The following is a 111,014-nucleotide window of genomic DNA, read 5'->3' as shown; positions in this document are numbered from 1 at the left end:
TTTGGATGGAGGGGGACCCCACGTGCATTAACAGTTCTTGTACTATGCGAGCAAAGGTTAATACAGGATGTAGAAAATGGCTTGATGGGTTGTGGAGAACTTTCAGGTGAGAGTATAGATACTGCAGACACGTGGTGCTTGCCTTTTGGCTTCTGTGACGTGCACTGTATCTGGGCAGATTTGCTGCAGATGGGCCTGTTGCCAGGGAGATTCCTGAGTGTGGTACTGAACTGTGAGGTAATCTGTGGCCCGGGGTATGGGCATTAAGGCAGTTTTTGACTGTTCTGTTCCCACATGAAGGCGATGAAGGTATAACTAACAATAGCTGTGTGACTTCCTACCTTCGTATCCAAGCAGTGGGGCAGACCGGACCGGCAGACGCTCAGGTTGGATGGATTCAAACGTAGACACAGGGATGAAATCAGCCTGGGTTTATTTGATCCAGAATACAGCAATAAACGGTGATACAATACTGTTCTGTAGTAGTGGTATCAATACTGTCCTGTAAATGACTTTCCTGAGGCTAACTGCTGGTCAAAAACTGATGCCTTCACAAGCCCAAAATGTCTGAATGTCCAGTCACACAGTAATGAGGCACTGAAAATGGCTGCAGGAAGTGAGAAGGACAGAGCTGGCAGAAAACCACCCTGAGAGGAAAAACTTTACTAACAAGAACAGAGGTGTGCAGCATGCAAATTTTGGCCAGCAGAAAGCAGCAGTACAACAATGCACAGAAAATAACATGGTAAAGAAGGATTAATAATAACGTATGCAATTAACTATGAGGAGAACAGCACAATATTGGTTTTCTGTCATCTGACATACAGACTTGTGCAGCAGCAGATATGGCCAGAAACTGGTTGTAGGCAGCAGCTTGTAAGTGTCATTAGTGCATTGCTGAACATGGTAATTAGGGGGTGTGGCCACAAAAATGGGCGTGGCCACAAAATGACGGCACAACTTTTGTCCCTCTTTTGAATTCCAAAATGTTGGGAGGTATGCCCATAGCCGAATCCTTTACTTTCCTCAAATCACTCGGGACGGCCCAATGTCACTTGCATGAACTGGAATTGAATAAACCCCCTGGGAAATTTCTTTACAGACCTTGAATTCACTAGGGAGGAGCACTTTTTAGGTCCCCTCTGGGGTGGCACAAAGTCTCATTAGGAAATAGTGATGGGCGAAAAATTCGTGAAACAGGAAAAAACTTGCGAAACGCATTGAAGTCAATGGGCATCAATTATTTTGACACGTGCCAATTTTGACGCGAGAGACAATTTCTATACACGCGACTATTTTGTTTAAATGCATACAATAAAAATAATTCTGACGCTTGACAATTTTAAGCGTGAGACAATGTTTGCAGATTTTTTGCCAGCAAATTTTTGCCGCAGTTTTCACATATTTATTCACTGGCGGCCAAATGCGGAAATTCACCGCAACTTCATGCCTGACGAATTTATTTGCCCATCACTGTTAGGAAATTGAAGAGACGGCACATGGCGCTCAAAGGTCCCAGTTAGTGATTAAATTCACTAGAAGGGGAGACTAAGAAAATTGGCACCACCAGTGTTTTGCCTTTTCAGCCTATTGGTGCTGTATAAATAAAGAATTGTAAAATGACATGTCACCTGATATGTGTGTGACACTTCCATAAAGATACAGAAAAAAGTCACACAAATCAACACAATTTGCAATGGCAAAATCTTCAAAGTGCTCTGGCAGGTGACTTTTATCAGCTACAGTATGTATCAGGTGTAAAATAAGGTCATTAGGGATGTAGCGAACGTCGGAAAAAAAGTTCGCGAACATATTCGCGAACTTGCGCAAAAATGCGAGCGGTTCGCGAACGGTTCGCGAACCCCATAGACTTCAATGGGAAGGCGAACTTTAACATCTAGAAAAGACATTTCTGGCCAGAAAAATGATTTTAAAGTTGTTTAAAGGGTGCAACGACCTGGACAGTGGCATGCCAGAGGGGGATCAAGGGCAAAAATGTATCTGAAAAATCTGCCTGTGTGTGCTTGGAAGAGATAGTGTAGGGGGAGAGCTGTTAGTGATTTCAGGGACAGATGATAGTAAGCTTGCTGGCTAGTAATCTGCTTGATACTGCTCTGTATTGGAGGGACAGAAGTCTGCAGGGATTTGAGGGACATTTTAGCTTAGGTAGCTTTGCTGGCTAGTAATCTACTGTTCTCTTTAAACAACTGCCATACGTTGACCTTGTAGGCATTGTTTGCCCAGTTTTTTTGGACGCAGCCACTGAAGCACAGTTGCCAGAAAAAATATGCCATATAAATGCTGAAAATAGTAATTTTTCGCCATACGTTGACCTTGTAGACATTGTTTGCCCAGTTTTTTTGGACGCAGCCACTGAAGCACAGTTGCCAGAAAAATTATGCCATATAAATGCTGAAAATATAAATTTTTTTGGTTGCAGCCACTGAAGCACAGAGGCCAGAAAAATTATGCCATATAAATGCAGAAAATATGCATTTTTTTGGTCGCAGCCACTGAAGCACAGTTGCCAGAAAAATTATGCCATATAAATGCTGAAAATATAAATTTTTTTGGTTGCAGCCACTGAAGCACAGAGGCCAGAAAAATTATGCCATATAAATGCAGAAAATATGCATTTTTTTGGTCGCAGCCACTGAAGCACAGTTGCCAGAAAAAATATGCCATATAAATGCTGAAAATAGTCATTTTTTGCCATATACGTTGAGTCAACGTATGGCAAAAAATTACTATTTTCAGCATTTATATGGCATATTTTTTCTGGCCTCTGTGCTTCAGTGGCTGCGGCCAAAAAAACTGGGCAAACAATGCCTACAAGGTCAACGTCGTTGACCTTGTAGGCATTGTTTGCCCAGTTTTTTTGGCCGCAGCCACTGAAGCACAGAGGCCAGAAAAAATATGCCATATAAATGCTGAAAATAGTAATTTTTTTGGTCGCAGCCACTGAAGCACAGTTGCCAGAAAAATTATGCCATATAAATGCTGAAAATATAAATTTTTTTGGTTGCAGCCACTGAAGCACAGAGGCCAGAAAAATTATGCCATATAAATGCTGAAAATATAAATTTTTTTGGTTGCAGCCACTGAAGCACAGAGGCCAGAAAAATTATGCCATATAAATGCAGAAAATATGCATTTTTTTGGTCGCAGCCACTGAAGCACAGTTGCCAGAAAAATTATGCCATATAAATGCAGAAAATATGCATTTTTTTGGACGCAGCCACTGAAGCACAGTTGCCAGAAAAAATATGCCATATAAATGCTGAAAATAGTCATTTTTGCCATACGTTGACCTTGTAGACATTGTTTGCCCAGTTTTTTTGGTTGCAGCCACTGAAGCACAGAGGCCAGAAAAAATTAAACCAGTAGGGTTTGCACCCTAGTTTGTAACGGTGGCGGAGGGAGGAGGAGGACGCTAAAGGACAGCTGTGTGTGGAGTCATGAGGCTTGAAGAGAAGGACAGCTGCATAGAAGTCAGAACAAGTCTTCCGGCGTGCAGTAACCCTCCGAGATCCACCCCTCATTCATTTTAATAAAGGTCAGGTAATCGACACTTTTGTGACCTAGGCGAGTTCTCTTCTCAGTTACAATCCCTCCTGCTGCACTGAAGGTCCTTTCTGAGAGCACACTTGAGGCTGGGCAAGACAAGAGGTTCATGGCAAATTGTGACAGCTCTGGCCACAGATCAAGCCTGCGCACCCAGTAGTCCAGGGGTTCATCGCTCCTCAGAGTGTCGATATCTGCAGTTAATGCCAGGTAGTCCGCTACCTGCCGGTCGAGGCGTTCTTTGAGGGTGGATCCAGAAGGGTTGTGGCGCTGCCTTGGACAGAAAAACATTTGCATGTCTGACGTTACAGACTGGCCAAAGGGCTTTGTCCTTGCAGGTGTGCTCGTGGCAGGATTACTGGCACCTCTGCCCCTGGAATGTTGATGAGTTCCTGAAGTGACATCACCCTTAAAAGCATTGTACAACATGTTTTGCAGGCTGGTTTGTAAATGCCGCATCTTTTCGGACTTGTGGTATGTTGGTAACATTTCTGACACTTTATGCTTGTACCGAGGGTCTAGTAGCGTTGCGACCCAGTACAGGTCCTTCTCCTTAAGCCTCTTGATACGGGGGTCCTTCAACAGGCATGACAGCATGAAAGACCCCATTCTCACAAGGTTGGATGCAGAGCTATCCATCTCCGCTTCCTCATTATCAAGGACTGCATCATCCACGGTCTCCTCCCCCCAGCCACGTACAAGACCAGGGGTCCCCAAAAGGTCACCACTAGCCCCCTGGGAAGCCTGCTCCTGTTGGTCCTCCTCCTCCTCCTCCACAAAGCCACCTTCCTCCTCTGACTCCACTTCTGGCACCTCTCCCTGCGTTGCAGCAGGTGCCTGGGTTCGTTCTGGTGATTCCGACCAGAAATCGTGCGCTTCCAGCTCCTCGTCACGCTGGTCTACAGCCTCATCTGTCACTCGTCGCACGGCACGCTCCAGGAAGAAAGCGAAGGGTATTAGGTCGCTGATGGTGCCTTCGGTGCGACTGACCATATTTGTCACCTCTTCAAAAGGTCGCATGAGCCTGCAGGCATCGCGCATAAGCACCCAGTAACGGGGGAAAAAATCCCCAGCTGTGCAGATCCAGTCCTACCACCCAGTTCAAAAAGGTACTCGTTGACGGCCCTTTGTTGTTGCAGCAGACGTTCCAACATAAGGAGCGTTGAATTCCAGCGAGTCTGGCTGTCAGAAATCAAACGCCTGACTGGCATGTTGTAGCGCTGCTGAATGTCAGCAAGGCGTGCCATGGCTGTGTAGGAACGTCTGAAATGGGCCGACACCTTTCTGGACTGGGTGAGAACGTCCTGGAATCCTGGGTACTTGGAGACAAAACGTTGGACTATTAAATTTAACACATGTGCCATGCAGGGCACATGTGTTAAATTGCCTAGTCTCAACGCTGCCAACAGATTGCTTCCATTGTCACACACCACTTTTCCGATCTGCAGTTGGTGTGGGGTCAGCCACCGATCGGCCTGTGACTGCAGAGATGACAGGAGTACAGATCCGGTATGGTTTTTGCTTTCCAGGCACGTCATCCCCAAGACAGCGTGACAACGGCGTACCTGGCACGTCGAATAGCCTAGGGGGAGCTGGGGGTGCACAGGTGTGGAGGAGGAGAAGGAGGACCCAGCAGCAGAGTAAGAAGAAGAAGAAGACGAGGTAGAGAGCGATGGAGGAGTAGAGGTGGTGGCAGAACCGCGTGCAATCCGTGGCGGTGACACCAACTCCACTGTTGTTGTTGAGCTACCCATTCCCTGCTTCCCAGCCATTACCAAGTTCACCCAGTGGGCAGTGTAGGTGACATACCTGCCCTGACCATGCTTGGAGGACCATGCGTCAGTAGTCATATGGACCTTTGGCCCAACACTAAGTGACAGAGATGCGGTAACTTGGCTCTGCACATGTTGGTACAGGTGTGGTATTCCCTTTTTAGAAAAAAAATTGCGGCTGGGTACCTTCCACTGCGGTGTCCCAATTGCTACAAATTTGCGGAAGGCCTCAGAGTCCACCAGCTGGTATGGTAAAAGCTGGCGGGCTAAGAGTGCAGACAAGCCAGCTGTCAGACGCCGGGCAAGGGGGTGACAGTCAGACATTGGCTTCTTACGCTCAAACATGGCCTTCACAGAAACTTGGCTGGTGGCAGATGACTGGGAATGGGAACAGGTGGTCAAGGTGGAAGGCGGAGTGGAGGGTGGTTCAGACGGGTCAAGGAGAGCAGAGGTAGAGCAGTAAGATGCTGGACCAGAAGGAGTGTGGCTTTTAGTTTGCCTGTTGCCTTTGAGGTGTTGCTCCCAAAGTGCTTTGTGCTTGCCGCTCATGTGCCTTCGCATAGAAGTTGTACCTATGTGGCTGTTGGGCTTACCAAGGCTCAGTTTCTGACTGCACTCATTGCAAATTACAATGCTTTTGTCAGAGGCACACACATTAAAAAAATCCCACACTGCTGACTTTTTGGAAGTGTGCGATCTGGCGGTAACAGTAGAAGTTGGCGGAGTTGGCGGTATTGGCGGCAATGGCGGGTGCGTTGGCCGGCTGAACACAGGTGCCGATACATGTTGTTGCCCTGCTGATCCCTGCGGGCTGTCCTCCCTGCTTCTTCTAAGTCTTATTCTCCTACTGCCTCTCTGACTCTCCGTCTCTCCATCTGAACTACCCTCCTCTTGCTCTCTTCTACTAGGCACCCACAAAACATCAATCTCCTCATCATCATTCTCCTCAGATGCATCAATTTCTTCTGACACATCACAGAAGGAAGCAGCAGCGGGGACCTCCTCCTCATCACTCATTATGTCCATCTCTATCGTGTTCTCTGCCAGAATTAAATCTGGTGTAAGGTCCTCATCTCCTTCATCTTCTTCTGGCAATAATGGTTGCGCATTACTCAGTTCAAGAAACTCATTGGAAAATAACTCCTCTGACCCCAGTGAAGAAGGGGCACCGGTGGTGGAGGAAGTGTTACGTGGGGTGGCCATAGCAGTGGAGGATGAGGAGGATGTTGTGGTAAAGTTAGAAACGGTAGAGGATGGGGTGTGCTGTGTAAGCCAGTCAACTACCTCTTCAGCATTTTGGGAGTTCAGGGTCATTGGCTTTTTAAAACTGGGAAATTTGCTAGGGCCACAGGATTGCATAGCAGCACGGCCCCTAGCACGGCCTCTGCGTGGCGGCCTGCCTTTGCCTGGCATTATTTTTAAAAAAACAACAACAACAACAAAAACTCAGTTGGTTTTTCTGGAAACGATAATACACACAGCTAGATGGCGGGTTGAAGAAAACACTGTGCAAATAATGCCTACAAAGTCAACGTATACACTACTACAGCGGTGGATACGGATTACGTAAAATATATGAATGCTGCTTGAAAAAAAGTAACTCAAGTGGTTTTTCTAGAGACGATAATATTATCAATATTTAGACAAAATGTGAACAAGGTCACACAGCTCGATGGCGGGTTGAAGAAAACAGTGTGCAAATAATGCCTACAAGGTCAACGTATACACTACTACAGCGGTGGATACGGATTACGTAAAATATATGAATGCTGCTTGAAAAAAAGTAACTCAAGTGGTTTTTCTAGAGACGATAATATTATCAATATTTAGACAAAATGTGAACAAGCTCACACAGCTCGATGGCGGGTTGAAGAAAACAGTGTGTAAATAATGCCTACAAGGTCAACGTATACACTACTACAGCGGTGGATACGGATTACGTAAAATATATGAATGCTGCTTGAAAAAAAGTAACTCAAGTGGTTTTTCTAGAGACGATAATATTATCAATATTTAGACAAAATGTGAACAAGCTCACACAGCTCGATGGCGGGTTGAAGAAAACACTGTGCAAATAATGCCTACAAGGTCAACGTATACACTACTACAGCGGTGGATACGGATTACGTAAAATATATGAATGCTGCTTGAAAAAAAGTAACTCAAGTGGTTTTTCTAGAGACGATAATATTATCAATATTTAGACAAAATGTGAACAAGCTCACACAGCTCGATGGCGGGTTGAAGAAAACAGTGTGCAAATAATGCCTACAAGGTCAACGTATACACTACTACAGCGGTGGATACGGATTACGTAAAATATATGAATGCTGCTTGAAAAAAAGTAACTCAAGTGGTTTTTCTAGAGACGATAATATTATCAATATTTAGACAAAATGTGAACAAGCTCACACAGCTCGATGGCGGGTTGAAGAAAACAGTGTGCAAATAATGCCTACAAGGTCAACGTATACACTACTACAGCGGTGGATACGGATTACGTAAAATATATGAATGCTGCTTGAAAAAAAGTAACTCAAGTGGTTTTTCTAGAGACGATAATATTATCAATATTTAGACAAAATGTGAACAAGCTCACACAGCTCGATGGCGGGTTGAAGAAAACAGTGTGCAAATAATGCCTACAAGGTCAACGTATACACTACTACAGCGGTGGATACGGATTACGTAAAATATATGAATGCTGCTTGAAAAAAAGTAACTCAAGTGGTTTTTCTAGAGACGATAATATTATCAATATTTAGACAAAATGTGAACAAGCTCACACAGCTCGATGGCGGGTTGAAGAAAACACTGTGCAAATAATGCCTACAAGGCCAACGTATACACTACTACAGCGGTGGATACGGATTACGTAAAATATATGAATGCTGCTTGAAAAAAGTGACTCCGGTGTTTTTTCTGGAGACGGTAATATTATGGATATTTAGACAGAATGGGAACAAGGTCACACAGCTCGATGGCGGGTTGAAGAAAACAGTGTGCAAATAATGCCTACAAGGCCAACGTATACACTACTACAGCGGTGGATACGGATTACGTAAAATATATGAATGCTGCTTGAAAAAAGTGACTCCGGTGTTTTTTCTGGAGACGGTAATATTATGGATATTTAGACAGAATGGGAACAAGGTCACACAGCTCGATGGCGGGTTGAAGAAAACAGTGTGCAAATAATGCCTACAAGGCCAACGTATACACTACTACAGCGGTGGATACGGATTACGTAAAATATATGAATGCTGCTTGAAAAAAGTGACTCCGGTGTTTTTTCTGGAGACGGTAATATTATGGATATTTAGACAGAATGGGAACAAGGTCACACAGCTCGATGGCGGGTTGAAGAAAACAGTGTGCAAATAATGCCTACAAGGCCAACGTATACACTACTACAGCGGTGGATACGGATTACGTAAAATATATTATGGCTGCTTGAAAAAAGTGACTCCGGTGTTTTTTCTGGAGACGGTAATATTATGGATATTTAGACAGAATGTGAACAAGGTCACACAGCTCGATGGCGGGTTGAAGAAAACAGTGTGCAAATAATGCCTACAGGGCAAATAATGCCTAAAAGGTCAACTTATACACTACTACAGCGGTAGTAAAATAAAAAAAAGTAAAATAAAAAAAAAATGAATATTAAAAAAAAAAATTAAAGTTGGTGCTGCTGAACTACTAGGAGCAGCAGATTAGCACACCAGTCCCACTCCCCAACACTGCTAGACTAATAGCACTGGGCTCTTATAGTAGTAGTAGTAGTAGTAGTAGTAAAACAACAAAAAAATAAATAAAAGCAGTCCTTACAAGGACTACTGTTATTGCAGCAGTCAGCAGATGAGATCAGAAGCAGGACAGCTGCCCACTGCAGCTACATACAGAGCACTGCAGTAGAAGGTAGATTACTAGCCAGCAAAGCTACCTAAGCTTAAATGTCCCTCAAACCCCTGCAGACTTCTGTCCCTCCAATAACAGAGCAGTATCAAAACGATTACTAGCCAGCAAACTTTCAACTGTCCCTGAAATCACTAACAGGCAGCAGCTCTCTCCCTACACTATCTCTTCAGCACACACAGGCAGAGTGAAAAAACGCTGCAGGGCTTCGGTTTTTATAGGGAAGGGGAGTGGTCCAGGGGAGAGCTTCCTGATTGGCTGCCATGTACCTGCTGGTCTGGGGTGAGAGGGCAAAAAAAAGCGCCAACAATGGCGAACCCAAAATGGCGAACGTCGCGCGACGTTCGCGAACTTCCGGCGAGCGCGAACACCCGATGTTCGCGCGAACAAGTTCGCCGGCGAACAGTTCGCGACATCTCTAAAGGTCATGGAGCTGTAGGTGTTTACCTTCCAAAGGAGCAGCCCTCCAGTATTTTCTTGGCTCTTCATCCCTTCTGTCATTAGAAAGTGTCACTGGCAGGGGTGTAATCCGATTGGCCAGGGGGTAGGATGACAGCCAATGCAAAATGTTGGGAACCTAAAGGGATACTGTCATGGGAAAAACTTTTTTTTTTAAAATGAATCAGTTAATAGTGCTGCTCCAGCAGAATTCTGCACTGAAACCCATTTCTCAAAAGAGCAAACAGATTTTTTTATATTCAATTTTGAAATCTGACATGGGGCTAGACATATTGTCAATTTCCCAGCTGCCCCTGGTCATGTGACTTGTGCTCTGATAAACTTCAATCACTCTTTACTGCTGTACTGCAAGTTGGAGTGATATCACCCCCTCACTCCCCACCCCCCCAGCAGCCAAACAAAAGAACAATGGGAAGGTAACCAGATAGCAGCTCCCTAACACAAGATAACAGCTGCCTGGTAGATCTAAGAACAACACTCAATAGTAAAAACCCATGTCCCACTGAGACTCCTTCAGTTACATTGAGTAGGAAAAACAGCAGCCTGCCAGAAAGCATTTCTCTCCTAAAGTGCAGGCACAAGTCACATGACTTGGGGCAGCTGGGAAATTGACAAAATGTCTAGCCCCATGTCAGATTTCAAAATTGAATATAAAAAAATCTGTTTGCTATTTAGATAAATGGATTTCAGTGCTGTAATTAAAAAATATATCGGGAACGGTCCAATTCCTAAGACGGACGAATGGCTAGTGTCAGAGGGTTGATATTTGTCACCCCGCCCTCTATGACACCATAACGCTATAGGGCCCAAGGCAGGATGGACTATAAGGGCTAATGGTCTACTGTGGACAATGGTCACTCATATAGCTTATACTAGGCCATACAAACAAAAGATCATCACTCTGTTACTTAAATTCCAGAGTGTCAGCATAACGCCAGCCTGTCTGGTGGGGCCCCTTTTATCAGAAGTGCTGCTCAAATTACTGGAAATACCACAATGGCCTTGGTTAGCCAATAGCTGATTGCGAGGTTGTGGACCGTTGGAGCTAGGCACAGTATGTTACAACATTCCTTTGATAACATGTAAGACTAAGTAAATCATTTAGACATTAATTGTACAAGGAGGAGTCAGACCATGTATGGTATTGGCATACTCCCATTTGTTATCACCCCCATCTAGGACATCAAAATGGGTATATAAACTTATGTTGTGGGAGTATCCTTGGAAAGCATTCGGGTACCACCCAGGTGACACACGACTGCTTCCCCAGGCAAAACCTATTGTCTTATATTTTGGACACAATAAAATACCTCATTGTATTTGAACTTGCTCTATTTCGTGGTTTTGCTTTACGTACGAGGTCATAGAGGTACAAATATAACAACAGTGCTGGATTCAGATTCTGCTGGAGCAGCACTATAAACTGATGTGTTTTGAAAAAAAAACATGTTTTCCCATGACGGTATCCCTTTAACATAATAAATATCTGAATGAAATTCATGAAACAGGAGGGTGATATAGACAAGCTGTTTGTTGACAGTGTCTTGAGATCTACTGATCACCAGCTAAAGGTCTACTGGTAGATCCTGATCTACCTTTTGGGCACCCCTGTTCTAAGGGTTCTAGAGCAAGTGAGCATGTGCCGTTCTAGTAAGTTATGAGTCTGTATTTCACTGTTACTTATTGTTCCTCATTGTTCCTCATATATAAACATTTATACTTGTGCGTTGGTGTATACAGTATAAGGGTGAAGGGAGATGAATACCCTCCCACCCCTCAAAACATAGTCCCATACCTCCCAACTGTCCTATTTTTCACCAGGACAGTCACGCTTTTGACAGCTCAACCCACAGTCCCAGATTGTTACTAAAATGTCCCGACTTTCTCTTTGATCTCCTGCACTAAACAGCCAGAAAAAGATACAAAGGTTTTAACTTAATTGGCTTTTGGCAGAGAGGCCAGAACAGCCACCAGGCACACTTAGATACTTTTGTAAATATTTTGAGATAAGCAAATAAGTAATTGTAACAATATAAGATAAAAAGGTCTCTTGTGAGAACTTAGACTTACATCTTAAAGGGCAATTCACCATCATTAGCAAAACTGTAATAACTGGAAAAAAACACAGAAATATCAAACTTTCATAGCCTGCCAAATTTTGCAAAATTAACACGGTAATTTCTATTTCCAAAATGCTGGGAGGTATATCGTTCATTGTGGTTTACTGGTTCACCAGATATATTGCCTGAAAATAGACATCAATTCTGCGCTCTCCATTAGAAAGGTTAGCATTCCTCCTAATGGAGTGGCTGTGTCAGTCTTTAGCTCCATCAGGAATATTTTCTGGCAAGTTATTGGCTCCCTTTATGGAGAGAATCTGCGTGGCATAGTGTTCACAAGAAAGAAATATATTCTCAAATGTCTTCTATTTATACATTTGTCCTTATTTCTGACATTTGTGGTTTCATGGACTATAGGCTGTAATAAGTATTGTATTTAGCATCCAGCTTTGAATGGGATACCTTATACCAGAGGCAGCATCATACAGTTTTCTTGTTTTGTAGTTTATTTACCTGTTGTGGTGTTCAGCAACTACACAGCAAAAACAAAGAATAGAACTTCAGCCCTTACTGGAGAAATAATAGAAAAGTAAGAAAATTGAGGTACTTCATGTAAAAGTCTCAACATGGGGAGGCCCATTTATCAAAGGTCGAATTTCGAATTCAAGTGAATTTTTTTCAATTTGAATATACTCACAATACTCACAATTTAAGTGAAAAAATTAAAATTTCTAATTAAATGGTTCCAACCCGAAAATTCGTATCATATTCGATTCGTATTTGATTCATACGAATCAAGTTTTCCTCCAAAAAAAACAAAAAAACCCTTGAATGTCAGGAAGGCCTTTTTTAATCCCCAAATGGCTGAACGGGCCTCATTGACTTGTAAAGGAACTCGGCAGGTTTTAGGTGGCGGATTTTCTAAATTAGGACTGTTTCCATGGTTGAGTTGTGATAAATCTCACATTCGACCGGGGGGATTAAAATTTGAATATGTGAATTTTGAAACTCAAAAATTCTAATTTACTATTTGACCCTTGATTAATCTGCCCCTGTGTGTGCAGCTTAGTGATGCTGAATGTAGCTTTACCTTCTGCTCATTGCTTCTGTATCTGTCCCTGAAAAGCAGCTCGAAATGCACACAGACTTACAGAAAACGAGAAACTTCCAATACATTATTATTATTATTTTATTAAGAGACACTGCTCAGACTGCCTTTCCACAGATTGCAATGCATATAAAAATGACAAATATATACAAATATATATATATATATATATATATATATATATATATATATATATATATATATATATATATATATATATATATATATTAAAATGGCAAATACTGTATATACAAATATACGTACATATTTACAAAGATAAGTTTATTTTTTTATCATGCACATTTTATACTAAAATAATTAAAAGGCCGTTTCACACTTAAGTTAACTTTTAGTATATTGCAGAATGGCCTTCATTGTTTTTGAATTATTAGCCTTCTTTATCACATACCTCCCAACTGTCCCGTTTTTCTTGGGATAGTCCCAATTTTGACAGCTCAACCTGTAGTCCCATATTGTTACTGAAATATCCTGACTTTCTCTTTGATCTCCAGCATTAAACAGCCAGAAAAAGATACAAAGTTTCTAACTTAATTGGCTCTTGGCAGAGAGCCCAGAATATGTGGCAGCTGCACTTTAATACATTTGTAACAATTTAAGATAAGCAGATTTCTTAGGGACTCTGTGACTTGCAGCTTAAAGGACAATTCACCTTCATAAGCAAAGCTGTAATAATATAAAAACCATAGAAATGTGTTCAAACTTTCATAACCTGCCAAATTTAAGAAGATGAACATGGTAATAAGGGGTGTGGTCACAAAAATGGGTGTGGTCAAAAAATTGCCACGCAGAGCGCTGCAAATATTTTTGTCCCTCTTTCTATTTCGAAAATGTTGGGAGGTATGTTATCAGACTCTTTCTAACTTTTAAATGGGGGGGGGGTCACTGACCCCAAGATTGTAAAAACAATGAGAGTATGGTAATTTGCATCCTAGAAACCAGAAAGCTGCTGAAATCCAAAACTTGAAAAACTCGAGAAATAATGGAAAATTGCAAATAGTTTTGGAATATATCTCTCTACACCATGTTAACAGTTTAGTTCAAGGTAAACAACTCCTTTAAAGTAAAATATAGCCCCAGGACATGGAGCAGATTTATAAAATATCAAACATGGCCATCATGAAGGGGCTAAACGAAAAAGAAAAAAAAAAACACACAGAAGTTCAAATTAAACATTTAAATCGCTAAGTCTTTATTAAGAAATAATTTACCGAAACTCTGTTTGCGCTCCTCTTCAGAAAAGGCGATCCATCATGCGCTCAATTTCTTCTCCCTGCTTTCCTTATAGTGGATAGTCCGGGAGGAGACATTATGGATTATCGCCCTAACGCCGTTTCTGAAGAGGAGCACAAGGGGAGTTTCGGTAAGTTATTTCTTAATAAAGACTTACCAATTTAAAAACTTAATTTGTCTTTGTGGGTTTTTTTTCGTTCTATACTAACAATTTTTTTTTTTTTAAATTTATGTTACTGATCCTTTAAGCCTTGGTGGTGAGGGGGAAAATTCCAACGTATACATCACTACTGGCCAGACCAGGGATGAGAGGAAGTAGTTTTTATACAAGATGTAAATGAAGATTTTTGAATTACTTTATAAAAACTTTTGGACTCCTGGATTCTACCAACTAATCAACTTTTTGGGGTTCCGGAATGGTGTCAGCTTGATATTTTAGGTCTTTGTCTGCATTTTTATATGCTAAGATCCCCTACACGATGTGACCCGAAATTGACTGCAGTCAAAATTAGAATTCTTAATTATTAACGGAATGAACATAAGTGTAGGACTGACCACACTATGGATCAACTATGTTACTTGTGCCGCTTAAATAATTTTGTAAATACTTACACTAAATATTTAAGCAAGTATTCAAAACATTAGCAGAAAATGAGGTCCCCTCTCAGTCCTGGACTGTTTGTGTATCTGAAATGACAGGGTCTATTCTGAATCCTAGTCCAGGCCTGTTCCCTCTGTCATAAAAGCTAATGCTACAGGTTTGCTGATTATTAAATTCTGATGCTAATTGCACTGGTTTCTGTGCTGCCATGTAGTAATTATGTGTATTAATTACTAATCAGCCTTATATTGTGACATTTCTATTCTATGTGTACTGTATATTGTGAGTGGGTCCCTAAGCTCAGTAAGTGACAGCAGCACAGAGCATGTGCAGTGAATCAGCAGAAAAGAAGATGGGGAGCTACAAAGAAGTATCTTCAGGTAATGTCCTCATAAAGTATTCATCAGAGGGCCTTCACATCTGCTACTGAGAGAGTGGAGTTCCACAGGTCAGACTGAAGCATCTTTTGCATCGAGTCTCCCGTCTACTGCAAGGACAATAGAAAGGGAAATTACTCTAAATATACAGTAAATACATTTTGCAATAACCATTGTAGGGAAGGGTTATTTGCCCTTTCCCTAAATGCATAACCCTGTAACTTTAAATCTGTGACAACCACCAGGGACGGATTTCTTCCCCGGCCGCCCCTAGGCCGCGCCGTCCGACCAGGCGGCCGCGCGGTCCTAGCGCCCGCCTTCCCAGCGCGCCGGCGAAAAAACGCCGGCACAGCTGGTGTAGTTGAATGGGGACGCGAGCGTCCCCATAATGCGGCTGGGCGGCATGCCGCCCCTATTTTTCGCCGCCCTAGGCCCGGGCCTATGCGGCCTTGCCGCAAATCCGGGCCTGACAACCACAGACATGGCTGCTGCTTGCACTGTAGCGAGACAGTTTTGAGCCACGGCCTGGCCAATCAGCAAGAAGGATTTGCTTCTGAACTTGGCTTTAGAGTGTTCCTGCTGATCTGATTAGGAAGCTAGGGATTTCACCTATAGAATATTTACCCATATAGGGAACCCCATAGTCAGAGTGCAGGGAGGTCAGCCTGAACCCAACCGACTCACGGGTCCCATGGATATTGGGCCGGCCCACACATCATTAATTGGAAGGGAAGTAATCCCTGTAGGATAGACAGTGCTTTAGCCCTGTAGTGAGTTGCCAGCGTGTACACTGGATCTGGACTGTGGATTACTAATATATCCCTGCAGACCATAGTGTACAAACTCACCATTCTTAAAATAATAGTGGACATTTACATACAAGGGGTGATACTTATTACATTGCCTGTTGTGTTTTTGTTATTTCTCTGTTCTTATTTAGTCAAAATAGGAGACAAGAAAATTAAATGGAGTAACTCAATGTCTATAAAATGTTATGGTTTAATAGCAAAGTTGCTACATTATATACGCGGTTATTTGTATATAACATGTAAAGGAAAAGGAAAGAGTATTCAGTTGCTAAATTTTATTACATGGTGCTTCAGGATAAAAAAAATGCACCGGTCTGGGCACTTACTATAGAAGCTTACTTGTATTTCCTAGAACCATAAACAGTTGTTGGACCTGTTTTAATCTATAGAGCAGGGGTCCCCAACCTTTTTTACTCGTGAGCCACATTTAAATGTAAAAAGAGTTGGGGAGCAACTCAAGCATGAGAAAGTCCATGGGGATGTCAAATAAGGGCTGTGATTGGCTGTTTGGTACCCCCTATGTGGATTGGCAGCCTACAGGAGACTCTGTTTGGCAGTACACCTGGTTTTTATACAACTAAAACTTGCCTCCAAGCCTGGAATTCAAAAATAAGCTCCTGCTTTGAGGCCACTGGGAGCAACATCCAAGGGGTTGGTGAGCAACATGTTACTCACGAGCTACTGGTTGGGGACCACTGCTATAGAGAAACCTCAGCAGTGCAATGGTTCAACAGTTACTTACACGACTTGTATTCTGATGTCTGGAGTTTTTCTGCAGAGAGAAGAAAGAGGAGATATCAGACATCAGACATTGTGTAAGAGGGCAACAAAAGATCAGAAGGTTCTTTGTTTTTTCAGCTTTGTGTTGATAATTGTGTGATACACCCCTCAGCACCCAAGCCTTGTGATCACAATTGGCCAGATAGGGAAACCCTTTAGTTGTGTGGGTACAGTTCATCTGTGATTAAATCTGCACAGTGATTAAAAAGGTTTAGTGAGGAGGGTTAAAATGAGCAAAACAGAAATCAAATGATATCTAATTAGGGTTGCCACCTTTTATAATTTTTTTTACCGGGTGCAGGGGGCGGTACCTCAAATGGGTGGGGCGTGACGTTGAAAGGGGTGGGGTGTGACGTCAAAGGGGCGGGGCCACACGACAGAGACCAGCGGACGCTAGAAGAGGCAAAAAAAAGGTAAGTTGCAGGGGATTGGGGGCAGGCCGAGGGCTCCTTTTGATCGTATTACAAATTTACCGACAGCTACATTGCCGGTAAATTTGTAATACCGGCCTTGGCAGGTATTTTACCGGCTAGGCCGGTAAAATACCGGCCGGGTGTCAACCCTATATCTAATTAAAGTCATGGGGCTCATTTAGAAACAGTGGGCAAATTTGCTCCAGGGCATTAACCAATAGCAACCAATCAGTGATGAGATTTTTTATCAGCTGCATGTTGGACACTGAAAGCAACCTCTGATTGGAAATGTAGTACAGAAGGGGGTTGGTTCATATGAGGCAGAGAAATGTTGTTGATTAAAGTAGCAACAAAGGAGTTGATGAGGAGAAATGATTTATAAGGAGGTTGTGTGAATGAGACTATTTTGGGAATGTTAGCAAGTCATTCTAGGAAATGTATAGTTCAAATGCACCAAGTCTTAGCTACAAATACCCTTCAATTTCCACTCTAACATTCGTAGCCATTACTTAAACTGCTCTTTTCATGAGCAGTGATATAGATACAGTTATCCAGAAAGCTCCGAAATACAGGAAGGCACCTCCTATAGACTCCATTTTATCCATATAATTTAATTTGTTTTCCTTTTTTTCTGTGTAATAATAAAACAGTAACTTGTACTTGATCCCAACTAAGATATAATTAATCCTTATTAGAAGCAAAACCAGCCCATTGGGTTTATTTCATGTTTACATGGTTTTCTAGTAGACAAACTACAAAGATCCAAATTACAGAAAGATCAGTTGTCCGGAAAACACCAGATCCCAAGCATTCTGGATAACAGGTCCCATACCTGTAGTTTTTTTTTTTTTTTTTCATTCTAATTTTTTTATTAACATTTTAAAGAAAGGAAGAAGGTTACAAGTAAAGGTTAACAAGTAACTTGCTTACCATATATACTCTGAAGTTCTTCTAATGGAGAAAAAAAAACACAAGACAAAGTTAATAACTACCAGCAACCTTAAAGGAGATATATTTTGTGAAAACCAGCAAAGTGCCAATGTATTATATTCTTTTAAATATAGAAGGAATTAAAGGGAATGTCAAACCAAAAAAATTTTTTTGCCTAATGAAAGAAAACCTAATTCTAAACAACTTTGCATAATACATTCATTGCACATTTTCAAGGGTTATTAAGTTATGTGTATATGTATTGCTATTGAAAGCAGTGTTTCTCCCTTTCTTTTCTCTGCACTGATGGTTCAGACTGGTGATACAATGTAAGACGAGGCAGCTGATTAACAGACCTGTCTTTGCTGCTGAGGAACAAATACCTTTGTAACATTATTTAAAAAGTAACAACCAGGAGTTAAGCAAGTGCTGCTTTCTAAAGCAACTGTTTTTACAAATAACTTTAAAAGCACTGAACATTTTTAATGAATATATATTGGAAACTTGCTTAGCATTAGGTTTTCTTTTATTATGCAATTTTTTGTTTTGGGGTTGACTTGCTTTTTTTTTTTTTTAAAATAGTGTTTTGGGTTGATATATTGAAAATTTCTGCAAAAACCCTACTAGTCCCGCCCATCTGTTCCACTTCTTGCTGCCTCCCTTCCCAGGCTGTGCAGGGGAGCCGGAGGCACTCAGCTCACTGTATGCTAGGACATAAACCAATCAGCTGCTAGGTTGACCTTATAGGGAACTGAAGTCTATCTTTGCTTGTGTGACTTTGGGGCTGCTATTGGCTGTCCCACTCCTACTGTGCTTCTGACAGGGACTGTTAGGACATGCCCATCCCTCATTTGAAACGTATACAGAAACTTATTTTGCCAAATTAATTTAAATTTTTGTCCCCACCATTGCTCCTTAGTCAGCTGGGGAAATGCACCTTTGACCTGTTGTGGACCTTAGTGAAATTTTCCTACTTTTTTATGTCAACTACTTACCATTTTTTTTCTTAAATTCTCCTAATAGGAAATAAAATACAGACCAAAGTTACAATTACAAGTAAAGACAACAGATAAATATGTAGGGAGATGCCCACATACTATTTGTTTTTATTATTTGCTATTTAATAAATACAATCCTGTTTCCAAAAGAAGTTGGGACACTAAACTGTAACAGATCTATAGGGAGCTCCAATAAAGGGGCCATTTTTGCAGATATAAATTTTTAGCCCAAAGTAAAACCAGCACCATATATATTATTCATTATTGTGAACAATTTTAGTTTTTTTTTTTTTTGCTAATCCAATGTGTGTCATTTAGATACAACAAATATGATGCAGAATGGATATATATTAAAACCCCCATTTTGTGTTTTTCAGCAGAACACAAAAAGATGATGAAAAAAAAAAAAAAAGATTTATAATCCAGGAAATGCATTATGCATAATGTATAAGTGGGACCACAAAACAAAAAAACATAAATCAGGGGATGTAAAATTCACGTTCTACTGTACACATATATATATATATATATATATATATATATATATATATATATATATATATATATATATATATATATATATATATATATATACACATACACACACACACACACACACACGTGTCTCAGTGCTATTTTTCTAAGACATATTATATTGTGAATAAATACTATGTTGATAACAGATTTAAAGGAAAACTATACCATCAAAATGAATATTTAGGCAACAGATGGCAATTTTCTATTTAGGATTACCCAATGGCACATACTACTAGAAAAGTATATTATTATGAAAATGGTTTATTTACATGAAGCAGGGTTTTACATATGAGCTTTTTTATGCAATATATTTTATAGAGACCTACATTGTTTGGGGGGAGAAAACATTTTTCAAAATGAATCAGTTAATAGTGCTGCTCCAGCAGAATTCTGTACTGAAATCCATTTCTCAAAAGAGCAAACAGATTTTTTTATATTCAATTTTTAAATCTGACATGGGGCTAGACATATTGTCAATTTCCCAGCTGCCCCCAGTCATGTGACCTGTGCTCTGATAAACTTCAATTACTCTTTACTGCTGTACTGCAAGTTGGAGTGATATCACCCTCTCCCTTTTCCCCCCCAGCAGCCAAACAAAAGAACAATGGGAAGGTAACCAGATAACAGCTCCCTACCACAAGATAACAGCTGCCTGGTAGATCTAAGAACAACACTCAATAGTAAAAACCCATGTCCCACTGAGACACATTCAGTTACATTGAGAAGGAAAAACAGCAGCCTGCCAGAAAGCATTTCTCTCCTAAAGTGCAGGCACAAGTCACATGACCAGGGGCAGCTGGGAAATTAAAAACACTGTATCCAGAAAAGGATGTGAGGATCTCCAATAATAAAGAAACAAATATATAAAAAGTAGAAAAATGTATTAGGACATGAGACCTAATGCGTTTCGTGCCTATTGGGGCACTTACTCATAGGCTCTATGCTGTCACTTACTGAGCTTAGGGAGCCACTCACAATATACAGTACACATAGAATAGAAATGTCACAATATAAGGCTGATTAGTAATTAATACAGATAATTACTACATGGCAGCACAGAAACCAGTGCAATTAGCATCAGAATTTAATAATCAGCAAACCTGTAGCATCAGCTTATATTACAGCCAGGGAAGCTCATTTTCTGCTGGATAATTAGTGACGAGCCCTAAGCTTAGCTTCTCAACAGCCAATCAGAGCCCACTCACTATCTCTTCTAATAAAAAGATGGCGAGCTCCTGTGCAGTGCTTAACACGGTAACACTTTAGAATGTTCCTTTATAAACTCAAATAATTTGCCAGTGAAGTGAGGCAGGTTAATGTGTCCTAAATCTGATCTAGTTGCAAATGCCCTTCTTTATTCTGAAGAAATAATTGAACCACTTACTTTTTTCATTTTGAAGTTTTTCAATGTGAAGTTCTGAAGCACCTAATGGAAAAGAAAAAACACAAAGCCATATGTAAACGTGATAGTTAGATGCCTTTTTATTGTTAGTGTGTCTGTGCAGTTTGTTTTAAGCCTTTAGCAAATTATCTGCCATGATTAATATGAATTTACTACTCTACTACTACTTTTTTGGAGGAAAGTTGTAGCTGCAAAACAATGACAAATACCAGTTTGCAATATGAACCATTTATAGAACAGTTCTGTGCTCAGTAGGTCTCATTAAATGGTCCCTTCCCGCCAGCATTAATGTAAATGGCCAGTGGGAAACCATAGAAATACCCCTCAACATTTGAAAACCAAAAAGAGGGACAACAATTTGTGGCGCGTTCCATCAAGCTGGAAATTGTTTGCCCATGCCTATTTTGTGGCCACACCCCCTAATTACCATGACCATGTTACAAAATTTGGCAGGTTATGAAAGTTTGAACACATTTCTGTGAGTTTTAGTGCAATGTTTTATATGTTATCACAGCTAATGAAGCTGAATTGCCCTTTAAGCTGTGAGTCTCAGTTCTCCCAAAACATCTTATCTTAAATTGTTACACTTGTTTCTTTCCTTATCTTAAATTGTTACACTGGTTTCTTTGCTTATCTTAAATTGTTACAACAGTTTCTTTGCTTATCTCAAATAGTTACTATTGTTTCTTTGCTCATCTTGAATTCTTACAAAGGTATCTAGGTGCAGCTGCTGACTGTTCTAGGCTCTCTGCAAAAAAAGCCTCTTATTTTTATGGATGCACCGAATCCACTATTTTGGATTCGGCTGAACCCCCGAATCCTCCATGGTGGGAAGGAGAAAACATCTTTTACTTCCTTGTTTTGTGACAAAAAGTCATGAAATTTCCCTCCCCGTCCCTAATTTGCATATGCAAATTCGGATTTGGTTTGGCCGGGCAGAAGGATTCGGCCGAATCCTGGTAAAAAAGGCAGAACCCCCGAAACAAATCCTGGATTCGGTGCATCCCTACTTATTTTAATTATGTTTCAGAAACTTCCCATCCCAAAAGAGAAAATGCTATTTTTCAGGGCCAAAACTAGGGGTAGGTACACAAAGGCAAGGTTAAATCATTTGGGGGATACTCTTCCAAGTAGGATTTTGTTTTGTTTAAAACAAGATAAGGAAGCTTCACACACTGAAATATTGCCAAATTCCTGTTTACAGAGGCAGAGAGTAGGTTCACCTACTGAATGTGTAACTAGGTCTGGCTGGTAAAGAAATTCAGACCTGGGTAATTACAGTTTCTACACATGAATACATTTTTTAAGTTTAAAATAATCGACTTACCAAAACACATCAAAAGAAGGAAAACACACCCAGATAAAATCAATATAATGCTGGAAGAGATTATATGAAAATGGCTGCGAGTATCCCTGGATGTTTTTGGAAGTCTTCTTCCTATAGAAGGGGAAAAAATATTTCAGACACAATTATGTAACTGGGGTATCCAAAAATCGATTAAAATGTTTCAATTAACAAATGACCAATTATAAAAGTCATTTTGAATAATTTAATTAAAGAATATGTACAATGATGATTAATTCACAAGAGTATTGCTGAAGCCAATCAGGAGCCAGGCCTGATAATAACTAGCAGAATATACAATGGGAATAGCACACGTCTCTGATAAAATATACAAACTATGCTAACACAGACAGACCTATAGAATAATGATCTCTGGAATCTACATACTTTAATCTTAGGCTTGACCCAACATGCAAACCCTAAAGAGTTAAAAAATACAGATAACATTACACGTGTAACTTTCACACATGTGAGATGAAATGAGAAAGAAGATGAGAGCGTTCCTTGTATTTTGAGAAAGCTGCCTATTTAAAGGGGTGGTTTAACTATAAGATAACTTTTAGTATGTTATAGAATGGCTAATTCTAAGCCACTTTTCAACTGGTTTTCATTATTTATATTTTATAGTCTTTTAATCATTTGCCCTTTTTCATTGTCTCTTTACAGCTTTCAAATGGGGGTCACTGACCCCACCTAAAACAAATGCTCTGTAAGGCTACACATTTCTAACTAGTTGTTTTTATTACTCATCTTTCTATTCAGGGCCTCTCCTATACACATTCCAGTCTCTTATTCATATCGATGCATGGTTGCTAGCAGTGTCGAATTGGGACACCAGGGGTCCACCAAAAGACCTTACACCAGGGGCCCACTCTCAGTACAATTTTTTTCCTTTCCTCGCTCAACCTCTATTCTCCTAGTCTCTTTTCTTTACATACTATAATCTATTATTCCACCTATTTAGCCACTTTGTTCTCATAGAAATAGGGAATGGCCATGAAATAGGCCAAATGTTTAGCAGCATGAGGGGCCACTGACACCTGGGCCCCCCGGGACTTTTCCTGGTATCCCGGTGGGCCAGTCCGACACTGGTTGCTAGGGTAATTTGGACCTTAAGAAATAGTAGGGAAAGTTGCAAATTGCCTGAGAATATCAGTCTCTACATCATACTAACTCAAAGGTGAACAATCCCTTTAAAGAAGTTGCATATTTACACTTCTATACACCATTCTCTATGATGAAGAGCATTCTGCCTATTGTTTTAATTACATTTTTTGTTTCCCTATTAATAAAGAAATAATGAATCACTTTCTTTCACACGAACTACAGCTTCTATCCTCTCTCTGTTGTAGGCTTATGAAAGGTCAAGGTGACAATTGCAAGTCATTTTTTATTTATTTATTAATTATTCACTATTAATCATTTATTTATTTTGATTAAAACATTTGGAAGCACCCCCAAGAGAATTTCTAAGATACTCTCAACTTTCTCACTTTTACTTCTCTCAGATAAACTGCAAACCTACTCTTCAGGGGTCTTGGTATGAAAGCTGTTGCAGAAATCCTCAATTTACTAGGGGGAATATTTCCCAGATATACTCATCGCTAATAGACGCACAACCACTAACTTTTACCTCATATATGACAGCATGGGAGAGAGACTTTAATCTTTCCTGGACTTTAGAAAATTGGTCTAGAGCACTCACTTCCACCCATAAAATTTCAACTAATATTGTAACTCGAGAAATATCTTATAAAGTGCTATCTAGATGGTATATTACTCCACACCGTAAAAGCTTAATGCACACTAATATCTCTCCACTATGTTTTAGAGGTTGTGGCACGCTTAGCGATTATAAACATGCCTGGTGGACCTGTCCGATAGTAACGAACTTCTGGCAAACAATAGTGAACATGGCTTCCTTAATGCTAAAGGTCTCTTTGAAATGTTGTCCACAATACTGTTTGTTAAACTATCCTTACCCGGGATTGTCCAGGGACGCAAATTATCTATTACTCCAATTGTGGGCTGCTGCTAGATGGGTAATAGCATTAAATTGGATATCTCCAACACTTTCTATACCACAATATGTATCCCGACTGAATTACATGGAGGAAATGTTATATTTGACCTCGCTTATTGAGGATAAGAGAGAAGTTCATATGGAACGTTGGCAGCCATGGTCTGAATTTAAACAATCTCCTTCGTTCCCCTTATTACTCGCCTAATTTGATTTACCCGTACATATCCCGTATGGCATAACTCACGTTTCACCTTTATTGATACTTGGATAATGAGGACATACGTATATATTTATATATAATTTTTTTTTTTTTTGTTAATGTTTATTGCTTTCTTTGCCTTGGTACAGTTTGTCTCTCTTTCTCTCTTTTACTACATTTCGCTTCAGATGACTTTCTATACACATTACCATGCAAATGTAACTTGTATGTCACTATACTCTGTAAAAGAACATTTTGCTGCAGTTTCTGTATAATTGTATCTGATATCTTGCTATGTATCCTTTTTTTTGGAAAATAAAAAAAGAGAGAAGTTAAAACATTTGGAAGCTCCAACCTGCTGAGATGCTTTCGAAACAATGGCCACTTCAGATTTCATTTAAATAGAAACTTTTCTATCACTCACCTTGCTCGAGAATTCTCAAAGTTGCTTAGTTGAAAAACACCCTGCCAATTTTCCCAAGTGCAACTGATTGCAGGAACCAAGAAGTGATTAAAATTTTGGGAGGGCGAGTAGCCTAGAATTGGGGCCTGTGGAAAGTGTAGCCTATGGGCCTCACATCTCATTAACCTGCCACTGATCATGGTAATTATATCCACTAATAAATAAGGTCTCACAATCAGCATAGGGAGGATTTCTTTACAGCACAGGCAGTCAACAGAATTCTATGGAGGAAAATTACACACACTAAAATCAGAGGATAGTGACTCACCTATGAACTGCCAGGAGTCATGTTTGCTCTGATTTAGAGAATTGGAGACCGTACAAGTGATATTTGAAGTATTTGACAGCTGGATAACACTGCTGATGTGATACAAATGATTCTCATCTTTGAGCACTTTTACTATTGATGAGTTTATTTTGTTTCCCTCATGATCTGTCCATGTCACGTATGGTGCAGGAAACCAGCCACGGGACTCACAATACAGAGTGTTGTCAGTTATTGAGGAAATGATCGGGAGACCTCCAACAGCTAAAAAACAGAGAAATCTAATTAGTGGTGCAGCTGTACTGTGCCTTTTAATTAAGGGTCATATACCTGACCCTCTTTCCTCCACCCATTGCAACTACATGACTGGGGTCAGATATTTAGGAGCTGCCCCCTGAGGATTCGGGGGGATTCAGTGTGCCACCTTTTACTTAAAAGATCCCCTTCCCTATCTTCTAAACTGGGATAGAGGCAGTTGGTCAAAGAAAGGAGTTCAGTTCTACCCACCTAGATGAAGCTGTTTCGGGTGCAGAAATATTGTTTTTATTAGAACTTAAAGAACAAGGAATGTTAAATGCACTTGGGGGTACCAATCTAATGCCATCCCCCATCCCTAAATTAAAAAAAGGGTACTTTGTTCCCTTTTGTATACAATGAGCCAGTGCTACTTCTAGAGCACTGTACTGCCATTTTAATTTGTTACCTTCATCCCCAAGGAATCCCTTGGCACCCCCAGTGCATTTGAACTTCTTTGGCGATTAATTCCCAGTCTGGTCTCAATGGATTTCCATGCCGACTGATGTGCGTAGTTGCTGAGAGTCTCACTGGAGTCATAATTATCAAGCTGTGACTTGTAGGCAGAGCTGCCATTAGAAATCATGGGGACCCGTATAACAAAAATTTCTGGGCCCCGTCCACCCCACAGTTAAAAGACTACACAGACATCAAAATGGTAAAACACAAAAAGCCATTGATGCTGAGGGCCCCCTTATAAAAAAACAAAACAAAAAACTGTGGTGATCAGAGCTCCCGTTACAAGTTAAAAAGAAATATTGGGGCCGCAGAGAATATTTTTTTAAAAAAAACAATGGTGGCAGGGGCCTATAGAGTACTACAATAATACATTGGTGGCCAGAGGTTTAATAAAATAAAAAAACTTCAACTCCTTTTGTGGCTTTGGGACTTTTCGCGGCTTTGGCATGATTTTGGAGCTGTGAAGGGGGGCCCGGCTATTTCGGAAAGTGCAGCACAGCCGGGCCCCCCTTTATGCCTGGTACAGCAATACCCCCTGTGCCCCCCTGATGGCGGCCCTGTTTATAGGACTTGGGAACCAAGCAGTCGCTGGCTTGTTTAGATGACAAGTGAATTGGCTGGACACAAGAAATTGTATTTTCTTATATCACACACAAAGGCTTGTAGCCCTTGCCTTTAAAGAGGTTGTTCACCTTTAAATTAACTTTCAGTATGATGTAGAGAGTGATATTCTGAGACAAATTGCAATTGGTTTTCACTTTTTATTATTTGTAATTTTTGAGTTATTTAGCAGTTCTCCAGTTTGCATTCCCCTAGCAACCATGCATTGATTTGAATAGGAGACTGGAATATGAATAGGAGAGGGACTGAATAGAAAGATGAGGAATAAAAAGTAGCAATAACAATAAATGTGTAGCCTTACTGAGCATTTGTTTTTAGATGGGTCAGTGATCCCTATTTGAAAGCTGGAAAGAGTCGAAAAAAATGAATGAAAACCAATTGAAAAGTTGCTTAGAATTGACTATTCTATAACATACTAAAAGTTAACTTAGTGGTGAACCACCCCTTTAACACAGGGGAACAACAGCACACATACTTAAAAAAAAAAAGCATTCATATTTTCTCATGTGCACAAAAAATCCAGGATTTTGTTTTTAACTGTTTTGGATTTTCTCCACCTTGAAAAATTTGCTTGCATTTGCACAAGGTCCCCATATAATTTCACAGTAAAGCAACTTAAGAATTATTTCAAAAGCTCAGTGTCTGATGTGCCGATTTGTTTGAATCCCAGCTGGTCTAAGTTTATCCAAAACCCATAGGAAAGTAGCAATATTTAATTGAGATCGAACCAAATTATTTGATTTCACCTTTGATAAGCAGGCAAGCAAACATTTTTGAGCAGAGGTTCACATGTTACTGCTCTGTGACCTTCACACTCAGCATATCTCATGGTTTTGGTAGGAGGAGAGGTTTTGACAGCTGCCGATTCTTTTATAATGGTAGTCTAAACTCCAGGCTTGCCATAGACCTTAAAGAAACAGTTCCGTTTCTGCTGTTCAGCTCTCTAACTCTGAGAAGGGGGCCCACATGGGACAAAACCTTTCCGTGAGTTTGCAATTGATCCTTAGCATTCAGCTCAGATTCAAAAGCAAACCGTTATGACCCACGTGCCCCCCCATCAAGTCACTGATTGGTTACTGCCTGGTAACCAATCAGTGGAAACCAAGGGACCGTAACTGTCAGAATGAAATGCAGAGATGGTCAGTGAAGCTGGCAACCTTGACCTTGGCCCGGTCCAGTTCTTCTTGTTTGTATATCCATGATCAGAGATAGGTAGATAATCTGGGCCAATGTAATGGTAATAAACGTGTCTATTGTTGCTCTGCTTGGACAATGTTGTCTAGATATGCAAATGATATTTAACATATGTCATTTGACCAATATATCAGAAAATATAGGAATTCAGATAAAACTCTACTTACTTACCAGTAACCTGTAGCTGTACTTTTGCTCTGCCGTGATGGTCACTGGATTCAACAAAACAATGATATTCCCCAGAATCCTGAGCTGTGACGTTATGGATCATCAAAGGGAAAACTCCTCTAGTGATGTTCTCTTTTAACAGTTCTGTTCTCTTCATAAACTCCGGCCTCTGGACTGAGTAGTCCTCTTTCCCATTATGATAAAGATGAACATACGGCTGGAATCTTGTTTTAAACCAACGAATTTCCATGCCTGTGGCGTCCATCTCAGGAGTCAGACAACAAGGTATCACGACGTCTACACCAAGTGTCACAGATACTGAGCTTATAGACAAGACCTTAAATCTGACTGTAAAACAAAAATACAAGAAATTAGATTACAAGTGAATTTAAAAAAAAAAAAAGTTGTTCAGATATTGTGGAAGCAAAAGTAAAATGTAGTAAAACGCTGCACCAAATCCTCCACAAATGATGCAGCCAAACCTGAACAAACAAAGACTGAAAGACTGAAATTACTATGGCATCTGCCACTTTATGAGTGTGAAATGAAGAAGTAGGATATGAAAGCTTGAGGCCTTCAGCTTTGGTGTTGGCAAGGACTTTTGAGAATACAGCGGATGGCAAAGAAAATAAACACAGAGAAAAATGAAACCTGACTTTTCAGCATCCATTATATATATATATATATATATATATATATATATATATATATATATATATATATATATATATATATATATAATCTTCTTTCTCTGCCCCCAATCAGTAAAACCCACCCCCAGATCAACAGCAGGCTGGTTACTTTATAATCATCTTTCCTTTTGCCCATAATTAATAGGCGGAGTTCTTATAACATGATGGCCACAATTATAAATACAGTCATCTTGCCATTACTCCTCAAACTCTACGACAGTTTTAAAAATTAACACCTCATTGCTTGTGGACCTGCCCACTTATACAAAGGTTTTGGAATTAAATCTCTCATTATTGTAAAACCAGTTTATTAATCCATATATCACCTACACCCACACGGGCGATATTTAGAGATGTGGCAAAATCTTGAAGGCAAATAGAAAACTGGCGGGTATTGTTTCAGCAACGAGCAGAAAAGTTATATTGAACTACTGGACCTCACATATACCCCCAACACTGAACCTACTGAAATTCGACTTTGCATACCATATGGACTGGCATCGAGCCACGATTTAATTTCACTTGATTATTACAAAGCAGAATGTAAAATGGGCAAATGGCTGTTCCAGATTCATTTAGATGAGAAGTGCAGTTTGTATGATATTACAGTTTTAGGGTCAAATTTACTAAAGGGTGAAGTGGCTAATGCTAGCGAAAATTCGTCAGCGTGACGCCATTTTGCCTCTTCGCCGATTTACTAATGGGAGTTGGCATAAATTCGCTAGTGAAGGAGATAGACTCTAGCTCTACTTCGCACCCTTACGCCAGGAGAAGTTGCACTATGGCGAAGGGACGTAACTACGCTAATTCACTAACTTGCGCATTTTACTGAACGTTACCTCTTGCGCCAGACTTGCCTTCGCCACCTCAGACCAGACTAAGTGCAATAGAGTAGATAGAAAAAATGTCAACTTTTTGTGAAGCAAGTCCTAAGTCCCAAAAAACGCTGGCGTCTTACTTTTTTAAGGGTGATAGGCTGAAAAAGGTCATAAATTTTTTTGGGGGTACCCTCCTTCCCTCCTACATTTCTTAACATATGGCACCTAAACTTTACAGTGGGCTCATGTATAGGGCAAAATAACAACTTTATTTTATGCAAATTAGGCATCGATAGCGTAACTTCGCTTAGTTTAACGAATTTGCAACTTCGCTACCTTTCGCCTCCCTGGGCGCAACTTCGGATTTTAGTGAATTTGAGCAGCCCTGGCGAAACTACGCCTGGCGAAGTGCGGCGAAGCCATCGCTAGCGCATTTTCAGCGCATAGTGAATTTGCCCCTTAGAGTCTTGATGATAAGTCAACATCCACTACTAACTTAGACATTCTGTGTATAAAATGCACTTACCTGACAGGCATTCTTCATATAGTGATGAGAGAATGAAGAAGAGAATCATAATGTTGCACATGACGGATGCCATAATTTACCAACAAACCACTTAATCTGCAATGGAGACAAAAACAAATATATCACTAAGTGTAAATATCACCCTGGATGGATATAATCAATTTTTTTCCTGACTATTGCCACGGACATATGGCTTTCACATGGTCCTGATTCTTTAGAGGATAGAGGTGCTAACCATTGCTTTCCAACCATTTTTTTCCTGAAAACCAAAACCATGGTGTTAAAGGCACAGTAACATGAAAAAAAATGTGTTTTAAAGTAATACAATATAATGCAGTGTTGCGCTGCACTTGTAAAACGGCTGTGTTTGCTTCAGAAACACTACTATAGTTTATATAAATAAGCTGCTATGTAGCCATGGGGGCAGCCATTCAAGCACAGGATACACAGTAGATAACAGATAAGTACTACTATAGTTTATATAAACAAGCTGCTGTGTAGCCATGGGGGCAGCCATTCAAGCACAGGATACACAGTAGAAAACAGATAAGTACTACTATAGTTTATATAAACAAGCTGTTGTGTAGCAATAGGGGCAGCCATTCAAGCACAGGATACACAGTAGATAACAGATAAGTACTACTATAGTTTATATAAACAAGCTGTTGTTTAGCCATGGGGGCAGCCATTCAAGCACAGGATACACAGGAGATAACAGATAAGTACTACTATAGTTTATATAATCAAGCTGCTGTGTAGCCATGGGGGCAGCCATTCAAGCACAGGATACAAAGTAGATAACAGATAAGTACTACTATAGTTTATATAAACAAGCTGCTGTGTAGCAATGGGGGCAGCCATTCAAAGGAGAAAAGGCTCAGGTTACACAGCAAATAGCAGATAAGCTCTGTAGAACATAATGGTGTTATCCGTTATCCACTATTTAACCTGTGCCATATAGTCTTTTTTCAATTTCCCCCATTGCTACCCAGCAGCTTGTTTATATTAAATATAAACTAATTTCTGAAGCAAACACATCAGTTTTACCAGTGCAGGGCAACAGTACATGATACTTTAAAACACTTTCATTTTTTGGTGTTACTGTTCCATTAAGCGCCTCACTTTCGAAGGCTGGATACGAACAGAAACCTTCACCTCCTCTATATTCTACCTATTCAACCCCCCAAATCAGTCTTTCACGGTTAGAAAAGCACTTATCAAAAAATAAAATTGAAGATTGTGTTTGCTGGTATTATTTTCCATTTGCAGAAGACACACAAGTTTTAATAAATCCGAGATTATAAAGAATGAAGTGGCCAAGATGGTGTCATCTAAAGGAAAGCTAAAGCTGCAAGCATAGTCATCAACAGATGTTAGAAAGATAAAAATGATAAATTAGTAACTTAAAATTTCCATTGATGATACAGAAAGTGAAGAGAGGGAGGTATAAGGATTTGGCTGCTAGGGTCCCACAGATTAAATTTTTTTTTTTCATTATTTTGATTGATTTGCTGACTGGAGTTAGAAGATAAATAAAAGATGGACTAAAACAAATAGTGAGGAAAATGTTTAAAATGAATGAACCAAAAATAACGACATTGGTAAAGATAAAGATTGGCAAAATTGTCAAAAACGACAAGATATGATGCTATAGAGGACAAGAATTAAATGATAACATTCTCACCAGATGGTACCATAAGCGCCACAAACTGGAACAGATATTTCCGCAAGCTAGCAATAAAAAATTTTCAGCTTTTTGGCACTGTTTCTCATAATTGAAATAAGGTACAGGTTTGGGACCTGTTATCCAGAATGCTCCGGACCTGGGATTTTCCGGATAACTGATCTTTCTGTAATTTGGAACTTCGTACCTTTTGTCTACTAGAAAATCATGTAAACATAAAATAAAGCCAATAGGCTGGTTTTGCTTCCATTAAGGATTAATTATATCTTAGTTGGGATCAAGTACAAGCGACTGTTTTATTATTACACAGAAAAAGGAAATCATTTTGAAAAATTTTGATTATTTGATTCTAATGGAGTCTATGGGAGACAGGCCTTCTGTAATTCGGAGCTTTCTGGATAACTGGTTTCCAGATAACGGTTACCGTACCTGTATATTACAAATGTGTGGACAGGTATTAGGTCGGGACATAATAAGTTCCCCAGCACAGGTCTTACTCTTCTGGGACACAGGTGACTCAACAAACACTTCTGACCTTGCCCTTGAAGGACAGTTGATAAACAATGCTAAAGATTTCAGGGGTACGTGAGTTTAATGGTTTCTTTTTAAAGCTACAGGCTTTTCCTTCCCTCAGATTTGAACTGGTCACCTAGTACAGAAGGCTCCTGTACACTATAGAGAATGATCTAAGCTGTTCGATTTCTTGTGTGTAGCAATTGGTGGGAACCATTGGAATGAGGTTTGGGAACTGCCAATTGCTTTTATTTTTAACTTTTGTTAACCTGTTTTTGTAACCTTCTTCCTTTATGTACCTGTTCCTTTTCATGTTTGTTTAAAATGTTAATAAAAAAATTAAAATGAAAAAACAAAAACAAACTACAGGTATGGGACTTGTTATCCAGAATGCTCGGGACCTGGAGTATCCTGAATAATGGATCTTTCTGTAATGTGGACCTTCAGTCCTTAAAGGAGAACCAAACCTGTAATAGAAAAAACCCTCCCCTGGGTAGAACATCCTCCCTCCTCCCCCCCAGCCTACCTACCCCCCCGGGCAAATGCCCTTAATTTTTTACTTACCCCTCCTGCAGATTCTGGCCATGGGAGTTCACGGGTGCCATCTTCTTTCTTCGTTTTTCTTCTGAATCTTTATTGCATTTTTGGTGCATGTGCAGTTGGAGGAAATTTCTGGTCCCGAACCACTGCGCATGTGCAGAAAGTCAAACCATGCGCAGTGGTTCAGGACCGGAAATCTCCAACTGCACATGTGCCAAAACTTCCAAAGAAGACGAAGAAAGAAGATGGTTGCCGTGAACTCCCGTGGTCTGAATCTGCACCAAGGGGCAATTAGGGGCATTTGTCCGGGGGGGGGGGGCGATGTAGGCTGGAGGGGAGGGAGGGTTTTTTCTATTACAGGTTTGGTTCTCCTTTAAGTCTACTAGAAAATCATGTAAACATTAAATAAACCCAATAGGCTGGTTTTGCCTTCAATAAGGATTAATAATATCTTAGTTGGGATCAAGTTCAAGCTTCTGTTTTATTATTACAGGGAGAAAAAAAATGGATTATTGGGATAAAATGGAGTTTATGGGAGACGGCCTTTCTGTAATTCCATTTTTTTTTTTTTGGATAACAGGTTTCCAGATAGAATAATCCCTTAAATAAATAAAATGGTCTCATTATGTATCATTTAGACAAATACAAGAGTCCTCTGCACTCAACCCATTATCAATATATTTAAGACAGAGACATTTTGTGCTACTGCTACTAAAAAATGCCTTACCCTTTAAACAAAACAGGGATTGTTTGTCCATATATTGCAATATATTTAAGCTGAACAACTACGTCAAAAGCTTAAATATATTGCAATATATGGACAAACAATCCCTGTTTTGTTTAAAGGGTAAGGCATTTTTCAGTAGCAGTAGCACAAAATGTCTCTGTCTTAAATATATTGATAATGGGTTGAGTGCAGAGGACTCTTGTATTTGTCTATATGTATTTTGTGGTCACAGCCTCATTGCACCCCCGCCTAATGGTTTTAAAAATTAGTGGTGAGCACAACTTTCCCTTGTTTGTTATAATTATGTATCATTTGTAGCTGCCCATGGTTGTAAAAAGAAACACCACACCGTCTGATGTTTACATTGAAGAACAAAGAATTTCAAGATATTAACTAAAGAATCCTACTTTCTAAATGAAAGATTGAGCTAGAATGAAAGGAGCAACATTCAGGGGGTTATTTATCAAAGATTGAATTTTAGCTTTTTTATCTACCTCAGCGAGTTCGGAGTTTAAGATCCGAAAACTCAAATTGATTCTGAGTTTTCAGTGAAAAAAAAAACAAACTTGAAATCGCTTGAATTGATCGAGCTTTCAGGCAAAAAAACCCTGAAAAAAACCTCGAACATCATAGAGGCTGTTAACGTCATCAAGTGGTCCTCAACAGGTTTAAGGGTCCTCAACAGGTTTTAGATGATAGTGTATTTTTGGATTCAAACTATTTCAAGGGTCAGGGTATAATAAATCTTGAAAAAATTGAGTTCCTTTTGTAACCCGAAAAAAAAAATATCTGAAAAAAAAAAACTTTAATTTTCATGGACATACAACACAACTCAAACCTTAATAAATATGCCCCTCAGTGTTAACAAGTGAGATAAAAAAAAAACTGGCAGAGAAAGAATAATTGGTAATAAACTTGGCTGTAGCAAGCAATTTCAGCAGCTGCAGGACTTACAAAGAACCGCTAAGGCCCCATCTAAAATATGCCTGAAGAGTTTTGGGCTCCACTGCTCAAAGAGGACATTGCTGAATTAGAGAGAGCCCAAAGAATGGCAACTAAGCTGGGGCAGGCACTTAAAGGAACAGTTCAGTGTACAATAAAAACTGTGTAAATAAATAGGCTGTGCAAAATAAACAAAGTATCTAATATAGTTATTTAGCCAAAAATGTAATGTAAAGGTTGGAGTGACTGGATGTCTAACATAACAGAACACTACTTCCTGCTTTTCAGCTCTTTAACTCAGCTACTTGAAGGGGGGCCACATGGGACATAACTGTTCAGTGAGTTTGCAATTGATTTTCAGCATTCAGCTCAGATGATGTGGCCCCCCACTCAAGTCACTGATTGGTTACTGCCTGGTCAGGGCCGCCATCAGAAATCACGGAGCCCTGTACAGCAAAATTTTCTGGGCCCCCTGGCCCCGCCCAACCCAGATCCCGCCCACCCCACACTAAAAAGTTACTTTAGGTTACTTTAGGTTAAATTTCAGTATGTTAAAGAATGGCCAATTCTAAGCAACTTGTTACAGCTGTACCCCCAGTGCCCCCCTGATAACGGCCCTGTGCCTAGTAACCAATCAGTGGGAACCAAGAGACTTTAAAGAGGACCTGTCACCTTGAGAGATAGGTAATATATATCTTTTCCCTCCTTGGTTTAACCCTTTAGTCAGCTGTTTTTATCTATATCTGAAACGGATTAGAAAATATCCTACATGTAAAAAAGTGCTTCATAGGCGCTGCCATCTTGAAACAGGACCCCTTTGTTTTCTGTGTGTGGGCTGAGCCAAACTGCCAAATCTCATGTATACTCATAGAGTATACTCTGCGATAGACGGGCTCTGTACAACTCATGTCACACCAGGACTTATTAGGATTGTTTGAAACACATTGTTCTATTCAGATTGTGTGGGCTACTACTAAAAATCTCATAAACGATGAAATTACCGAAACGCTAAAACCTACTAAGAATGTGCAGTTCTTGGGGCTCATTCATAAACACTGGGCAAATCTGCACCTGGACAATAACCAATGAAATGTTTGCTTTCAAAGTTCAACCTGCAGCTGCCTGTAAAAAGCCGGTCACCGATTGGTTGCTATGGACTACTGCCCAGGTGCACATTTCCCCAGTGTTAATAAATGAGCCCCCTTTAGCTTAAAGTCAACCCCAAAATAAAAATGTGCCTAATAAAAGAAATAAATAATAAAATAAATAAAGACACTGCTGGGATTTAGGGTTAAATATAAAAATCAGGAAAATGTATGTGAAGGGTAAAGTAACTCAATACTTTTGCTTGTCAATAGTACACTAATTGTTTATATGAAGAGCAGAAAGCAGCAGCATTATGGTTAAAGGACCAGTAACATCAACATTTTTTTTTACAAAATTCGTTAGTATACATGAAAAAATAAACACCAAGTCAAATAAAACTTTAAAATAGCAAAGCCTTTATTAAGAAATAACTTACCGAAACTCCACTTCCTGTTCTCTACAGAAAAGGCGACAGGGCGACCATCCATTGTGCGGCGCTGGATTTCTCCTCCTTGCGCCTCCGTTGTGAGAAGACTTGTGCCGGTGCGAGTAGCTAAGATACTGTAGGTGGTGCTGGGGGAATTCGGGTTGGTGAGAAGCGCTCTCTAGCACGGAAAGCAGCGCATGACAAGAGTGGCTACGTGCCAGTGACTGGGAACTCAGATCGGCCTGCTGCCTGCAACTGCAAACATCCACGATGAGGCCCAGCTCCACTGTGAACAGCTCCCCTCCTGCAGGGACTCTACAGACACGCTGATGAGCCAGCAATCCGCACACATGGAAACCACGCTCCCTGATGCATCAGCCGCTTCACATGCTGTCAATACAACATGAGACAGAGCCAGGGAGGAGAAATCCAGCGCCGCACAATGGATGGTCGCCGTGTCGCCTTTTCTGTAGAGGACAGGAAGTGGAGTTTCGGTAAGTTATTTCTTAATAAAGGCTTTGCTATTTTAAAGTTTTATTTGACTTGGTGTTTATTTTTTCATGTATACTAACGAATTTTTTAAATTTTTTTTATGTTACTGGTCCTTTAAACTTTAGCTGCTACTTCTGCTAATACCGGGAAACTGAGCTCCTTATCTGACATTTGACACTTCTTGCTCCTCCAGGCTGATAAACCTTACTGATGTTGTACTTCCCTGTTGGATCTGTGCTTAGTCCACAACAAAAGTTTTTGAGTCTTTTGGGCAGTGAAGTTCCAAGTTACAGCGAGTCCTTATCAAGGGCTCTCCCAGGCCCGTAGGAAATTCAAATATAGGTAAAGGGGAATCGCTGTATTTCCTGACAAAGCAAAGGAAAAAAGGGAACAAAAACAGATATGCGTAATATGGTGCAGTATTTTCTGCTATTTTTTGTATAAATGCACCTTTAACTGTGCGTGATTAAACGTATATAAAAGTGCAAACGATGTGTGACAAAATTAAAACACTTCGATTGTGCGACTGTGTGTCTATTTTATATATATATATACACCACTGTTATTTTATATATTAGTGTGAATAATAATATAAGTGACTAGAAAAAATTTTTTACCAGTGAAAAAATAAAAATAAAATAAAAATATAAAAAAATAAAAATAAAAATAAAAAATAAAAATAAAACAAACACCAAAAAAATGTAAAAATATCCTTATCTCACAAACACCTCTTATAATTAATAATTAACAAATTAGTTCTAAAGACACCAAATGGTAGCAAGCATAGAGAGTTTTGGTTTAATTGCTTAATTAGTTTCTTTTAAATGAAATCTTCACCCAGTGCTGATCTGGTGGTATATTATACTCACAGACGTGAGTGAATCTGCGCTTTTGAGAGAACAAGCCGTGTCCTTCCAATAATCATCCGGCAACCTTCTAGCTGGGCAGAAAATAGAGCGGCATGTGCAGTATCGTTTAAAAAAAGCTGTTTAATAAAAAATATAAAATACACTCACAAACGCCTCGTTTTAAAATCGCATATAAAATCTGTGAAGTCCGCTTTTCAAATGAAACCGTAGCGTCCTTTACTTTGCTCTGCGCATCTCAAAGAGCAAAGTAAAGGACGCTACGCTTCGCAGAGCAAAGTAAAGGACGCTACGGTTTCATTTGAAAAGCGGACTTCACAGATTTTATATGCGATTTTAAAACGAGGCGTTTGTGAGTGTATTTTATATTTTTTATTAAACAGCTTTTTTAAACGATACTGCACATGCCGCTCTATTTTCTGCCCAGCTAGAAGGTTGCCGGATGATTATTGGAAGGACACGGCTTGTTCTCTCAAAAGCGCAGATTCACTCACGTCTGTGAGTATAATATACCACCAGATCAGCACTGGGTGAAGATTTCATTTAAAAGAAACTAATTAAGCAATTAAACCAAAACTCTCTATGCTTGCTACCATTTGGTGTCTTTAGAACTAATTTGTTAATTATTAATTATAAGAGGTGTTTGTGAGATAAGGATATTTTTACATTTTTTGGTGTTTGTTTTATTTTTATTTTTTATTTTTATTTTTATTTTTTTATATTTTTATTTTATTTTTATTTTTTCACTGGTAAAAATTTTTCTAGTCACTTATATTATTATTCACACTAATATATAAAATAACAGTGGTGTATATATATATATAAAATAGACACACAGTCGCACAATCGAAGTGTTTTAATTTTGTCACACATCGTTTGCACTTTTATATACGTTTAATCACGCACAGTTAAAGGTGCATTTATACAAAAAATAGCAGAAAATACTGCACCATATTACGCATATCTGTTTTTGTTCCCTTTTTTCCTTTGCTTTGTCAGGAAATACAGCGATTCCCCTTTACCTATATTTGGATCTGTGCTTAGAGCAGAAAGCAGCAGGACTTAAACTAAGTTAAACTTTAGCTGCTACTTCTGCTCTGTAATGGCGGGAAACGGAGCTCCTTATCTGACACCCCCTCCCTTCTCCCTTCTGATAAACTTTACCCTTGTGCTTCCTCATTCTTTGGGTGCTTTTGAGATCCTACACAAATTCACTGTCTGTAGTCCTACAGCCCCGGAAAACTGCAGAAACTGGAGATATGTCTAGAGGAGTGTGCAGGGCTGATTCTACCCATGATGCCTTGCTCTCCCAAGTTGGGGGCTTCAGTCAGTATCTTGTGGGCATTTTCAAAAGTAGTTATAAATTGAGATTTAGTGAGATTTGAGTTGAATAAATTGAGCATACCTCCCAACTGTCCCACATTACGCGGGACAGTCCCGATTTTCTATGCTTGTCCCGCTGTCCCGGGATACTAGTGAGATGTCCCGCGGACCGTGCCGGCTGTTTTTGTGGACGGATCTTCCTGGCACCGGCAGCCGCATCTTGCTAATTCTTCTACCGGGTTTTCTCACTGTGCAGCACTGTGCACGGCTTCACTGGAGGGGGCGGAACCTTCTGTCAGTTGCTTCCGTGCATGTGGGAGAGGTTTGCCCAAACTCCACTCTCGCCTGCTCCTCCCCCGGCTGGTGACTGCTTAGTGTAGTGCGGGGGGGGGGGGGGGCTCCAGCAAACGGTAAACTTAAACGAGCGGAAACATGGGGCCAGGCATCTACTTCCATACTTCCACGTTGCTACCAACAGGAGGAGAGCTGGATCCCCATGCTGTTCATCACAGCAATTGATTGCCTGCTTGTCTTACAGTTTGTGCTGGATTGGAATGTGTGCGTCCATGTAAGTGCTAACTGCTTGGGAGTGGGGGAGGATTTATGGAGGTGGGGGATGCCATGCAGCCAGGCAAGGGATACTAGAGCCCTGTGTTACTGTGTAAGTGTGTGTGTTTAACCATTGATCTGACATCAAAGTTCCACACACAGGTTCTTCGCTGTTCTCTCTCCCCACTAACCCTGGGCCAATGCTTTCTCTGGGTGTTGGTGGGTTCAATAACCAGTGGAGGGATGCCAGTTGCACTACAACTTTATACATCCCCCTTAGTAGGGACTGCCATACAGCTCTCCCTGCCCATTTAAAGTGATACGGCTTATTTACCATTTGTAAAATGAACATGGTAATTAGGGGTGTGGCCACAAAAATGGGCATGGTCACAACAACTTTTTGTCCCTCTTTTTATTTACAAAATGTTGGGAGGTATGAAATTGTGGTATACTGCCACCCAGTAAAAAGGAAATAAATACACAAGGAACGCTAATCAGTTCATTCACAGAAACAGGAGATCTCCCAATCTCTATTCAATCCCCCATAGGTCTCTGTGGTTTTCAATTGATATATCCAAAAAACGTGTGCTCGCCATCCGAACAGTCTTTCCAACATATTGTGCACAACAATTGCACGTAATCAGATAGACAATTCCCTTTGACGTGCAATTGAAGTATTGATTGGCATTATATGATAATCCCGTGACCGAACTTGTAAATGTTTTAGACGGTTTAACGTAACAATAAGGCGATTTACTTGTGTTACTCACCATCTGTTTAAATTTACATTTCAGCAGATCACTACAATTTAGAGCCACCGCTCTATCATAAGCGCTTTTTACATCTTCTGTTTTATATCCCTTTTCAATAAAGTGGTCCCAAAGCATCATCGCCTGTTCCTGAAAAGCATCCCATGAAGAGCACACCCTCCGCAATTGCATGAATTGCCCCTCAGGCAAGAATTCGGATGCCCACTGTTGGCGTGTAACAATGTATTCCGAGTGATTGGTTTACGGAACAAATCCGTGACAATGTTATTCCCTTCAACCCTGAAAATCACATCTAAAAAAGGTAGTTTTACAGGATCTGTTTTGTGTGTAAAATGAATACCCTTAACTGTATGGTTACAATATTCCACAAATAAAGCTAGGGAAGCCTCATCCCCATCCCAAACACCTATGCAATCGTCGATGTACCTATAGAACCTGATTATTTTGTTTTTAAAGGACAAGGAAAGGCAAAAATATAAAATCCCATTTTTACTTTCTTTAATGAAAAAGAAACCTATCTCCAATATACTTTAATTAAAAAATGTGTACCGTTTTTATAAGAAACCTGACTGTATGCAGTGAAATTCTCCCTTCATTTACTGCTGTGGATAGGAATTGTCAGACAGTCCCTAACTGATGAGCAGGGAAACAATCATACTTATGTACAGCAGGGGGAGCCCCTGCCTTACTTCCCAGCCATGCAGAAATCAAGCAGCTTTGTTTATGATGATCCCTAAGCAGCCCAGACCACACTGAGCATGTGCAAGGTGAGGGCCAGGCAAAGATGTAAAACAAAGTTACAAGATGACAGCCCCCTGTGGCCAACTTTGAAAGCATAAATCATTTGTTTGATTAGGCTTGTGGTGCAGTAAGTTTATGTTTAGTATACAAAATACAGCATTTCTAGCCTTATTCTATTTTAGACTTTCCTTGTCCTTTAAAGCGGTTATGTTCATCAAAAACGTAAATCTTTTCCCACCAACCCATGACCAGATTTGCATAGTTCAGAGAGAAGGAGGCCCCCATCGCTGCTCCTCTCTGTTGTAAATAGAAACGTCCATCAAAAAAAATAGTTGGATTGTAATAAAAAGTTAATACTATCCATGATGAATTCATTTTGAATATGTGGGAAAATATTACTCACCTTTAGCCAAAATTTAGATCAGAACAGGTTGCCAGACAAATACAGGAACCGAGACAACACAATGAGAGAACCCATTGGGACCTGGAGTACAAGAAGCACACAAGGCGGTACGGAAGGAGACACAGCAGATCCTCGAACTAGGAAGTCCAAGGGTTACTACAGGAGGCCACGTTTGTAACCAGTTTATCAGGAGCTGTGCCTAGATTACATAATGGAGTATGAGTAATGGGTAATGGAGTTCCAGATAAGAATGCGACCTTGGGCAATATAATTAATCTATCTTCCCATGTGTTATCAGACAGTGAATCATCTTTACTGGCTCGGGTCTGGACTTTGTCCATAAAACTACTAGCAATTCCTTCTCAACTATTTTGGACTTTATTTAGAAATTTGACTTTAAAAAGACATTTTGCTGTAAGTCAAACAGAGAGGGGGTTGGTGGAATATGATTCTAATACATTAAATAACTCAAATGATTCTATTGAGGCAACAGAGTCAGATATTTCAGAATTAGATGGGGGTACAGTTTCAGGAATGGATGTGCACCTTTCTCCTAATTTTGACTTTAAAGATTTGTGTGGGCTGCTGACTTTGGAGGAGTTGTTGCATGAGAATGCAGAGCCTGGAGCAACTGAACTGTCTGTAACTCACACAAATTTACGGAAACATTCAGAATATTACCCGGTTCAATCTAAAAGTCATCAGATTGATCTTTTATTTAAATTAGTACAACAGGATCTTGAGAAACTAGACATCAAAAATAAAAATTGAATCAAATCGGGTAAAAATAACTATGAGGGGAACCTTCGTTTTGGAGAACAGAAGGCTTTAAAAACTTTGAGTGACAACAAAAATATTGTGGTGAAATGTGCAGATAAAGGGGGAGCTGTTGTGGTGTTAGATACTAACAGGGGAATGTAATAAAAGTCGCAAAGAGCAAAACAATTCGCACCAATAAGACTAAAAATCCACATCTCACAATGTAATATTGTTCCTTAAACTGTTATTGCATTGCGAATTTTAATTGCGCACTCATAAGAAGTGCGTGAAGGTGTCGTAATCTTTTGGAGCAAACATAACGACTTTTTCAGTAAGAAGTTTTATTACATTGACTGCGCATTGGCGCAAACTATAAAATTCGCAAACGGTCTTTCACTGTCGGAAGTGGTCGCTACACAGTTTCCGGGCTTGCAAAAGCGATATTAAATTCGCACAAAGCAAAATTTGTTCGCACAAAGGCATAACTTTTCGCATTGGGAATAGTTTTTCCGTTAGCGATTTTTATTACATTCCTCTGTACGGCTTATGAGTTAGAGATTCTGAGACAGTTAACAGACCAAGATACATATAGAATATTGGATTCAGATCCCACTACCTTTTTTCAATCGAGATTAAAGGGGTTGTTCACCTTCAAACAACTAGTTGTTATCAGATAGATCACCAGAAAGAACGACTTTTTCCAATGACTTTCTATTTTCTATGTGTCACGGTTTTCCTAATATTGAAGTATAAAGTGTCATTTCTCTCCTTCTGAAGCAGCTGTGGGAGGGGGGGTCGCCGATCCTGTAAACTGTTCTAAATGGATACATTTAGTTGATACATTTCTTATCTTTGTCCCTGCTGAGCAGAATCTCTGGGTTTCATTACAGGCAGCTGTTAGAATTGATACAATAGTTGCTAATACTCCAGAGATGCTGCTGAGAAATGGATCAACTCAATGTTGCAAAATTGTGACAGTTCAGAGTCTGCACCTGAATTACTGAGCTGTCAGACTCAAACACCAGAGACAGGAACATTCAACTTTAAACTTAGATTTTGGAAAAAACTTAAAAAATAAATAATGGAAAGTAATTGGAAAAAGTCATTATTTCTAGGGAACAATCTAAAAACAACTAAATTGAAAAAAGTGTTTGGAAGGTGAACAACCCCTTTAAAAGATTTTTTATTGTCGGCTTTGGGAGATGCTAATATTACTCAGAAGGAATATGATTTTTTATTTTGTAAGAATCCAATTATGCCGATTTTTCACGTACTCCCAAAGGTACATAAGTCGCTTGAGAACGTTAAAGGTCGTTCCTTTGTGGCTGGTATAGGATCCTTAACTGAGGAATTATCTAAATGTGGATCAACTTTTGTTACCTCTGGTAGTCAAATTGCCAACATACTTGAGGGACAAGACTATGGGGTAAATTCACTAAGATTCGTAGTTGCGTCAGCGTCCGCTTTGCCGCACTTTGCCAGGCGTATTTTCGCCAGTGCTACGCAAATTCACTAAAATCCGAAGTTGTGCTCAGAGGAAGCGTAAGGTTGCGAAGTTGTGCTAGTGTTAATTCGCCAAGTAAAGCGAATGTACGCTAGCGATGGTTAATTTGCATACGGCACCAAATTGAAGTTACAATGGAGGTATATGTAGCAGAACTACACAAGCCTGGGAAACCTTTAAAACAGCAAATAAAATTGTTATTTTGCCCTACACATGTGCCCACTGTATAGTTAAGTTGCCATGAGTTAGGAAATGTAGGGGGGAAGAAGGGGAGCCCCAAAAAAATTTTAGATTTTTTTCAGCCTATCACCCATAAAAAAAGAAAAAACGCCAGCGTTTTTTGGGACTTAGAAAATTGTTTAACTTTTTTTGAAGCAATCCCTATCTACTCTATTGCACTTCGCCTGGTCTGAGGTGGCGAAGGAAGTCTGGCGTAAAAGGTAGCGTTCAGAAAAATGCACGCGTCAGTGAATTTGCGTAGTTACGTCAGTTTTGCAAATTCGCCAGGCGTAAGGGTGCGAAGTAACACTAGCGAATTTATGCCAGCGTCCATTAGTGAATTGGCGAATTAACGAAAATGCGCTACGCTAGCGAATAAATGCTAGCGTTAGGCGCTTCGTCCTTTAGTGAATTTGCCCCCTTGTGCTTAAATAAAATGTCTGATTTAAAGTGGGGATTAAACTATAGGTGGTTCTCCATGGATGTAACATCCCTATATTCCTCTATAGAACATGATGTGGGGATGCACTCTATTCTATTTTGATTAAACGTGAATAATATTTTCCCACATATTCAAAATGAATTCATCATGGATAGTATTAACTTTTTATTACAATCCAACTATTTTTTGTTCCATGGACGTTTCTATTTACAACAGAGAGGAGCAGCGATGGGGGCCTCCTTCTCTCCGAACTATGCAAATCTGGTCATGGGTTGGTGAGAAAAGATTTACGTTTTTGGTGAACATAACCGCTTTAAAAACAAAATAATCAGGTTCTATAGGTACATCGACGATTGCATAGGTGTTTGGGATGGGGATGAGGCTTCCATAGCGTTATTTGTGGAATTTTGTAACCATACAGTTAAGGGTATTCATTTTCCACACAAAACAGATCCCGTAAAACTACCTTTTTTAGATGTGATTTTCAGGGTTGAAGGGAATAACATTGTCACGGATTTGTTCCGTAAACCAATCACAGTGGGGCAATTCATGCGATTGCGGAGGGTGTGCTCTTCATGGGATTCTTTTCAGGAACAGGCGATGATGCTTTGGGACCGCTTTATTGAAAAGGGGATATAAAACAGAAGATGTAAAAAGCGCTTATGATAGAGCGGTGGCTCTAAATTGTAGTGATCTGCTGAAATGTAAATCTAAACAGATGGTGAGTAACACAAGTAAATCGCTGAGGGTACGGTTCTGTACCACCTATAGCAGGGATGCACATTGTATTAATAACAGTATACGTAGACACTGGGGGATACTCCTCCAGGATCCAGTGCTTAGGAACGTGCTAGATGCAAAACCCTCATTTGTTTTTAAGAGAGGAAAGAATTTAGCATCCCATATCTCTACGAGCCTCTTTTCCTCTAAAACCAAAACACTTCCACATGGCTCAAGTACAAAGGGATGTATAAGTGCGGGAGAAGTAGATGCAAGACTGGTTGTTACGTTAAACCGTCTAAAACATTTACAAGTTCGGTCACGGGATTATCATATAATGCCAATCAATACTTCAATTGCACATCAAAGGGAATTGTCTATCTGATTACGTGCGATTGTTGTGCACAATATGTTGGAAAGACTGTTCGGATGGCGAGCACACGTTTTTTGGATATATCAATTGAAAACCACAGAGACCTATGGGGGATTGAATAGAGATTGGGAGATCTCCTGTTTCTGTGAATGAACCGATTAGCGTTCCTTGTGTATTTATTTCCTTTTTTCTGGCTGCCAGTCATGTATTTATTACACTAAAATTACTGTGACTATAATATTAATGAATTAACTATAATAATTTGTTTTCTTTATAATATGTATTTAACTTTATGGATTTTAGACATTTATACTGATTTATTGCATGTATTATGTACTCTTTTTCCATTAATTTGCCTCTATTATGCCCAAGATATATTTATTTATTTATTTATTTAAAGGGGTTGATCAACTGGCGAGTTTTGTATCTATGTGTCTACTTATTTATTCATGGATTTAATGCTAAGTGTGACAGACTCACGATTTTTATAGGAGATGTGAGGGGTTAATGATTTTAGACAGGTGTGGGTTGCCTCTATTTAGAGGGTCGGGAGACGCTGGGCTCTGTGCTTCTGAGGAAGTGGCGTGAGGCCACGAAACACGTTGAGCTGGATACACTGTTGCTTAATATTGGTTTTATGATGCATTATCAATAAAATTGGATTTTTTAAAAGGACCCTAATGCTGCCTCTTGCTCCATGATTCAGATACCTATTGGATACAGCTCCCAGCGTGTCTTCCAGAAGCGTGTGCATGTGTCAGCACAGACGGCAAGGCAGACAGCAAGGTGTGGGTGAGTGCTCCCTTTGTTTGCCCTTCACAAAGCTTTACTGACATTAACAGTTTAAATCAAAGTTCAGAAAGTGTCACAACATTTCCAATGGATAAAGTCTCAAGCTGACATCTCCACAAACACAGTTCTACGCCCAGTGTAATGCAATAGGGTTACACACTATGTCCTGCTTGGTACAGACCAAATGCTGACATTTTTGACTAGATCACTATTAGCAAGAATATCTAATAGAAATAAACCACCGCTATGACAGGAGCTTTGTTTACAAACACTGTGCCCCCCAGTCTCATGTCTGACTGACAGCCCGTCCTGCTAGCCACGGAGCAGACTACAAGTCTCGGGGGAGGGGCGGCCATGACCCTGCTTCATTGCGAGTAGTACTGGGCACAGATGATGTCAGAAGGGGAGGAGGAGTTTCGAGTGGGCGGAGCTAGGGAGGGCATTTTCAGGCGAGGAGAGCAAGAGGGGACACCATTTTAGGACATCGCGCAGGAGGAGAAGTACACAGCAATGGCGGAGCTGGACGACCTGTTGGCGAAACTACGGACCGAGGCGCAGAAGAGGGGAGATGACTGGCTGCGACAGCTGATACCGTAGACGGACGCTGAACCGGCGCAAGCCATACCGAGGCGGTCTCGGAGACATGGGCCCCTAGCAGACTTAGTCCGTCGCCAGCCGGTAAGAAGAGCCGTGAACATGGGCGCAGCATGGCGGCAGAGGCCAGGGTCGGAAGCAGCGGCGGGAGGAGACAGAGGTCCCCATCACCGCAGCCGAGTACCTCAGCAGCTCCGGGTGAGTCGAGGCAGGGCAGGAGGCGGCAGGCACAGACAGTGGCGGGAAGGAGCAGCAGCATGGCGGGCAGCCCAAGGAGGGGAAGTCAGAGGAGCGGAATGACCGCTGGAGTCAGGGTCAGCCAAGCGGAGCAGGCAAGTGAGCGGGGGAGACTGACAGGTCCCGGAGCGCAGTGGGGAAGGCGGGAGAGAGAGGATGCGGCGGGCCCCTGCGAAGGGGTCAGCGCTGTGGGGGCAAGTTTTGTTCGGCGCCCCAGAGAGAGTGCAGTTTGGCGCAAAGAGAATGTGCTGCCTTTTGGGGGGAACAGTGACACTTCTGCGGGAACCCGGAGAGGGGGGGCCTTGGGGGGAAGAGCAGGGAGAGACATGCAGAACACTGAACAAGGGGACATTAGGGTTGCAGCAGGCACACAGGAGGCCCGGTTTTGGGCTAGTGAGACAGCGGTGGGAGGGGAGACCACAACTGTGCTGAGGGGTATGGCAGATACGGGTGGGCCCTCTTCACTTGTTTCATTGCAGGTCCCAGGACATGGCAGCACAATTATACAGGATGGAGAGGGGACAAGGCATGAAGAACAACCGGATACAAGTAATGTGCCAGGTACTGATCAGACAGCTACTTATACAATTGCATTGAATATACAGCAGGGAAAAGGGCCAGGGAGTGGGGAACAGACTGGTCCTGCGGAGTCATTTTTTGAGTGTCTGCAACAGATTTTTTCCCAGTGGCAAAAAGGGCAAGGTGGGGTGGAAACTGGGGTGCTAGGAGGGAACAAGGTGGCGCTCGAGTCAGGAAAAGATGGGCAGACGGCCGCTACAAGGGTGACAGAGGCGGCAAGCCCTATATCATCATTAGTTGGGCAAGGGGAGGCGAGCAGTGGGGAAAAGAGCAAGGAGAAAAAATTGCCACTGTCAGATTCTGCAAAAGGTAGCACATATGTTTGCTACGAGGGCCCATTGGGGGCTCACCTTAAACAGGAGGTAAAAGAAAAAATTTGGAATAGGGAGTATGTTGACATTTTTACGCTGTTGCCTCTGGAACGCTTTGGAATAGACCGATACGAGAAAGGGAAGGAACATAGGAAGGAGGAGGATGAAGAGAGACGTAGATTTAGGCTGATTCCCAGAATATTCGGGAATTGGCTGCAAGCTTTTTCTTTATTGGCCAGTGTTATAGGGGAAAAGCACCCGGAGGTGTGTTCTGCGTTATTTTGTTATCTGGACGGGATTTTGGAGGCGCACCGAGTGTATGGCGGTTACGCGTGGCTTCGCTACGATGAACAGTTTCGTCAACGTATAGCGGTTCGGGCGGACCTTAATTGGGATCATAGGGATATTGGGCTTTGGATGCGTTTAATGAACAATAAAGGGTACCAAGGGTATACGGGAACAGTGGGGGGTTCAAGTCAGCCCTTTCCCAGTGGCTCCGGCGGACACAGCTCTACTCCGGCCGGGGCGCACAAAAAAGGAGTATGTTGGCTGTTTAATGACAGCCAATGTAAGTGGGGAGCGTCATGCAGATTCAGGCATGAATGTTCATGGTGTGGGGGGAATCACCCTGTCAGCAGATGTTTTAAAAAATCAAAGGGAGCTGGGAGCAGAGCGAAAGAGGGTTTTGGAAAAGGGGGTGACTCCGGTGAACCTGGGGGCGATGCTTCCATGGTTAAATAAATACCCTAAAAAAGAGAAGGCCTTGCTGTTAAAAAGAGGGGTTCCAGTGGGGTTTTTGAATACCAGAAAGAGAAGGGGGTGCGGGGTTTGTTTCGCTCAGAAATTTACTCTCAGCAATGGCGGACCCGGATTTGGTTCTTACAAAGTTACACAAGGAAGTGTCATTGGGTAGGATGGCCGGCCCGTTTGAAGAACCACCATTGGCGGGTTTGAGAGTATCCCCATTGGGCTTGGTGCCCAAGAAAGAGCCAGGAAAATTAAGGCTAATCCACCATTTATCACACCCAAGGGGCGATTCAGTGAACGATGCAATTGACAGTGAACTGGCAAAAGTTTGTTATACATCATTCGATGAAGCAGTGCGGTTGGTTAGAGAGGCGGGCAGGGGCGCTTTGATGGCAAAAGCCGACATTGAGTCGGCATTCAGACTCCTGCCGGTTCATCGTGAGTCGCTTCATTTACTGGGTTGTTTTTTCGCTGGAGGTTACTATGTGGATAGGAGCTTACCAATGGGCTGTTCAATTTCTTGCTCATATTTTGAGGCTTTCAGCACTTTTTTGGAATGGGTGGTACGACAGAGGGCTGGAGTGGATGCGATAATTCACTATTTGGACGATTTTCTTTGCGTGGGCCCCGGGAATTCGACTCTCTGTGCGATATTGCTACAGAGGCTACAAGAAGTTACGGCCGAATTTGGGGTGCCATTAGCACAAGAAAAAACTGAAGGCCCATACACTTGCCTGAGATTTTTGGGCATAGAGATAGACAGTATTCGACAGGAGTGCAGGATTCCAAAAGACAAGATAGAGGGGCTTACAGAGGAGGTGAAATATGCGCGGGTAGCAAGGAAGCTGACCTTGAGGCAACTGCAGTCCCTTTTGGGAAAATTGAATTTTACCTGCAGAGTAATCCCTATGGGCAGGGTTTTTTCGAGAGGCCTGTCGTTGGCTACGGCGGGAGTACAGCAACCTCACCATTTTATTCGCCTTAACAAAGGCCACAAGGCTGATTTAGAGGTTTGGTTGACATTCTTACAGGAATACAATGGGCGGTCCTATTGGTTGTCTGACCCTAAGTCCAACAGGGATTTGGATCTGTTCACGGATGCATCCGGAGCACTGGGCTTTGGGGCATATTTCAAGGGCGCCTGGTGCGCTGCACCGTGGCCACAACATTGGGTAGCAGCTCGATCGACAGTGAATTTAAACCTGTTGGAGTTGTTTCCTATCGTAGTGGCAGTGGAAATTTGGGGGCGGCAATTGGCCAACAACTCAGTGGTATTTCACTCAGACAATATGTCCACTGTTATGGCAATAAATAACTTGAAATCAGGATCGCGCCCAGTGCTGGGGCTACTGAGACATTTGGTACTGCGTTGCCTTCAGCTTAATATTGCCTTTAGAGCAAGACATGTACCGGGGTGTGATAACAATGTTGCTGATGCGTTATCTCGTTTTCAGTGGGACAAGTTTCGGGAGCTGGTGCCAGAAGCGGATATCCAGGGAACACCTTGCCCGGACCTCGTTTGGCATCTACTATAGTAGGTATGCTGGACTTGGTGGAACAGTCAGTGGTTAGAGGAAGTGGATAGAATGGGGCTGATGGCATGGATGTTGGTCACAGATTTTGAAAAAGGAGTATCTGTGGCTGGGATTGGTAAAAAGATGGCGGCGCTAACTTTTTTGTTCAAGTTAATGGGTTGGAGGGACATAACAAAAGAATTTGTAATTAAACAAGCCATTAAAGGTTACGGAAGGGAAAAAGTCACGGTGGACCGCAGGCGCCCCATAACCCTGCATATTTTAGAAGGGTTGTTTGAAGTTTTGAAAAATGTGGTTAGGTCATCGTTTGAGGCAAGCTTGTTCCGGGTGGCATTCTCATGGGCATTCTTTGGTGCTTTCAGAATTGGGGAGTTGGTCAGCAATAATAGATCAGCAGGGGGGGAGTGAGGTACGAGGATGTGGAAGTCCACGCACAGGGATTGACAATACAAATAAGGAATTCTAAGACAGATAAAAATGGAAAAGGGTTGCGGGTCCAATTGATGGAGGTAGGGGGATGTAGCACTTGCCCAATACGGTGTTTTCGGGAATACGTATCTAGGAGGCCTCAGAAGATGGGCTCATTACTGATACATGATGATGGCTCATGCCTGTCACGATTCCAGTTTATCGCGGTTTTTCGGAAGGCAATGGCAGTATTGGGTTTAGAGGTCAAGGAATATGGGAGCCATTCCTTTAGGATTGGGGCGGCAACGGAAGCGGCCAGGTGGGGCTTGGGGGAAGATACGATTCGGAGGATCGGCAGATGGGAGTCCAATCGATTCAAGCTGTATGTTAGACCGGGGAGGATTGAAGTTTAACTAGTTACGACGGTTTTTTAATTGCGTTACAATGTTTTTTCCTTCGTTGCAGGGCATTTGCAGTGCAAAATTTGGCTGCTGGGACACTCATTCATCCGTCGGGCAGCAGACAGGGCAAAGATTCGCCCAGGGGGGCAACAGATGGGTTTCTTGGAGGAGCAGGCAAAGGTGAAGTGGATGGGGGTTGGAGGCCTGTGTTGGTTGGAGTTAGTTCCAATGGCCATAAGGGAGGCAGAATTGACAGGGCCTCCAAACATCATGCTGTTACATGCGGGGGGCAATGATTTGGCAAAAACCCCCATGAAACAGCTAATAAAAGATATCAAGAGGGATTTCATCAGGTTTTGGGAGCTTTTTCCTGGATGTTGCTTGATCTGGTCCGAAATACTTCCGAGAAAAAATTGGAGGGGAGCAAGGTCACAGGTAGCGGTGGATAGGGCAAGAATAAAGACGAATAAGGCGGTTTCAAAGTTCGTCCAAGCGCAAGGGGGGATTGTGATCAGGCATAGCGACTTCGATAATCGGAGTTCCTTTTGGGGTGAGGATGGGGTCCACTTGAATGAGAATGGTTCAGATTTGTTTAATTTCAACATAGGGGAATCACTCAAATTTGCTTGGAAGGTGTGGAGGTGCTTGCAGCATTGAAGGTTTACAATGCTGCATGCTTTGGCGGAGTTCTTGTCAGTCTGCTGGGGGTGAGAGCGGGGGGGGGCCAGAAAATATCAGGTGCTGGCCAAGGGCTTAACCCCTAAGGTGGGTGGCCCGAGTTGGTAGATTGGTGGTAACCATGGCAACAGATGGGATGGGGACCTTGGAAGTGAGTGGAGTCCCAGAGTAAATGGGGAGTATGGTTCTCTGAGCTAAGGGGTTGCGGCTAGAGAATATCAAGGGCCATGGGCGAAGAAAGGCAGTCTGACAGGGGGCTCTATAGGTCAGTTACCGGTATATATATATATATATATATATATATATGTATTTGAGAGGTATGTATACCGTATGTTGTGATTCATAAGTGTATGAAATTGAAAAAGAGTTATGTATTGTTATGACTGTTATTATTATTAAAATGTTACAAGGGCTATTATTGCTTATTGCAAATATTACATATACATGAATTTGTTCTTGTGTTATAATGTTGGGAGATCAATAAAAGCTGTGGCCAGTATAATTCAAATGAAGCAGGCGTCAAGTGTTTTTATTGATGAAAAGGAGCACGAGGTAAGGGATGCATGGGTCATGACGGGAGGAGAATAATAATAATAACAACAACTCACTGAGCAGATTTCAGTAGTTTAGGATCCAAGCTGTACTGGTACAATGTCTCTTCCGAACCTCAGCGCTGGATTTCTTTGCCGGCCACCCCTAGGCCGCGCGGTCCAACCAGGGGTCAGGAGGTCCTAGCGCCCGCCTACACTTTCCCTTCCCAGCGCGCCGGCGAAAAAACGCCAGTGCAGCTGGTGTAATTGAATGGGGACGCACACGTCCCCATAATGCGGCTGGGCAGCATGCCGCCCCTATTTTTTGCCGCCCTAGGCCTGGGCCTGCCGAACCTGATAACCGGGTTCCAGATATACCCAGTACAAAACTTTCCACCACAACACACTAAGTTCCCGTGGCAGGCCCAACACAGGAATCACGGGTAATTTAAGTGCTGACGTTTATTACCGCCCTGTATGTAAATGAGGCGATTATGGAGTCACGTGGTGCTTGTTCTTCGGCACCAGGAAATATATTTATAGTATCAGACGGGATTCTCTACATTGGACGGTGAGATCTCCCTCCTACTTCTGTTCTGAGGAGCAGTTCTACTGATTGTGTCTCATTGTGTGCAACTAAACCCCTCAGTCTGGTAATCCTGAGTAAAGGACTGGGATATACAGTAAATAATGTTTTATCCCTGACTCGTCCCTGTGTGTTCGTGTCTGTAGTGCAGAGATTGAGCTGGACTCTCCTTATTGGCCACATGTCTTCCCCATTAATGTTATTGGGATCAGATTAGATATATTTACTTGGCCAGGGCAATCACTAGTGATGCCACAATGTGTAGAGAGAACATTTGCACAGGATGATTCCCATCACAAGTACCACCCGCCCATCCCCCTCTGCATGATCCAGTCATAATTATTCACTAATTCACCAGCATCATGATGTTTGAAGTCTATTCAGCCAATGGACTCTTTAGATGGCTGCTCTTGGGGTTTCTTTCCCAAGCATATGCCCATAGACTTTTTATCTTCACAGGAATCTTACGTTATATGTTATAGTAGATTTAAAGCAATAAAGTAGCCTTTTGGCCACTTTAAAGAAACAGTTAAGTATAAAAGTAAAAACTGGGTAAACAGGCTGTGTAAAATAAAAAATGTATCTAATATAGTTAGTTAGGCAAAAATATAATGTATAAAGGCTGGATGTCTAACATAATAGCCAGAACATTACTTCCTGCTTTTCAGCTCTCTAACTCTGAGTTAGTCAGTGACTTTTTTTATAAAAAGAATATCAATTGTTTTAGTTATTTATTTGTTTTTTTTCACTGAGTTAATAACACGGCGCCAAAAACAATCGATAGCAAACCAGGAGTTAATCGCAATTATTTCAATCACCTTTATCAATTATAAGTGCCAATACTATATAAAACTCCAATTAATTACATGTTGATTATGTTTGCTCTTGACGTTTTATTAAACCAACTTGACTAATACATACAATAAAAATTGATTTAACGAGAAAATGAATACTACAGTTGATTAATGTACACTATATAAATTGACCTGTGCAATCGATTATGCAATTATTTTTAAATTAATTTGGTGTGTTTCAACTAATAAAGTGACTAGTGCAAATGAATTAATTCAACAATTAATTAAATCTAAGGTGCACAGTTAAAAGTGGCTTGGCATAAATGAAAGTAAACATTTAAATGTAAGTTTAATTATACAGCTGGTTCAAGCTTAACTCACTTTATCTCGACAACAAGCAACATTGTATTTCCACAAATTATATAACCTGGTGTTATCAGCTTATCCTTGATAACAAAGTATCAAGTTGGGAATTTTAAGCTGATAAGGTTGCCTGTTTGCGCTTATACTATAAATAGATACAGTCGCAAACAAGGTTCTTTTCTTTCCTTTTTTCTTTTTAATTGTATTACACTCCTTGTGTGGCTGTAGCGTGAGTATTCATTTATTTTAAGAGTTGACTTTCTATTCTTGAATATAAAAAAAACCTTTTGAATCTGAGCTGAATGCTGAGGATCAATTACAAACTCACTGAACAGTTATGTCCCATGTGGCTCCCCTTATAGTCACTGACTAACTCAGAGTTAGAGAGCTGAAAAGCAGGAAGTAGTGTTCTGGCTATTATGTTACACATCCAGTCACTCCAGCCTTTATACATTATATTTTTGCCTCACTAACTATATTACATTTTTTTATTTTGCACCACCTATCTATTTACCCAGTTTTTATTTTTACACTGAACTGTTCCTGTAAGAGCAATGACACACAGAATTGTGTCTAAAGATTTGTAATATGTAATAAAAACTGCAGTGAAACATTTAATTTGATGTCTTCTCGTTTGCTGTACCCTTACTACAGTATATTCTACATTCTCTGGTGTGAAATGACCAGCAGGTGACGCTGTTGTAACAAAATTCATTCATATTAACAGTACATGTATCCCTTAATAACGTGGAATTAAAAAAATAAATAAATAATGTAAATTAAAGTGCTTAGAATAGCCCCCTCATCAATTTTACTTTCCTTTGTTTTAACGGTTTACTTATCCTTTAAACAACATTTTTTTCTCTTGGAAAATTGGCCACATTGTATAATACACTTTGTGATCCTGACAATTTTGTTGCTGGTGGTTACACATCCATTAGAAATATGGCAATGCTCATTTGTTTGTGCACATACACTTCAGCAAGACTTTAAAGGACAACTAAACCCTAAAAATGAATGTGGCTAAAAAAAAATCCAAATTTTATATAACAACCTTATTGCACGAGGCTAAAGTTTCAGCTTGTCAATAGCAGCAATGATCCAGGACTTCAAACTTGTCACAGGGGGTCACCATCTTGGAAAGTGTCTGTGACACTCACATGCTCAGTGGGCTCTGATTGGCTGTTGAGAAGCTAAGCTTAGGGCTCGTCACTAATTATCCAGCAGAAAATGAGCTTCCCTGGCTGTAATATAAGCGGATGCTACAGGTTTGCTGATTATTCAATTCTGATGCTAATTGCACTGGTTTCTGTGCTGCCATGTAGTAATTATCTGTATTAATTACTAATCAGCCTTATATTGTGACATTTCTATTCTATGTATACTGTATATTGTGAGTGGGTCCTTAAGCTCAGTAAGTGACAGCAGCACAGAGCATTTGCAGTGAATCAGCAGAAAAGAAGATGGGGAGCTACTGGGGCATCTTTGGAGACATAGATCTTTACTGCTAAAGGACTGTGGTTGCCTTGGGCTGGTACAGAAGCACAAAACATAATGTACAACATTTCTAGCTACTTTTTTAGTTAAGCTTAAGTTGTTCTTTAAAGGGCAACTTCACCCAAATGATTTGGATACTAAAAGTGTGAACATATTTCTAATATACAGTAATTAAAACAGTGTTACCATGATTGCCCCTACTGCAGTTGTGTCTGGTTTGCCAAAATGAATACAACTGCGTGTGCATTTAATTGCAAATTGTGGGCAATTGTCCCGAATATTTTCGGAAATCTGTCTAACATCATTTCCAGTGTTTGGCATGTGAGTGAGGAGGTGTGTGCCCTATTTATTCAGCACAACTGCATTGACCCCCTGTAGGAGGCTGAAGGAACCTTGGGTTCCACCTGGTCTAGATGTGGTGGTAGCTTCCAGGGGATGCTCAATAGGAGCAGCAACGAACAATTCGGACTGGACAACAGGAAGGAATGACTTGGCCAAGGGGAAGGACTACCAGCAAGAGAATGTTGGGAACCATAGGTGACTGTTGGGAGAAAAGAAAGACCCCCGTAGGAGTCTAAGTTTGTCCTCTAACATGGAGGAGGAGCCACCAAAGATGAGGCCTCCCCAGAAGCCATTGTAGAAATTGACCATCCAGGGAGACAAAGAGAAAAGTTCCCTTAAAGAGGACCTGTCACCTTGAGACATAACTAATATATATCTTTTCCATCCTTAGTTTAACCCTGTAGTCAGCTGTTTTTGTCTATATCTGAAACGGATTAGAAAATATCGGGGGGGGGACAACAATCTGAGTATGCATGAGAAAATGGCTATTTAAAGAAATAAACTCATGGAAGGATGTGATTATAAAACCATCAGATAAGGGGGGCAACATTGTGATCTGGCCACAGGTCATGTACCTCACTGAGGCATTAAAACAATTAAATGATACCTCATGCTACTGTAAGTTATCTGGGGATCCGACGATTCGATTCAGATTAATGTATAACAATCTGATTACGGATGGCCTACAGACAGGTCTAATCACCACAAGGGAATCCAGGGCATTATGCAATGATATTTCTGTTACCCCCACCTTTTATATGCTCCCTAAGGTTCATAAATGTCTGACCGAACCTCCTGGTCGCCCCATTGTGTCAGGCAACGGCAACATATGGGAAAAGGCCAGCCAATATATTGACACAAAATTAAGGCAATTTGTAACCACTCTACTCTACTCTACAGGCCATTAGATATTTCATGGAGACAGAGAGTGGTTGGGACAGTGAGTATAAAGACTTTATGTCACATCTCACAAACTTATGTCTCAATCACAACTTTTTTGTATTCCATGAAAAATTCGACCTGCAAGTAAGAGGTTTAGCTGTGGGTGCAGCATTCGCTTCCACATATGCCAACCTCTTTATGGGATGGTGGGAGGCGAATTGGGTCTTTGGGGACCAAATGGCCCAATCCACCAAACACATATCTTATTGGTTTCGCTATATTGATGACCTGGTGTTTTTCTGGACAGGCAATGAAGAAAGCCTGATTGAATTTCTCAGCTGTGTAAATAACAATTCTCTCAATATTAAACTTAAACATACCATCAGTAATGTGAGTATTGACTTTTTAGACATTACTATATCCATTCTGGAAGATGGTACTATTGGCACTGATCTGTTTCGCAAAAAGACTGCGACCGACTCCATACTACACTTCCAAAACCATCACCCCAAAGGCAACTAAGAGAGGAATCCCGGTTGTAGAATTCCTGAGGCTAAGTCGTAATTGCTCAGACCCACAGGCCTTCAAAAGGAGGGCAAGTAAACTTACCACACGCTTAGTTCAAAGGGGTTATTCATATAATGTTATTCATAAAGCCCATTTGAGAGCACTTAAGACCCTCAGGAACAATCTGTTAGTACCACACAAGAGATCCCCGATCAGGTTTATAGGAACTTTTTTGTAAGCAATGGCCTATGATCAACTCTATCCTGAAAAAACACTGGCATATTCTACATACGGACCCAATTCTGTCCACTAAGTTGGCCCCACGTCCTTTGACCAGCTGCAGATGAGCGCCCACTTTAAGAGACTATCTAGTTAGAAGTCATTTTTCCGAACGGGACCATCTAATAAGAACAGGGACTTCAGCATGTGGTAGATGTAAAGCCTGTAAATATATGAGTAATCGTGATTTTGTTGTGGATAGATTTGGTAAGAAACACTGGATCAAACACAGCTTCACATGCAACACTGACAATATTATCTATATATTTACTTGTCCCTGTGATAAAATCTATGTCGGCAAAACTAACCGAGTCTTTAAAGGAGAAGGAAAGCTACGGAGGCATTGTATTGCCAATAGATTAGCTGCAATAGTTAGAATAAAAGATAGAATGCTATATTTATTCTGTAGAATGTTTTACCATAAAAAGCTCTAGAAACTCTCTGTTTGTTTAGGATAGCAGCTGCAGTATTAACGTGGTGTGACATCACTTCCTGCCTGAGTCTCTCCCTGCTCTGGGCTCAGATTACAGCAGAGAAGGGAGGGGGGTGGGGAAGAGGAACAAACTGAGCATGCTCTTGCCCAGGGCAATGAGGTTTAAGCTGAAGGCAGGAAGTCTGATACAGAAGCCCATGTATACACAATAGAAGGAAAGAAATGCTGTGTTTCTTTTGACAGGGGACTCAGAGCAACATTACTTTGGGGGTATATTTAGATGGACCTTTCTGATAAGGCTTACTTAGTTTTAACCTTTCCTTCTCCTTTAAAAAAAGAGACTTTTTTCCATAGCATAGATAATGCGTTAGATTTATTGAAAGCCAACAAGAAATTGTCACCAGTCAGTCGCCATTTTTTTGAGAATCATAATCATTCGAGCAGAGACCTGAAAGCAATGGGTCTCTCTAAGGTATCCCTTGGAATAAGGGGAGGTGATCGGGAAACAGCCCTCTTATCCAAGGAGAGCGAATGGATATTCATTCTGAATGCACTGAGTCCAAATGGACTGAATGAAAGTATCACCATGAATGTTTTCATATAACTATCTTGTTACAAGTATACTAGATTGACTGTAACAATAGGTGTGCTACATATCTGGTTACTAGTATCAATATTGTAATGCCCGAAGGATACACAATAATTCCCTACTGACTAACAAGAATGTATCCATATGGGCTTTTTGAATATCTCTAGTCTAATCAGGCAATCTTCATGCAGTGATATGTATCCAATGTGCACCTTTGGAACGAGCAGATTGCAACAACGTATTGTAATCTTTGTAGCAGATAAATGCGATATTATTCTGCCATACCACATAATGCAAGGCTAATTACCCGTTAATAATGTGTCCGTTATATACATATTAGTTTCTTAGGATCGTATTAGATATAAATGGAGTCGGCTAGACTAGTACCGACAAGCGCACAGTCTGTCAGTGATTACAAGTGACGCGCATACAGTAGGGAGGCGGTTGCTGACCAGTATCTGTCGGGCTTACACCCTATGCCGACGATGTCTTTTTCCCCTCTGCTACGTACTGTGATCTGATAGGCCCATTCAAACGGTGCCGAACGGATCCGGCGTCTATAAATAGATGTGCTTTACCCGCTCACACATGCCTTTGACAAAGCCCGCAATTTGGCGGGTGAAACGCGCGTCAGGCGCACTTTATAGCTACGGCTTAGGCAGGACTACTGATAGGGACCTTGAAGGGCTCAACTACATGGATTGGGTGGGAACTAGATGCGGGTGAATGGGTTGGTGGCATTTCATGATCGAGTTAGCTTTAATAGCAGCAATTTACCATGCCTCAGGCACACTGGTTTGTTGTGTCACTTTAAAGGGGAAGGAAACCTAGTCGGCGCAAACCCCCCACCCCCCCTCCCGTTTGTTACCCACCCTCCCTCCTCCCCCCTGGCCTACCCATCCCGCTGGGCAAATGCCCCTAACTTGTTACTTACCCTTTTGCGCAGGTCCAGTCCAGGGAGTTCACAGACGTCATCTTCTTCCACGCGATCTTCCTGCTTTGAACTGCGTTTTGGCGCATGCGCAGTAGGAGCATTTCGATCTACTGCGCATGCGCCAAAAGTCACGCGCATGCGCAGTAGATCGTACCGGCGAAATGATCCTACTGCGAATGCGCCAAAACGCAGTTTAAAGCAGGAAGAAGATCGCGTGGAAGAAGATGTCGTCTGTGAACTCCCTGGACTGGACCTGTGCAGAAGGGCAAGTAACAAGTTAGGGGCTTTTGCCCAGCGGGAGGGGTAGGCCAGGGGGGAGGGGAAAAAACGGGAGGGGGGTGAGATGTTTGCGCCGACTAGGTTTCCTTCCCCTTTAAGATAAAAGGTGCAACTTCATCACGGGAATCGTTTGAGGGTGCCGAGGACACCACTTCATGGGATGGATCTCGAAGTGGGTGAAGGGGTTGGCACGGGGTATTTAATCCTCTCTATATCGTGTTAACAACAACAATTGACTAAGTGTGCCCGGATCGCTACTCTGTGGGAAGGATCTCAAAGGGGGTGAAGGGGTTGGCACGGGAAGTGGAATCCTTTAATGGTTGTGTTTTGTGCCCAGTACTGGGACACTTTGTATTTGCTATACGCTGTATGTGTTCAGTAGTATGTATCTATCACATAACTAATTAGTACTGACCTAAAGCACCAACATATTTTGCCCTGGTCAATCAGTACTCTGTGGTTAGCTCAATTTTAAGTGTGAACACTGGACATAAATTTAAAAAAAAATTTACATTAAAAGTTACGTTTTATTTATCTCTTTACACGTTAGAAACTTGGATGCTGTGGATGGGATGGTGCAGTTATATGGGTCAGTTCTCTTTTTTTTCTGTAATTTAATATTTATTATCTGACTCTGCACACCATTTTCCTATAACTGATGGTTGGTGCTCACCAATATCTAACTTTCGTATATTTAAAAAATAATTTTGGATTTTTGTTACTGCTTGCTGCAATATCCTTTTCCATATCAATGTTAGCTTGCCTTATAGCTTCTTTGCATGATTTATTGGCCTCCTTGTACCTTATAAATGTTTCGGCTGTACCAGCTAACTTGAAAGCCTTAAAAGCACGTCTTTTCTTACCCACCTCAACGCTTCTATTGAACCAAAAAGGTTTTGCTTTGCAACGACGTTCCTTGCTTACAAGTGGAATATACTGACAAGTATATTTATTAAGCAGCATTTAAAGACTTCACATTTTTGTTCCCTGTGAAAAGCATTTCCCACTTAATATGTTGCAGGGATGCCCTTATACTGTCAAAGTTTGCACGTCTGAAATTTTGTGTTTTAGTTACTCCCTTATAGAATTGCTTCTGCAACAGAATCTCAAAGGAGACCATGTTATGATCACTATTCCCTAAATGCCCCTCACCCACACAAATGTTAGAGATGAGTTCAGTATTGTTAGTTATTAAAAGAGTTATTTATAGTAGGTTCTTGAAAAAGATGGAATAAAATGAATTAAATGAACTTTTAGTATGATATAGACATTGTTATTCTGAGACAATTTACCATTGTTGTTGAATTTTAGTTATTTATCTTTTTCTTCAGCAACTCTCCTGTTTTCAGCATCTATCTTGTTACCAGGGTCTTGTTTATCTCAGCAAACAGGCAGTGATGTGTATGAGACTGGAATATAAACAGGAGACTGAATAGACAGATATGAAAAATTAACAGCAACAACATTGTAAGCACACAGAGCAATAGTTTTTGGCTACAGAAGACTAAGCACAGCACCGGTTTATGTTTACCCAGATCGTTGCCAAATGTGCTTAATAAAGGCTTTTTATTCTTAAACATAAACCGGTGCTGTGCTTCAAGTCTTCTGTAGCATATGAATGGATGGTGGCCATTAAAGACAAGGAAAGTCTAAAATAGAAAAAGGCTAGAAATGCTGTATTTTGTATACTAAACATAAGCATGAACTTACTGCACCACACGCCTAATCAAACAAATGATTTATGCTTTCAAAGTTGGCCACAGGGGGTCACCATCTTGTAACTTTGTTATACATCTTTGCCTGACCCTGACCTTGCACATGCTCAGTGTGGTCTGGGCTGCTTAGGGATCATCATAAACAAAGCTGCTTGAGTTCTGCATGGCTGGGAAGTAAGGCGGGGGCTCCCCCTGCTGTTCATAAGTATGATTGTTTCCCTGCAGAGCAGTTAGGGACCATCTGACAATTCCTATCCACAGCAGTAAATGAAGGGAGAATTTCACTGCATACAGTCAGGTTTATTATAAAAACGGTACACATTTTTTAATTAAAGTATATTGGAGATAGGTTTCTTTTTCATTAAAGAAAGTAAAAATGGGATTTTATTTTTTTGCCTTTCCTTGTCCTTTAACTGCACCTGAACTGGGATCTCTGAACAAAAAGGTGAAAACGGAGCTGACTTGACCAAGTTTACAAATAGTTTTTGTCTGCCAGGGTCAGTGACCCCCAACTGAAAGCTGGAAAGATGTAGAAGAATGCAAATAGTTAAAAAATGATTTAAAAAAAATAAATAAAGACCAATTGCAGTCAACAGGAATGGGACATTCTATACCAGGGATCTGCAACCTTTTTTACCTTTGAGCCACATTCAAAAATAAAATGTGTTGGGGAGCAACGCAAGGGTGTAGAAAAGTTTCTGGATTGCCAATTAAGTGCTGTGATTGGCTATTTGGTAGCCACTATGTGACTGGCAGCTACAGGAGGTTGTTTGGCACAACAACTGGTTTTTATACAACCAAAACTTGCCTCCAAGTCTGGAATTCAAAAATAAGCTCCTGCGTTGAGGCCACTGAGAGCAACATCCAATGGGTTGGAGAGTAACATGTTACTCACAAGCTACTGGTTGGGGTCACTGTTCTATACCAACTAAAACTTAACTCAAAGGTGAACCACCCCTACATGTTGTGTGACATATACACTGATACACTGGGTACACAGGGGGTAATTACCCAGGCAGAATGATTTACACATAATCATATTAATGTCAATGGGATGTGATTTGTGGGTGATTCATGTGACACAAGAGAATTTGTAGAATTGGCTTTATTTAAAATAAAGGCTTAATCATAACCGTCTTTTCATTAAGCAAAAAAACAAAATGCATAATGTCAAAAAAGGAACAAACAAAATTCATCTATTTACACAAGTGACAGTAAATCTGTGCATTTAGATTTACAATTTTCAACTCCATACAGATCTGAATACTTTCATTCAAACCTTCTGATCAAAAACAAAACACAGCAGGTACAAGTATTAACTCAGTAACATCTTTCTATTAAAACAAGATGAATGTAACAATATTTTATTCTTTTTGTGATTTTCAACATAACAAAAAACACAAGAATAAAGGTAGATTGTCACTATATGTGCAATTATATTGACGGATTTATTTGAAAACATCTGAAAAAGTGAAATCCATGAAAAAGTGCAGCCCAGACACACTGGCTAAATGAAAAAACTGGCTCAGTGACGTAACTACTGGGGGGCGACTTATCTGGGCCAAAGACACAATAGCGACACATCACAGACATGTTTATTTAACATATGTATACGCTCTGGTCCAATTAGAAAATGTTCCATTTACCACCACTCTTTGTAGTCTGTCTTTTAGCCAGTTCTCTATCCAGGTACAAATACTATGTTCCAGGCCAACATTCCTTCATTTAACCAGTGACCTTCTGTGTGGCACTGTATCAAATGCTTTAGCAAAGTCTAAGTAAATCACATCCACTGCCATCCCAGAATCGAGGTTCCTGCTCACCTTTTCATAAAAGGAAATTAAGTTAATCTAGATCTACATTATTGCGCATAAAATCATGCTGGCACACACTCATAGTATTGTGATTTGCTATGAAGTCAAGTATCTTATCCCTCAATACCCCTCTCCTACCACTGACTTCAACTATAGTTTTTGGCACCAGGTCAGACAAATTCTGTTGACAGAAGAGAAATAACGGTTCAGCTGTGATATACCTGTATATAAAAAGAACCAAATATATATATCAGAGGTCAGTGGAGATTAATGCTAATTTTGTACTTTGGGATATTCTAGCCATAAAAGTCTGCAAAGTGCTTGGCTACAGTTTTGGTCATTCAAAGAACTTATCTAAATTCAGATCTACTGGTAATCTGGAAGATGATGAGATTCAGTGGAGGAACATTAATGCAAAATGTGGAAAGTCCTCCAGAGTGTAGGTTTAAGGCTTTGTATAGAAATTCTAACCAATTTTCTGCCACATCCAAAAAAAAGGCAAAGTTCCTAAGCCCTCAGAAGTGCATAAAACAAAATAAATATTAAAGTGAACCCTGGAACACACAAATAGCACAGTTTCTATGTGTGTGTTACTTTCCCATTGCTAGTGGTGAGTGTTCTGTCCTTATCTGTTACTAGCACGTCACTTATGAAGGAAAGCATGAGTTTGATCCCACCCCGTCTGACTGGATTATTGGGACTGGATTATTGGGACTGGATCTTCTGCACAGAGATTCCCATTCACTGCAAAGGAAAAACACAAAAAATGATTCTTATAAATATGTAGAACTGTGTTTAGTGGCATCACTTTTAATTACACATCAATAAGTGGACACATTATTATCACCAGTAAAGATTCTGTTTATGCCTAATAAATACAAAGTCTTGTTGTACAGTGTGTGTCATGTTTTCATAACAAAAGCAGGATTAACGTTAACTATTTATAGACACACAGTTTAAATAGAGCGAAAATACAAATGCCTCACAGAATTCTTCAAAAATACTCCAAAGCAACTTTATTCCTGTATGAAATTTCACTAAAATAACAGTACATGAGCGCAAAGTGTCGTTCTTAGCCAACGCCGATATTTTCTTTGATTCAATGCTGCATGTACAGCAACAGAGGGGTTAATTCTTTACCAAAACTCCCCTACACAGACTGCTTATATACAAATTTGATGGGACAGAGCAGCTTCTCCAGACTCAGTACAGCTTTGGTTACATTTCCAAGTCCACCTGCAGTAACAGATACTCATAGTATACATGGGTGGTGTGGCGAGTGCAAGGAAGGAAAGGCAGGTTCTAGTTATAGGGGATTCAATTATTATAAAGGTGGATAGGGTAATGTGCAGTAAGGACCCTTCATGCTGAACAGTCTGCTGCTTGCCTGGTGCTAGGATTCGGCATATGGTGGAACGAGTGGACAGATTATTGGGAGGGGCTGGGGAAGACCCGGCAGTCTTGGTACACATAGGTACCAATGACAATGTTAAAGGAGAAGGAAAGCTACGGAGGCATTTTATTGCCAATAGATTAGCTGCAATAGTGCAAGCTAGAATGCTATAGTTATTCTGTAGAATGTTTTACCATACCTGAGTAAAAAGCTCTAGAAACTCTCTGTTTGTTTAGGATAGGAGCTGCAGTATTAACATGGTGTGACATCACTTCCTGCCTGAGTCTCTCCCTCCTCTGGGCTCAGATTACAGTAGAGAAGGGAGGGGGTGGGGGAAGAGGAACAAACGGAGCATGCTCACGCCCAGGGCAATGAGGTTTAAAGTGGACCCGTCACCCAGACATAAAAATCTGTAGAATAAAAGTCATTTTTAAATTAAATATGAAATCCAATTTCTTTTTTTTATTAAAGCATTCATAGCTGTTGTAAACTCATTTAAAAATATCAGCTGTCAATCAAATATTACCTACCCCGCCTCTATGCCTAGGCATAGAGGCGGGGCAAACAATTACTTTCACTTTCCATTCAGCACTTCCTAGATGTCACCGCTCTCCCTGCTTTACCCGTCCCCAGCTATATTAACGATTTAATTGTGTAACCAGGACATGGGGATGGACATTGGGTCCCTGTCCCCTGGTGCACAAACAAGATTCTGAGATGATACAAGACTTGTCTTAATAACAGTGTCCACAAAATGGCTCCTTCCTGGTTGCTATAAATATGAGTTCCCAGACTGTAGGAAACAATATTCAAATAATTTATATAGTGTAATTAAAGTTCATTTTGCTTGACTAACATGATAAAATAGGATGTGGAATAATTTTGTTTGGGTGACGGGTCCACTTTAAGCTGAAGGCAGGAAGGGTGATACAGAAGCCCATGAGTACACAATAGAAGGAAAGAAATGTGCTGTTTCTTTTGACAGAGGACATTACTTTGAGGGTTTACTGGTATATTTAGATGGACCTTTCTGATAAGGCTTACTTAGTTTTAACCTTTCCTTCTCCTTTAAAGGAAGTGGTGAAGTCCTCAAGAACGATTTAAAAAAAAAAAAACTAAGTTGAGGGCAAGGACTTCCAAGGTAATTTTCTCAGAGACATTACCTGAGCCACGAGCAACGCTAAGGAGACAGCGGGAGCGTAGGGAGATTAATGTGTGGCTGAGAGATTGGTGTAGGGAGGAGGGTTTTTAGAGAACTGGGCTGATTTTTCAGTCAGCTACCGGCTCTTTGCTAGGGATGGGGGCACCTCAATGATGATGGTGCAGCTGTTTTGGGAGAGAAGATTTTAAACTAGGCATGGGGGGGGGGAGGGTTCAGTAAAAGATTCAGTGGAAGACAGGTTAGATGAGATAGTGGGCAAAGGAAGGGAAATTGGGGAGGAGATTTGGCTGGGGATACTGTTAAGAATAGGCAGGAGCACATGTCATATGTTCAATATGGTACCAGTATTAAATGTATGTTTGCAAATGCAAGAAGTCTGACTGGTAAAATGGGAGAGCTGGAGCTGCTGGTCCTGGAGGGAAAATATGATGTGACTGGTGTGGCCAAAACATGTAGTCGCATGACTGAGCAGTAAATATCAGGCAATAGAAAAGGAGGAGGGGTATGACTGTATGTTAGGCAAGATTTAAAAGCTTATATAAAGGAGCAGGTTATGTTAGGAAATGAGGGGGCAGAAGTCGTATGGGTGGAGTTCTTCACCAATTGTAAAGAGTACAGCAAATTAATTATAGGAGTCGCTATAGACCCCTTAATGTAAGTGACGAGGAGGCGAAGCTTCTGATGCAAATAGAAAAGGCTGCTAGTTTGGGTAAAGTAATGATAATGGGGGATTTTAATTACCCAGATATTGACTGGAGCAACAATACTGCCAGATCAGTTAATGGGAACAAGTTTATAAACGGTTACATGACAATTTTATGGCACAGGTTGTTGAGGAGCCAAACAGAAAAATGCTATTCTGGATTTAGTGATCTCAAATGACCCAGAACTTATAGCAAATGTGCAAGTCATTGAACCCCTGGTTATATCATTTAATGTCTGGTGCAAAAAAACAAATATATACTGGGGCAACAAAAAAACATGAATTTCATAAAAGCTAATTTTAGTGCCTTGAGGGCTGCCCTACAGAGTATTGATTGGGGCATTAAAGGGATCCTGTCATCAGAAAACATGTTTTTTCAAAACGCATCAGTTAATAGTGCTACTCCAGCAGAATTCTGCACTGAAATCCATTTCTCAAAAGAGCAAACAGATTTTTCTTTATATTCAATTTTGAAATCTGACATTGGGCTAGACATATTGTCAATTTCCCAGCTGCCCCTGGTCATGTGCCTGACCTGTAGGAGAGAAATGCTTTCTGGGACATGGGTTTTTACGATTGAGTGTTGTTCTTAGATCTACTAGGCAGTTGTTATCTTGTGTTAGGGAGCTGTTATCTGGTTAACTTCCCATTGTTCTTTTGTTTGGCTGCTGGCGGGGGGGGGAAGGGAGGGGGGTGATATCACTCCAACTTGCAGTACAGCAGTAAAGAGCGATTGAAGTTTATCAGAGCACAAGTCACATGACTTGGGGCAGCTGGGAAATTGACAATATGTCTAGCCCCATGCCAGATTTCAAAATTGAATATAAAAACAAAATTCATTTTGAAAAAAAAATGATTTTCCCATGACAGTATCCATTTAAGTTTTCCGCTAAAAACACAGAACAGAAATGTTTGTCATTTAAAATTATATAAAATCATTAATGTTCTCAATTTATTCCCTTAAGGAGTAAATGTAGAAGCTCTAAGAATCATCCTGTGTGGCTTAATACAGAAGTAAAGAATTTAATTGTAAAGAAGAGAAAAGCATTTAAAAACTACAAATCTGTATGGACAGAAGCTGCATTTAATGAATATAAACACTGTAATAAATGTTGTAAATCAGCAATCCGGAAGGCTAAGAAAGGAAATGAAGAGTGCATTGCGGCTGAGGCCAACTTAATATTTAAGTATATTAATAGTAAAAAGATGCAGGTTGAGAGTGTTGCTCCATTAAATAATGGTACCAGTATGGTTGTAACAGATACAGATAAGGCAAATGTGCTAAATCGGTTCTTTTCTTCAGTGTATACAATAGAGGAGTCTGAGTTCACAGGCTCACTTTATAGCTGCACTAATGGCTCAGTTCAATCTAGTCAGTGGCTGACTAGCATATGATTCATAAAGCTTTAATAAATATTAATGTAAAAAGCACCAGGGCCTGATGGCATACACCCCCGGGTTCTAAAAAGAGCTAAGTTCAGTTTTAGACCAGCCCCTATTTCTGATTTTCTCCGATTCACTTTCATCTGGTATGGTGCCTATGGATTGGAGATAAGCTGATGTTATTCCAATATTTAAAAAGGGATAACGATCTCAGCCTGGCAATTATAGGCCAGTAAGTTTGACAACCATGAAGGACAAATTATTTGAAGGCTTGTTAAGGGATCACATTCAAACTTTTGTCCTAGTGAATGGCATTATGAGCAGCCATCAGCATGGCTTTATGAAGACAAATTTGATAATGAGGTATGTAAGATACTGGACAGTGGGGGCAGAAGACGTGATCTATTTGGATTTTCAGCTTAATAAAGTCGTTTTCACATGGATAGGAAACTGGCTACAGGATCAGGTACAGAGGGTGGTTGTTAATGGTACATTTTCTACTTGGAGTAAGGTTCTTAGTAGGGTCCCTCAGGGGTCGGTATAGGGTCCACTTTATTTAAATTGTTAATTAATGATTTAGGGGAGGGTATTTTAATTATGTATCAGTGTTTGCAGATCCAATCAAGTGGAGCGCTCACCTCCCTGATATACACTTTTGTAGTGCCAGGTGCTGTACTGTGGGACCCACTCCTGTCACTGGGTCAAATCGATATCCAGAAAGAAAGCCAGTAGCACACTGAGTCAGGTTGCAGTTGTGTTCAAAAAGAATTATTTTATTAAGCCCATATGCAAAAAGGCAACGTTTCGAGCCTACTAGGCCCTTTCTCAAGCCCTGTGTTACACATTACAATGCTCTTTTAAAGTGAGGAAGGGGGTGTGACCACATGCCCGGCCCCCTTTCCGTGACATCAGCATTGTTATATACATAAATATTAAATCTCATCCAGTATAAAATACAGTTGTGAAGCAGTGATTAGTTCAAAAAGTGTCTTTAAACAAAAAGTGAATAATTAAAAGTCTCAAAAATGAATAGAATAAATAAAAGTCTCAAAAAAAGAGAAAAAGAATCCAAGGATAAAAATCATTGTAACAAAGAATCCGTTGTGTCTCAGATCATGTCCATTGTAGCGAGAAGTTGCAACATAGTTGACAAAGAGAAGTATCCAAGGTAAAACAAAACCCACTCATAATGGGAACTGCCACAAAAATTTGTTATTTTGTTATTTCTGCAATATCATTGGAATCTAACATGTTAATTTAACATACTGTGATCTAACATACCTGAGACGCCAATGTGACTCACTCTGCATATCGCACTCAGCACTTTTTCTGAGACACCTTATGATATGCAAGATATGTTGTCAGCACTCAGGGTGTTCTATGTAGATCAGTGTTTGCAGATGACACAAAATTATCCAGCCCAATTCATTCCATCCAGGATGTGACACTTGCAACAGGATCTTGACAAACTGGCAATCTGGGCAGCTAAGTGGCAAATGAGATTCAATGTTGATAAATGTAAAGTCATGCACCTGGGATGTAAAAATATCTTATACCCTTAATGGGATTGCACTAGACAAATCCATAATGGAGACAGAGATTGGAGTCCGTGCAGATAATAAACTTGGCTGTAGCAAGCAATGCCAGTCAGCAGCATCAAGGGCAAATAAGGTCTTGAGTTGTATTAAAAGGGGCAGAGAGTCAAGGGAGGAGGGGGGTCATTCTTCCACTGTATAGAGCACTGGTAAGGCCCCATCTAGAATATGCCGTACAGTTTTGGTCTCCATCACTCAAACAGGACATTATTGTATTAGAGAGGGTACAGAGAAGGGCAACTAAGCTGGTAAAGGGAAAATCTTAGCTATGAGGAAAGACTGGCCAAATTCAGGATGGAGAAGAGGCGCTTAAGGGGTGATATGATAACTATGTATAAATATATAAGGGGATCATATAATAATCTATCTAATGCTTTATTTACCAGTAGGTCTTTCCAGTCGACACAAGGTCACCCATTCCGATTAGAAGAAAAGAGGTTCCTAAATATTGGGAAGGGGCTTTTTACAGTGAGCTGTGAAGATGTGGAATTGTCTCCCTGAATCAGTGGTACAGGCGGATACATTAGATAGGTATAAGAAGGGGTTGGATGGTGTTTAGCAAGTGAGGGAATACAGGGATATGGGAGATAGCTCATAGTACAAGTTGATCCAGGGACTGGTCCCATTGCCATTTTGGAGTCAGGAAGGAATTTTTTCCCCTCTGAGGCAAATTGGAGAGGCTTCAGATGGGATATTTTGCCTTCCTCTGGATCAATTGACAGGCAGGTTAAAAAAAGTGAAAAGGTTGAACATAATGGACGTGTGTCTTTATTCAACCTCACTTAATATGTTACTATGTTTACGATAAATTCAGAACCTGCACAAGGCCAGGGTATACTCCTAACAGCAGTGAGCGGTCATCTTCAGCTGTCTAACAAGTTCTGCCTGGGTCCATGTGAAAGCACAGTATAGCAATTAGTGATTTACACTTCACTTATCCTTTGAGTTCTAAACAAAATTTTGGTTTGAAAAGCTTCCCTGAATCAAATTGGGGTGCCTTAAAGGTGACGATAGACGTTAAGATTTTTAAAAGATCTCTTTGTTATCATAAGACCAAGCTTATAATGAAACGCTTGTTTAAATGTAAGATTTGTCCATCAACAAAAATGACTATTTCAATCGATATCGTCCAGTTGAAGCCAGGAAACTGTGGGGAGCTGCCTGCTTCGCCCTGCAAACTATTGGACAATGGAAACATTTCACTGTGAACGATGAAAGTCTTTTAACCTGAACGATTGATTCTCTGACCAATGTCGGATGAAAAATCATTAGATGACTGATCATGCTGTGCCGGATAACCTCACGAAATTTGACAAATTTGTAGGAACGCACTAAAACCGGTCGTTAGGGAGAGAGAAATCTTAACATCTATGGCCACCTCAAGGAAAAAAGTTGTACATCTTACATTTTCCTACTGATCAAAGCAACTTGTATATTTATATATTATTATTTTTAAAATCTTACCTTTCTCTGCCGGATGAGTCCAATTATTATTGCCTATAAAGAAAAATGTCAAACTGTTTAATCAATTCCTGCAGCTAAAAAAAAATAAACAAACAAAAAACTACAGGCAGGATAACCCCTTTTTGTGTAACTCTTTGAATGTGTGTCGACTAGAAAATAGTTGAGCTGGGAAGGTATATTGTGCAATGTCTGGCACTATGAGGGTTAAATGAAAGATATTCCTGGTGTGAGTAATCTGTCTGTCTGTTTACTTTTACTTCAAGTGATACCAACATAACATTTTTTTTTTTACCTACAGGAACAGGTCAGTAAGACTTATGAAGAGCTGAACATGTTTAAACCATCTCCTTCCCCAGCACTGACACCTCTGTTATTAAGGCCCCCAGAGTCACAGTAGAAGGACTCATGAAGACCCATTTTGCAGTTGGTACATGTTTTGGAGTGGAGCAAAGACCCAATAAGCTGATAAATAAAGTACATTAGCTCAACTTTGGCCCAAAGCTTTTTATGTAAACACTAGACATTAAGCCCGTTAAATTAACGGGCGCTAGAACATATGTAGTCAAACATTTATAAAAACAGAATTGTTCTAGTCTAAAAAAAATTCACCAGAGACGGTCCGTGGGGCACATGGGCAGTAGCGCAATCCCACGGACACAGGGACTGGACGCAGAGACACTTCAACTTTATTATATAGGATAACATGGGAATGTTTAGGTAGTACACAGCACGGGTATGAGAGGTTTGTCAAACATTCCGTAGTGTATGAGGCAGGCCCCAGTAGAACAGCCTAGTTATTATCCATTCTGCACATTGTGCATGACTGCCAGTGTATGTCTCACATGGGATGTTACTATGCAGAGCTGCATTTCGGATTGACCACATTCGCTTCATTTACTGGCACTGAACAATGAAAGTGATTCGGACTGATAGAGTACGTCTCTATATAGCATTTACCTCTCCACCTTGTAGCGCTCTCCGGACACGGACCTCCTGACTCTCTCTCAGTAGCTTCAGTTCACAAAGCCCAGCCACACTTGACCGCAGTAAATGTCGGAGTCGCCCTCGGTCACCACCGCCTCCGGAGCTCATTATGTCACTAATCGGCCGGCTAAGCGCTGATTGAAAACCCGCAATCTGAGCACAGGGCCCGGAGCAAAAAGAACACCAATCGCAGCTCTCGAAAGCCTCTCGACCAATCACATTCTAAAACCATGCCCCTTGCAGAAAAGAAGCCTAGAAACCCCGCCCTGTAACTAACAGAAAGCTTTTCAGAAGCTGCACGAGTCTGCCTCGCGGCCAATAGACATGTGGCTCATCTGCATGACTGTGCACCACAGCCAATCAAGATACGTCTAATCTGCATCCCACACATGCGCAGTAGCGCAATCCCACGGACACAGGGACTGGACGCAGAGACACTTCAACTTTATTATATAGGATTGTAGGTTTTATGTATTGTCAGCAAGCCTTCCTTAACTGTGTGATTGTCACTGTGTGTGTGTGTAATCTATACAAATACTTAATCCCTATCACCCCTCTGCTGTGCCAACACCCGCAGCAAAGACAAAGTTTGAAGTGTGTGACATACCAGATAGTAGACCTATATTCCTTGTACCACAGACACCCCTCCTGCAAACGTGGGGTCTACTGTCTGGTAGTTATGCCACTAACTATCCTTCTATATGTCACTGCTGCTTTATAAATACTAATAATAGGCATAATATAATAATGGTGCACTCACATGACTTGCACAATGATCCCAGAAGAGCATCTGTAGTGAGAAAAAAAGATGTTAGTGGCCAATGAGATGAGCTGAAGGAAGTAAAATAGGAATAAAAAATATCTCCAAAAATATCCATTAAAACTCAATGGGGCTCATTTATCAACACTGGGCAAATTTTCCTATGGGCAGTTACATATAGAAACCAATCAGTGATTAGCTTTTTGAAGACAGCTGCAAGTAGAACAATGAATGCAGCAATTTGATTGGTTGACATGGGTTACTGCCCATGGGCAAGTTTGCCCAGTGTTGATAAATGACCCCCATTATCTAAAAGTTGGCATCAAAAAGAGCAGAGGAACTGGGTCAGTTTTAATTAGGGTGCACCAAATCCAGGATTTTGGTTCGGTATTCGGCCATTTTCAGCAGGATTCGGTCGAATCCCTTGTGCCTGTCGGAACCGAATCCTTTAAATCATGTGACTTTTTGTCAAAAACAAGGAAGGAACTTTTTTTTAGCGGTGTTCAGATTCGGTTCGGTATTTGGCAGAATCTTTCACAAAGGATTCAGGGGGTTCGAACAAATCCAAATTAGTGGATTCGGTGCATCCCTAGTTTTAAAAAATCATGAAACATGTTAATGAATGAATAGTTTTCCTTTAAACCCTTACACTTGCATTTACTTATAAGGTAGGCAAGTTAAAAAATAGGTCACTTATAAGGACAGGTAACACCTAAATGCCTCCGTGACATCCCCTGGGCCCCAATGGCAAATGCCCTGTGAATTATTCTCTTGATATAATTCAAGTATTTACCATATTTTTTCTGAAGTTGCCCTAATAGAAAACAAAACACAGACCTAAGTTAAAATCACCAGCAAGATTTATGTTTAAAGAGAACTAATAAATGCACAGTTATTTCATGTTAAAGTGGACCTGTCACCAGACGTAAAAAGTTGTATAATAAAAGCCTTTTACAAATTAATCAATAAAAATAGGTGGCAAAAAAAAAAGATTTAAATAATTTACATAATGTAAGAAAAGTTTATTTTGCTTAACAAACACAATGGATATGAATTTGGAATTATTTCTTAGGGTGACAGGTCCCCTTTAAAGAAAAATCTTGTGCCCACCACAAACTATTTTATTGCTTATAGGTACCATGTTACTAAAATAACTTTGCAGAAAATTAAAAAAAAACCTGGTTAAACTGCTGTGACCTGGGGGAATGTGAGCAAATGCCCTGTGATTTATTCTCTTGAAATAATTCAAGTACTCACCATATTCTTTCTGATGTTCTCCTAATAGGAAACAAAACAAAGACCAAATATAAGATCACCAGCAACATTCAGTATATGTTTAAAGTCAATAAATAAAAGAACACCCATATTTCATGTCAATATTATCATATTATCAATTCCAGTTGTTTTTAGATTTACCTATATTATACCATGACCTGGATGAATGAAAATCTTCATAGTCAAATGTTAATATTATCTGTAATTTTTCCACACACAAAAAGAAAATTAAATATTGTTCCATCACAAACGGATCGGTTATCATGCTACTCAAATTTTATATAGTCCAAAAATAAGACTTTCTATTTTTCTGACTACTTCTATCGGTTTGTCATTTCTGAAAAAAAAAGTATATTGTATTGATAATTATAAACCATAGGGGCTTGCGCTCATTTTGCAGTTTAATTGATTTCTATGAAAATGTACTATCCCAGGCTTTTTGTCAATTTCCTCATAAAGAGGAAAAAAAAAGGCCCAAATGTGGGCCGAAACGTCGGATCTATGTACTAAATAAAACACTATTTTTGATGACATTGGTGTGCGGATCCTTGCAAACAAATCTCTATATGAATTTTTGGACCCTGCACCCACAAAGATTAAGCAAAGTGCGGTCGTCAATCAGTCTCTCTCTCTCTCACACACAGTCAGTCTCTCTCTCTCTCACACACAGTCAGTCTCTCTCTCACACACAGTCAGTCTCTCTCTCTCTCACACACAGTCAGTCTCTCTCTCTCTCACACACAGTCAGTCTCTCACACACAGTCAGTCTCTCTCTCACAGTCAGTCTCTCTCTCACAGTCAGTCTCTCTCTCACAGTCAGTCTCTCTCTCACAGTCAGTCTCTCTCTCACAGTCAGTCTCTCTCTCACAGTCAGTCTCTCTCTCACAGTCAGTCTCTCTCACAGTCAGTCTCTCTCACAGTCAGTCTCTCTCACAGTCAGTCTCTCTCACAGTCAGTCTCTCTCTCTCACAGTCAGTCTCTCTCTCTCACAGTCAGTCTCTCTCTCTCTCACAGTCAGTCTCTCTCTCTCACAGTCAGTCAGTCTCTCTCTCTCACAGTCAGTCAGTCTCTCTCTCACAGTCAGTCAGTCTCTCTCTCACAGTCAGTCAGTCTCTCTCTCACAGTCAGTCAGTCTCTCTCTCACAGTCAGTCAGTCTCTCTCTCACAGTCAGTCAGTCTCTCTCACAGTCAGTCAGTCTCTCTCACAGTCAGTCAGTCTCTCTCACAGTCAGTCAGTCCTCTCTCACAGTCAGTCAGTCTCTCTCACAGTCAGTCAGTCTCTCTCACAGTCAGTCAGTCTCTCTCACAGTCAGTCAGTCTCTCTCACAGTCAGTCAGTCTCTCTCACAGTCAGTCAGTCTCTCTCACAGTCAGTCAGTCTCTCTCACAGTCAGTCAGTCTCTCTCACAGTCAGTCAGTCTCTCTCACAGTCAGTCTCTCTCTCACAGTCAGTCTCTCTCTCACAGTCAGTCTCTCTCTCACAGTCAGTCTCTCTCTCACAGTCAGTCTCTCTCACACACAGTCTCTCTCTCTCACAGTCTCTCTCTCTCTCACAGTCTCTCTCTCTCTCCCCTTTAAAAAATGTTCTGCTCTGAATATGCGGTCCCCCCCCCAATACTGTACCATCAAAATGAAATAATGAGAGTTCTCATTTATAGATATAAGTACAATTAGAGAGAGAAGAAATATTCGTTGCACACAACGGTAAGCTTTCAGTCTGTACACGATTTAACTAAAAATATCAAATGAAGTGTCAAATTTATTGAAAGGCTGTCTCACCCAGGAAAGATTCTTAAAGTGATACTGACAGTAAAAAATGAATTTTAGCATATGAATGTACATTAAATGTTACCTATAGGTCATGTTGATCATTTTTTGCTGAGAGGTTTGTTTTTGTATATAATTGTTAGTTGAAGTTCCTAAGCCTGACTCTCTGACACTCTGACTTTGCCAACCTGACTGTCCCATCTCAGCCTGTTAGTTACAGTTTCTAATGCTAACGGACTCCTGCTGCACAAATATGGCAGCCCCCTCATACCGGAACATGGGGGATCAGACAGGTAATGTAAAAGCATCATGCAAATACTTTATGGCAAAGTTAGAAGTAGCTTGCAAAGCCAATATTATAATAGATGTAAAAAAAAGTTTAATTTCAGGTGTCGGTATCTCTTTAAATTAAATTCAAATTGTAGTAAATGAAGCAAAAACTATTCTTGATTGGTCAGATACAAAAGTGGGCCTGTAACTAGCATTGCCTGGGAACCAATCCTATTCCATAGTGTTAATTAACTTGAATCCCGGTGTAGGCAGTTAGAAGAGCCTGTGGGAACACTTTTAACCCATAAATATGTATCAGTGCCGCACTTGTGATCATTGCAAAAGAAAGTCCGAAAATCAATCTGTGTTGCTTCTACTGATATGTAACTTTTAATACATGGCTGGACCTACTTTGCATCAAGAATTTACTGGGCTTGGAACAACAGCCCCCACCCCAATGGGGGCCCTTTGCATGGATACAGATATATGAAACAGGCTTCACCAAACACCAGACAATATCCCAGAGAACCAAGAGCATCTTTGTTAATGTATTGTATGTTGTATTAGATCCACTACAAATATCTACTTTACAGGCTTGGTGCAAAGGCTCATTCTCAATAACCCAATCCAAGTTTTACACCATGAGTTACTGACCAAAGTCTGGAGGGTGTGTGTAACGGTTATACTGGTTGGGAAGCATTTATATTCAATAGGAATTACAATTTATACATAAATATTGAATTTCTACATATCATGATTATCAGGCTGAAAGGAATCTCTTTAGGTACTTACTATGACTCTTTAAGAGAAGGCAAATACATCCAAGTGTAACAGCCAGACAAGGCCAGAATATAATGTAGCGACTGTACAGATCCCTGCAGGTTTGTGGCTGTCCTTTTTCTATATGGGGAGAAAAAAAGCAAATCATTTATTTCAGACCCAGGAAACTAGAACTATTATCTCTCACATGGGGAGATACTGCAAAATCTGGAGGATGTTTCATATTATATATAAATATCAATTCTTCGAGGAAAACCAAAATTCACCCTTACCCTTTCCACCCTTGTTTGAAAATCAGACATGAAGAAAGAATATATACAACAATGATTGACATGATTATCTTTGCAGCCAATTGGGAAAGCAATCAATAAGAGTAACTCAAATAGACTGGTGAGAAACAAAATGGAAATAACACTGCACTGGGGTAAAATACACACCTCAATCACACACAAACAAATGTATCTCTGAGAGTTTACACATTAAAAGGGACCTGTCACCCCAAGAAATTATTCAAAAATAATTTTCTATGGTGTTAGTCAAACTTTATTTACACAATATAAATTATTGAAATCATATTTCCTTCAGTCATGGAATTCAAAGCCACAGCAAACGGACAGGAGCCATTTTGTAAACACAGAGGCGTAGAAGCAGGATAGATAATGTATAACTGACAGCCAATCTCTTTTTTTTTTTTTGGTTGGTTCCTGTTTGTTGATCTGTAACTGTGATAATGAGCCCTAGCAAGGTCTGATCAGTGCACACTGCTATATTGCGCAGATTTGGAACAAGAGTTCTTAATGGTTTACCTCTGGGGATTGTGAGCAAATTGACACTTTAGAGCACTAGAGCAACAAATTGCAACACTGTGGTTGATTGACAATCTTAAAAAAAAAGAAGTCTCTTGTTCACTGAGCAGGACCTAGTGGGGTCAGATAGTTTGGGGGGGGGGGGGAGTACAGAACAGCAGCAGGAAGATGAGGCAGTTAGGTGACAATTAGAAAATCTAGTGTGGGCAAAAGAAAAACGGAGGCAGCAAGGTTTGTACATCACAGATTTGCCAACTTGTGTGAAGATGGGAGTTTGATCTCTGGATTGGCAGTTCTAGATGGGGCTGATCACTTTAGGAACCCAACCCTGGGTTTAGGAAGGAAGGGATTGAGTTCCCAGAGCACTGCGCGGATTTATATATTCCCGACAAATTGCACCTCAATGGATGGGGGTCCACTGTGCTAGGGGAAAGAATGGCTAAGAGGTGGGAGGGACAGAGGGATTAAAAAGGGTGGAGGAGTGCGTTTGTATGTAAAGCCTGAATTAAAGCCATGCGCTAAAGAAATAACCATAGCTGGCACTGGTGAGGGTGTAGAATCCCTCTGAGTGGGCAAAAGGTTACAAAGAGAATTATCAATGGTGTATGCTATAAACCACCTCATATAAGTGACGAGAATGAAGAACAGCTACTTTCACAAATAGAAGCGGCTTCACAACTAGATCAAGTTATTACTATGGGTGACTTCAATTATCCAGACATTGACTGGGGTAATGGGGCGGCAAAGTCAGAAAAGGTGAGTAGGTTAGTAAATATGCTGAATGACATTTCAGCTCATTCAAGAACCTACTAGGAATAAATCTCTTTTGTATCTTGTAATAACTAATAATACTGAACTCATCTCTAGCATTTGTGTGGGTGAGTATTTAGGGAATAGTGATCATAACATGGTCTCCTTTGAGATGCTGTTGCAGGATCAATTCTATAAGGGAGTAACTAAAACACTAAATTTCAGACGTGCAAACTTTGACAGTATAAGGTCATCTCTGCAACATTAACTGGGAAAGCTTCATGGTTAAACAGGGAACAAAAAATGGGAATTTTTAAAATGTGAGCAGGGGCCTTGATTCTGGGATGGCAGTGGATGTGATCTACTTAGACGTTGCTTAAAGCATTTGATACAGTGCCACACAGGTGGTTACTGGTTAAATTAAGGAATGTTGGCCTGGAACATAGTATTTGTACCTGGATAGAGAACTGACTAAAAGATAGACTACAAAGAGTGCTGGTAAATGAAACATTATCTAATTGGACCAGTGTTGTTCGTGGAGTACGTGTTTATTAATGACCTAGAGGTGGCCATTGAAAGTACTGTTTCTATTTTTGCAGATGATACTAAATTGTGCAGAACTATAGGTTCCATGCAGGATGCTGCCACTTTGCACAGTGATTTGTTTAAGTTGGGAAACTCGGCAGCAAACTGGAAAATGAGGTTCAATGTTGATAAATGCAGGTTATGCACTTTGGCAAAAATAATATAAATGCAAGTTATACACTAAATGGCAGTGTGTTGGGAGTTTCCTTAAATGAGAAGGATCCAGGTCTTCGTTAAGATGACTGGGAGATCAGCGATTTCCATCCAATTAGGCGCATGCACAGTTGTCACACACCGGCAAACTGCTCCAACTGCGCATGCGCTGACATACTGATCTCCCAGTCAGCTTACCAAGGACCCGGAAGATGGATGCGTAGAACTCCGCTGGCAGACTCTGCGCCGAGGGGTAAATATAAAGTATGGGGCATTTCCCCCGGGGGGGCAGTTAGGTTGGGGGGGGTACGGATTTTTTTTTTATACAAGGTTGAATTCTCCTTTAAGAGGGATATAAATGAGCTGGAGAGAGTGCAGAGACTAAGTGCAACTAAACTGGTTAGAGGGAGGGAAGAGTTAAATTATGAGGGGAGACTGTCAAGGTTGGGGTTGTTTTCTCTGGAAAAAAGGTGCTTGCGAGGGGACATGATTAGACTTTACAAGTACATTAGAGGACATTATAGACAAATAGCAGGGGACCTTTTTACCCATAAAGTGGATCACCGTACCAGAGGCCTCCCCTTCAGACTAGAAGAAAAGAACTTTCATTTGAAGCAACGTAGGGGGTTCTTCACAGTCAGGACAGTGAGGTTGTGGAATGCACTGCCGGGTGATGTTGTGATGATGATTCAGTTAATGACTATAAGAGGGACTTGGATGATTTCTTGGACAGACATAATATCAAAGGCTATTGTGATGCTAAGCTCTATAGTTAGTATAGATATGGGTATATAGAATTTAATTAAAAGTAGGGAGGGGTGTGTGTATGGATGCTGGGTTTTCATTTGGAGGGGTTGAACTTTTGGTATTTTTTGAATCCAATATTACTATGTAAACATGACAGCTGCTGTTTTTTAAATACGTTTATAACAAGTATGGGCTTTTTAATTAAAAAAAAAATGAGGGTTTCGTGTTTAATTTGCAAAGGACTTTTATTGTACAGATTTAATTCTGGAGAGTCTTGAGCCAACCAGTGTCTATAGGGTTAGTAAATGCTAATCCTGTTCAATGGGTAGAAGAAATGTGATGATCATGTAACATAAACAAAATTTAGATGATGCAAAGATTGACTTGAAGGGGTTGTTCACCTTTTGAGTTTGAGAGAATAGTTTGGGTCCAAATTCCCCTAGCAACCATGCATTGATTTGAATAAGTGACTGGAATATGAATAGGAGAGGCCTGAATAGAAAGAGGAGTAATAAAAAGCAGCAATAACAATAAGGGGCAGATTTATCAAGGGTCGAATTTCGAGGGGTTAAAACCCTTTGAAATTGGACCATCAAATTGAAATCACTAGACTTCGAATAGCGAAGTCGAGGGATTTTTACTGGCTTTGATCGATCGAACAGATAGATCGTTCGATTGAACGATTAAAACTTTCGCATCGAACGATTTTTAGTGATCGCTCGATTTCTATTCGATCAAAAAAAAAACAAAAAAAAAACATAGCCTTTTCGGGCCTTCCAGAGCACTTTTCTAACATTGCACTTTGGGTAGCTTTAAAGGAGAAGGAATGCCCCAGGGCGCAAAACCTCTCCCCCCTCCCGTGTATTGCCCCCCCTCCCTCCTCCCCCCCTCCCGTGTATTGCCCCCCTCCCTCCTCCCCCTGGCCTACCCTCCCGCCCTCCCTAACTTGTTACTCACCCCTCTGCGCAGGTCCTGTCCACGGAGTTCACAGTCGCCATCTTCTACCACGCGCGTCTTCTTCCTGCTCTGACCGGCGTCTTCTGGCGCATGCGCAGTAGGAACAGGTACCGGTACAGCTCTATTGCGCATGCGCCGAATGTCACAAAGTTTTCCAATTTCACTTTGTGACATTCGGCGCATGCGCAATAGAGCTGTACCGGTACCTGTTCCTACTGCGCATGCGCCAGAAGACGCCGGTCAGAGCAGGAAGAAGACGCGCGTGGTAGAAGATGGCGACTGTGAACTCCGTGGACAGGACCTGCGCAGAGGGGTGAGTAACAAGTTAGGGGCATTTGCCCAGCGGGAGGGGTAGGCCAGGGGGGAGGAGGGAGGGGGGGCAATACACGGGAGGGGGGAGGTGTTTTGCGCCCTGGGGCTTTCCTTCTTCTTTAATTTGGTGAAGTATGAAGTCCAAGTTTTTTTAAAGAGACAGTACTTCGATTATCGAATGGTCGAACGTTTTACTTCGAATCGTTACATTCGAAATTCGAACTGTTCACTCGAGCTTAGTAAATCTGCCCCCTAAATGTGTAGCCTTACAGTGCATTTGTTTTTTTAGATGGGGTCAGTGACCACATTTGAAAGCTTTAAATATTTAGATGAAAAGGATAATTAAAAAAATATATATAACTTAAATAATGAAGACCAATTGAAAATTGCTTAAAATGTGTTCTATAACATACTCACAATTAACTTAAAGGTAAACAACCCATTTAATAAAAGTTAGCTACAGTACTTTGGCTACATACAATGCAGGTCTAGGAAGACTCACTCAAAACCTGGGGCACAATAGGGGGTAGCTAGTATAGTTATCAGGAAAGAATATTCATTCTACTGTTCAAGCTCTTCCTATTATTATTATTATTATTTTTTTTTTAAGAGTATTTACACTTGAACCAATAAAAATAATTCACCCCCACCCCATTAAGTTGGTTAACACCTCACTTGAATAATAATTGAGTAAAGGTACAGTCTTTGTATGGCTACACAGAACACTTTTTTTATTTATTTAAATAAATGTAAAGAGCTACTAGGCATGCAGAAAAGCAGCACTGGTCTGGAAAATGCATTAAGCGGAATTTATGAAATTCTAAGGCTAAGGGTAGAACTCCATAAGCACTTTTCATCGGATTGAAGCCTGGCCACAAAAAGTCGGACAGAGTCGCATGCGGCAAAATATAATTGGACTTAACAAAAAGTCACAGGTAAAAACTACACGGTCAGACTGTTGGATGCATTCCTGCGTTCACATCAGACAGCTGCGTCTGCATTCGACAGTCGTATCAGATCAACGCTGCGACTTCATCCGACAATGCATTCCTTATATCCGTCGCATGCAATCTGTCGCCGCGCGTCGGAACATGCCGAAAACGTCTGTGTAGTCCTACCCTAACATGGCAAAGTCTGATGACTCACCTCTGATCTGCATGGAGAATTCCTTGCTCTGATTTAGAGAATTAGAGACTGTGCAAGTGATATTTGAAGTAGATGGTAGATTGATAATACTAGTGATACAGTACAAACTCTTCTCATCTCTCAATACTCTTTCCACTGATGACATTATTTGCTTTCCCTCGTTATCTGTCCATGTCAAATAAGGCTTTGGCAACCAGTCACAGGATTCACAAAGGAGCGTGTCATTGTTAACTTTGGAAATGTTTGGGCGAGTTCCAACAGCTGAAAAACAGGAAAATAGAATTAGTGCTTCAACTGTACCATTTGGTTACCATTAAAACACAGCAATAACACTGTACAGCCTAAACCGCTTCATTCTTCCTGTGGTTTTAGGATTTAAGAAACCACTCGGTAAAAATATATCAAGTCTCACAGTTCAGGGGAGGTACAGAACCCCTTGGATTCCTTTTTAACCAAGGTCTATGGGATTCTTTTCCCTTTTGCTCACATAACTGGGGTTCTTAGATATCCTTATAACTGGGGGGAAGGGATGACCTCCTTAACTTCTGGTGATAGGAATGAGGACAATAAACACAGATGCTGCTAGTGGTGCAACAGGAATTCAATGGCAGGTGTCAATCACAAACCTTTTCATTATGATTTTACTAGTGGAGTATGTGGGAATCAATATATAAACATGGGTGTAAGTTATGATCTCAGATTCCTGTTGGTGGCCTCTTTGTGACATTCACAGACAGAGTTGAATGAACTTTCTTCTTGCTTGTTGAAGAATGCACAACTCCCCTACGCTATCTCCTCAAGGGAAACAACGGTTGGTCATAGAACAGTGCTGAGTAACTTGTTTTTATTTGATCCACAAAGTTCATATGGATTGATGACAACAGGCTAGCGGGTCCTTCAGAGCTCTAGCCTAGATACTCCATTGCATAGGGGTTAGGGGAGTGAAGGGGGTTAAAAGCATGACTTTTCCCCATCTAGTAACAAAAGACTTTTTTTGTTTGCTATTTTGGTTTAATTATAGCTGGGCAGGTGGAGTGAAATGTCATTGTTGAACAGTTTATTAATCATTTAAAGTGGACCTGTCACCTACACATAAAAAGCTGCATAATGAAAGTCCTTTGCAAATTAAATATGGAACCCCAACATTTTTATTCATTAGAACATCCATACCTATTATAAAGGTGTTTAAATATCTGAACTGTCAATCAAATATCACCTGCCCGCCTCTATGCCCGTGGCATAGAGGAGGGGCAGTCAATTACTTTCACATTCCATTCAGCACTTCCTACATGTCACTGCTCTCCTCACATTCCCCCTTCCCTCCTCAGGCTCTTTAATTGTGTAGGTCACTGCACGTGGATATTAGGTCCCCCCATTCTGGTGCATACACAAGATTTTGGGGTGATACACAATTTCCCTTAATAACCGTGTCCACAAAATGGCAGCAGCCTGCTTGCTCTGATTGTATAATTCCAAGACAGAAGGAAACAAAAATGTAAATACAGTGTAAAAGTAAAGTTTATTTTGCTCAACTAACCTGATTTGAAAAGAATTTGAAATTATTTCTTAGGGTGACAGGTCCCCTTTAAGTGTATTTATACTTACAATATAAGCTCTTTGTTCCGTCCTTAAATAATGGCAACAAATACCCACATGCATTACTGATATTGAGGTTCATGATCGGGCAACAGTTAAAACCCATTGCCTTAGAAGCAGGAGCAAAGATCAAACAAATCTTTATCAAAAAAGCCAAATGCAAAAGATGTCGACACTTTGGTTCGCCTATTACCTAAGCAGGAAATATTCAAGATATTTCTCAAAATAAGGACAGCAACATTAAATCAAAAAAAAGGCTTTATTGGCTTCACTAAAACAGGCAAGAGGATTGCATTTCAGTCTCTTACTGCCTTAATAATAGATATTGTTACAGGCGCAAATACCCTTATAAAGACATGGTTAACAGGGCCATCTAGTGGTCAATTTAAAAACCAACATTACATTTAAAATCTGTAAATATTGAAAAATCCTTGTCAATGTGGAAAATTATTTATAGTATATGAATTTAAATACACGAAACTTGGATTGTAGGCAGGCACCACCCAGATCATAAAAGTCCATAGACATCCTTGGGGGAGATACATAATGTAAAATAAAGATTTTTTGTATTATTTAAAATGTGGGCTCCTGGATTCTACGGACTGATCTTGGTGTTCTGGAGTGGTGCCTGCCTACAATCCAAGTTTCGTGCGTTTCTCCCCTTTGCTGTAGGACTGGGGCATGAGCACCCGGACCGACAGTGGAAAGCGCTAAGCTTGTCCCATATTCAATGAATTCATGCTTCTTAAGGTTTAGATTTATATGAATTTAAATAGCTTGTCAGATAATGTTTGAAGGTAAAAAATTAATAAATTAATATTGTCACAAGTAGACTTTTATATATGATCGTTATCTTACAAAGATTAGGAATTTAAGCATTATTGCGGCATATTATTTAAGAATGGCCAGATTACTAGTAGAAAAAACAGTATATGTCAATGTTTATTCAAGCCATTAGGGATGTGGTTTTCAAGAGTGAATATCCAGAGGGCCTTCCTTGTATTAAGGAGACGCAGTGGTTCTCCACTTCTGTTCCGCATCTTCACTAGTTCAAGGACTTTTACACCCTGGTCATGTACTTCTCTTTTAGTACACATTGTGAAGTGTCGTTAGGGATTGTGTATCATAGTTCTCAACAGAATGTATATGCTTTTGTGTTTTTTCTGCCTGTTGTACGGCCAAATTATTGCTTATGACAATTCAGATAGTCTAATACATAAACCACATGTTTTGCATTACAGTTTGCATAGGTGCCTTTGATGGATAACCAGTTAGTATTTTGGTCTACCTTGGGTGTTGGTGCCTTTATATCAGATTCATCAAGAATTGTATATAAAATTGGATTATTTAAAACTGGAATATATTTACTAATGTAGCGCTATAGTAAACTGCTTTATGTGAAGACAGTTTTAGCAACTTTCCTTTGTGGGCTGGGACCATAGATGAGCTCTCTTTCTCAGGGGTAAGCCCTCGCAGCGGGGTGGAGGCAGGGTGTAGTGTAACTGTATACAATGCACAAGAGATTGGGCGCCAGTAGTTTTATTTGCTTAAACAATAAACGGAGTTTATTAACCAAAACCAGAGTTCACCATGGAGCATGAAACAGAGTAAAACAGAGATCAATCAAGGTAACACAACATACTCACTGTATGAATATAGAACAACTCTCTGAAGAGTAAGGAGTACATGTAGAGAACAATGCAGCTTGTTGGAAGGTATTTCCCCAATCTTCAGGATTACCTTAAATGGAACTCAGAAACTCTTACTTCCCTGAGCTTAACACTTAGGCCCTACTATGGGGTCAGTAATACCCGGGATCTTAATCCCTCTAATCTCCTCGGCGGAGCTTTGAGCTGCTCAACTAAATACCCTATCACTCCTAGAGTGATCTATTAAAGGGTATAACTATCACTTCACTATACTCAGGCTGAGTTCCACCACCCCTAACCTCTGTGGCCTAACAGAGGAAAGGTTCAGCAGCAATGGCCCTGACCTCATGGCTTTCAAGCCCTTTTATATTATACCACAGTGCCACTAGTGTACACTGTGAGAACTGCAGGGATGACATAAGCACAAGGTCCCCATAAGGACCCACTGAGGTGTCCATATTACTAGGGATGTGCCTGTCTGTAATAGGTAAGGGTGTCTAAGATTTTCACATCCCTACACTAATAATTTGCCAAATCCGATTACATTTGCAGCTAAACTCTGTTACAAAGAATATAGGCTCTTTTTGCCCTTTTACAGGTATGGAATGCATTATCCAGAAATCTGTTATATAGAAAACTCAGAATTAAAGGAAAGGCCATCACACAGACATTTTATCCAAATTTTTAAAAACGATCTCCTTTTCTCTGTAGTAATAAAACTAACTTTTACTTGATCCCAATTAAGATAATTAATCCTTATTGGAAGCAAACCCAGTCTATTGGGTTTATTTAATGTTTACATGATTTTCTAGTAGACTTAAGGTAGGAAGATGCAAATTACGGAAAGTTTATCCAGAAAACCCCTAAGTCCCGAGCATTCTGTATAACAGGTCCCCTACCTCTACTGGGAATTTATACGTTTAGGGTTATATTTAGTGGTTCCTGCTGATCTTTTTGTCTGGCTTTTAAAAAGGCATCCTTTATCAACGCTTCAGAATAACCATGTGTTGGTCATAAACATCAAATGTCCTGCAGCAAACAAATTGGCCATAGGGGATACTTCTTAACGTGTGTATAGGGAGACAAGTATTTGCTCTCAAGATAGTGTTGCCGCTTCCTCTGAATAAGTTTGTAATTATCACTGATGTATTCCAAAAATAAACGTAGAGATTCCTCTGAACCAAATTGTAAATGTAACAACTGTACCAGTTAATAAATTGGTGGAAAGGGTTGTAACATCCATAGATGCAGGACCGCTCCTACCAACCCATATAAAGGTTAGCATAGGTGGTCGCAAAAGATGCACCCATTGTGGACCTGCATCTCTGGAGGTAAAACTAAGTCAAAATAAAAATAATTGTGTGATGAAATAAAATCCAAATAAGATACAAAATCAAAAGTAAATCCCTCATTTAGTTTGAGAAAGCTGGAAACAGCTTTGATTCCCTTAGAATATGGAATTGAGGGGTACAATGACTTGGCAGCCTTTGTGATCCAAAAATATGTATCTTGCCAATCACAAGATTTGAGTATATGGAGCAAATGGCCCTAAATTCATGGCCATGGTTTGCAAACATGTATCTACCCAAACTGAGAGGCCTTCACTGCTGGCTAAGAACGGCTGACACTCTGGGATGCAGGCCCATGTGTATTTTAGGGAGATGGTGGAAGATAGGGGTGACAAGGGCAACTTTATAAAGATAGTCTCTATCCTTCCCATCCGCCACTTCCACAAATACACCAAAGTCAATAAGCTCTTTTAGCTCTGTTTAAAATGTAATAATTAGACCATCTTTTAATAATCGATAGGTGGTAGTGTCAAAAGGTTGCCGTTCAGCAGGAAATATGATCAGCCAGTTTAAGTAGATGGTTCTTAATACCAGTATTTTATTTTGGATTTTTACTTAAAGGGATTCTGTTGTGATTTTTATGATGTAGTTTTTATTTCTAAATTACACTGTTTACACTGTAAATAATTCCATCTACCATATAAAATGTAATTCCTAAACCAACAAGTGTATTTATTTTAGTTGTAATATTGGTGTGTAGGTGCATCTCAGGTCATTTTGCCTGGTCATGTGCTTTCAGAAAGAGCCAGCACTTTAGGATGGAACTGCTTTCTGATAGGCTGTTTCTCCTACTCAATGTAACTGGATGTGTCTCAGTGGGACCTGGATGTTTCTATTGAGTGCTGTTTTTAGATCTACCAGGCAGCTGTTATCTTCTGCTAGGGAGCTGTTATCTTGTTACCTTCCCATTGTTCTGTTAGGCTGCTGGGGGGAAAGGGGTGATAACACTCCAACTTGCAGTACAGCAGTAAAGAGTGACTGAAGTTTATCAGAGCTCAAGTCACATGACTGGGGGCAGCTGGGAAACGGACAATATGTCTAGCCCCATGTCAGATTTCAAAATGAAATAAAAAAAAATCTGTTTTCTCTTTTGGGAAACTGATTTCAGTGCAGAAGTCTGCTGGAGCAGCACTATTAACTGATGTGTTTTGAAAAAAACATGTTTTCCCATGACAGTATCCATTTAAAAGGAGACCTGTCGGCCGAAAAGATTATCCTCAAACAAAAGGTGCAGGCTAATAGAGGTGGAGTTAAAAATGTCAGATTTCCCAACAAATTCACAAAACTATCTCCACTTTTGTGAATTTGTCTTTTAAACAGACAGTTTTCAGATTTTGTCTTTTGCACAAAATTTTAAAGACATTTTTTTCTGAATTTGTCTTTAGCTCTTACTACACCTGTCAGTCATCCAATTGGAATTTTTGGGGGTGGGGGTTTATTTTATCTAGGAAAATTATACATCATTTTTTTCAGGATAACCTGGGCTTTCTACATTGCTTACATGTTTGTGTAATTCTAATTCTGTCACAAGATATAAGGGTCTAAATACAAGAAATGCTAATAATATAGGGATTTGTATCAGAAATAGTTTTTATTATCTCTTAGGCAAAGTGTCTTATTGCTGCCAAAAATAAAAAAAATGCCTGGGAGGCTTTACTTTTCCTTTAGATAATATATTTACTCAAATTGCTAATATTGCCTCATTCATTAGGCTAAAACTAGTAAAAATAACGCAAGTGTGAGTTAAACTTTTTACACATGAAATTGTATAAATTACACCTATTGTTTAATTTTTGTTTTTTTAATGAGGCTTTTACACCTATAGGGTTAGATAGAAAATTGTGCCCTGACTATAACATTCTAATCCCTATTAATATGATGATAATTCCCCAATGGGGCACCTACAAGAGGTGTGAAATGAAGATTGGCTGAACCAAAGCAGAGCAAGTTATTTTAGAATTGATCCGACACATGGGGAAATAGTTATACTGAGCTTTACTCCATTTTTAAAATGTCGGGAGAAAATGTTTTTGCGCCAAACTTAGGTCGTTGGAAAGACGAATTCATAAAAGTGTTTGTAAACGGTCTTTCTGTCACTAAAGTATGAAAAGTGCCGGTTGAGTCGGAATTAAGGCTGAAAGTATTTTATACCAATTTACCACCACTTTTTTCTCCAAAAATGGGCGCTCTCCACTTTTGAGAATACCCCCCAAAGAGGGAGTATAATGCAAGCTATACATTCATGTTTTGTTTATGTAGCTCCTGAAGCATATAATGAAGCCAATCAAGGTGCTTAGTAATTAACAATTCTTTTAATTTGCCCTTTCATAATTAACTGAAATATGCAAGTCAGACAGACACCAAAGTAACATTTATCAAGCAGCAACAAACCAGATTACTGAATGTTTAAGTGCATGCACATTCTTGGCTGTTACTGGCACTTTAAAGGGACACTACCATACAAAAAGATATTATTTAAAGCTGATAATGGCTAAATTTAATTAAAAAAGCCAGAGTATGTTTTCACTCACCCCCATCTTTCTTACTTTCTGATCTCTGTTCCTGGCTCTTTTGTTTGACAGGTGCCTCACGAGGTATTCTGATTTTTAGGTGAAAGGGAGCTGGATGTTAAAAAAGAAAGGCACCAGTCAGTGATATGCAGGTGAGTGATTGGAGGAAAGCAGACACAGTCCCAGGTGTTCCAGGAAACAGACCAGCACAACATTGGCTATATAACGGTCTCCAGATTAAATTTGCCAACACTGCTCTCACTCACTGAGCCATAAACATTGTTTTCAGCCAAAATAAATCATTTTGATGACAGTGTCCCTTTACACTTGATCACTATTTGCTTCCAACCACATTGTTAGTTTTATAAAAAGTATTTGACAAACTATGCACAAGCCACACTGGTCAGAGACACATAATGGCTACTTACCGTTTCTCTGCATCTGCTGCTGTCAATAGCAAATATAGGATTGTTAACTATTTTTATATGAAACATAACAAAAGTGGTGTAAAGGTGATACCTTTATTGGCTAACCAAGATGATAATTACAGCAAGCTTTCAGAACATTGCAGTTCCTTCTTTAAAGCTGGTTTTTATAATATACACACACACATATATACACACAATTTCAGCTCAGGTTCTCAAACTTATTTCACTTAGGTGTTTCACGAGTGTTTGAATGTCTATCAAAACACACATACAGCCGTATTGCATCTATATGCTATTTTTTATACAAATGTGTATTTTTGTGACAAACAAGAAATTCTGAATTCTGTTATATTCAGAATACGTGTAAACCCCATAAAAAAGGCACATGTAATGTACGTAATAATGACACGGGTGCCTCAATTTCAGGTATTTTACAACATGTAAAATGTTATAGTAAAGACCTTCAGGCTTTTTTTCCACTATGTATAAAAATGGATCAGCTCCTATGGCAACAGAGAAATTTAAAACATATAGGGGCCCATTTACTTACCTCGAGTGAAGGAATAGAGGAAAAAAAGTTAGAATTTGGAATGGTCGAATATTGCTACTTCGACCGATTTGAACTAAAAATCGTTCGACTATTCGATAGTCGAAGTACTGTTTCTTTAAAAAATTCTTCGACCCCCTAGTTCGCTACCTTAAACCTACCGAGGCCAATGTTAGCCTATGGGGAAGGTCCCCATAGGCTTTCCAAGGTTTTTTTGATCCAAGGAATTTCGTTCGATTGATGGATTAAAATTCTTCGAATCGTTCGATTCGAAGGATTTAATCGTTCGAACGATTATTCCTTTGATCGTTCGATCGAACGATGTCGAAGTCGAAGGATTTTAATTCGGCAGTCGAATATTGAGTGTTAATTAACCCTCGATATTCGACCCTAGGTAAATTTGCCCCATAGTGTAGTATGTATAATTCCTGCAGATGGCACCCAGTGTTACAAAGAAAATTTGAGCATGTGTGTCCCCAGAATTCTCCACTTCCCAGAATGATGCCCAGATGTTTATTCCAAAGCCTCCACCATTGGTCAAAGCGCCTACTTACAAACCAATGATTAGGTATATTGCACTTAGTTTTCTGTCAAATGGATCTCCCTCACTACACATTATGCCTTCAGACTCCAACGGAAGGATACAAAATCCAAATAGTAGAATACCATTTATTATATAAAAAACAATTTGCACTTACATTTGTTGTCCTGAGGTTAGTCACCTATTTGTACGAGTCTTGTGTAATTCATCCATTATCCAAAGTGCTAGTGCTCTGTTAGTAGTGGACATTTTGTATAAATATTTTATAAGAATTACCCTTTATAAAAATGCCCTTAAAGTGGACCTGTCACCCAGACATAAAAATCTGTATAATAAAAGTCCTTTTCAAATTAAACATGAAATCCAAATTCTTTTTTTTATTAAAGCATTCATAGCCTTTGTAAACTCGTTTAAAAATTTCAGCTGTCAATCAAATATTGCCTGCCCCTCCTCTATGCCTAGGCATAGAGGCGGGGCAAGCAATTACTTTCCATTCAGCACTTCCTAGATGTCACTGCTCTCCCCACATTCCCCCAGTTCTCTTAAACATTTGATTGTGTAGCCAGTACATGGGGATAGACATCAGGTCCCCCATTCTGGTGCACAAACAAGATTTTAAGATGATACAAGGCTTGTCTTTATAACAGTGTCTGCAAAATGGCTCCTGCCTGCTTGTTATAATTATGAGTTCCCACACTGATGGAAACACGTTTTAAATAATATATATACAGTGTAATTAAAGTTCATTTTGCTTGACTGACATGATAAAATAGGATTTGGAATACTTTTTTTGGGTGACGGGTCCCCTTTAAACGACCAGTAACATCAAAAAAAATCCGTTCCAATACATCGAAAAAAACCACCAACACAAAAAACTTTAAAATCTTTGAAGTCTTTTATTAAGAAATAACTTAAAGAAACTCAACTTGCGTTCCTCTTCAGAAAAGGCAACACGGCAGCAATCCATCGTGCGTCACTCGTTTCTCCTCCCTGGCTATCTCCTATAAGGCAGGCAGGGAGGAGAAATCGAGCGCCACATGACGGATTGCCCTATCACTTTCTGAAGAGGAGAGCAAGTGGAGTTTCTTTAAGTTATTTCTTAATAAAGTATAAACGTCGTGGTGGGTTTTTTTTTTTTTCGATCTATACGAACGTTTTTTTCTCACTGGTCCTTTAAGTGAACAACCAACGGAGCACTAGCACTTTGGGTAATGGATTCATTTTATACCCATTAAAACACTAGTATAATTCTGAATTAATATGTCAGATGAATTTCAAATTTTTATAAGGAACCTGTAGAATTTGATGATATTACAGGGTAAAACTACATTTATGAAAACTAATTGGGGGTGTTCACTAAACATGAATACTCCTAACAAACATACATTAATTTAGGCACTTTATGTAACGCACATTATTAGAACTGTCGCAGAACTGTATACCATTTTAGTTGTATTTTGCATGTATGGTCTGCAAAGCCATAAATGGATAAAATTGTCAAATTACAATGGAATGTTAGTGTACCTCTGCTTGATTCCATTAAAAATAGAAAGAATTGCCAGATTGTTAAAAACTAAACTACTTGGTAAGACAAGTAATTGGTATTTGTGGTTTAGGAAGGATAAAGATTTTAGAATTGGCGATTGCCTGATCACCATGACAACCCACTCAGTAACAGAAATAAAAAAACGCAACTTCCCGGAGGTTTACAGACCAGGAAACAATTGATATCGTGATGGTTGCCTTGATAATCCGACATAATAGGATTTTAAAAGGGAGTGCGCAAATTACAATTTATGACACTGACCAAATCTTAAATCAATGGTTTACCTTTAAGTTAACATTTAGTATGCTACAGAATGGCAAACTTTTTGATTGGTCATCATTATTTATATTTTATAGTTTTTTAATTATTTGCCCTCGTCTTCTGACTCTTTCCAGCTTTCAAATGGGGGTCATCGACCCTAGCAGCCAAGTATCTATTGCTCTGTGAGGCTGCAATTTTATTGTTATTTTTTTTTTATATATATCTTTCTCTATTCAGTTCCTGCTCTATAAATATATTAGTCTGACATTATAACTACTGCTTGGCTTCTAAAGTAATTTGAAACCCAGCAACCAGATAACTGCTAAAATATCAAACTGAAGAACTGCTAAATACAAAAAATAAATAAAAAATTAAGATCAAATGCAAATGGTCTCAGAATATCACTCTCTATATTATACCAGAAGTTAACTCAAAGGTGAACAAGCACTTTAAGAGAAACAAATGATAAACCAGAGAGGAGTGGCCAAATCCTCACATTCTATTTAAGATGTTTTTTTTCTGTTGGACAGTATTTAGTTATGTGGATGCAGATGATACATATTTAGAAATTCTGGCAGTGTTTTCATAATTTCAGACAATAAAATTATAAGAATTTGGTTAAAACTCTACTTACCAGTAACATTTAGTTCTATTGTTGTTCTGCTCTCATGGTCACCGGAATCAACAAAACAATAATATTTCCCAGAATCCTGAACGGTGATGTTACGGATCATCAAAGGGAAAACTCCTCTAGTGATGTTCTCTTTTATCAGTTCTGTTCTGTTAGTAAACTGAGGCATTTGGATCAAGTAATCGTCTTTCCCATTAATATAAAGATGAACATACGGCTGGTACATAGGCTTAAACCAACGGATTTCCATCTTCTCTACGTTCATCTCAGGGGTCAGACGACAAGGTAACACCACATCGGACCCAAATGCAGCAACAACTGATGGCACCGATGTGACCTTAAATCTGACTAATAAAGACAGATGCAAAAAATGTGCAGCGATTACATGAGAAGAATTATAATAAGAAAGAAAAGATCTTCAAATGGGTGAGCTTCTTATAAAATAAGCTCGCGATGTATCATAACAAAATATACCTCTCCCCCAAAAAAGAAATTGATAATAATAGTCATAAAATAATAATAATAGTAATTATACAGATTCTTAAAGGAATAGTTCAGTGTACAAATAAAAAAACTGGGTAAATAGATAGGTAGTGCAAAATAAATAATGTGTCTAATATAGTTAGTTAGCCAAAAATTAATGTATAAAGGCTGGAGTGACTGGATGTCAGAACACTACTTCCTGCTTTGCAGCTCTTTAACAAGTTAGTAAGCTACTAAACCCCTTATTAAAAATAAAAACCCTACCCTTCCCTTTGGCAATCTCCGTGACTTTCGGCACATGTGCAGTTGTCGCAAACAGGAAGATTGCTCCAACTGCGCATGCACCACTCACCCGAAGATTTTGGAAGAGAAGAAGATGGTGCCTATGAACTCAGATGCCTGAACATGCACTGTGGGGTTAGTAAAAAGTTAGGGCATTTGCCTGGGGTAGCAGCTAGACTGGGGGGGGGGGGGGAGGAGGCAGAAGTCTATGTAGGGTAGGGTTTTTTTTTTTTTTTTAAATAAGGGTTTAGTTCTCTTTTAAAGTCGGCGACTAACTCAGAGTTAGAGAGCTTTAGGGTTAAGGGGTTTAGTTCTCCTTTAAAGGCAAAAGTTATACACTACCTCCCTTAAAAGATCACATGCCAATGACTGTAATCGCTATAGTTTTAGCTCACCACTCTGCATATTAAGTTAGAGAACCGTCTTTGATGTTTCCAGCTTATGTGGAAGAATGCGGCTGCCATCTTCAGAAAGGAATATAGGCTTCCTTTCACTATTGCGCATGCGCGAAAAATCAATCCCCCTGACCCCAGGCGCACATCATATATAGTTGTGGCCAGAAAACATTAAAAACACTTCCCCCCCCCTCGCTGCCTGGTAGCTCCTGCCTGCATGAATAATAACCAACGATCGATAGATGCGTAGCTTGCAAAATGATGTACAGGTGCGTGTTTACAGGGTGTCAATGATGACGTGCAACTAGATTAATTTGCATGCGCGTCATCGTAGAAAGGAAAAAAGCATGCGCAATGGTATCTAATTTTCCTAATGCGCCTCAAGGCCTGCAGGAAGCTTGCTGTGTAAACAGTGACGTCACTGGACTCCTTCACTCGCATTATCGACAGAGCGCTGCTAGACACCAGGGACAGCAGATTAACTCAGCCCTGTAAGTGCTTCTTCTAACAGCCTTATCAAACAACTTTAGTTTTTTTTTGTTTTTTTTTAACTTTTGTTTTTTTAGCCTGGTAACCAATCAGTGGAAACCAAGAGAGCAGGAAAAGCCTGAAAAGCAGGAAGTAGTGTTCTGGCTATTATTTTACACATCCAGTCACTCCAGCCTTTATACATTACATTTTTGCCTAACTAACTATATTAGAAACATTTTTTATTTTGCACAGCCTATTTACCCAGTTTTTATTTTTATACTGAACAATTCCTTTAATGAAACCTCAGCACCCACTACTGGCATGAAGACATTCTTTGTATAAAAGGTACTTACTTGAAAGAGATTCTTTATACTGTGTCAAAAAAATGCAAAGTCCAATTAAAATGATGTGTGCCATGATCCCCAATAAACAAAAGATCTGCAATGGGGAAATAAATAAATAAATGTGAATGTGCCGCCTCCTCTTCCTGTAACCAGGTCTATGCATGGTGGAAACAAAGAGAGCAAGAACTTTTTACGGGGCGGGATCATAATGATTTATTAAATGTTAGCATGGTGTAAACATTTATACAATAAGCCAGCCTTCATTTTAATGGTTTGTGCTTTATTTTCAGTGATTTACAGTTTCTGTTCTGCATCTCTCTTGTTCGGACTGGTATATGGTTGCTAGGTGTCCGGTTTTGACCCAGACATACTGGTTTTTAGAAGGGCTTTCCAGGTCAAGGCTACCTTGAAATAATAAGAAAAACCAGGCAGGATTCCTCTTGCTTGACATGGTGATCATGGTGCTCCGCCCTGTAGTGATGTGTGAGTTGGATTTTACCCGAACCTAACCCGTAACGTTTACCCTTGAATTCTACCCATCTACGTGGGGAGCTAGTCACCCACTGTCCACCTATTATGCCCAATGCGTTTCACCGATGACTCAGCTTCTTCAGGAGCATAACTTTGGAAGGGAGGAAGAGGGTGTTGATGGTAACATATCCTGGTGTGGATACTGGGGTTTTGAACTTTCCTACCACTTTTTTGCACTAACATTCCCTACCACCGAGCTACCAGGAGAAAGGAGGTACATGGTGGGTGGGAAACTCCCATATGCTACCTGTGCTAACCTATCTAATTTTGTTATGATGCATATTGCATATTTCTATTAATCCAATAAACTTTAGGTCACTGCTGAAATACTACTGTTTCCATAAGGCATGTTCTATATTAAAAGGAAGTTGCTACTTTGAAAGCTCAGCCAATGATAAACAAAACTCCAAAGAATTAAGAGGGGTTCCCAAACTTTTTCATATGACTAACATGAGCCACCAATTCACAAGCCAGCTACAACACATGTAAACCACTGGTGAACAAGCTGGCTAGCCAACAAAAATGTGCCAGAGAGTTGTCACACGTGCCTAAGTCAGCTGCATTGTAGGCAAAACACCAGACTGGAAAGCAGCCAACACACAGGCAAACAAGCTATTAATAAGATTTCACTAACTTTCTTTATTAGTGTCTGCTAATTCTACAGAACACACAAGGATAAAAACCATTTAAAATGTAAAAAGAGAGTTCTGTTGTCATAAAAGACCCCCACTTCGATTGCTGGTATTTGGATTTAACTGGAATTAAATTTCTCTTCCACTCAATTCATTCACCACTTAATTAACATGAAGTAACCTCTACAACCAATTCGTGGTTGGGCTTATTTTTATACAGCCAATAAGTTGTTGATTGCCGCTACACCGGCTCTGTGTGTTTTTCACAATCAATTTTCGAATGTTAAAACATTAACTTATAAAGGGCCTAATATTGTTTCAATTCATTAATTGATTTCAATTACACCAATTTATAAAGTGCCTACGCTACGTTAATTAATCACCTTTCAATTCATGTTTAACATTATTCAATAGTATAAGTTAAAAAGTGACCAGTGCTGATATTTCATCAATTTAAAAATTAGATTGAGGCTTCTCGATTCGAGGTTCACCCAGCTACTCCTTTAGAATAAGTGAGGAATTGAGAAATTAGATAGTTGGTGGAGTTGTTCCCAAGTAATTGAACTAAAAAAAATTTCTAGGTCCCTAGGAGCATCACAAAGTGGGAGAAGGCAGAAACTGGAGGGCTGCGGTCTCGTTATTTATCTTTTCTAACTTATAGGCTATTTAATGCTTCGATGCTTCAAGAAGCATCAATCTAATTTTTGGGCTGATGAAATATCAGCCCTGGTCACTTTTTAACTTATACTATTAATTAATGTTAAACATGAATTGAAAGGTGATCAATTGATTAACGCAGCACAGGCACTTTATAATTTAATTGGAGTAATTGAAATCAATTAATGAATTGAAACAATAATAGACACTTTAGAAGCTAATGGTTTAATGTTTCAACATTCGAAAATTGATTGTGAAAAACACACAGAGTCAATGTAGCTGTATAAAAACAAGCACAAGCACTTTATATTTAATTGTCACACGTTGTATAGTGAAGTAATATTTACAAGAATTTTTTAATTCATTTATATTTATAAACAATTCACTATCAATTAGATTGTGTAAATATTGAGAAATATGAATTGGTTGTAGAGGTTACTTCATGTTAATTAAGTGGTGAATGAACTGAGTGGAAGAAGTAATTTATTCCAGTTAAATCCAAATACCAAATATAGAAGTGGGGGTCTTTTATTACAACAGAAGGCACTATACAGTCACAAATAAGGTTCTTTTTCTTTCTCTCTCTTTTTAAATGGCAAACAAGTTATTGTGAATACCACACTTTTCCCATGTGGAAATGGACTTGTGTGTCACGTGCAAGTGCAGTTGGTGGCTTTGTGCAACTGAGCATGAGCCATTTACTGCACCTGAAAACACTGATCCACAAGCCAGCCCTATTGCTAATAAGCAGTGGCATACAAGAGCAAAAAGGTCACATGTAAAACCAACAACATAGGACCAATAACAGCTGCTGAATACCACTCAGCACCACAACTAGATATGGGCTGAAAAACTCATTGCCAACAGCCATGCACAGCCAGAGGTAAATGCCATCAGCCTCATGAAAGCCAGCAACCACAAGCCCCCAAAGACTATAATAAAACTAGTAGCCACATTAGCCAATGGCCATGGGAAAAAAGGCCAGCAAACACATGATCCAGGCACACGACAATTCTTTTTCCAGCGGGTGGCCCGGCACAGTCTTGGCAGCCAAGCAAACATTACTTTCATTATTATTTCTGCAGAAAACAAATCTGTGGTTGGTTGCTACTACCCAGGGAAAACTATTGCACAGTGTTGATTAATGATCCCCATTGTATGTAATGTCTCTTACTTTATAGCTATACTGTACAAGCTCATTCAATAATAACGGTGTTAGCCATTAGCAATCAAAACATTTGTGTACCAATGCTGAGGCAGCTAAAATTCCCAATGAACAAAGATTACAACAAAAAAAATGGGCACCGGTGGGTTGTAGGACTGCATCAACTAGCCAACGCAGTCCTCAATCACAGCACAATCTAACCTGCCAAATCGATACCAGGCCGATTTTTGGCCTAATAACAATTGGGAAGGCTCATCAGAAGCCACATAGGCAGATAAGTTGCTGAGTGGGTCTAAAGGACCAATATTGGCAGCTTTAATCTGCCCCTGTATGGCCACCTTTACTGTCCATGTGCAAAATTTGCCCAGTGTTAATAAATGAGCCACAGTGGGAGGCAATGGGTAGGGTCCCGCACAGATCCAATTTCTAAGACCCGGACTCGACCCGAACCCGCATATTTACCCACTTTGGTTCGCTACCAGACCTAGACCTGCAACTGCCTTATCCGCAACACGACCTGCAACTAGCCGACCACCATCAAACAGGAAGTGGTGTTGCTGTAAACCGGAAGTGCCATGATCAAAAGTGGGCGGGACAGAAACAAGTTTTGTAGAATTTTAAAAGGAGCAAAATATAGATAATAACATAAGATAAGAAATTTAGATGAGACCCGCAACCCGCATCTATACCCGCACCTGAAAATCCTACCCTCATTCCACAGGGTACCTGCTTTTTTGTGTGGGTAACACAACACGGATACGCGACCCGCTGCAGGACTCTAGCAATGGGTCCCGATAGATCATAATGAACACAGAAATCACCTGCATTGCAAAAAATGCCCCCTTACTCCGCCAAAACATAACAAATTAGATTAGAATGATTTGCAATGTACCCAGTATAATAAAGTACAGTGTATTAAAACAAGTGTATTAAACAAATGTTTATGGCACTAAAGATTACATGTTTTTCCAAGAACACTTTGATGGGATGGGGGGCAAAGTAATCAGCTAAAAGCAACCGATTTCCAAGACTTATGCTGAATAATTACAAATATTAAATGGGTGTTTCACCTTGTAGAATGGCCAGTTCTAAGTAAGTTTCGTTTGGTCTTCCTTATTTATTCTTTATAGTTTTTTTTTTTAATTATAGGCTTTTTGGTTCAAAAACTCAAATTTTTAGTGGAAAAAAAAAAAAATTTTTTTTTTTTAGATTTATTATACATATATATGTTGCAAAAAGCCCAAATCGGCCATCTCAAACCTGTTGAGGTTCTGTACAAGTCAATGGGAGATGCCTCTGTCACAATTTGAAGGTCTTAGTTTTTGCTGGGTTGAGCCCAATAATTGGATACATTCGAGAGGTTTGGGGCAAAATCCCCCCAAAAAAATCAAGTGATTTGGGAAAGAAGCCCGAAAATTGTGTAGGTTCTGGCAAATGCCAGAGGAGATGCTGTAAGATGCCATAGACATTCACTATTTATTGGGCTGCTGGGGGCTGTGCAGGCCTCTGTGTGTCTGAATGCCAGGGCCTCTTTTAAATCGGGCCTCAGTCATGGCTTGTATTTTGTTGGCTTGACAGGTGAAATAGGTTGAACCCTATTAGTCAATGGGGGGGTGGCACTTAATCAGTCAGTATATTGTGCCCCATCTCCAGGCTACTGTTGGAACAATCCGAAAGTCTCTTAGCAGGAGAGGGAATTTTTTAAAAGAGCACATAAATCGGTAGTAAGATTTATGCAAACAAGTGATATTACAGAAGACAGCCGTCACTAGCCCCACTGAAAACCTAAGTCCACTATATGGTCTGTATCACAGGGGCTGGAACCAGGGAGTCCCCCCAAGAATTTGTACCCCAGTTCTGGGTGACTCGGGTGCAATAAAATGGTCACACTTTCCTCCTTTTACTCACACACAGCAGACTGAACATTGAAAATAAACCATATAGGTAGAAAGAGGGCTCAGTAACAGTAACAGCACAAACACCAGTAATATTATAAGCACAGAGGTTACACTGCACCAGGTCTGGACTGAGAATCAAAATTGGCCCTGGCAGGTCAGGTAGACAGAGGCTAAATAGCGATTGTCTATGGCACCTTACAGCAGCCCCTCTGGCATTTGCCAGAACCCACAGATTGCCAACTGTGTGTTCTGGCAAATACCAGAGGGGCTGCTGTAAGTTGCCATAGACAGTCACTATTTAGTGGGCTGCTGGGGGCTGATTGGGCCTCTGGGTATCTGAAATGCCAGGGCCTATTTTGATTCTCAGTCAAGACATGGACTCACTATATCAGCACAGGCCCCTCACATACACACACTGTATCGATAGCTATATATATATATATATATATATATATATATATATATAAAATACACAAAAGCCATGAATATCCTGTAAATTATATCCTTAATAAATAAAGTACCCCCAGTTGTAAAATATGAGGATATTAGAAGTTACCTCGGAGTTCCATGACCTTCGGCCTCGTGTTTTTAATATGGTCATGAAACTCCTCTGTAACTTATCTTTATATTTTACAAGAGGGGGTACTTTTATTCACTATATAATCTACAGTCTGGTCATTTCCCTATGGGACCAGACTGTAAATTATATCCTTATAAACGGCGCGTTCTGACGTCGGAACGTGCCGTTTATTTGGGTCAGCACTTCCGCCGCTGCTCACCACTTCTGTCTCCCTGCAGCTTTACTGTACCTCCGCTCTTGCCCCCTCCCTTCTGACTGCCAGGATTAAATCGTACTCACGCAGCGCATGCAGCAGGGAACGCTCCTCCTTTCCCCAGAGCCAAAACTCTATGGGTCAAATTCACTAAGATTCGTAGTTGCGCCAGGCGTAACTTCGCCGCACTTCGCCAGGCGTAGTTTCGCCAGCGCTTCGCAAATTCACTAAAATCCGAAGTTGTGCTCAGGGGTAGCGTTAGGTTGCGAAGTTGCGCTAGCGTTGATTCGCTAAGTAAAGCTAGCGAAGGCTAATTTGCATACGGCGCCAAATTCAAATTTCAATGGAGGAATACGTATCAGCACTACAAATGCCTAGACAACCTTCAAAACATCAAATATAAATTTTATTTTGCCCTACACATGTGCCCACTGTATAGTTAAGGTGCCATGAGTCAGGAAATGTAGGGGGGAAGGAGGGGAGCCCCAAAAATGTTTTCGATCTTTTTCAGCCTATCACCCATAATGTAGAAAACACGCCAGCGTTTTTTGGGACTTTTTTTGAAGCAATCCCTATCTACTCTATTGCGCTTCGCCTGGTCTGAGGTGGCGAAGGAAGTCTAGCGTAAAAGGTAGCGTTCAGTATACTGTGCGCGTTAGTGAATTTGCGTAGTTACGTCACTAGCGAAACTTCGCCAGGCGTAAGGGTGCGAAGTAACACTAGCGAAACTACGCCAGCGTTCATAAGTGAATTTGCGCAGTAACGAAAATGCCAAACGCTAGCGAAGTAACGCTAGCGTTCTGCGCTTAGTGAACTTGCCCCTAAGCCCCAGGGAGCGGCGATGTCAGCCAGTGAGTGATGTCTAAGGAGGCGGGTTTTGACCTTATATGGCGCTAATTCCCTCCCCCTCCTGTTAGGAGCAGCGCCGCTGTTTAGTGACTGCTGCAGCCTGACACAGTGTTCGGTCTGCCAAATAGCCCTGCTGCAGGAAGGCTCTTTAAGAGCAGCAGCAGCAGAAAAGCTTGTGCTCTGAAACACAAATGGGAATGATCAGCGCCTCTCTCCCTCTTCTGCTCCCCCTCCAACCACTCCGTCTGCCCCTCCCACACCCTGTCACTCTTCAGTCTTGGAGACTGGGTGGGTGGGGAGACAGAGTGTGGATGTCACAGCTGTGCTGCAGCGGCACTGCCCCCTCCCCTCTGCTTCGCTGGCTGGAGTCAGACTGTGTGACTGCCCTGTGTGGAGACTGGGGAGACAGAGTGTGGAGGAGGAGTCTTCTCTCCCTCAGCGCTCACAGGGGCACGCCCCTCCACTTCCACTCCCTTCTCTCTCTGAAACGTTAGATCATAATGAATAATGTACCCCCTACTGTAATTTATAAAGATATTAATAGTCACCTCGGAGTTATGTGACCTGTATAAAAGCACTCGGCCTGCGGCCTCATGCTATAGTATGGTCACATAACTCCTCGGTAACATAATATCTTTATAAATTACAGTAGGGGGTACATTATCCCCTATATCTCCAAGTAGAGACCAATATACACAATAATCACCAACACGAATGTTACAGCTTCATTCTAAAGTTCCTGAGACACAAGGATCTGTATACAAACACAGAGAGCAGGTTCATTCCAGTCTCACAGCTCGGCTGGTTATGAGGAGAATAGCGGGAGGTGAGGAATGTTACAGAGCAGACATTATAAGTGTGAGTATATCAACTGCCAGCGGTACCTGTATTAGTGTATTTTCCCAGCCGAGTCACACCAGCCAGCGCGCAGCTCCAGCAGATCAGCTTCTCTTACCCTGCTCTTCACTTGCTAGGACAGCCCCGCCCCCGACGACGCGCGCTGTATTTAAATTCAGACGGTGGAACGTTCCCATAATTCCTGCGTGCGCTTCATGTGCGTTCCAAGGTACGGCAACAAATACACTGAGCTGAAGCGGTTGCTGCTTCAGTCAATAAGACTGGCTGAGAAGAAGTCATCAGGACTTTACTGGATAAAGCGGCAGAGACAGTTCTGTAGTTGCTCCGTCTCAGTCAGTGTTTATTAAAGGGACAGTGTTGTGTTACACGGATCTCTGTACAGATGTGGGACCTGTTATCCACAATGTTATAATGCACATAATTTACGTCTTATAAAACCATATAAACATTAAATAAACCCAATAGACTAGTTTTGCCTCCAATAAGGATTAATTATATCTTAGTTGGGATCAAGTACAAGTTACTGTTTTATTATTACACAGAAAAAGGATATAATTTAAAAAAAATTGGATTATTTGGAGTCTACATTTGCCGACCTGTCTGTAATTTGGAGCTTTCTGGATAACGGGTTTCCGGATAACCTGGTGCCGTTCCACCTCTCAGTCTGGGCTGCTGCTGTGAATAGTGAAGAGATTCCCAGGGCTGCAGCTTTATGGCAGGAGTATGTGGTAAATCAAAGTGTTTTATTTATAGTTTCATTTCTATTGGCTGTATTCTGTTGTTTATTATTGGAGGAAACTTAAACTGGGAGACGTCTCTGAAGCCTGACACTGACGCCTTTTCTGTGAAAGGTAAAAAAAAAAATAATCTCCCTGTTCTCTTTCTTCTCCGTTAAAGGAGTTGTTCACCTTTAAATTAAAGGAGCAGTAACATCAAATTTTTCTTCAAAATTCGTTAGTATAGAACGAAAAATAAACACCACAGCGAATAAAACTTTTAAATTGCAAAGCCTTTATTAAGAGATAACTTACCAAAACTCCACTTCCGCTCCTCTTCTAAAACGGCGACCATCCATGCAGCGGTGTTCAATTTCTCCTCCCTGGCTATTCTAGTGACAGTTGGGGGAAGGCCGTCAGGGAGAGAGTATTGAGGCTGGGAGATAAAGGAGGGAAGCGCTGGATAGTGAGGAAAGCTGTGAGAGAGGAGCAGAGGGATGGAGTCGAGTGAGGCTGGCCTGAGAGAGAGCGCGGAGAGACTGCAGCAGAGGTGGAAGCTGCCTGCAGTTCGATCTGCTCATCACATGTGCTTGGGGTGGAAACCTGGCGCTGACTTTTTCACGAATATTTACTACGAGTTATCACCCTATTAGCTCAGATCCCGGCTGTCAGCCTGTCCATCCCTTGCGTCAGGGCACAGTCTCTGCAACCTCTATATCAGATCTCCAAACATGCGTGTATTACAGGCCCCAACACAAAGGGTTAATTTTAGTCAGTCTACAGCCCACCGGTGCTCCCCTCCTGCCTTTACTCATTGAAAAGCAGCTTTCTAATGCCGGAGGTAACATGGCCTATCAGCCAGCCCCCCAAGTGCAACTCCCGAGTCTGTGCCCCAGAACACCCAGGTCTCGCACAATGATCGGGCCGACCTGCTAAATAATAATTACAGTTCCATTTCATTCCGTGTAGGCGAACTGGGCGCATTGATCAGCATTAGACAGCCGTATCCACCCCTTGTATGCCTGTGGTGCAGAGCGGACCTCAGCCTCCTTCACATACTTTCACTAGAATAGCCAGGGGGAAGAAATCAAATACCGCTGCATAGATGGTCGCCCTTTCGCCGTTTTAGAAGAGGAGCGGAAGTGGAGTTTCTGGTAAGTTATCTCTTAATAAAGGCTTGGCAATTTTAAAGTTTTATTTGCTTTGGTGTTTATTACTAACGAATTTTGAAGAAAAAAAATTGGATGTTACTGGTCCTTTAAAGGGATACTGTCATGGGATTTTTTTTTCTAAACACATCAGTTAATAGTTCCAGCAAACTTCTGCACTGAAATCCATTTCTCAAAAGAGTAAACAGATTTTTTTATATTTGATTTTGAAATCTGACATGGGGCTATACATATTGTCAGTTTTCCAGGTGCCCAAGTCATGTGACTTGTGTTCTGATAAACTTCAGTCACTCTTTACTGCTGTACTGCAAGTTGGAGTAATATCACCCCCTCCCTTCCACCCCCCAGCAGCCTATAGGTGGCCATAGACACACAGAGTGCAGGCACAAGTCACATGACTGGGGGCAGCTGGGAAACTGACAATATGCCTAGCCCCATGTCAGATTTCAAAATCAAATATAAAAAAATCTGTTTGCTCTTTTGAGAAATGGATTTCATTGCAGAATTCTGCTGGAGCAGCACTATTAACTGATGTGTTTTGAAAAAAACAAACATGTTTTTCCATGACAGTATCCTGTAACTGTTAGTATGATGTAGAGAATGATATTCTGAAACAATTTGCAATTGGTTTTCATTTTTTATTATTTGTGGTTTTTGAGTTCTTTTGATTTTTATTCAGCAGCTCTCCGGTGTGCAATTTCTGCAATCTGGTTGCTAGGGTCCAAATTACCCTAGCAACCATGCATTGATCTGAATAAGAGACTGGAATATGAATAGGAGAGGCCTGAATAGAAAGTTGAGTAGTGGGCAAACCCGCGGGTCTCGGGCTTCACACATCACTAGTAAGGGCAGTGAATGTGCTACTTATTTCGCCCATAGTAAGAGCAATGCTATACAGATACATGTCTGTACATCTATTTTATAGGTCACTGCTGGGAGAAGAGAAGGAACTGAGGGGAGACTGAGTCTCTCACCTAACATGGAGGGGATGGCACAAGAGATTATATAACGAGTCCCCAGAAACCTTCTTATATGTTAATTACTTTAAAACACATTTTTTGGCATTACTGTTCCTTTAACCATTACTGTTCCTTTAATTAAAATGAGTTATTCTAACTGAGACTGTTGAGTGCGTTTTTGTTGTTGTTATTTTAGTTAGTGCACACTAGAGATGCACCGAATTCGGGATTCGGCCAAATCCTTGTGCCTGGTCGAATCCAAATTCTAATTTGCATATGTAAATTAGGGGTGGGAAGGGAAATCACATAACTTTTTGTCACAAAACAAGGAAATTAAATTTTTCCCCCTCTTTCCCTTTCTGTCCGTAATTTGCATATGCAAATTAGGATTCAGTTCAGTAGTCACCGGAATCTTTCATGAAGGATTCGGGGATTTGGCCGAATCCAAAATTGTGCATTCGGTTCATCCCAAGTGCAGACACATTTCTGCAGATGCTATACATCATTCCTTTCCCCAGTAGAGCTTACAATCTAAGGTCCCTATCACAGTCACACAGTAGGGTCACTTTTATAAGGAGCTAAATAACCTGCCTGTATATATTTGAAGGGTGGAAGGAAACTGGAAAACCCACAGGGAGAAAAGAATACTTGTAGATTACTTGCGCTCTGGCGATACTTTATTTGTTTTGTGCAGTTGTACTTTAGCAGCATTTTAATTACGTACTACATATGTCATTAATATGACATATTTATGTATATGCATATAATATGCATATACATAAATGTCATTTTAAGCAAGTTTCAAATATACGTTAATTGAAACTATTTTGACAATAAATGTAAATGTAATTTCTATTGAAAGAATTATATGTTCATTTGTATTCTTCTGACTCTTAAAACAAAGGCAGCTCCTTTAGCCTAGACTCCTAAAATCCCCAAATGCCTTGCAGGTTCTGTGAATGAGCAGACTGATACTGCATTCAACAGCAATAACATTTACATATAACATTAAAGGGGACCTGTCACCCTAAGAAATCATTTCATAATCCATCTGTATCATGTTAGTTGAACAACATAAACTTTACTATAAAAATGATATAGATGTTGTTTCCTTCAGTCTTTGAATTCGTAGGCAGGTGCCATTATGTGGACATTGTTTTCATATCAAGTTTTGTATCACCCCATAATCTTGTATACGGGGCACCTGATGCCCATGTGTCAATGCCTGAGGCACAGAGGAGGGGCAGGCAATATATAATTGGAAGCTCAGATTTTTAAATACATTTCTAACAGGTATGGATGTTTTAATAAAAAGAAGAATTTGGGTTTATGTTTAATTTGCAATGGACTTTATTTTATCTTTCTTTTATACAGCTTTTTATGTCTTGTGACAAGTGCCTGTGTTTCTAACCAGTGTCCACACGTTTCTTTCATACTTTGCTACAGGAAGTGCTGAGGAGCAATTTCATGTGTTTTGACAACCACTGCCCTATGTGCCATCAGGGTTGGACTGGACCTTTGGGGGCCCTCCGGGTTCAAAACTTCCAGGGCCAATGCACTTTGTTTTTTTATGGAGCCAGCCAATCGGGGAGGGGGTCTGGGCCAGGGCCCACCGGATTTCTTTCCCCGTCTCCCGCCGGCCCAGTCCGACCCTGTGTGTCATTGCCATAGCCAGCTAGGCCACAAGAGCGAAACATTTGTTTGGTCACCTTTAGTAGCTAAAACCCAATCTACATTAAAATTCAGTTACAGTACAGGTATGGGATCCATTATCGCACTGCCTGAGAATATGCATCAATTCTGCTCTCTCCATTAGCATTTCTCCTAATAGAATGGCTGTGTCAGTCTTTAGCACAGGAATATTTTTTGGGAAGTTACTGGCCATACACAATAAGATCCGCTTGTTTGGCAAGGTTAAGGATCTTAACCCAATATGCCCACCAAAGGCGAGGCGATATTGGGTTAATCCGATAGTTCGACCCTAGGACCAAACAATGGGATTACAACGAAGGAAATGGGTGACAATAGGATGATGCAATGCAGTCCTCGATCGCCAAGAAAAATCAAACCTTCCTGATCGATATCTGGTCGATTTTTGTCCTGATATTGATTGGGGAGACCTGTCAGAACTCCGCATACATGGGCAGTAGTGATGTGCAGGCCAGCCTGAAATCCGCAGGTTCATAAAATCTTCCGGTTGCGGGCTGAGCTCTTCTCCTGCTTTCCCTGCCCACGACCTAGCAGTTCTGTGGTGGGTTAGGATCAGGTGCGGGTTGAGAAATTCTCGACCCGCACATCACTAATAGGTAGATAAGCTGCCGAATTGGTCTAAAGGACCGAACTTTAATCTGCCCATATATGGTCACCTTTAGGGAGAGGATCTGTGTGTCATAGTGCTCACAAGAAAAACTTCTGGCATTTGTGGTTTCACTGAGCTGTAATCCAGCTTTGAACAGGATACCTTCTACCAGAAGCAGCTTCATACAGTTTTCTTGTTCCTGTTTTGTATTTACCCGTTGTGGTGCTTGGCAACTACAAAGAATAGAACATCGGCCCTTACATGAGAAATAAAAGAAAAGTAAGGAAATAGAGGCACTTCATGTAAAAGTCTCAGGGTTGAAGTTAAGTTTGCAGACCTGCACTTAACTAAACAAATATATAAAATATACATCATTTGTACTGTTGAGTTGAAAAATACATGTCACACACTGGAGATGTGATCATCAAGGACAAAGAACTAGTGGTCTGTGTTTTCTGGTGCAGTTTAGCAATGTGGTCATTTCCATTGTACAATAGTGAGAAGTAACCTGTGTAACGAAGCTTTACCTTCTGCTCATTGCTTCTGTATCTGTCCCCAAAAAGCAGCTCTAAATGCACACAGGCTAACAACAGAAAACGAGAAACTTCCAATACATTATTATAATTATTTTATTAAAAACCAATGAATGTCAGACACATATATACAATACATACTGTAAAGTTCAGGGAAATTGGGATCGCCCATGCACTATGGCCACAACACATCACTAGAATAAATGTCCTTTAATTTCTTATTCAAACTTAAACAAACTGTATCTTCAGCAGGTAAACATGACAACGTAAACATAGTCTTCAGTATAAAGTAATATTGACTTTCATGTACAGCAAAACTGACAAAATTATTAACTTTTCCACTCAGGGTTCAGGCTCACCAAGCCTTGCGAGCTGTTTGATCCTCAGCGAGGAAAGCGTTTTTTCACACTTTTTATTCTGCAGACCTCATGTGTGTCTACCAACCCTCTTCCTGAAATCCCTTATTTTCTGCGCTGCTGCACTAGTTAGCCCTACTGTGCACCTTCCAGGTACCTGAATTAAGGGGAAATATACCTGTCGTCTAGGACCCACCCCTGGAGTTCTGTACAATGTATATAAAAATGCAAATATATACAAGATATAAATATATAAAATTAAAAATATATACAAATACATATAACAAACAAGGGAAAGTTGCGCTCACCACTAGTTTTTAAAACCATTAGGCGGGGGTGCAATGAGGGTGTGACCACAAAATACATATAGTCACATACAAGAGTCCTCTGCACTCAACCCATTATCAATATATTTAAGACAGCGACATTTTGTGCTACTGCTACTGAAAAATGCCTTACCCTTTAAACAAAACAGGGATTGTTTGTCCATATATTGCAATATATTTAAGCTGGCCAACTACGTCACAGTCATCCCATATCTGGCCAGTCCTACACTCAAATTGCATCTGATTCATTTAGAATTCCATTGCTTCATTACATAGTAACATAGTAAAGCCACAATGCAGCATTTTTCCATGTAAAACAGGCCATGAAGGATCAGAGTCTGCCTCTACTGAACCCTCCTCTTCATCGAGATCGCAAACAAAGTTGACACCATTATGGGAAAGAGTTTTGTCCAGATCTCAGAGGATGAAAGCCCGACAGGAGGTTCATACCTGACATGATAATTAGGTGATATCGTAAAGGTGTCTTCAGGCTTGGATATATTTTCTCTCCATATTCCAATGGAGTCTCCTCTAGAGACTTAAAGGACCAGTAACATCAAAAAACTTTTTTAAAAAATTCGTTAGAATACAACGAAAAAAAACACCAAGACAAATTAAAATTTCAAAATTGCAAAGCCTTTATTAAGAAATAACTTACCGAAACTCCACTTCCTGTCCTCTTCAGAAACGGCGATATGACGACCATCCATAGTGCGGTGCTGGATTTGTCCTCCCTGGCTAGCTCCCATAGTCTACTGACAGCAGGAAGACGGTGCTGGAAAGCAGCCCCGCTGGATGAAGAGCTGAAGTGCCCTCACAACATGGTCTCTCCCTCCCCGGCCCCTGGGTGCTTCACATGCAGGCTGCAGTTGTCAGTGGCAGTGACCGGGAGCTGAAGCCGGAGCGACGGAGGTGAAAGGATGAGTGGTGATAAACCTGAGGAGGAGGAGGGGTGCCCCGGGGATTTTATTGGAACCAATAGCAGCAGCTTCTCTCCAGAGCGGGACTAAGGAGGCTTCCGAGCAGCGGCGGGATGCAGCCGAGTGCTGCCTGTGAAAAAAGCGTGCGGCTGTCAGTGTGCGCTCACTTTTGCGCCTCACATAGACACCGGGCCGACACCAGCCGCACACTCTATAGCAGCAGCAAAGAACTGATCCTCCGGCCAAGAGAGCGGCATTGTACATATTCCAGCGGCTCTGGCTCCTTCCCGACTCCCCCGCTCAGCCACAAAGCAGAGACACAGCCCCAGCAGCGAATCCTCCTCACTGTACGCCACCAAAGTTACATCCCTCGCTCCCACGGAAACTCACGACGGCTCCTCGGGAAACCGACAAAGTCAACGAGCACTCAGAGAAAAAAAAAAATTCCAGCTTCAGCTCCCGGTCACTACCACCGACAACTGCAGCCTGCATGTGAAGCACCCAGGGGCCAAAAGGGAGAGACCATGTTGTGAGAGCACTTCAGCTCTTCATCCAGCCAGGCGCTTTCCCGCACCGTCTTCCTGCTGTCAGTAGACTATGGGAGCTAGCCAGGGAGGACAAATCCAGCACCGCACTATGGATGGTCGCCATATCGCCGTTTCTGAAGAGGACAGGAAGTGGAGTTTCGGTAAGTTATTTCTTAATAAAGGCTTTGCAATTTGAAATTTTAAATTTTAATTTGTCTTGGAGTTTTTTCTCATTGTATTCTAACAAATTTTTTTTTAAAAAAAAATTTGATGTTACTGGTCCTTTAACAAGGTTTAACATGTTTTATATCAATAAGTGCAGGCTGGTTATGCTTCCCCCTAGTGGAACTGAATCATGAGGAGTCCTCCGAGTTTTCCAGAAGGATCTCCAACATGTTTTCTTTTTTCCTCATTGTATGACGTAATCTTTTGTTTTTTTGTGATTTGTTTGTTTACTTGTTTCTATGTTTTTGATCATTTTGACAGATCTCTATATGTGTTTCCAGAGAGTGAATATTCGCTATTGAGTCTTAGAATACGTGCCAGGTTAGGAGGGCAAAGGATTTATGTCTTTGGCAATACTTCTATATACAGTGTCCTTTTTCTGATGCTCCTATTTTTCCTTTTCTATGGCAATTAAAGTCCTCAGTATTAATGCACAGGGATTCAATTCCCCAGTGAAAAGGACCAAAGCGTTTTCATATTGTGCATCCTTACAGGCTGACATTTATGCTTGCAAGAGACTCATTTTTCCATGTATCTTACCCCAAATATTTCCACAAACGATACCCCCAGGTGCTCTAAGCCACTAGTCCAACAAAGACCAAAGGAGTTGCTATAGCCTTCCATTTCGGATTAGCCCTAACTATTGAT

At 40.5% G+C, this 111,014-nt stretch overlaps 3 protein-coding genes across 14 annotated transcripts; 1 reads left to right on the top strand and 2 right to left on the bottom strand.

Annotated features, from left to right (window-relative positions):
* Nucleotides 1-13,744: 13,744 nt before the first annotated feature.
* LOC108699411 (butyrophilin-like protein 10) lies at nucleotides 13,745-38,998 on the bottom strand. Of its 2 annotated transcripts, none has more exons than XM_018231484.2 (10): nucleotides 38,726-38,998; nucleotides 30,044-30,139; nucleotides 28,011-28,355; nucleotides 25,275-25,535; nucleotides 22,304-22,414; nucleotides 20,959-21,000; nucleotides 19,035-19,055; nucleotides 18,040-18,060; nucleotides 16,659-16,688; nucleotides 13,745-15,217 (listed from the first exon to the last, which is right to left on the bottom strand). In XM_018231484.2, exons 2-10 carry the CDS (start codon nucleotides 30,114-30,116, stop codon nucleotides 15,180-15,182), a joined length of 942 nt encoding a protein of 313 aa, XP_018086973.2. In that variant the 5' UTR covers nucleotides 30,117-30,139; nucleotides 38,726-38,998; the 3' UTR covers nucleotides 13,745-15,179. The 2 variants fall into 2 exon arrangements, with proteins under 2 accessions (XP_018086973.2, XP_018086972.2); XM_018231483.2 differs by lacking the exon at nucleotides 38,726-38,998 and adding an exon at nucleotides 35,972-36,415.
* Nucleotides 38,999-39,020: 22 nt separating this feature from the next.
* LOC121397210 lies at nucleotides 39,021-71,137 on the top strand. Of its 6 annotated transcripts, XM_041573584.1 has the most exons (7): nucleotides 39,072-39,211; nucleotides 40,066-40,263; nucleotides 45,830-45,915; nucleotides 47,226-47,307; nucleotides 49,838-49,921; nucleotides 50,792-50,907; nucleotides 70,948-71,137. In XM_041573584.1, exons 2-7 carry the CDS (start codon nucleotides 40,224-40,226, stop codon nucleotides 71,044-71,046), a joined length of 507 nt encoding a protein of 168 aa, XP_041429518.1. In that variant the 5' UTR covers nucleotides 39,072-39,211; nucleotides 40,066-40,223; the 3' UTR covers nucleotides 71,047-71,137. The 6 variants fall into 6 exon arrangements, 2 of the variants coding, with proteins under 2 accessions (XP_041429518.1, XP_041429517.1); XR_005963586.1 differs by lacking the exons at nucleotides 40,066-40,263; nucleotides 47,226-47,307; nucleotides 49,838-49,921; nucleotides 50,792-50,907 and having other exon boundaries at nucleotides 39,021-39,211; XR_005963587.1 differs by lacking the exons at nucleotides 45,830-45,915; nucleotides 47,226-47,307; nucleotides 49,838-49,921; nucleotides 50,792-50,907 and having other exon boundaries at nucleotides 39,022-39,211.
* LOC108699404 (putative selection and upkeep of intraepithelial T-cells protein 1 homolog) lies at nucleotides 62,226-102,496 on the bottom strand. 6 transcript variants are annotated; one of them, XM_041573585.1, is made up of 12 exons: nucleotides 102,363-102,496; nucleotides 94,983-95,067; nucleotides 93,002-93,346; nucleotides 89,066-89,155; nucleotides 81,941-82,201; nucleotides 76,497-76,604; nucleotides 73,651-73,671; nucleotides 73,187-73,207; nucleotides 72,394-72,423; nucleotides 70,650-70,682; nucleotides 68,872-69,075; nucleotides 62,226-63,693 (listed from the first exon to the last, which is right to left on the bottom strand). In XM_041573585.1, the coding sequence occupies exons 2-11, from the start codon at nucleotides 95,044-95,046 to the stop codon at nucleotides 69,002-69,004; spliced, it is 1,047 nt and encodes a 348-aa protein (XP_041429519.1). In that variant the 5' UTR covers nucleotides 95,047-95,067; nucleotides 102,363-102,496; the 3' UTR covers nucleotides 62,226-63,693; nucleotides 68,872-69,001. The 6 variants fall into 6 exon arrangements, with proteins under 6 accessions (XP_041429519.1, XP_018086954.1, XP_018086955.1 ...); XM_018231465.2 differs by having other exon boundaries at nucleotides 89,081-89,155; XM_018231466.2 differs by lacking the exon at nucleotides 68,872-69,075.
* Between the last annotated feature and the right edge of the window lie 8,518 nt (nucleotides 102,497-111,014).

This window comes from Xenopus laevis, chromosome 8L (assembly GCF_017654675.1).
Source record: "Xenopus laevis strain J_2021 chromosome 8L, Xenopus_laevis_v10.1, whole genome shotgun sequence".
NCBI lineage: Eukaryota > Metazoa > Chordata > Amphibia > Anura > Pipidae > Xenopus > Xenopus laevis.
Note: the sequence above shows the minus strand (reverse complement) of the source record. Positions and strands in the feature narration are given on the sequence as shown.

Coding starts and splice junctions, on each gene's coding strand:
- LOC108699411 (XM_018231484.2), bottom strand. CDS start 30,116: ATGGCATCCGTCATGTGCAACATTATGATTCTCTTCTTCATTCTCTCA. Junction 28,356..30,043: donor ATATGAAGAATGCCTGTCAG/GTAAGTGCATTT, acceptor TTTGTTTTACAG/TCAGATTTAAGGTCTTGTCT. Junction 22,415..25,274: donor TGACTCCTGGCAGTTCATAG/GTGAGTCACTAT, acceptor CCCCTTCTATAG/GAAGAAGACTTCCAAAAACA.
- LOC121397210 (XM_041573583.1), top strand. CDS start 48,494: ATGGCGGACCCGGATTTGGTTCTTACAAAGTTACACAAGGAAGTGTCA.
- LOC108699404 (XM_041573585.1), bottom strand. CDS start 95,046: ATGGCACACATCATTTTAATTGGACTTTGCATTTTTTTGACACAGTAT. Junction 93,347..94,982: donor GTATAAAGAATCTCTTTCAA/GTAAGTACCTTT, acceptor TGTCTTTATTAG/TCAGATTTAAGGTCACATCG. Junction 76,605..81,940: donor ATTCTCCATGCAGATCAGAG/GTGAGTCATCAG, acceptor CTCCCCATATAG/AAAAAGGACAGCCACAAACC.